Below are 113,497 nucleotides of genomic sequence, written 5' to 3'. Positions count from 1 at the left end.
CCCGCCACAATTATTTGAAACAGTGATTACGTGAGCTGACCACAATATTCTTTCATAATTGTTTATATAATTTACCCTCAGCTGAATACAAAGCGTTGGCTGCGATTAACAGAAGTGACTTATCTCCTTTACAGTTCTCTTTATTGTTTTCCAAAGTTTGAAGTTAGGCTGATGCTCATCTTGTTACATCCTCTCATGGTTTAATTATACCCGAGTGGAAAAGTTGTGCCACCAAGGCATTTAGCTTCTAATATCTGGATAACCACATTTAGGCAAGCATCTATTAAATTTATCAAAGCTACAAAGCCAAACCCGACAACTTTACTGCTAGCGACATTTGATCTGAAGCCACATGAAAAAGCGGAGCCAAATAACTTGGAGGAGTCCATTTGTCCGATTTACAACAGTAAGATGACGATCAAAAACAAAATTTCCCATTCTCTAAAAGATTTTGGCAATTTATTCCCAGCCGAGGCTAAATTATTGTTTACAGGAATTGTAAGTCAAAGTCTTCTTAATATGTTCCAATGTTCAGTACCAACAAATCTTCCTCTTAAGCAGTAAGTATACATACCATTATTAGGTTTATACAGTAATAGTGTCATAAGATCAGCAGAGTAGCACTTATATGGTTAATCCTAATTATTTATTGACAGTTCCCAAGTAAACTGTAACATGATAATGGCAGCCTTACCTGCAGAGTGAGCAGATGAAAATCTGTCAGAACAGTGACTGTAATACAGGTTGAAGGAGAGAAAAGTGTTTGTCAAAGAAAAATTTTAGTTGGATATTCACCTATTTTATCTTCAAAAAATTCTATAAATTTGAGGGACAGTAACAAGGATTTTAGACAGTTTTTTGACCATTTTTTCTGCTTGTTCCCAATTGCTCATAATGAAGAAATGGGTGACAGCTCTGGAAGTAGAGCAGTTCAGCCACTAATTTTAAAGCAAGTAGTCAGTCCTTTATGTCCTTGGGCAAGCCACTGAACATTACAAATACTCCTACTGTGTATATGCATGCTAGAGAATGAGCTTGATGCTGCATGAACATTTGTGAGTATGACAACGTGCAATGTAACGTGCAATACAGTGTCGATCCAAGCCATTTGCCATATGAAGCTTAACCAACAGGTCAGGGTATTGATCAATGAAAGCCTGTTGCTACTCTGCAATTGGCATTTGATGTGTAACTTGTGATTAAAATTAGATTTCACAAGTGTCTGTACTTAATTCAAGTATTCAAGTACAGCCATTTGAGAAATAAAGTGTCATCTCCAGTCACACAGTAAGTCCAGATCTCAGAGGGACCGTTCCAACTGCACCTACGGCACTGTGCCATCCTGCTTTATCGTACTCATACATTCAGTTTGCTTGGAGCAGCACAGCTCTCAGACTCATGAAAAGCTGCTTAAGGGAGCGTGTGCTCACTTGCTGAACTGTGCCGAGACTGCAGGGCTGTCAAAGCTGCAAAGAGCAGTGCTGTCATATTAGTACCTCAGCACAGGGTTCTGCTCCTTCTCAGGCCACTAGCTCAGTCATATTTAGATGAATTTAATGCCACAGCCAGTGGTCCGCTATACTATGAAGTCCCCTTCAGTGACTTATTGGAGATGGCAGTAGGCAGGAAATGATCAGAACAAAAGGAAATTATTGGAGATCATGTTGAACATGAGTGCAGTCACTTTCCCTCTGGGCATTACACAGCTTGGATGTCAGTTCAAAAAATTTTACTCAATGTATGAGCTTGGTTTTTGTGCATTGTAGAAATTGGTAATCAGCCACTTTTGTGTAGACTGAAATATCTTGAAGACTGGAAAAATATTAAATTAGATATAAATAACTATTAGGCAGATTTTCATAAGGTTGTGTGCGGACATTTGTGGTGCCTGGAGGATGAATAGTACTGACTCAGATAATCCCCAGATTATTTTTATTTATTTATTTATTTGATATGATCAGACTTGGGCGATGGACAAAAAAACAAATTATTGTTATTTTGGTGCATCTCCAATTCATTCTTTACTTATCTGGAAAAGTCACAGCCTTCACTGGACTGGAATGGCACTAGCCAATGTTATCTAGCTGTTTTTGAAATTCTATTTATAGCCCTATTTTCAGAAAAGTTGTAAAAAAATGTAATAGCAATGGCTCACATAGGACTGGAACTTTAGTTCTGACTAAAAAAGGAGATGGACAGTAATGCTGACATTGACATTTATTTTATTTTTTGGAAACATGTTTTCTTCTTAATTGTGTTGCCACCAACACATTAAAAAAGCTGCAACAGGAAAACTAAAGACTGATGTTGTGTCCACTTGTTAGAATAGTCACAACTAATAAAGTCGCATACAAGAGAGAGATTGAACTGCTTAAGAGGGCAAGTAGCAGCCAGGTGCTACTAAACAAATGCGCTTGACTAAGTGGTTATTAATAAGTGTGAACATTGCTATGAAATAAGAGCTTTAACACCCCAGTAAGTTCTCCCCAAGGCCAGTCTGTTCAGATAAACTACAACAAAACCCAATATTTACATCTCAGACTCCCCAGACCTCAGTTACCATGTTACATGTTAAAGTTCATGACAGTACAATTAGAAAAAAGATTTAAGTGTGGTTTGTCTGGAAAGGTGTCCAGGAGAAAGCCTCTACACCTTGAAAGGAGCATGGTAGTAAAGATTACATTTGCAAAGTTGCATCTGAACAGACCACAAGACTTCTTGAACAATGTACTTTGGACAGACCAGATCAAAGTGGAGACATTTAGTCATAATTCACAGCATTACATTTGGAAAAACAAGCAAAGCATATTTTAGCATAAACACCTCAAAGTATGTCATGCACAGAGGTGGAGGGGTGATGATTTGGGCTTGTTTTGTAGCCATGGGACCTGGTCACCTTGCAGCCATTGATTGGACCACAAACTCCTCAATAAACCAGAGTTTTCTACAGTCAAATGGGAAACCATCTGTCTGAGCCATACAGCTGGATAATGATCCCAAACACAGCAAGTCTAAGAGAAAACAATCACACTGTTGCAATGGCTCAAAGTTCAGAAATCAAGTGGATTGAAATGTAGAAATGGGACCTTTGGAGTTGTGCAAATAATATGCAAATCAGTGCATTATGTTATATTCACATCTTACATGTTGTCCCAGCTGGCCTGGGAACAGAAGTTTCTCAACCTCTTTAAAGAATGGATAACATGGCTTCAAGTTATAGAAATTTAATCTGATAAGCCACTGCAATATGCTCAAGCAATGCTGCTGGAAATACTGGTCTGCTTCTTTATGATGAATAATACGATTTCAGAGTAGTAAATGTCATTTATAGAGCAAAGCATTTTTTCCTATATAGCAGCTGCAAATGTAATAACATTTTTGTTCCACTTTAAAATGATGTGGAAAAGAGAACTTAATAAAAGAGAAGTCTTACCTAAAACAGATTATATCCATTACATAAATTAACTTGAAGTTTTATGTTTTTACGATGCTTCAGAAAAACCAAAGACTTTCAAGTATTTCAGCACAATAAGAAATTAATATGCAAAGTGCAATGAAATCTTTATTCTGGCTTTATTCTTTCATTTAAAAAATTTGTAGATAGAAAAAAATATTAAAATGTATGTAGCTGCAGCATACATGAGGTTAACAATATTATACATGTGCTTTAAAATTGTGCATGTGTGAATATATATAAACTATACACATTCTTGCGTTTCACCGTTTATTTTAAGAACTTTGAAGTGTCCTTTGGAAAGTGAGGATATTGATGAACAAAAACTGATGTTGAGCTACAGCAGGGAGGTTTTCTGAGATGATTTGTGTCTCTGTGTGGGAGGTTAGAACTGATCACTGGGGAGTTGTCAGCGGGAGGATATGAGAGTCATTTAGAACAAATGCCTATTAGAAATGCATTTTATTGCATTTTTAAAAATGGTGTTTGCATAAGTTGATGCTTCAGTTTTTTTTTTTCAGGAGAATTCAATTATTGTGTTAGTATGATTTCTGCTAAATGGTGGGAGGTCATATTGTCTAGGTCACAGCAGTCTCAGTGGGCTACAGGGCTGATGTATTAAACAACCTTACACATGGGAGTAAAAGTGGAAAATAAATCATCTGAAACCTTGTGCAGTTGTTACAAGAACAAACACTGGTTGGTCATCATTTCATTGTTCTGAAAACAAGCAATGCCTCATGTTAAATAATCCATCCTTGAAATAAGAAAAATAGACTTGTTCTAATCATAAATAAATAAAGAAAAAAACTACAGGAAGGTCTTCAGAGGAGTTAACATACAGTATTTATTCAAAGTTTTTCTTCGGGATATCATAGAATATAGAAATGCCAACTAGTATGTGAAAACATGAAGATGTTTTTTTTGTAAGTGTGAGCTCAAAGTTTTTAGAAGAGAAAAAAACATGGAATATACTGTGTAAACATAGACACACAACATACATACATGCATAACTTCTGGTTAGTCTGATCCCCAGGAGGCTGTGTAAAATTAAAATTAAAACAATGCAATGATTTACAAATCTCATAAATCCATATTTTTTTTCTAGTAGAACATAAACAACATATTAGATGTTGAAACTCAGACATTTGGCCATTTCATGGAAAATATTAGCTCATTTTGAATTTGACACAACCAGTTCAGTACTTGGACTCTTCTCCTGCAAAGCCATGCTGTCACCATGGATGCAGTATGCGGTTTAGTATTGTCTTGCTGAAATATGTAAAGCATTCCTTTGATGGAGGATTGATGTGTAAGCTGCACACGCCATGGGCACTCATACAACCAACCCCATATCATCAAAGTCAGCTTTTGAACTGTTCGCTGATAACAAGCTTGATGGTTGTTTTGATGAATGTTTTAGACGTAAACCTACTTTAACACTCGTGAATTAAATGAATGGCTCATCAACAGGCTTGCAAATAACTTGATGAAGTTTGTTAATCTGAATCAGGTGTGTTGGAGTCACATCTAAAACATGAAGGGCAGTGGGTCCTGAGGACCTGGATTGAGAAACACTGCTCTAGTGTGTCATCAAAACCCAACTTAGCTAACAAAGATAATTTCATATATTTTTTTCCCCATGAAATGACAACAATATAAGACCACTGAAAAAAACCTTCTGCCAATGAAGCTAATATTTCTTTTGTACCACTTCAATAAATGTATGTAGTGTGAAGAGCTACATTTAAGTAGCAAGAAGAGCAGCCATCTATTACTATTCAGCGTCTTAATTGAGATCAAAACAAAACATTTTGATAGAGAAGTATTTACTTTTTAAACTACTAAGTGGTACACCTGAAAAACACTTGAGACTTTGCTGTATGTGGTTAGTTCATGGAGAAGCAGCATTTAGCTGTTGTGCTGCAAACAAGTGGAACAAACTGCCAGTGGAGATTAAACTTTCCCCGAATGTAGACATCTTTAAATCCAGGTTAAAAACATTTCTTTTCTCATGCGCCTATGCATGAAATCTGCACGTTAACCTTTTTAACTTATCTTGCTTTTAATCATTTTAATGTAATTTATTATTTTGTTGTGATTATGTGTTGATGCCTTTTACTATTTCTAAATATCTGTAATGTCTTTGTTTTATGTAAAGCACTTTGAATTGTCCTGTACATGAAATGTGCTATACAAATAAACTGCCTTGCCTTGCCTTTAAAGATTAAATATAGATCAGTTAAACATCAATATAGCAGCAAACAACTGTTGCTCATAAAGATACTGTAGTAATAGTATATGAGAGTGAGAGAAAGTCACTCTAAGTGTGTGTGAGTTGTAATCAAAGCTTTTGTGTTGTGTGTGGCAGCTAGTTTGTTCATGAGTGCTTGTTTCCTCCTTTCTGTCATGTATCTATAAACCTGGTGAACTTTTTGTCGTCCTCTAAATAAACCACATTTTTGGCCTAAAAAGCCTCCCACCAACAGAGGAATAAAACTGGGATTCAACTCATTTTTATTGAGATGGAGAATCCAAGAAGCTGCTGAAGATTTTTAAGTCAGGTTTCGGTTTTGGTTCCATAGTTCATAATTGATCAGTATGAATTAGTTGAGACGAGATCTGGCTGAATTCTTGGTTTTAATTGACCTCAGGCTGTCTATTAATTCCTTATAAAGTACACCTACTAAGTAGTTTCAGCAAAAGTCTCTCTTCAATATCAAAAACTAACTGGCTCAGCCTGTAAAATAAATAAAAGGTTACTGTAACACACAAGTTACAGGAAGCACAGTGCTCCTTTCTATTACAACTTTTATGATCTCACATCCCAATCTTATTGCAGTTAATTCAGGCGGTATTTGTTTTTGAAGAACTTACAAATAACCACATGGCTAAATAGCTAGCAAGTGTTATTGCTACAGTCCCACTTTATTCACTAAGACCAAGAATGAGGCTAACATAACTTTAGCTCTGATTATAGCTGTGTTGAAAGGTTCTGTGTGCTGTGCAGAAAAGACAAAAATAAGATATACATGGGTCATTCTGTTAATTAGTGAATATAGTTTCCACTGCTTTAAAATCTTAAAAATGCGCCACAGAACGTGAGCAGATTTACTCAGTGACGTCGCCCCCTATCGACAGCTAATTCAGCATCCATCTTGCACCCTACCTGTACTGTGAGCTCATTCCATCCAGTAAAAGATGCCATATTTTAACTCTTGTGATATGTCTTGCTCTGTCCATTCCTCTCTTTCTTTTCCTCTGTTCTTCTGATGTCTTCTTGTGTTTTTTTTTTTTTTGCTGAATCAGCCACAGTGCTCACTCAAAACGGCTGGTGTGCTTACATCCACTCGATAGTGTGTGATGCTTAAAGCCAAACTCCCAGAAGATAATGTTGTGTCAGCCTCAGGACACTGCAGGGAAATGCATGTAATAGATGTGATTGTATCTTCAAATGAGTCCAGAGCACAAAGTTTTGAGGTCTGAAAGTTATGTGGTGCATCTTTAAGGGATGACTACCATTGATCCAGGTATTAGTCAAACCCTTAGATGTTTTAGCTCTTTTAGAGCTCACAGTCATTATGATGGACACCTTTTTTGTCATTATCCCTCACTTATTCTCAGATGAGGACTTTTAATCTCATGTTGCCACAGAGCCACATTTACAGACTGTCATACTATACTGGTACCTTTCAGCTCCTCAGACTCTAACCCCTATTCATCCAAGGGAGCCCTTACTTCTTAAAAACGAGCAATTTCCTTAGTCAATGCAATAAGGCACAGAGAGGTCTGACTCCAGGTCTTACAGCAAACCCATGAGTCCTTATCAGTTTTAAATGGTATCTATTCCCTGCCAGCGGCAATCTCTTTTTAAACAGGATACCACTTACCTTCTCGGTGTTGAGGAAGCAGCTGGTCGTCTCCGTGTGTCGAGAGACCCGGGTTCCTTTTTACCATTCTTAAATAAAGGATGAGTCAGGAAACCATTAACAGTGATTCAGATTTTCCCCAGAAAATGTGAGATCTTTTATTAAAAGATCAAGCTTGACACAAATAAATGCAGTACAATTCCAAACTTCTAATCTCTATTACAGATAATAGACTAAGAAAGATTAAGCTAAACACAACTCATATGCAGTACAATTGTGATTCTCTGTTACAGAGACTAGGAACCTAGCAGACAAAGTCAGGCACCTCTAAACCCAACTGCTCCTTGCCTTCAGTTTTCTTATCACATAGACTCCAGGCTCAGCCAAGCCTGTTTCCTTGTCACGTTCCTCTTGTGCATCCCGTGATTATAAAAACGTAATAATTGCACTCACTGGTTCATAGCTCAAACTGCAGAAAACATTATATTCTTATCAGGCAGGACAGTGGCTAAACTGGTTTTTCATGCAACACTTCAAAAGCAGGACCACACTTATAATGCTTCATATAACAGCAGAGCTCAGATAGGCCTGGAGACAGAACTCATATATAGATACAGGTCAAAGGTGAAAGTCAAGTGCATCCCACATAATGATTCTCTTTCTTCAACTTGTTTTAGAGTAGTTCATTTGTTAGAAGAGATTAAACACATAATAAATTAAGTTAACAATTATCTTAGTTAAATTACTTTTTGTTTTATATAATTTATTACATTTTCTATAGACATCTGCTTATTTTTGGCTGAGTTCATGAGTTCGCTTGCATTTTGTTATTCCTGTTTGTCTTAATCTAACTTCCTTCCAGACTGAGTCATATTGCATTTTAGGTACTTAACTCTAGCCATCACTGCATCTATAAAATTTATGATTTTAAACATTCATGAAGCTAAATTTCATAATTTCCTTTTGCAAGCATTACGTTTTACAAATACAACTTTAACCCCACTTCTTCTTCTTCAGAACAGGACAAAGGCTCTAACTCTGTTTTACAGTTACTGCTTTCTGGGAAATGTCAAATCCTGAAGTTTATTACAAAGCAGCTCAGAGTCCTTGATATGAGGTAACTCTCTCATGGGCTTTCTTGTGTTCAAGCCAACTTTAATCAACTCTGTCGGTTTGCTGGCCATCACTGTAATGAGGACAAAAAAACCCTCTACTTTAACCTTAAGCTTCTGCAGAGGACATTATATAGGATGATTCACATTTTCTACCCTCTGTTTACTCCGATATCCTTTGTCCTCTGTCTGTGTGCCAGCATTGCCTTTTGTGGTTTGGGTGCATGCTGTGGTCAGTGACAGTCTTCTGGTTGTGCAGGGAGCAAAACTCTGATTCAGATCCATGAACAAGCAGTGAAGAGAGTCAGAGGAGACAATTTCACCAGAGCCCTGTCTGCCCTGTCTGTCTTGTTGGAAACAAACAAGATTAATGGGTTGTTGTCTGGGCTTGTGTGAGTGTGAACTTAAGAGAGACACTGAATGAATACAGAGAATGCCAGAGATATAATGGATTTTAGAAGAGATGCAGGACTCTAAGTAACAGATAGAGTGTGGTAAATTAATTTGTGCTTTTCTTTTATTGCATTGGAGCAACAGAGGGTTAAGTGCAAACAGTTGCTTCTGGAGGCAGTGGACTGTCTGTCTCTTCCTCATACTATCTTTTCATGAACCTGTATCATTACTGAGGTGTGTATTTGTGTCTCGAGATTGCTGCGTCACTGACTTCCTCGGTCAACATAAATTTGGTGTCTATCTCTTCTAGCTGCCCTCCTTTCCAACCAGGCATTTCCTTGGTTATTATTCACCCCATGTCTCAGGCTAAAGTATTTTCACACAGTAGTGGGCTCATTTCCCACATAGCTGTCATTTTAATGGTTTGTGTCCGATAGGGGAACAGGGACTAACAGGGGAGGGTTATTAGCAAGGTCACCTCTCTCCATATTTTAATGTCCAATGAGAACAGCGCTCAGAAAACTGGAAAATTTGTAGCCTGCAGACAGACAATGAGATGTTAGCTGCTGCACTCAGCTGTTCCTGGGTTGTCTTTCTCTATCACCTTGACAATAATGTACATTAGTAATTTTCTTTTGGCAATCTGTCCCTGCTGACTTAATATTTGGAAAGAATGCTATCATCTACACACTATGTTTCAATCCACAGCAGCCCAAAGTGCTAACAGTCCTCTACAGCCATCTAGTGGTTCAATAAATTCTCTGTTTTAAGCACTGAAGTGAATCATGACTTGTTTCCATATTTTGAGTTTTATTAATCTATCCATCCATTTTAAACTGCTTATTCTAATGTGGGGTGGAAGGGGTGGTTTGATTCAGACACCATAAAAGTAAAAATAAATTAATAAAAAAAAAAACAAAAAACAAAACAAACAAAAAAAAACTCGAAAGAAACTTTTTTATTAAAAAGTGAGTACTGTAAAACTTCAAAAGTAAACTGAACATAGCTTTGAACTCAAACTTTTGATGCAATTTGAAGCTAATAATTAAAATCTAAAATAAAAAAAAATCCAAAATATATTGCATCTACTCTAGACATAATAAAAAATAATACAAAAACAATCTTAAAATGACAAGCTTCACAGAAACAATATAGTCACACAGGTGCAGTTATTAATCTCTCTAAGGCTCCAAAAAATGGTAGATTACAAATAATATCTCACTGTAGCACCATAATGAGTCAATGTCAAGGTTCTGTAATGATTGCAGTCACAGCTAGCTGCCTTTTCTTGTCTTGCTGCATATTGTCAAGTAACTGAAACCATCCTATTTCAGTGCTGGTTTAAAACCTTTGTATTTTACATTTCCCTTAAAAATGGATTGTCCATAAGAAATTAACTAGTTCAAAGTGAAAGTGTCCCCTCGTCTCGGCTCTACCTTCATCTCTGAGCTCTGTGTCGGGTCTGGCCTGGAGCAGTTTTTGAGTTCACCTTTCAGCTCATAGAGCTGTCGAGCATGGCTGAAGAGCGTCCCATTGATCTGCTGGAGAAGACCGTTTGATTGTCTTTCCAGCTCCTCCCTGATTCTCTCCAGGTCCTCTGCCAAGTAATTCAGACCTTTACACTGGTCCTCCACGCTGGCGACACGCCCTCCAACCTCAGTTACCTCTTTTTTGACCACCATAGCTGTGCTCCGACATCCTCTCACCTCCTCAGCTAGTCGTCTCTTCATCTCTTGTAGCTCCCCTTTAAGTCTAGCCAGTCTGCGCTCACCTGCACCAAGCATGGAAGCTTGGTGTCCAACCAGCTGGACCACACCTTTTATTTGCTGGGCCAGACGGACCTCTCTCTCATGCCAGGAGCTGTTGGCTTGGTCCACCTGGTGAGATACAGTGCCTAGGGTATCTTTAAGGTCTATGAGGGTGTGGTTGACTGAGCGAACATTGAACTTTAGGACTATTAGCTCTGTCTCAATGGGAGACTGTTTCTCTGCTTGTATCTGTTTGTCCCTAAAGTTCACTTTATTTAGGATGCTCTGTAGTGAAACGTTAAGGCTATTCAAACGGTCACCTTGCATGTGGAGTACCTCCTTGATACTCTGCTCTGCTTCTTGGTTTTCACTTGGTCCAGCAGAGTCTCTCTGAATGGCAGATTTTTGAGTTTTAGAGCAAGAGGAGGAGCAGAGAATCTCAAGGCTGTTCAGGTGTTTTTGCACTCTGTCCACATCCAGTTCAAGTCTTCCTCGAAGTGACTCCAGCTCTGTCTCCAGAGTTGGAACAGCATGACCTTCCAGCAGTGCAGGGGCGGTGGCATTACCCAGCTCCTCCAAAGCTGCAAGTAAACGACCCTCTAGAGCTTTCAACTTACCCTCTATTCTAGCCTCCAAGCCCTGTCCTGTCACAGTTTTGTCTAAGACTCTATTCCTTCTCCCAGAGTCATCACTTTTAATTTGTCCTGTCAGGTTAAGCTTGGCCTCTACATATCCTAGACGCCCCTCCAGCATTCCCTCTATGTGGTCTTTGTGGCCACCAAGCTCCACCCTCAGGTGCCCCTGGGACTGATTAAGGCTTGCCACTGATATTTCCAGCTGCTGCATTCTTTCTGCCAGTCCACTCATCCTATCACAGCAGCCCTCTGTGGCCTTTAAATCATTGATCTGTGCTTGGAGGTTAGCCAGCTCATTTCTCAGCTTCAGTGTAGTTTCATCCAGAGAGTTTCTCATCTGCTCTTGCTGCTCGCCTTGCTTTTTCAGGCATTGACGGCGCTCATCCTCAGCTTTCTCCTCGCACCTTTCTTCTGCATGCTCCACACGTTTCTCAAGTCCGCCAAGGATTTCTGTCCTGGCTGCGCTTAGCTTGGCATCCATCAAACTCTCGCCAGTGGAGTCTGATGCTATTCCCGCTTCATTTGAAACCTGCTTCAGTACTCCATCATGTCCCATTACTGTTGCTTTTAGCTCCTGCAGCTCTGTTGTCTTTCCTTGCAGCTCTGCCCTGAGCTCTTCCACTCTTCCATTCAGTTCTGTGAGGTCTGGAAACACGTGGCTGCCATCTAAACCTTCTGTATCAAGGTGTCCCCCAGGAATTTCAACAAACCCAACGGTGGATGGGTTAGAAGCTGGAGCTGGAGCGGGAACAGGACCAGGGGCAGCAGAGAGCAGAGCTGAAAGCATCCTGTTGGCATCCTCTCTTAGCGAGGCTCGTAGGCTATCCTCCAGTCCAGCTACGGTTCCCCTCAGTGTCTCCAGACCCTGACTTAGACGACGTACATCCTCCTCCATTCGATATATTCGTTCCTCAGTCTCACTATTGAGAACTTGGTCTAAAGAAAGGAAGAAAAGTGAGACATAGCAAACATAAAACTGTTAGTGCTGCTTGAATCTTTCCGCCTTTCAAAGCACACTTTATATCTATAGCTACGTGTGTGTGTGTGTGTGTGTGTGTGTGTGTGTTGGGGGGGGGGGACCTGTTATTGGAGGAGTTTTTAGAGGGCACACACCTGTGGTCTCACTTTCTGGCTGTTCTTCAGCAGACACACTAGCAGGGATTTCCTCTGGCATCATTTCCTCTGGTCCTTGGCTGTGCTCATGGTCATCTTCCTGATCGCTGTCTGTGAGATGTGGCTCCTGGTGCTCTGGTACATGTTCAGGTTCAGATGGATAAGGCTCAAAGGAGGTGTCTGGATAGGAGGAAGACCTCGGAGGCCCAAAGTGGGTCACTGGGTAAGGGTTAAAACTGCTTGCAGGAGGTCCTTTAAATTGATTCCATGGGCTGGCTTTCAGAACAGGATTGATAGCTTGACCCTTGAACATGGGACCTTTAGACATGGGCCCTTTGTGCTGTGGCCCTTTAAACTGTGGACCTTTAAATGGTGGGAACATTCTCATAGGACGCTGATAAATCGGATGCCCTTCCATACAGCCATAGCCAGAATACCCAGGACAACAACGCCACTCCAGTTCTGTTACTGTTTTATGAGCCACCTTGTAAATTGGCTTGTACAGTAGACGATACCTGAAGGAAACACCCAGTTATTAATCAGGGATAAAAAGCTTAAATGAAGCATCTGGTACTGTGAATTGATGTGATTCCAAATGTATAACAAGAAATGTTGTTTACTCACAAGAGTTGTGGACATTTTTGGCCCCAGGAACACTTGTTGTACTCAGCTTTTACGTAAGGGGCTGCCCCATCATGCACAGTGAAAGTCACAGTTTTCTCTGTGACGTAAGCACAGTGGTTCCTTACAGAGTGGAGATAAAAGATGACAAATGAGAAATAAAGTTTACAGCATTCCATAGAAAGATAAACTGTTGTCACTTAAAGTTAAATGCAAATTAAGATTTTATGTGATGTAGCACATAACCAAGGACAAACACTTACTTGTGTCTGCTGGTGGGTTTCCCTTGCTCATAATGTGGACTGACCCCAGTTTTATACTGGTGGAACTGGAAGGGTCTGTAGAACTTGGTTTCCACTAATGAAAAAAACAAATTTATGAACACTAAAGGACTTACAACTGTGGAAAAATGCATCCTTGAAGTCGCAAATGACTGAAGAGTCTTTAATCTGAGGAGTTGTAGCAAGATCACAGAAGAAAGAGAGTAATCCTTCAGCCACAGCAACAATGCCCTAAATATTCCACCTCATTTGTTTGGTCTAAAGGTTTTTCAATGACAAAATATCTTTTTAAAACATATAAACTTAGGAAAAAAGCTGGTAAAAGTTGCATCCAGGAAAAAAGACCTAATCCTTTGTAGTACAAGTTTGTTGGGCCGTACTATGGAGCAGAATGCTACCCTGTGAATGCTGAGTCTGATGCTGGGTGTGGTGGACTCTGTTCAAGTGACAAAAGTCCACTGTGAGCTTGAGGGACCTCAGAAGCCACTAATAGGGCCCCACCGGCACCATCTGCATTTCTCCTCCCACTCAGTCAAATTAACACTGGAGTGACACTGCAGGAGAGAAGAGACCCCTCATCTTTTAGAATAACAACAGCCGTGTTTGTGGTTTTCATAGAAATGTTTTTTAATCTTATTATTTATATTATACAGCTAACATAGAGGTTGTTTTTTCAATCAGAGCTAAATCTGACATCCCAAGAGCTTTTTCCCCCATCATGACGTCCTTGGCAAACCAGAGGGAAAATGACACATCACCTTCAGAGAGTACAACAGCCGACCTTGTGTCAAAATGATGAATGTAGGATGTATTTGACATAAATATATTTGCTTTTCGGAGTGTAAAGACAAATTATCTTGTGCAGTTTATGAACTCAAACTGTAAAAGCATTTTTCCCCACATGAGAAAATTTCACACAGTGATGGAATTAATGTTTGCTGAGTCGTATTAGGACATTGTGCATCGTGCTGATTCACTGCTACATGTCTTAGTGTGACACTTCTATTAATAACACTTGTGCTTTTATTACTTTTGAGTCCCAACATCTAGTAATATGAGCTAATGCTCATGAGCCAGATTGATATTTTTTAGTAATGTCTATGTGTAATTGCCACATCATCCTCTGTAACTCCAGCTCTCAATGTCAAAAGGTTTTCACAAGCATAACCATCAATTTCTAGATAAATTTGCCTCTAGAATGTAGGAGAATGGACACATACAGTGACATAAAATTAAACCAGTAAAAGAATGTTTCATAGTTTGCAAACATTTCTTTAGATATTTTCTTAATGACAATAAAAAAAACAGTATATCAAACTTTTCTAAAGTTAAACAAAGAGATGTTTAGAGTTTTAAGATTCATCTTCAGTGTCATTTAGTCTGTAGTGTGTTGTGTAAACCATATATTGGAAGTTGTACATCTTTCATGCTAGACTGACTCAACTTCTGACAGTGTTGAGAGTTCTTGTAGGCTTGGTAAATGTGAAATCTGTGAAACATCCTTTTAACTTCACACATGCACACCAACACAGTCTAAAGCCCGACTTAACAGCAAACCTCCAGGAGCGGGGGCAAACAAAAACAAATGCCCCATGTTAAAGGCCGTGACAGAACACACCCACGCCTGAGTACTTTGCCCCACAAACACACGCATTCATTCACAAGTCAAGTCTTTGTGCAAGTTTAGTAAGTTCACCGCCCCTGGTACAGAAAGCTGACTGGCAGCCGGATTGTTCCACATTTGGGCCCCTTTTTACTTAAATGCCACTTAGATGGAGTCACATTTTAGTGGATGGTAATCATAATCAAATTACTGTAGATATTTTCTGATATATTGAATTTTAAAACATGGAAATGACAATAATTCAGTTTTCTGAGGGTCAGTCTGGGACAATACAGACAGTATGTGGAACAGAATTATGGAGACAATGCAGATTCAATAGTGTGGCTGTGCAAGATGACCAAAAATGTATCTTGTGTTTTATAAATTTTTACTCTCATAAAAGCTCCCTTGGTAAGGATGTTTTTCAACCAGTGTGACCATGTGTCAAAATTACATCACTTAACACCATTTACTTCTATGTATTGAAATACAGTTTCTGTTTTAAAACAGCATAATTCCCAATAAGGCCGATTTTAATATTTGATTTCGGAGTTTATTTGAGTATAAAGGCACAAAAAACAAAAATTTAACAAAACGTCTGTTCAAAAGGAGTGGAAAGAAGCCACACTGTCATGCCTGCTACTCCTGCACCAGTACGCTCTGCTTCACCAGAATTCTGATCACCGGTTCTAGGACTTCATCTCCCAGGACTCATCTGTTCCAGCTCATCGGACTTCACCTGCCTCTATCCTCATCAACCTAACAAGTCACACCTGTTCTCCGGCCTACTTAAACCCCTCAGCACACCACAGAACTTTGTATTGTCTTGTCACGCCTTTGGTCTGTTAGAAGTTCCATTAAAATCCTTCTCTCTCAACCAGCCTGCGCTTGTGTCCGACTTTCAGCCGATCCAATCTTACAGACACTTTATTTAATTCTGCTCCTTCTCAATACCCAAATAAATGATAACAATTACTATGATCTTAGTCATTATATATGCCATAATCACATTTTTTATTAGTAATAGACACAAAGCAATACCACACAATACATCATATTATAATGAAACAACAACAACGACAACGACACACTTTTCCTGGTGGCTATCATCAAATGCATTTTAAATTTTGTGTTCCCCTGTAAATTATACCCAGTGTCTCTCTGGATGAAAAGGTTTTATATGTTGTGTGGTAGTAAATTCTTGAAAGCTTTAATCATTATCTGCGCTGTGTGATTTCAAGGTAACTTTTAATTGCATGTTTTTCCTGTTTCTGTTATCATACTTACAACCCATAAAAACAACAAAGTTGACCAAAGTGCTATAACTTGCAACATAACATTAAAATAAAAATAAAAATAAATAACAAATGAAGTACATTGAAAATGTAAGACACAATCAAAGAAATATAATGATTAAAATCAGATCAAAATGTCAGCACATCAAATATAGATGAGGCCGGTCTAATGTATAAAGGCCCGGTCCTTTCTGAGCTTCTGACTAGTCTTGGACACACTCAGAAGGAGTTGGTCAGCCGACCTGAGAGACAATGAAGGTGTAAAGGGACGAAGGAGCTTATAGAGACACAGCGAAGCAACACCATTCAAACACTTGAAAGCAAATAAAAGCTAAAATAAAAAGTGCACAGGCAGCCAGTGAAGAGAAAATAAAACCAGGGTGATGTGCTCATACTTGCCAGTGCCAGTTAAATAATGTGCAGCTGCATTTTGTACAAGCTGATATCATGAAGTAGAGGACTGACTCATTGCTAAACAAGGTGAATTGCAGTTATCCAGCCAGATGGTTATAAAGGCATGGATTACTGTTTCTAAGAGCTGAAAGTGCTTAAATTTGGTGAGCTGCCTCAGGTGAAAGAAACTGGATCTAACAACTGACCAAATCTGGCTTTCAAGCTTTAGTTCAGAATCTGTTTTAAATCTTTAACTTGCAAAATGATTTTAAACTATTCAAATCTACAACAAAATGACGCAGAAACTATACATTTCACACATGCAATAGAGCCCTGAAATGTCCTGGAGATGTTCTGATGTGGTGACATGAGAATCCAAATTTATCAACATTCACTCTGAATTTTCTGTGAAAAAGGGAAATACAGAAATTCATAGATACATATGAACATACTAGTAAAAACACAGATCGTCAAGTGATTCGAAAATGAGCATATAATCAATGAAAATAAAAATGGCACAAGTAAAAAGTAAATGTATTAAAGTATTAACAGGAAAGAAGAGAAAAGAAATGTATGCATGTGCATGCATGTATGAGTGTATGTAGAAAAAGAATGTGTATATGTATGTATGCACATGTGATCTGGAATGAACAGGAGTAATGATCTGCTTCAGTTTGAACTTGAAAGTGCTACAAGATGTCAAAGTTATGTGTTTGATGGTATTTTATGAATTGTTTCAGTCATTTGCTGCTGCAAAATTACAGCATTTGTAGCCAAAAATAATAGAGAACTTGACCTAGTATGATATGTACTCTAGGTAAGGTGAAGAAGTGTGAAATATGGTGGCTTCAGGCCCAGGATTAGTTTATAGACTAAGTGAAACCAGTGGTGGAGCCACCGAGTATAAAAGGGAGGACCAACCAATCAGTTTGTAAAGATCATAAAGGTAGGTGTTAAAGGCTGCGTTAGTGGCAAAACGAATAGCTGAGTGATGAAGAATGTTGAGTTTACTGAGAGCTGTGTTTGATACCATTTTGTAGATGCCATCCAGAATTAGGAGTATTGCCATCTTGATGAAAATGTGTTTGATGTGAACTTAGATATTTATGAACTTAAAGACAACCTGAACTAAAATCCCAAGAACAATAGCACCACAAACAGAAATCCAATATGAACCAAACCTAAAACAGAACCTAAACAAATTGATCATTCCTGGCTTAATATGTGAGTGATGAGGTGTGGTGGAACTGGAAATGAGGCTGTTGGGAGTAACACATGAGGTTTTTTATTGTGTCGCTCAGAGTACAAGCCCTTAAGTGAGAAGCTATAAGCATATACAGCTCACCTTGTTGATTATAAACATGGAAGAAAAGATGGAGGCTGGGCTGTGAAGACAGAAGTAATGCTCACTGGTTTGGTTTTTAAAGCTGAGCTGATAAACTTTGGCAGATTTCCACTCTCCGGCGCCCCTTAAAGAAGGCTAAAGGCCCATTTATACGCAGACAGACGGACAGTTTTGTCCGTCTTCTGAGTCAGTTATGTGCATAATTTGGTTAGTTTCCACTGAGCTTAGCTATCTGTAGCTGACATGTGACCAGAGAAAGAAACAGGATCAGGAAAGAGAATGAAGATGAAAGGTTAAACCTCTGAAGAGGTTTACCAAATATCTTACCATTGTGCTTAATATTAAAAAAATATATAAAATACCTGACACATTTAATTTTCTTAGCAACAAGTACTGATATATATGGACACCATCAATAAAATATACCACAAAGTTCTCAAAAAAGGGCCGTCTGTCTTTGTTACTCCCTGTTTCTACTTCGTCTGTTTGAACTAATTTAGAGGCAGGACCATTTCCTGCTTCCTGCTGGTGCCAGATCACACCTCTCTCACCTGAAAACACCCCGATCACTCCAGATGCACAACAGCGTGTGTTTATAACATATTCTCTATGAGCTCTTTAGCCTCCTTGACTTCTAAAAGAAGCCCTCATTGTATCCTGTGAAAAATGCTGCAGGACACACAGACAGGTTCAGGCTGCGCCTCTGGTGCTGTGAAACAAATGCAGCTTTATTCTGCAGGATGGAGGCGGCTCCACCCTGGATTTTCCTTCAAAGGCGTCACACAGTTTCGACTGTTTAAGCTTCCACTCACCTGCCCGACATCTGTAGCTGTGCATGGACTTTTTCTTGTTACTTAATGAACAGGGTGAGGTCCAGTTTGCTTGCAGGCCTGTGACAAAGTGAAGTCTGTGCAGCAGATGGGGGACAACATTTTTGTTCTCTGTTTCTTTGTGTCTATTTGATTTTGACACTAACAGTCCGAATTCTGAGCCACCTTGTAAATCTCTTTGTCTTGTCATTAGTTTTCAGCTAAGTCAAAAAGATTTGCAGCTCTTTCCCAGAAGTATTGATTTAAGCTGTTGATTTGGCACATTGTCCAAAAAGTAGATTGATACTTATACTTTGATCTTATTATACACATTTCTGATCAGTACTTATTTTTTCAGTGTCTAATGCATTCATCAATAAATATTAAAAAGTAGTCCATGCAGGTTTTATTAATGAGGATCACTTTTGGGGAGTTTAAGAGTAAATGTAATAGATGTAGGCTAAAAAAAGACTCTTTAAAGTCATGCCTGCTTTACTGAATTGTTTGTTTTTGAGTGGCCCTTTGTATGTTCACAGCAATGTAAAAAAGACAAACATCACAAACTTGAAACTTGTTTCCTCTTCCGGTAGACCCCCTCTAAAATATTTATGTTTTACTTGGTCTAAATCAGGTCATTTTTAACTAAACATTATAAAATTTATGCACGTGTGGAAATCAGTTCATTCAAAGGCATCACATCTAGGAAAGTAGTCATTAGATTAAGACAAATGCTGGCCTGAAGAAACCTCATTTGTGACCACATGGAGAGCTGGGGGTCATGCCACACTTAACACATTACTAAAAGGTTAAGTGTGTTTGTTGTTGCCAGACTCATGGCAGTGTGTATACATCTGGAGACAGTCGGCACACACTCACACCCAACTCACACACATGCCCAAACAGGGTGACAAACCCCCTCCTCTGAAAGACTCAGTTTTTCTGAGATGCTCTGCTTTTACATCCAAATATGTTACTGACCTTTGGCTATTTAACATGAATAGCAGGAAGATGCTCTAATGAAGGGATGCACATCAAAGCCTCCTTGTAGTGAACTTGTAGTGAAAAAAACTCAGGTTTTCTGACTACAGATTATTGTTCAGTAATGGCAGGAGTTTGGAAATATGTTCACATGTGACTTATTCATGTGGATGGCATGATGAATTGTGTTCATAGACAATGATTTTTGGAAGTGTTCCAGAGCCCATGCAGAGATTTGTTTGACAGAATAATGCCTGATTTTAATCCAGCGTGGCTTGAAGGCCTAAAGCTCATGGGAGTTCAGTATTGATTTTGGCGGTCTCCCTTGCATTTCATATTGAGGATTGTTTTTCTGAACATTTGCCAAATTTTGCAGATGCAGCTTATTTTACCCATTTTTACTTCTGAGAGACCTTGCACCTCTTAGGTGCTCATTTTATATCTAATCATGCCACTTAGTTTAAACTAATTCATGCATGTTCCTCCAGCTACTCCTTTTAATGCCATTTACTTTTCCAGCCTTTTGTTTCCCGTTTCCCAACTTTCTTGAGATGTTGATTTTTTTTAATTGTAAAATATTTAACTCTCAAAGTTTTGTAGATTTATGTTTAATTGTGAATTAAATATTGGTTTATGATATTTTCTAGTTGCAGTTTTCATTAACATTTCACAGTGTTCTTAGCTTTATGGAATTTATGTTGTATTTAGACAATAGAATCACATTTATGCCACTTCTTAAATGTATGATGAATGATGCAAGAATAGGGTTCATTAGGATGCAGTAAACAAATTAGTTAATCAAAGAGTAAATCAACAGCAAAATTAATCAACAGTGCAGGGCACAAACAATCACCAGCAGCAGGTTATAATTGTTGGTTTATTTTAAAATGATTAAAAATACTGATTTTCTAGTTTGTATGGCACGTGGCTCTCTTTGTAAGTGGGATTGGGCTTATTTAACTCTTTTTTTTATGTTTCACTTGTCAGTGATTTTTGCTTTTGAAGAGTATTTGGCTTAAGTTTTTATTGTAATACTGAAAATATTTATGTGGAACACCAACAAGCCAGGAAAGTGTTCACACAGAGTAAGTCTGCCCCCTTGTGTTACCTAACTCTCATGAACCACCAACTTCGTTTCTCCCTGTCTTGACTTATTTCTAATTGTTGGCTTATGACATGACATAATTGCTTAATATTGTACCATAAAAATCCATTATGGCCACAGTGTGATAGAACCTTACTGGAACAGACTTTCTGGAACAGAAATAACCATGAAAATAGTTCCTTGAAACAAAAACAAAACAACAACAACAAAAAAAAACAAAAAACAAAAAAACAAACTAACAAACAAACAAAAAAAATCATTCCTTAGTTAAAGATTAAAACAAAAAGTAGTTTCTCAGTGTGATCCTCAGATATGTACTACTAATATTTTAAGCTCTTTGATGTTCTCTCCTGTGGAAATATTTATTCAAGGGGGTCCTTTCATCTTTTTGCACTCCAACCAGGCCAAATGTGGCCATGCTTAAAGTTTAAGAGGCACCTGATGCTGCAGTTTCATCAGAAGCTTCAGTGGATGCTTCTCATGCTCATACCTCCCCGATTAAACCCCAACCAGTCAGCTGTATTTACAGTCTCATGAACAGCAACTGCTGTAATTGAGATAACTTGCAATGTGATTTTGTGAGTTCGGCTTTGAGCAGTCATTAGCAGTTACATCGACTCTGGTATGTCAGGCAATTCATTGTGGAGAAATATTTTGTAGATGCTTTCAGCATGTAGTCATTTTCAGTAAACGTTTACCACATGATGAAATATCAACAAGCAGCTGGAAGCTTTTTCTTAGATCATTTCTTGGAATATTTATTAATTCTGGTAAGCTCAGGCTGAGATTTCAAATCAGGACACATTATTAATGACACGCCTCACTGTTTGTGATGCTGTTTATGCAGAAATAAAAACTGCCTGTGCTGAAGCATAATTGGGCTCTTCAACTTCTCCCTAGTCCTAAAACTACTAGAAGGTTTTCGTAAATATTTAAAGAATCATTTAAGGGATGCATTTATAATTGTTTTATTCTAAAGAAGTGAATGAATCACTCTCATGTTTGTGTGCTTAATATGAAGCTTGAGCTTGGAGCTGGTCAGCTTAAAGACAAGACATGAGCAAAAAAAAAGCTTCTGGGTCTTAATTAAGTCTTTATATAATGTGAACATAATTATTCCCAAAATATTTGTTTAACCACTTCATGATGAATGCCCCCTGTACAGGGGGCAGCATGACATACGTACAGCACAGAAGATCTTTGCACACACTAGGAAGCACCAATCCTAACACGTAGCACACCGACGTGATGGGTAGAAACTCAGCTAAAAGACTATCAGGGATCTTAGACCATGCTACAGGTTTTAGAAGTTTCCCTGCTCTAATACACCTATTTTAAATCAAATGGATGCAACAGCTTGTTGTCAAGTGTGTTGAAGCAGGAAAACATCAGGACATTGGCACTCTTGAACAGATTTGTCATCCAAAACAAAGTTCAAACCCTAAGCATTTATAAGGGAGTGTAACTAAACTATGGGAACAGCACTGTTCACTTAAGAGCTTCTGCTAATTTCTCCACTTCAATCAAACCACACAAACAAGCTGCTGATTACAAAGATGTCCATCGTGAAACATCTTGGTTGCCAGCTCTCGCCCTGCAAGCTAGCAGTCAAAAAGTAGCAAACAACAATAATCACTAAGTCATTAAGAATGTTAGTTTTGCTTTTTTTTGTCAAAAGTTTTATTCCACCTTAATAAAAAGTCTACTGATGTGTTCTTCTATGACTATGCCTTTGTTTGAAATTAAACATGAAGGTCCTGGTAGTTTCCATGAAGATGAAAGAGGTTTCCTTTAGTGAATTATTCACTCTTCTTAAAATATACTATCTTGAGTTTCACTCTCTCTGGATCCTCTACAGAGGATGGTATTTCTAAGGTGAATTTGGGTGCTATCTCTCAGCTCTACTGACTGATGATTGATAAAGGTGTCAGTGATCAACATCAACTGATGGGTGCCTGAGATATTTACCTGCATGACACCTGCAATAAAACATCTGTAAAACTGCTCAGGTTCACTTCTTTACACAGTTCGTCAAAAGGCATTACTTTACTACTTCCTAGATTAATTTGGCTGCTATCCAGAAAGTAATGTGGTTTTCTAACCATTAACATTTTCTACTGTATTACATGTCTTAATTCTGACACTTCTGTAGAAACCTCACACTTCTGGGCTCTCTTATAAGACCATGATTCTTATAAGACCATGATTATACATTCAACCCTTGTAGTTGTGAAGATATACTTCATTTAATAGGCCTTGTGATGATAAGGTTTAACCTTTCAAAGACTAGCAGAATTAATAGTGACACATTGTTTATTTCAGGGATGTCCACTTACAGTCTTTGAGAGATGCTGTCCTGCAGGTTTGAGATGTTTTCTTCTTTAATAAACCTGATTGAAATTAATGGGTCATTAACAGGCTTTGGTGGAACTTGACAAGTTTTGGTGTTTCATCATTTGCAAAAGAGTACTGCCCTCTACTGTTTAAATAAACCAAGAATTTCAATGTTGGTCCTCAGGGGCCACCATCCTGTAGGTTTTATGTGTTTCCCTTCTCCAAGCCACCTGATTAAAATGAAAGTAAAATGTAAAAGTTTATAAAGCACTTTTCACAGATAAAAATCACAAAGTGTTGTACATACAATGAGTGCAATAAAACAACATAATAATTACATAAAATAAATAACAACCAAAAGCATTCTTGAATAAAATAGTCAACTGCTTTTTAAAAAAGTCCACGGAGTCGACCACATGTAGGGATAGAGGCAGATCATTCCAGAGCCTGGGGGCTACAGCCTGAAAAGCCAGGTCTCCTCAGGTTTTAAAACGGGTCTTTGGGACCTTCAGGAGGTTTCGGGCTAAAGATCAATCCTGAATAATCATAATTTACATTTACCAATTAATATAACAAGCATGTCAGGGTAGGGGGTTGGTTTACTGAACTACTTAAACTACACTCATCTGATAATTCTGTTATCAGATTAATTTAAAATATGTTTTTCATGTTACTTTATGGATTCATTTTACTTGTTCATTAGACCATGTAACATCTGAAAATGCCCGTCTGTCATCTTTAGCTTTTTGCTAAAAGTTTTATGCTGAATATGTTAAAGTGTGTGTAAAAGAGATGAGAGAAGATACGGATCGTCAACTGTCCACCAGCTTTAAGCTCTAAGAAACGGTTGCCATGGAGAGATTAGGTGCAACTATCTGAATCAGGTAGAAAATTCACTAAACTTTTGCTGGAAATGCTGCTATTTAGGGAAAGAACTCATACAAATTAGTATTTTAAAACTATGAACCCTGCAAGGCTTTTCTGTACATAACATCCCTTTAAATGCGTTGACTTTTGCCTTAGATCTTGACATTGTAGGAGATTTGTAAATCAAATCAAAACATTATTTATATACAGCTTGTCAAACAAGATTATATATAGTTAATTATAACAAGACCAATTAAAACAGGTATAAAGACATAATGCAGGTGAGGCATATAATAAAAAAAAATCAAAGTGACAAAAGTCACATTAGAAAGCAATAAAATTAAATAAACAAGATTAATACAATAAGAAATTAACCAAATGTGATCAAAACATAAGTTGTAAGATTTGACTTGAAAGATGTGAGACTTTCTGCAGGAGAATATTCTACATAAGAGGTGTATACAAATTTAAAGCAGCTTTTCTTTGACTAGTCCAAAACCATACATGGCAATGCACCTGAAGAGTTGAAAGAACTCCACCAGTCGCTAATAAATACCAGAAACCTCCGGCTCCACAGTTGAGGAGACAGAGCCGTCCAGGCAGCAGCTCTGTAACCTGAGAGCTCCACAGTCTTTTAAGAAACTTTTAGAAACTTTTTTATTTTCAAAAGCTAATCAGTAGCCTATGTATGTCTGGATTTTTTTTTACTTTCAGATCTGTTTCAATAACATAAATTGCTTTATAAATAAAATGCATTATTATTATTAGTAGTAGTAGTAGTCCTCCCTCTAGGGACACATAGAACAGTTTTACCTGAAGCTGCCTGAAGTGAGACCATAAGATCTGAAATGTATGGTTCCAACCCATTTACCAGTTTGTAGAACAAAAGGGAGTCAGTGCAAAGAACTGGAGTGCAATGATCTACCTTCTGAGGACTCAAGCAGTGTTCTGAATCAGCCATTTGAGTTTTGCAGCAGATTTATGAATTAGCTGTAATCAAACAACAACAATCCAGACGGCTGAAGATAAATAGATGAGCTGATTTTTGGCATGGTGTGGCATTGTATGGTATGGTATGGTATGGCATGGCATGGTATAGTATGGCATGGTATAGTATGGTATAATATGGCCTGGTATGGCATGGCATTGTAAAATATGGTATGGTATGGTATGGTATGGTATGGTATGGTATGGCATGGCCTGGTATGGCATGGCATGGTATAATATGGCATGGTATGGCATGGCATTATATAGCATGGTATGGTATAATATGGCATGGTATGGTATGGCATGGCATTATATGGCATGGCATGGTATAATATGGCATGGTATGGTATGGCATGGCATTATATGGCATAGTATGGTATGGTATAGTATGGCATGGTATAATATGGCATGGCACGGCACGGAATGGTATAATATGGCATGGTATGGCATGGCATGGCATTATATGGCATGGTATGGTATAGTATGGCATGGTATAATATTGCATGGTATGGCATGGCCTGGTATGGCATAGCATGGTATAATATGGCATGGTATGGTATGGCATGGCATTATATGGCATGGTATGGTATAATATGGCATGGTATGGTATGGCATGGCATTATATGGCATGGTATGGTATGGTATAGTATGGCATGGTATAATATGGCATGGTATGGCATGGCATGGCATTATATGGCATGGCATGGTATAATATGGCATGGCATGGCATTATATGGCATGGTATGGTATAATATGGCATGGTATGGTATGGCATGGCATTATATGGCATGGTATGGTATGGCATGGCATTATATGGCATGGTATGGTATGGTATAGCATGGCATGGTATAATATGGCATGGTATGGTATGGCATGGCATTATATGGCATGGTATGGTATAATATGGCATGGTATGGTATGGCATGGCATTATATGGCATGGTATGGTATGGTATAGTATGGCATGGTATAATATGGCATGGCACGGCACGGCATGGTATAATATGGCATGGTATGGCATGGCATGGCATTATATGGCATGGCATGGTATAATATGGCATGGCATGGCATTATATGGCATGGTATGGTATAGTATGGCATGGCATTATATGGCATGGTATGGTATAGTATGGCATGGTATGGTATGGTATGGTATATGACAGGCTTCACAGTCAGTGCTTTTCATGGAAATGGGCCAGTATTTTTAATCTTGTTGCTTTAGACTCAAAGACAAACAAACTTTTCTTTGTCTTTAATTGAAGGAAATTCTGGATCATCAAGTTGTTTATTTATTAGATTGACTTAAGTTATGGATATTTTTCCCCTTACGCAAACATTTCTAGTCCAGTGCACTTTACAGAAATCCCACCAATAATTAGAAGAGTGCAGACCTCCGCCAAGCCATTGTATTTTTTATTTCTTTAGCCAAGGATTGTGGGCATTATCTTATGATCTGAAGCTCTACTGGCAAAGTATCATTATCTCTGCATACTGAAGAATCTTTTAAAAAATTCCTGGATCCAGGCGGTCACCCTTAAAATCTAATCACTTTGTTCCTTGTTCCATTCTTCCTGATATTTCCTGAAAATTCAATTAAAATTCGCCCATAACATTTTGAATTATGTTGCTAACAGACAGATCAATGCCATCGAAAACACAACCTCCGCCTTGGCGCAGGTAATATTACCTGTCAGCAGCTCACAGGTCACATCGGTCTTCTCGTTTAGACCAAATGTGGTCAAGAAAGGGCAGGTGAGTGCAGGCCCACTGCTCTGACATATCTGTCCTGCAGCTACTCTGCATTAACCTCACAAAGAGGGTCCATCACAGAGTGGGCGCGTTGCCCTCGGGCGCACACAGCGCTCCTTTCTTTAAGAAAAGGCAAAGGGGGAATTCCTTATGGTGGATGCTGCAGTGATGAGAAGCCTTTTTATCCGGCTGTTTTTTTCCAGACTCCACGAGCTGTGTTAATTATAGGCCCCGGAGCTGTACTTTGAGCTCACTGCGTTCATGCGTGCTCTTGAGAAAAAGAAGCGCGCCTGATTCTCACGACACAAATATAAAAAAAAAACATACACGCAAACACACGCGCCGCGCACGCGCAGAGCGCTCGCACCCGCTCGAGCCAGCGAAAGCACTCCGTCAAGCTGCCCTCGGTAGTTCCTGTAGTCTCTTCAGCCCGCACACACAGCAGAGGACGTGAGGTTTCCAGAGCCTTTATTTATTTTGTTTTGTTTTTATTTACAGTTAAACCAGCAGCATAAGAGGATGTGGGGCTTCTCTGTTCCTGTCGGACCTCAATGAAACTTTTTAATTGATGAATGAAGCTCGGTGAGGAGGAGAAGACCCGGAGAGACGATGGGAGACTTTGATTAGACACACGAAAACATTATGGCTGTGGACGGTAGGAAGCTTTACATTTTAGTTTAAAAAAAATAGTAGATTTTCAAAATTGCCTACATTTAGTTTGAACCTAAAGCACGCGTGACGTTGTTACTTGAACGCAACAGCCTACTAGTTAAACCAGTTAATCGGGTCTGTTGCAGCTTGTAAGAAAACGCCCGTTATTCTGACACTTTATTGTGATGTGCTGAAAATATGAGGTAAATACTTTTCACTAGGGTGCATTCAAATAAACACTCAACAGCTCGACAGGTTAACTTTAAAGTCAGGTTTTTATAAAAGGATTACAGCTGATGGACAGTGACAGGGTGCTGAAACCCACAGTGCATCAGCACTATCATGGTGTAAATGTGCTGTGGTCGGTTTTTTTTCACGTCCCTTGAGAGATCAGACATTTTTCATGTCTAAATGAGAGCCTATAACAGCTTTAATCTTCTACACAAATTCAACCAAAATACCACATTAAACACACTGCAGACAGCTCCACAGTCAAATTAGGTTTGCTTCAGGAAAGTGTTTTCCCTTTCCAATGCTGGCACTTAGTTAATGAGAACCTTTTTCCTCTCATAAAAAGAAAACAAGAGGAAATCAAAAGAAACAAAGACTTACAAATGGTTCTAATTATTTCTTTTAAATCAGTGAAAGGGGCACTTTAGTATTTACAGCAGAAGTCTTACTGAGAAGCACTGTGAAGAATCCAAATGCACACAAAGAACCAGAAATGCAGCGTTTTATAAATGATAAACCTGATGATGCTGGTATGCTTTAATGACTGGCTCTACTTCTCAGTGGGAGATGCTGAATGACATCGAGGAGAGGCACAGAGATGGAAACATGAAGGCATTCTCTCAAAAACTCATCCCCCTCCTGAAATCTCTCTCCTCTGTCCTCCTTTTAAATTCTCTTAGTCAGCTTAAGATGTTAAAAATGCACATGAGCGCACACATACACACAGCTGCGCACATATATTTCAAACACAGTGAGAAAATTCTTCCAATCTGGCTCATGAATCCATAATGACCCATGGCTTTCTGCCAGAATCTGTGCCAGTAACAGCGTGTTTACTGTAGTTCTGCACTCTTTAATTACTGGATGTTGGGAAGCCACCTGCTGCTGAGAGGGGGCTTGGATGTCTGCCTGCAGGCCTCCTCGTAATGATGAGAAAGTGGCTTGTCTCACAGCTTTGACATTTGTTTACATGCTTTTCATGAGCTAATTGTAGTACCTGAACACTGGTTTTCAGGGTCTGCTAAGTGTTAATGGAGCAGGTCAGAACAGGTATTTCATAATGACATCAACACTGAACAACAGATGTCTAGACTAATTCAACTCAGACTTGTGTTCATCACGGAGAGTCAAAGAGAGTTTTGCAGAGCACGGCTTGTGTGTTTTTTTTCTTTTCTATTTTTTTTAACCAGTAAGTCTAGCTGTCTCATTGTGCTATCTACTGCATTTTGCCTCTCCAGCTGCATCCAGTTTCAGTTTCTGCAGGCCAGCAGTGGAGTACAGGGCCCTGCCTGAGGACTTTAAGCACCAGCTGAGTCGGCGGACAGGTGGGAATCTGACCTGGCATGACGGCCGTGGACAGAAAACAGCAGGAGGCAGAACGGTGAAGCTTTTGCAGCAGCCGGGCACAGATGTCCTGCAGGTAATGAGCACCTACATGAAATCCGCATGTCAAACAAAACATATGGCTCGTGGTGGGAAAACTTCCTTGGGTTTTCTTCCCTTTCCAGCTACAAAATATGAGTGGTATTCTTTCTGCTTCATTAAGCATGATGATAGTAGACAAAATGTGAACAAGTAAAGTCTTATTCCAGTCTGAGCTGTGTTATCTCTTTCAGTGCAGAGAAACTGCTAGCAAGCATTTTTGTGCCAGGGCCTGTTTAAATAGGTCATTTCATTTTATTAGCCATTTCTGATTAAGTTGAGCTAGAGTATTCAAAGAACTCAAAGAAATCATAGCGAATATAGATGGACTGAAGCAAATAAAATGACCTCCACTCAGTCTGCAGCATTCTTCAGATTCTTCTTCAGGAGAAGTTTGTCTGGTGTAGGATTTCTTCTTCTGTTTGACAGTTTTAACTCCAGTTATGATGCTCAGCGCAAGCGTGATGGTCTCTCAAGTCCCAGATGTACAACATGTATTTCATAAAGGGCAGAATACTGTGTAAAATTTAAATAAAAACAGATTGTAATGATTTGCAAATCTCAATTTATTCCCAATAGGACATAAACAACAGTTTTTATGTGTTAAATTGAAGCATTTTATAATTTCAAGGAAACATAAGCTAATGTTTCACTTGATGGCAGCAACAAATTTGCAAAAGAAAACTTAGAACAGGGGCAACAAAAGGCTGGAAAAGTAATTGGAACAAATAAACAACTGGAGGAGCATTTGATAACTAATTACGTTAATTGGTAACAAGACAGTAACATGATTGGAAATGTTCCTTAATGTAAAATTGTGAAGACTTTGAAGATCCTACCCTCTACAGTGTGTAATATCATGAACAGATTCAGGGAATCAGGAGGCTGAAAGTAAAAACTGGATGTTTGTGATTTCTGGATCCTTCGGTGGCGCTGCATTAAAACAGTCATGATTTTCTACTGTAAATCATTGCACGAGCTCAGGAATCACTGTCTGTGAACACAGGCCACAGTGAAATCCACAAATTCAGGTCAAAGCTACATCATTCAATAAAGCCATATGTGAAATGGATCCAGAAAAACTTTATTTAAAATTTCAGCCATAGAAAAGACTTTTATTATAATATTGGAAGATATTACAAGACCTTAAAAACTTGGATACTTTTTTCTACAATAACAATAGTTATACAGTAGTATGTGGCCAGTACTAACAGTTCTTTCAAATTTTGATGCTGAAGACCGATCTCAGTGAAGTAACTGGGATATAGCCAGATCTTTGACTGGTGCGGAGAACTCAATGTGGTTCTATGATTTCATGGACTGGTATGCAGAGGCATTTTGCATGTCCAATAAATTGTACAAATATGGTATATTACCCAACAAAGTGTTAAAGAAGAGGGAATGCTACACAATGGTAAACATCACCCTGTTCCAGCCTTTTGAAATGGTTATCAGTCTGACCGGTGCCCAGTTAACGTCATGAATTGTCAAATGTTCCTTCAATTTATTGCTTATCCAGCTTTCTGTTGCCCCTCTTACAATCAATCAATCAATCAATCAAACTTTATTTATAAAGCCCTTTTCATACCAAAGGCAATACTAAGTGCTTTACAAGATTAAAAAAATTAAGCCCAATTCAATTCATGCATATTAAAACCAAAATAAGCCTTTACACATCAAAAAATGATCCCCTCTCCCCCTCCCCCGACTCTTTAACTTCTGTCTCCAAGCTGAAAGCAGGTATAAAACTAATAAAAAGTAATAAATAAATACCTGGCTTGATGCTGCTGTGAGGAAACAATGTTATAATGGGAATCCATCCACACCAGGAGCCAGTCGCCCTACATGGGCTGGCCCACACCACAGCCATAAGGCTGCAGTTCAGGGCCCCAGCCAGCCAGACAAGGGCATCAACACAGCAACAACCCCCAGACCGAGCAGGTAAAACCCCCAGCGTGGAGGATCCCCACTGGAGTTAAAACGAAAATTAAATTACCTTAAGAAACAGTAAGAACAGCTAAGATTGAATAAATAAAATAATAAATTAATAAATTAATAAATTAATAAATTAATAAATTAATAAGAAGCAATACAGTTGAGTAAAATGAAAAGAAATTAATGTGAAATAAAATTATGTAAAATAAATTAAGATCAAATAAAATTTAGTTAAAAGCCAAGCTAAAAAGGTGGGTCTTAAGCCTCTTTTTAAAAACATCAACGGTCTTTGCAGCCCTGAGGTCCTCTGGCAGACTGTTCCACAGTCGAGGGCCATGACAATGGAAAGAGGCCTCGCCATATGTCCTGGTCCTCACCCTTGGAATAACTAATAGATCGCTACCAGAGGACCTCAGGGTCCGCGAGGGTTCATAATTTAAAAGCAAGTCGCGTAAATAAGAGGGCCCAAGACCATTAAGTGATTTATAAACTACTAAAAGAACCTTAAAATCAATGCTGAAATGCAGCGATTTTAAACTGGTGTGATGTGTTCCCTCCCTCTGGTCCTCGTCAGAACTCGTGCCGCCGAGTTCTGAAGTAGCTGTAGGTTCGACAACTTTTTAGAGATATTTTGCTGCCATCAATTTTCAAAATGAGCTCATATTTTTATTGTTGATTGTTGATGTGCAGCACTTTGGAGGCTTTTCTTTGTTTTTAAAATGTGCTTTATAAATAAAGTGAATTGGATTGGATGAAATAGTAAAATTTCTCAGTTTCAGGATCTGCCATATTGTTTATGTTCTGTTGGGTGGAAAAATATGGGTTTATGAGATTTGCAAATCAGTGTGTTCTGTTATTATTTATATTTTACACGGCATGCCAACTTGTTTGGAATTGGGTTTGCACTTACAGTGTATCCCACAGGCTTCACAAGCTGAGGATCAACCATAACCAAAGTTATGGTCACAACCCAAAGCATTGTTTATTTTCAGAAATATAGGTTTTGCCTTCTGACTCTGTAATTTACCTCTGGTTTTCCCGGGAAAGCTGCCTCTGCTCTCACATGCATGTAGACTGTTATCTTTATGCAACAACTTTTCTCCCATGAAATTTCCAAGAGACATTTTTCCTGCACTAACTGTAACAATCGGAAGCCTATCAGATACAAATACAAGCACTTTGACTTTGTTACATACATTTGTAGGAGGTGTCTAGCTAAAGCTAGACATTTTTAAATGAGTCAAGTAAGCTTCTACTTTAGCCTGAAAGATTTCTTAAATCAGTGACATATCTAACATCCCTGCTGGCTTGCTTGATCTACATTTGCTGCATCTGTTTCAGACAAACACGCACAGCCTCGGAGTAAAACATAGCCATTTTCCACTAAAGTTATGTCACTGCTGATCTGAAGCCAGTACAAAGTGATTTCTCTCTGCTCCAACCGGTTTTGTGTCAGGAAAACTAGTAATACAGCATACTACTTTTTTCACTCCAGAGCAAAGTGCTGCTTACATCACCGGCTTGGGGTTGCTGTAAGAACATCAACCAGACCAACCTGAACTTTGTAAACTAAAAAAAGAATTAAAAGAAACAAAGCCAGCACAGCATAAAAATCCAAGCAAAAAAAAAAAAAAAGATAAAGCTGAGCTTCAACATGGATGGGATGTACATGCATCATGGAAGAAGCTTATTATTCCTCCCGTTTTCCTGATGTTTGATGTTAGTGCAATTCACTGTTGTCCCGCCAACTGAATTCATAAAGGCCATTTGAAACTATTGTTGGGTATTCAAATATCACCAGCTGGAGTTTTAATAGACCCCACTTGGAACAGGGTTTATAAATTCTGTTTGCAGGGTGTTTCATTTGGAAATGTAATCAAATAGTACAGACAAACATCAAATGTTGTTACAACAACTTTTATGAACCAAATCTGTGGTATATATATTTTTTGAGGGAAATTGAAACAAACTGTCCCCTCTGGTCCCCTGCAGTTGTTGGAATAAAAACCCATAAAGCAGTGACCCAACCCTACCCCCACTGTCCTGCAGGTTGTTAGGCGATGCATCCACTAGATGGCAGAGTTCAGAGTTCACTTCCAAGTTCTGATGTCAGTTTTAATAAGAAACATGGTGATGGTGGAGGAGATAATGAGATGATTATAAGAAATAATGCACATTCTCAGAAAGCGACATTAAAAGAAGCTGTGCAGTAGTCAGCAGTTGTTGGTGCGGCCATTAAATACACCACAACTTTTTCTTATTCGTTGTTTCTTTTGATGGACCACGTGAGCTGTAATATAGAAACATTAACCCCATGGTTTTTGGTGGTACTACTCCGTTTTCCGTGTTGTCTTCTATGCTGTTGTATACTATCAGATACTAGTCTTCGGCCCCCTGATGGATACGTTTTGCACTGCAGTCGTTCTGACATATCACACAGCAATAAACCGCACATACATGTACATTTGTTTGATTTTTGTTAAAAGACCAAACAAAGACTTAAACTTTTTTAATATTTTGTAATTTTTTGAGAGGTCCGACATGGAAAATATCAATATGTCTCAGTCACTTAATGCAATTTCACCTATAAATGTACCACATGGACCCATCCAATATCGGGCCAAATTTATAAAAATCACAGTGTGCTGTTGCTTATTTCACAAGAAGTTTTATGTGTCTCATAAACAATATATGCACTCTAGCGAAAACCCGGAGGTAGAGATGTATGGATCGATACCAAAATATCAATATATTCTAGAGTCGATTTTCATGTTTGAAGATCAACATTTTACTGATTTAAGGTAAAAATGCAGTCTAACACGAACTTGAATACAATGGAAAGTAACTATAATATCAGGATCATCTCTAAATGATACCTAGTACGCAGGAACTACTTTTTCTTCTGCCTGTCAAGTCATATGTGAAACGGCCCAGCGTAGGGGCGCAGCAGAGCATTTCTCACTCCTTCGTAGCATCACATGTCACCTATTTCTTTAATATGCTAATAATTACCTACTCTTTTTGAAGACTTATAACAACAATTTAAGTCAGTTTTATTATTGAGGAAGCAGATAATATTTACTAATGGTAAGCAAATATTAGTTTACCAATTACTACATCTCTGTTTTGGCCAGCAGCCGTTAAAAAGAAGAAAAAGAAAAAACAAACAGCCTTAACAATACAAATGATCACACATCCTTCGCTGGTGTACAGCAACTCTTGCTCTTTATATCTTTGCAGAAAAGTCTGTCATAAAAAAATCAAAAGCTGCTGGTCATGATCTTTTTGTTGCAAATAGGCACTTTGTTAACAGACAATGGGAGTTTCTCTCTGCCCAGTGGGTCTGTGGGCACTAACAGCCTTTTAGCTCAGCTTTGAATAGCTCTGGTCTTCAAACATTCACACTATGCTGCAGCACCACTGTGTCTGTTTACTAAGAACAGAAAGAAAATTTATTATTTTTATACCCAATGCCAGATAGCATCCAGTCTATCATTGCTGTGGGATAATAACCATTTCATTTTTATCTTTCTGTGTGAAACATTGTCTTATCTGTGTCCATTAGCTATTCTCTTCCAGTTAAAATAAAAATGTCTTGTTATCTGATGCAGCATTGTCTGGTCCCACTGTTAGTGTTGTCAACAGATGCGGTCCATTGATTCTGTAAACTGGCCTCATTTAAAGCCCTCGGTTACAAGACAGGGAGCTCATGCCTTTGTCTTCTGCCTACGAAAGGCTCTTTAACTGACTCAAGCTAAAGCAGCAAACATAGAACTGGACTGGGCTGATAACAGAGTTGTATGCAATGCTTTGTTTGCTTGCTTTAATCCTCTTTGATACACACAATTTAGTCCCTGGTTTATTTTTGTCTCAAGGAACATGAACTTAGTCTGTGTTTATTGCTCCTCCAGTTCAGCTCTTCCCTGTTACTCCTATTTACTCTTGTTTCACCACTGTAGACCCAGAGCATTTTGATAATTCCTGAATGTAAAAGCAAAAGTCATTTGCAACTTTTGACATCTGTTAGTCAGTGTAATGCATTCTTCTTCACTAGTCGTTGAATTATGACTTTGTACTGCATTTGTTTCTTTAATAATAATGATAAAAAAGAAGATTGTTTAAAGATTTTAGGAGACTTAATGACACTAAATAATATACCATTAAAGTAGCACTATTTAACTTTCTGACCTTAAAAATATGTCTTTCTGAATCATTTTGATAGCGCAGTGATATTATGTACATTCCTGAAGATGTTGTTGCCCTGCAGCGTCCCAAGGCTGCAAAACCACACTTGTTCACAACTTTTTCTTATGCTGCATAACTTTTATAGCTAAGTTTCGCTTTATGCACCATGTCACGTGCTAGAAACTGGATATCAACCGCTTTAAAACAACCTGCCTTCTATCTGTTGTATCTTTGTCTTCTCTCTTGTTTCTACTCTTCTTTTTACTTCTATGCTCCTTTTTTGGTCCCCTCCTGTCAGGTCCAGCAATATTACATGAATTCCATAATTCTAAATAAGTCAAAAAAAAAAAAAAAAAATCTGATTATCAAGAGGAGCCTTATACCCACAAGGCTCCTCTTGGCAAAGCAAATTTTTCGGCACAGCACAGCAGCAGCTGCTTGGAGGGTGGACAGGACAAGTTAAAAAAAAGAAGAAAAAAAAAGAAAATCTGCCAGTAGTATTTCTTTATGGATTTAATATTGATTCAAAGTTTATATAATCAGATTTTTTCCATATATCGATCATTTTTAAACTTAGTATCATACGCTGTGCAATCATTCAGACTACACATTTTTATAAATCAACTATCAAAGTTTTTAAAAAAATTATTGTAAAATAAGAAATGCTGTTGGCCAGATAAATGCGATTGGTGCAATGAGGAGAACGTTTATGAAAATGAAGACAAGGAAATCCAGAGTTTAGAGCAGAAAGTGTAAGGTTAAAATCAGAAGTGGTTGATTAGAAGACAGTCAGGAGGCAGGGAAACACATTCACGCTTTTTACACTGCATTTTTCTTTTCTTAGATCCACATCAGTTTCTTCTTAACTGGAAAATATTGCAGGAGATTTTGGCTCATTTTTTGGGAGCATATTGTGAGCATAACAGAACTTGAGCGTGAGCATAACAACTTGTGGCAAAAAATAATTAAAACAGACTGAGCAAACAAATGAGACACAAGGGTAAACTTAAATAGTGGCTCAAACAAAAAGATGCAAATGGGCTAACACACAAAAACCTAACTAAGCTAACAAAGGAAAACCCAGTTTCCCTCCGCTGATGCTGGTGTGTGCTGGTTCCCAAGCCACAGGACTGGAGCCACATAAGCAACGCAAGAAAAATAAATTATAACATCACAACATAAACCCAAAGGTGCACCAATGTTAGAATACATGTTAAGGATTAAATTAAACTAATGTCAAACAAAATCATATACTGGTCTGTAAATTAAATCCTCTATGAAAACAAAATCAAAAATTATATGTGTGTAGCACCGTTCATGCAGGTTACCACTTATGTGTGGCTGTAAATGTAGCCATCACAATTATTAAAGAGGAGAAATAATTGACCAAACACAAATTTCCTTACTTTTTGTGCCAATTTTATATATATATATATTTTTTTTTCTTTTTTTTTTTATCGTTTTGTCTGGAAAATTTTCCATATAAATTAAATCCAACATACACTAGCAGTTTTCCCCGATGACTCTTGGCTTATATTTAAGAGTAAGTTCATTAAATTTTGAAAACTTGAAGTTGCATCTCTTCTCTGTAGTTTTGCATTTGTTTGTCTTCAAAGTTAAAAAACTAGATCTTAGGATCACACTGGCCAAAACAGCTGTTGCAAGAGATGCAGCTGATGTTCCACTCAACTTTGAGACTCAAATGTACACAGTGTGTTTGATCTGCTTGCACATATGGCCATATGCGCCCATGTGGTGTTTAATGAATCTGGAATCTGTTCTAGCTCTCATTTAAGACTAATCTTGTCAGTTGTTTATGCACATTTGGCTTATCTACAGAATGTGCACCTGTGGTATGTTTAAGTGTTTGATTCGGCTTATGATCCTCCCAGCAGATGTTTTGAATAATATGCAGTGTGTGCGTGCAGAGAGCATGCATCATGTAAAGAAAGTCTATGACTGAGCATATGTTCACTTCAAAGATGTGATCATCTGATGTCAGACATAAAAGAGAAAACAGGATAAACTTTATATGAGTGGTTTAATTTACTTTTAGTAGGATCTGCGTAGTGAATGATTCCACTTGTCATATTTTCAGTAACGGCTCAATTTAAAGGTGCAGTGTGTGTTTTAAAAAAATAAATAAATAAAAAAATCAAAGATCAAATACAGAAAAATGCAATATATAATTAAAAACCATCCAATCACTTTACTGAAGTAACCGTCCATCAATTTTCTATACCACTTAGTCCAATACTGGGTTGTGGGGAAATTGGAGCTTATCCCAGCATTTAGCAGGTGACAGGCAGGGTACACCCTGGACAAGTTACCAGTCCATCGCAGAGCTAACACAGAGAGACAAACAACCATTCACTCCCAGGGAGAATTTAGAGTGGCCAGTTACCCTAACATGCATGTCTTTGGACTGTGGGAGGAAGTTGGAGTACCCAGAGAGAGCATGCACACTCCGTTTGTGGTAAGTAATGCCTTATAAGGCACCAAAAGTAATTACCTGTAGTGCAGTCATGGCTGCACCTGAGGTTACTTGATCCACTTGCAGATGAAAACATGTTTATGTCTGGAAGAATTTTGGCCACCCTCCATTCACAACCATGCTTAAGATTTCTATCTCCGTCTTTACCACTAGATGTCTGCAATTTGTACTAAAAATGTTGTTAAACCTCTTAGGATATCTTCATTTCTGTATAAAAATTAAAACAAATGATCAGATTTAGTAAAAGTAAATAATGAAAACACAAAAACAGGTAATAAAAAAATATTCAAGATTGACTATTTGTGAATAGAAAAGTAAGATAGATCTAAATATTTCCTATAACTGCTGATCGGCCCTGCATATCAGCTTGGACAAATATTAGCACTTTTTTGGTACAGAGTAGCTTTAACTCTGTAATGTTTGTGAGTTTCATTTATTTTAGTTGGGTGAGTGTAATGAAATAAAATAATAGTGGAGAAATACGGGTGACCTATGACCTGCTTGACCTGCTTGACCTGCTTGCGTGACCTGTGAAGCTATTTTTAAAACCTTTTTTTAACTGATGGAACGGTTTAGCAGGCTCAGTTGTCAGACCAAGATCTCACTGAAATAAATACTGGGAAGCCAAGAATCAACAACAATGAATGATGAAGAATCTTCTCCATATCACTTTGTTTAACCAAATTATCCCATCAGGCTGACCAGAAGCTTTAACTGAACTCAAGCAGAGGCTTCATGTCTAATTGTTATAAAGCCCAAGATGAATCACGTGAGAGCCCAACAGTTCTTTATAACTGAGATTGTCACATTTTGGACAGTTCCCAAACTTTGTCAACCGCTGCAGCTGCCCATGACTGGGCCTCATCTCTCTGCCTCAAAGTCAGGGTATTCATAATTGAACTTGTGTATTATATTTACAGCTACAACACAAACGTAGGAAAACATACAAATGAATAAAATAGAAAAAAAAAACATTAAACCAAGGCACAGTTTCACAGACATTGCTCTTTACTGTGACAGCAGTTTTGTTTTATCAGGGTGTATTCACACCAGGATAGTCTGCTAGGCTCGGTACAGTTGGGAACTTGACTCAGTTGGGGGGGTGCCACATTCTTTTGGACCGAGTTTGCATTCACGCTGCACTTCTTAAAGGAATCAAACCTTTTAAAAGGCATGTTACACTCCTCACCAGAGGTGGAGACACACAGCAAAGAAGAAAACGCCTTTATCTATTGGACAACTTCTGTTTCCACCACGTAACAGCAAAACATGGGGCTGCATCAGATCCCATCGTTTTTGGGTTGATCAGATTTCTATCAGAACTTTTACTGAGTTCTTCCATGTCCATCCATCGTCCCACACACACCTGTGTTTTAGTTGTGTTTACCCACAATGCACTTTGCTTTGTATTTTTCTTGCTATATTTTGTCCACTTGAAGCAGAGACCTGCATTTGTAGGTGGGCCAAGTCTGTTTCTTTGATCTGAATCAGAGTACGTTTGTGCATTCACAATACCCCCAACAAAGCGGATTCCCCGAGCAAACAGACTGAATCAAAAAGGCTTGTGTGAATGTATCCTTAGTTTTCATATTCAGTTGTGTGTGCTTTTAATACGTGCAGCCATGTGTCATGCTCATGTGTAAGGAGAGCTTGTGTGATGTTGTTGAAAGACCTTTTATTCGTGACTTTAAGAGTGTTTTGATTGCTGTGGTTTTTCTAGCACAAAATTATAATTCGAGTCCTTTAACCTGGGCCCCTTTGTGCTGAACTTTGATTTTATTTCTTGCATTGTTAAGCAGTTTTTCTCTTGTTTGTGCTCCCACAGGTTACCAAATAAAACAGGTTCAATTCTGTGAACTTCAGTGATGTTTGTCACAGTTCTCCATTTCATTAAAACCACACCTCTTTATTTGCTGTCACTGACATTGTTCATCCTATTTGTGGTGACAGCAATGTTTAGATGCAGATGGAAAATTTAAGCAGTTCGTTATCCTGTTAATGACGTAAAATAAGTGAAAATTAGGCTCTTGCCTAGATGCCACATGCTTACATTTTCACAATTACTGAGTTTTATAAAAGAGAACCATACTTAAACATTTGTTGTCCAACTTTATATTTGTTAAAAAATTGCATCAGCGTTTGATAACAAAATAAGATGCCAAACTCTTCCTTTAATGCATATTTACTTATATTTCTTCCTGTTTGTCTGTTTTTCTGCAGTACCGCTCCGGTGACAACTATGGGCTATATCACACAAGCCCCACACAGCCGAGCCTGATCCGACCAGTTGTGCTCTGGTCCCAACAAGATGTTTGTAAATGGCTGAAGAAACACTGTCCTCACAATTACCTGACCTACGTGGAGGCGTTCTCCCAGCATGCCATCACAGGTCCCTTTGCAAACATAATGAGCAGATGTACCATGACGTGAAGGTGAATTAGAGAGGTTTGAAAGTGAGGCAGAGAGTGATGACCTGCAACATGTGCTTTCATGTTACAGGTCGTGCTTTGTTGCGTCTGAATGGGGAGAAGCTGGAGCGGATGGGTTTAGTTCAAGAAACGCTTCGACAGGAACTGTTGCAACAGGTGCTTCAGCTCCAGGTGCAGGAGGAGGGACGCAACCTGCAGCTGCTCAGCAGAGGTGAAGGGGGGGATGTTCCTCAGACCTTAGCTTATTTCACACGTGTGGATGCTGGTTGAAATATCTCAGGACTTTTCGCGGAGATATTTCATCCAGCTCCTGAATAAAATCTCCATAAGAGTGATATATGATTGTAGCAGTTCATTTTGAAACATTTACTGAGAGTATGCAAGCTGGGTGCAACTTTACACTCCTGTATGGTATTTTTAACCACTGGAAATCATTATGTACTAAAGAGTGTCTGATATAGAAGTCAAAACTGTCATCAAGTCAAATCATCTGCCATTCTCAGTGTTGTGTTTTACAAAAACAAACAAGAAAAAGCCTAATTTAAACACAAATTTTCATAGTGTGTGGTGGGGAAAAATGTAAGGATTTGAAGTTGCTCTTTACCTAAAAGATAATACATGTCCTGAACTGTCTTTTTTTAATCATAACACTAGAAATCTTTGTTTCTTACAGGTTCCTTTGGAAAGATTTCATAGCTGGGAGAAGTGGACACGATAGAATTGTAGAATATTTAAGCATAAAAAACTCCAATGTGACTCAGATCGGTGGGATAAAATCATCCAACCAGCAGTGAAATCCAGATTAATATTAACTTGACGTTGGCAGCTTTTCGTTTTGTATATACATAATAGACATTATCTCTGCAGACTGTGAGCTGTGATTTAAAAAAAAGGCATCATGACAATCCAGTGAATTTATTACTACTAGTTATTACTGTGTTACTGTCATGGTCTTTTCTCTTTGCAATTTTCTATGTCCTTAAAATGAATAAATAAATAAATGAAAATAAATAAATATCTGTGCAGGTGTTATTTATTTATTTGTTTAGCGAATTTGAGAAGTGAGATGGGTGCATTACTTTGGTTTTGATTGTGCAGAAACCGGTTAACATAAACTTCATTACCCACAATTCCTCAGCACTCTTAAGAAGGAATCCATCGATGGCTCAACCAGCCGACTCCGGCTACGGATCCTGACGGATGCAGAGAGATTGAAAATAATGTCGTCCCGCTCGGACAGGTACATGATACTATCAGGAATGTTTTGCTTGTTTTTAAGCAGTTTGTTCTGAATTAAAATCTCGCGGTTTCTATCTGGTCCGCAGCAGCGTCCTCATCCAGTGATGTAACGCTAACCACTCGGACACCTCTGGTCCTATCACTCCTGCTCCTGTTAAAACAAAGACATCTTCGGTTTAAAGATCGGTATTCATACATTAATATTAATTAAAACCTCCCTGTTATTGTGCCTTTGTTAACTGAGCAATGCGTTATGGACAGTGGTGGGTTTACGGACATTAAATGTTCACTCGGAGTTCATCAGAAGTAGGTGAGCAGCTTTACGTCAAATCATGCGTCACAGACTCGGATGGGAAACCTCTAGAAAGTCTCTGAGTTTCACCTGAAATAAATGTTCATTTCATGAAACTCTGGTGCTCAGGTTGGGTTCACATAGAACCATAATGACAGCTTTTCAAAGCTATTTTGATTCTGAGCTGGTCTGTAAATTAACAGTTTGGTAACAAACAAAATTATTTAGATCGCTCATTTGATATTTTTATTGTAATCTAATGCTTAAAAACAAACTATGTAAGTTCAGATAAGCAGAGCTTAAATCAACCGATGTACAAAATTGATTAAAAGTAGTGTTGGACTACAGAATATTAAATTAATCCTTATTAATATCTTCATATAAAGGGAAATATGCACAAAGCATAAAAAACTATGTCCAACTAAGTTTAGAACAAAAAGTAAGGTAATTTATGTTTTGTGATTATTTCCTCCTTTAATAAGACTTATTAGTATTATACATCATTGGAAAGCCTGGTTCGTCACCTTTACAAGGTATAACTTGTAAGGATTGGAATTCTGTGGTTTGAGCAACACAGCTAAATATGTGAGCGGTGCCCCCAAAAATGTGCCCAAATCTCCTGCAATATTCTCGTTAGTATTCACTCTTGTTGTGAGTTGTTTAATGAATTGGAGGATTGCACTATCAAACAGTAATAAGGAAAAAAGGGTCTTATTCTGCTGTGTGATTGCATCCTGCTCCTCAACCAGGAGTTGTGGAAGGCCCACTGGTGTGGTTGTATTGGTCACTCTAGCATGTACAGCATGTCCAAGCTGATCCTACAAGTGTTCAGTGGGGCTGAGGTCTGGACTCATGGCAGGCCATTCCTTTCTCTCCACTCCCAAATTCTGGGGTTATTCTGTGATGATCCTGGCTCTGTGTGGGAGAGCGTTGTCATCCTGGAGGATGGAGTTAGGTCCTAGATTCTGGAGAAGTAGGATCACTACTTGCTCTAGAATATCGTTCTGACATGTCTATCAGTTAGGTGCCAATCATGTTGCGGTCATACATCTATGAGTGGCACACACCTGGCAGCATTTGAAACTCAAAAAAAGAGTGAATAATAACAGAAGAATATTGCAGAAGATTTTGAAACATTTTTAAGGGGCATTACCCACGCATTTAGCTGTGTTGTTCTCTCCACAGAGGCACAGTCTTGTTGGAAAGATGACTAATCAGGCTTAACAATGATGTATAGTATAACACAGATTAATATTATCACAGAAGTGAAAGAATCAACCAAACACAAAGTTCTGTACTTGTTTGTGCTCAGTTTGTAAATGGCTGCAACCTGCAACTGAATAATCAAACTCTAATCCAATTTTACTGGTTTATATTGGGATGTGGTTAGTTGTTAGGAAGTGCGACTTAGATGTGGGTGGAGTATGATGGTCTAGCTCCACCTTCACACTGGTCACAGTCAGACAGCCCTCATAATGTCACAGTTAATACTACGTCTACTATATATACTGTTAATTAACGTTTTATAAGCTGGTCATATGTTAGGCCTGCCAGCTAAGTTTATCTGAACTATACAAGTTATTTAACCATGACAATAGTGTAGAAAAAATCATTAATTTTAATTAACAGTGTTGGTAGCAAAAAAATGTAAATAGTAAATTAGAAGTTGCACATTTTTTTACTTATGGATGTAGAGTTTACACAATGGGTTTTTCTTAAAGTGAGATAATACAGCTGTAAGATGAAGCATTGGAATCAGTATGTTGATATTTATATATTTATGTTCTATTGAAACACACATCAGTGCAAACCTAAAACGCTCATCGGCTGTACCCTTCTGCTCTTGATGTTTCTTTTGTTTTACCTTTGGAGGCATATAAATAAAATTGGCCAGGTAACTGAAAAAACAGAGCAACAGCCTGTTATATTGCGGTTCAACCTCTAAATAGGTTTGCTTTTTCTCAGTGGTGTCTCGCTGGGTCAGGTCATTGACATTGGAGGACGGATGATAGCAGAAATCCGTCTACAGGTGCCTCTATTAATACCAGCCAAGCAGCTCTTTGCTGTCAATGTTAGAGTGATCCTCTTAGTGTCACTCACGCAGGAAGGAGGACACATTGGTGGCAGCATGAAGCAATGAGCAGATTTGTAGATGACACAGATTAAGTGAAGCAGACCAGAAAGAGAAGTGTAATTTCCACACTCTTGCCACCTCAATCTCCGCTAGGAGCTATTTGCAGATTTTTTTGGAGGAGGTTACCACAGTGACAGGCGAGCTGGAGGGTAGCAGGTTGTCATCTGAAGCAGATACAGCTCTGCTGGACTATGCTGGAGCCAGAATCTCTGGGTGTTGGTCGCTGAGGTCTAACCACAGGTAAGCTCAGACTGACTGCTGTTGTTTCCTCTCAGCTCAGGTGCAATGCCTCATGAGGCTTTCATAAATTCTGGATACATGTGTGCACTATGAATAGTCTCTAAACAGAGTTTACCGAGAGGTCAGAGGATGTGCAGGATTTTGATTGGGAGAACCATTTTCATCTGGGTTGCTGCTCTGTCATTACTAAACTTTGAAACTGCAGCAGTTGGAGATGCAAAACAGTCATTAATCCTCATTTCCATTTAGAATATGCTCCATTTTGTATGCATAGTGTCTAGTCCTAGTTGTGCATCACATTTAAAGCAAGCAGAATGCTCATTTAGTTTCTAATTATAGCCGATGGGAAAACAGAATTCCTAAAAGTGTCTTCTGAGAGTCTGACGCAAAAGCTAAGCTGACTTTTGTATGTTCCATTGTAAATAGTGCTGTGAGTCTAATCTTAATTACTGTGATCTAAGCTGTGATGTACCGGATGAAGTGTTGTACAGCATAAGTAAACATTTCCGTTACTGCCATTAAACACTATGAGGATTCTTTTACAACTGTAAGTTTCCACTGAAAAGATATCTGAAAGTTTGGAAGTAAAGTTAAGACAAAGAAGAAAATTTCATCCAGTTTGTGTATATATACACTCGCTGACCACTTTATTAGATCCACTTTGCTAATACTTGGTTGGACACCCCCTATGCCTTCAGAGCTGCCTTAGTTCTTGGTGGTAAAGATTCAACAAGGTTTTGGAAACATTCCTCAGAGAATTTGCTCCATATTGACATGACAGCATCACACAGTTGCTGCACATCCATGATGAGAATCTCCCGTTCCACCACATCCCAAAGCTGCTCTATTGTACTGAGATCTGGTGACTGTGGAGGCCGTTGGAGTCCAGTGAACTCATTGTCTTGTTCAGGAAAGAAGTTGGAGATGATCTGAGCTTTGTGACATGGTGCATCATCCTGCTGGAAGCAGCCATCAGAAGATGCTACACTGTGGTCAGAAAGGGATGGACATGGTCAGCAACAATACTCATGTAGGCTGTGGTGGTTAAACCAGGCCATGGTTGATACTAAGGGGCCCAAAATGGGCCAGGAAAATATCCCCCACAACATTACACAACCAGCAGCCTGAACCATGTTTTCATGATGTTTCCACCAAAGTCTGAGTCTAGCATCTGAATGTGGAGCTGAAATATTTGTCCAGTGTCGGTGAGTCTGTGTGAATTGTAGCCTCAGTTTCATGTTCTTAGCTGACAGGAGGCACCTGGTGAGGTCTTCTGCTGCTGTAGCCCATCTGCTTTATTGTTGGACATGTTGTGTAAATGCAGAGATGCTGTTCTGCAGACCTTGGTTGGAACCAGTGCTTATTTGACTTCCTGTTGTCTTTCTATCATCTCCAACCAGTCTGCCCATTTTCCTCTGACATCAGCAAGACATTCTGGTCCAGAAAACTGCTGCTCACCGGATATTTTAGACTATTCTCCGTAAACCCTAGAGATGGTTGTGTGTGAAAATCCCAGTAGCTCATTCAAAGTCACTTAAATCCTCTCTCTTTTCTCAGTCTTTTGACTTCATCCAGTCGTCTTCACCATGTCTACATGACTAAATGCTAGGGCTGGGCAATGAACAAAATTTTATATCTCGATATTTTTTTTACCTGAATCATGTTATACGATATATATCTCAATATTTTTTTTGTCAAATAGTAACCAAAGAGACAGCTCTAATTTACAGCCTTCAGTGCTAAACACACTTTTATTAAGGATCAGCAGCACATGTGCATTAAAACAGCTGACTGAAATTAAAGTAGCTTTATATTAAATTAAATGCTTCTAAAACAAAATGAATGAAAAATACTTTTCAATGACCATAACAAAAATACAGCTGTGCAAAATGCAAAAGAAAAGATGCTTTCAACTCAAAACAAGCTATCTCCATATAAATGATATTCCCTCAGTTTATATCGTGTCTGATAAAGTCTGGATATATTTTAAAATCTTGATATATTGCCCAGCCCTACTAAATGCAATGAGTTGCTGCCATGTGATTGGCTGATTAGATATTTGTGTTAACAAGCAATTGAACAGATGTACCTAATAAAGTGACTGTATATCTAATGTAATTTTAAATTATTATATTCACAATAGATGAATCAGCTTGTTTCCTTATGTTGATTGGTTTGTAAAATTCAAGACATCATTAGTTAGCTGTCAAAGAGTCATAAGAGTTTTCATCTGTCCCTGGTTTGTATGAAGAGAGGCCTACCACATTGCTGTATAAAATTCAGGTTTGTGTATATTTAGGAGCAGGTGTCTTGTTCAGCAGAAAGTGTGAGAACAAAGTCTCATATGAAGACCAGTATGAGCAGGTTTATTTATATTTTGGTTCTTCTGAATTAGTCAGCTCTGAGTGCAACAGGTTGAAAGCTGTGTCTGATGCCAGTTAGCATAGTTACGTGATTGGTATAAAGCAGTAAGAGCAGGTATGTGTTCATGCAGCAGCCTATAACACTGCTGTGCTTCATGTCATTGGTTGATGTAAACCTGTAGCCATGTGGGGTTTTTTGTTTCTATGTGATTAACATGCATGTTGTGTTCAGGCTGTAACCTGCCCTGCTGTTTGCTCCATTGCAGTGGGAAAGGGGAGGACTCGTTGGACCGGCTCCTGCCGCCCGCCGGGGCTCCACGCAGGAAAAGCACTACCTCGTTGAGTAAAACAGAGCCTCCTCTGCTCCGCACAGGCACACGCACCATCTACACCGCTGGCCGCCCTCCATGGTATGACGAGCACGGGGCTCAGTCAAAGGAGGCCTTTGTCATCGGTAAGACATTCGCTGGTGATGATTTTCTGTTTTATTTCTCTTTCCACCTTCATGCCAAGTCATTTCTTTGAGCTGAATAACCTTTTTTTTTTGTCTCATTCTCTTATATTATGCCCATAAACACTTAATTGCAATCACACATGCATACCATCAGACAGCATTAGATACACTCTGAAAAATACACATAAAAGGTTTTTGAAATGCTGTGTGTATCTGCAGGGTTGTGTGGGGGCAGCGCCTCAGGGAAGACCACTGTAGCCAATAAGATCATTGAGGCTCTGGATGTGCCGTGGGTTGTGCTGTTGTCTATGGATTCTTTCTACAAGGTGAGAGGATCATGCATATTAGTTGCTTTGTGGTTATTTTTTGCATTTTTTATTTGGTTTTAACCCATTATCTACGGGTTTCTTGCAAAATGAAAAAATCTTTTGTTTGGAGCATTTTTCAGCACAGAGCCTTGCTGTAACAATCACGCTGCTGTCACTGTTTTCACTTAATGAGATGCTGTGGTGACGCTTTAGATTACAGCCTGAAAATTTCCCCACACCACTAAAATTGAGCCAAGCAAACCATCTGACAATCCATCACACATATTGTTGCTTTCTGAAAATATCCTGAAGCTTCATGCTGGTGCAGCAGTTATCATGCCCACCAACTGAGAAATTTGTTTTTAATAGTGGATTTACAAGTTCTCCATACCAGCTCTGCAGTGTTTTATTCAAGAAAACTCAGAAAATTGCTTCTGGTATTAATCTGTCTTTCAGGTTTTGTCCCCAGAAGAGCAGATTCTAGCAGCAAAGAACGACTACAACTTTGACCATCCTGGGGCGTTTGACTTTGAGCTGCTGGTTGCCACCCTGCGGAAGCTGAAGCAGGGCAAGAGTGTGAAGATCCCGGTGTACGACTTCACCACACACGGGCGACAGAAAGACTGGGTGCGCTGGTTTTTTTACCATTAGCAAGTAGCCTAGTTTCTACAGAAAACTAAATAAAAAATGCCTCTTGTAGCATTGGGAGTAGAGCAGCAGTAATGAGGCAGCTGCATTCTGCATTTTCAAAGGTGAAGCTATATTAATCATAAATAAAATGTTATTTGTCTTTAAACATGTTTCTCAAAGAGACAGCTTTAATCTTCTAAAAGCTGAAAGGATTGCTTGAAGCTGCTTTCTTCTTTTAAGGCTTTGTCCTCATCCTTTTGCAGAAAAATGTGTACGGTGCCAGTGTTATCATTTTTGAAGGAATTATGTCTTTTGCGGACAAAGAGCTTCTTCAGGCAAGGCGCCATATCTTTCATTCCTTTCCTTTTTCTGAAGAATTGTTGAGTGAAACAGTTTGTGCAGCTGCTTTGGTGAAGAGAGCCTGATTGAACCGTTTGGAGGTGTTTGCTCTCTCCCACCTGCAGCTCCTGGATATGAAAATCTTTGTGGACACAGACTCAGACATTCGGCTTGTCCGGCGGCTCCGCAGGGACATCACAGAGCGTGGACGGGACATCGAAGGCGTCATTAAGCAGTACAACAAGTTTGTGAAGCCTGCCTTTGAGCAGTACATCGAGCCGACCATGAGGCTGGCAGATATTGTCGTACCGAGAGGTAAATCAGACGGCCCTCACGCTACAGGAAACAACTTTAACTGGAAAGTTTTTACATATTGTTCAGTTTGCTTCAGCGCATAGCACCTACAACTGTTTTTCCCTCCAAGGTGGTGGTAATATGGTGGCCATTGATCTGATAGTCCAACATGTCCACAGCCAGCTGGAAGAGGTAAGACTGAATATTTGAAGCTGCCTGGCACCACCGTGTGTTCAAAAGTTGCACTGACTGACACTTTTCCTTCCCAACCATGAACACACGTAGTTTATTTTGAGTTTGTCCCACACATAGCTCCCTTTACAAGATGCATACTACCCTTATCCTTTAAAACTTTTTGTCTTCTTCTTATCTTGATTTTCTTTATCATTTCATTGCCTTTCTCTCCTCTTTATGCAGCGTGAGCTCAGTGTCAGGTACGCTGATACATATTTTGGCTCCTCTGGCTTTAGTCAGCACATCTTTATTGCAGATTTCACATCTCAGCTTTGTACACTCTGACCTTCACTCTGTCGTCTCATCAGTCTTTCTGCATTATGTGGCTCTCTGAAGTTCTGTCCCAAAGTCACACTGATTTATTCATCTCTTGCAGCTATAGGAGAAAGAGACAGTGAAATCTTTTCATCTGAACATCCTCTCCTTTTCCTCAGGGCACTCCTGGCCTCTGCCCAGCAGACACAGCCGCTACCCCAGACACTCAGTGTGCTGGAGAGCACGCCGCAGGTCAGAGGCCTGCACACCATCATCAGGTACCAACATGTGCTCACACACAGCTTGAATTCTTTTCCACAGTGAAAAAACAGCCCTGAAACAATTCGTTTTGCTCTTCTGAAGGAACAAAGAAACCAGCCGAGATGAGTTCATCTTCTACTCAAAGAGATTAATGCGCCTCCTCATAGAACATGCACTAACATTTCTACCATCTCAGGTGGGCTAAATTACCTTTAACTTATTACCCCTGTAGTGGTTTTTGACTGTCTTAATTGTTTAGAATTATCTGTGTTTCTGTACAAATATAATCCATAGCATCACAATATCTTAGAAAATTAGATAAGGACAAGCATGTTTAGCAAATTAGGCAAAAATATTGATGGCTGAGAAATTATAATACCACTTTTTAAAGAGTTTGAACTCTACCACTCCACTGTCAGACAAATTGTGTACAACAAATTTAAGACCAATCCAAGAGTAGCATATGCAGTAATCTAAGAGAACAGTGGAATCCAGGGTAAGGTGAGTAAATGGTTTAAATGTCCAGGTGCACAAATTGATCCATTCATGCAACCTGTCGGGTCAGCTGCATTTAAGCTTTCCTTTCTTGGGGATGTTGCTGGCTGATTCTCACAGACTGGTGCAAAAGATGACATCACCCAGGCTTTACACAGAATTGGGCGTCTTCTAACAGTAGTTACAAATAGCAGTGTTTCTCAATTCAGGTCCTCAGGTACCACAGCCCTGCATGTTTTAGATGTTTCCTCGCTTTAACGCATGTGGATGCAGTGAATGGATTATTAACAGGCTTGCAAAGAACTTAATGGGGGGGTCCATTTATCTGAATCAGGTGTGTTGGAGTTGGAAAACATCTAAATCATGCTGGGCAGTGGTACTTGAGGAACAGGATTGAGAAACAGGGTTGAGGGTTAATTAAAAAGAAGAAAAGTTAATGTTTTAAAAGTCCTAAACTTGATCTAATGAAAATATTGTGGAAGGAGCCAAAGTGTGCAGTTCATGTGAGGAACTCACCCACATCCCAATAATAAAGCTGTTCTGTACGGGGTGTGATATACACGGTGTCCATTAAATCTCTTTACACTTTAACAAATCTATTACAAAAGCATATGAAAAGAGAAATCTGTGGCAATTATTACAAAACAAGGTGTAGATATTAAAGCTTTTTTGTCTCACTTCATACACCTCTATATTTGTTTTCCTCAGATGTCCTTGTCTGCAAACATTTCTTGTGCCATGCACGAACTGACAGACGTGATGATGGATGTCTTCAATATTTAATCTTATATTTTTGCTGAGTCTGCATATCTAATTTTGTTTCAATAAACCATGATACAAACTGTGGCTTTTCTAGAGAAAACACCAGTTTTTTAGGGTTTTATTTAACAGAATATATTTCATTAACAGGGTACGTGAAATGCACAAATGAAATGTGATTAAAAACTTTTAAAAAACACTGAGTACATAGAACAAATTTGATTATCGTATCTCATCAATTGTCTTCGTAATAATTTTTGTAAATTGTAAAGAGACTTTATGTACACCTTGTATAGATTTGTTTAATTAGTTGAGTTAGTTACTTCTTATCTGTTTTAATGACTTAAAAATCTCATGATTTTTTTATACAGAGAAGTTTCTAAAAAGTTAATAAACATTCAAGCACCTTTGCATGTTTAAAGAGTGATGGTATAATGAAGAAACCATAGACATTTATTACCAGACTTATTAGTTCTGCTTTACTGAGTTACTTTTGTTATTTAACTAATATTAGTTAATGTTTTTTTTTAAGTCATAGCCTAAAAACCATTCTTCTGAATCATTCTGTTGTCATTGTTATTTTAGGCCACAACACATGAAAACCTTCTTTAGACATTAATTTATGCAGCAAACAGCAGGCCAACATGAGTAAAAAAAAAAAGAAAAAAAAAACAGAAAAAAACAAAAACAGCTAAAAGTGCATATTTGACTCATGTTTAGCATGTATGGTTGTACTTGGCAAGAATATGAATATGGCTGGAAGTGTTAACAGGCAGTTGGAAAAGCACATAAACATGCAACACAGACATCTATACTTCAAACTGTACATAACCACAGGATTTATTATACATGTTTTAAAGTTCAGAGTTATACATGATGAACATCTTTTATTTTTTCCACATTTCCAATTTTAGTCTCTCAGTTCTTGTCATATTAAAATGAAATGTTAACCTTTTTAGTGAATGTGTTAAAGCAAACTGCTCTCTCTCCCTGTTTTAAGCTGAGCTTTGTTGTACTACAGCAGCATATTTTTAATGAATGACTGTCTAGCACTATGCCACTTTGCACACCTCTGCTGCTATTACTGACTGCCTTTGCACTATTATACATAACATATACATACAACTCTTTGCTTGTACATAGAACTACAACTTAAATGTACAATTTTGCTGCTACTTCAAATGAAACTGTGAACCCCTTATAGTTATTGTTACAGTTGGCCTTAGGATCAGTTCATGCTTTAAATCTCTGCACCTTATTTATTATCACTGTGTAATGTCAGATATTTGTTGTATATGTATATACATTCCTGTAATGGTGCATAAAGTGCATTCACAACCTAAGAGTCAGTTTTCTGTGTCAGAATAATAATGATGTTGGATGTTTGTGTGAAGTCTCCAAACAAAACTTACTCCTCTCCTGTATCCTCACACAGTCGTGTGTGGTTCAGACTCCACAGGGCTATGAGTACGAGGGCCGCAGTTACAACGGGAAAGGGGTGAGCCATGTCTTGTTAACCAGCCGTGTGTTTACTCAGGGGTTCTTCATCACTCTTACACTGCTTCCTTGTCTCCACAGATCACAGGTGTGTCGATTCTCCGGGCAGGAGAGACCATGGAGCCCGCTCTGAGGGCCGTGTGCAAGGATGTCCGCATCGGCAAGATCCTCATCCAGACCAACCTGGACTCAGGAGAACCAGAGGTGGCAAAAATGACTCATTTAGTACCAAAATGTCTTTATTCTTCAACACAGTGTTTGAAAAGTACACCCAACAAGGGATAAATGTTTCTATTTTTTTTCCCCACATGATGCTTGTCTCCCTGGTAACTACCTGTCCTGTTCCTGTAACCATAGTAACTGGTCTTCTTCTTTCTGGCCTCGCCAGCTTCATTACCTGCGTCTGCCCAAAGACATCAGTGAAGATCATGTCATCCTAATGGACAGCACCGTCTCCACCGGCGCTGCTGCCATGATGGCAGTGCGAGTCCTGTTGGTGGGTGCAGCTAGTACTAGGTCCACCAGTAGGACCCCTCCCCTGTTGGTCTGTCACCTTGTTTAATAATCACCAGCATGGCTGTGGGGTAGAGGATGAAATTTTATAAAAAATTTCACAAACTAATTGGGCTTCTGGTAATAATCAGGAAGCATCTGATGGTGGATGCTGTGTTTTGTGCGGTTGAGCAGGATCACGAGGTGCAGGAGGATAAGATCATGTTGGTGTCGCTGCTGATGGCAGAACTCGGTGTGCACTCTGTGGCCTACGCCTTCCCAAAGGTCAAAATCATCACCACTGCTGTGGACAAGAACCTGGACGATTTCTTACATGTCATTCCTGGTATCGGTAAGCAATCCTGCATTTACCCAGTGTTTTCTGTAATGTTCAGTCTGATAAAAAAAATTCTAATTTTAAGCTTGAACTATAACGCTGACATTGAAAAACTAGAATCCAACAGAAATTTGTGTCATTTTCAGCTTTGTTTTGGCTGAGTGATTTTAGCATTATGCAGAAATGTGACAGATAAAAGATAATAAGCGTTTTTGTTTCAGGATGACAGATTTCATTACATGTCTGAGCAGATTCTATTTTTAAGGTTGTGTCACTTTAGATTAGAGGCAACGGCTGCTCCCTGTCTCCTGTCCTGTAACTACCATGTATCCACAACAGACAGAGCAATCTGGTCTCTGTAGTCTAATTACACAGAATTACATAGTGACAGCATTTTCTGTAGAGAATGCATGTGAGGGTAGTGATATAAAGTTTGTATTGATTCAAGAAAAGCTGCAGGCAGGATTTCACACATATATATTCATATATACATATATAGTATCTCACATAAGTGAGTACATCCCTCACATTTCCGCAAATATTTAATTATATCTTTTCATGGGACAACACTGCAGAAATGACACTTTGACCCAACGTAAAGTAAACTGTGTACAGCTTGTTTAATCGAGTAAATCTACTTTCCCCTAAATATAACTCAGCACACAGCCATTAATGTCTAAACTGCTGGCAACAAAAGTGAGTACATCCCTAAGTGAAGATGTCCAAATTGGACGCAATTAGCCATTTAAATCCCGGTGTCATGTGACTCGTTAGTGTTACTCTCAGGTGTCAATGGGGAGCAGGCGTGTTAAATTTGGTGGTATCGCTCTCAGACTTTCTCATACTGGCCACTGGAAGTTCAACATAGCAATTCATGGCAAATATCTTTCTGAAGATCTGAAAAAAAGAATAGTTGCTTTACATAAAGATGGACTAGGCTATAAGAAGATTGCCAGCACCCTGAAACTGAGCTGCAGCATGGTGGCCAAGACCATTCAGAGGTTTAACAGAACAGGCTCCACTCAGAACCGGCCTCAGAATTAACAGAAAAACACATGCAAAGAAAAGAAAAATAGCCTAACCAGCTCTACCTAAGAGTTACTTCCGGTTAACAAGACAGGTTTTCCACAGAGTTGCAGTGTATTATTAGTAACAGTACACAGTGATGCAGCACTTCTTTCATCATTTGCTTAAAAGCCAGGACAAATGTCCCAATACAGAGTACAATTTTAGAAGATAAATTACGTTTTGTGCAGAATTTAGATGAGTCAATGGAAAATCACTTCACTTTACATCAGCTGTTAATTCCTTTGCTAGTGTTAAGGTATCAGTATGACCCTGACATCACTGAGACAGCTCTTGTGTGTGTTTTTAGGGGACTTTGGAGACCGGTACTTTGGGACGGACGGTTCAGACAGCTGGAGCGATGATGAGGGCCAGGATCAGCTGTCTTACTGACTCAAACGGCTGTGAGCCTCTGTAAAAAAAAACAAAAACACAACTACTTGAAAACTAGTTACTGTGCATCCTCCTCTTCAGGCGCAGACTAGCAAAAATGTGATTATTTTCACTTTTGTGTTCAACAGATGAAATTTTATACTCTTATTGCAGCCAATGACTCAGTGTAGTTTTGTGCACGAGGGAAATTTTGTTCTGGCGCAACTCATTGTTCATATTTTCATACAGCAGGGGTCATATGTGTGAAACAGTGCCATTACTTTTCAGATGCAATATTGCAATTAAAAAATTGAATTAAATAATTTAATGTAGGTCATGGTTGCACTGGCTGTTTGGAGTTACACTGTGAACACTAAGTGTCTTGAAGAGTAAACTGAAACTCAACAGTAAAAACAGGGCGTCATCTTCAACATGTTGTGTGAGCATGAAAGCAGTAGATAAATGACACAGCTGAGGCTGATGGACATGTCTTTTTATGAATAATAAATCTAAGACATTTTCATAGAGGATGTGAAAAAGTTAAAGCTAAAATTCATCCTCATCAGCGTCCACATAGAATTCATCCAAAAGCTGCTGAGTCTCTGCTAAAGGCATCTCACTGTGTTAAAAACAGTGATCCAGCTCTGCACTGACATTTACACCCGTCCACCAAGTTTCAGGAAATTCAGTTTGATAGTTTTTGTTTAATCTTGCTGACAGAAAACATACGTCTACCTCACATTTCACTTGGCAGATTTCATCTTCTGGAGGATAAAAGGATCAAAGCGAAGAGGAAGTTATTATTCAGCCTGTGTGAAAAGCTAAGTGGCTAAACGTTATAGTGGAGCAGTGTTTTCTTTTCTTCTTTTTTTTTAGGTTATTCTATATGTGAATGCAAGATGATTCTAAATGTGTTTTCAAATGAAAACTTTACAGAGTGAAGTCCTTTAATTCCTTAAATTCAGACTTTCATCATCTGATGGATTATTGTTTTTTCTGTTTTGTTTTTTTTTATCACAAACATCTACTCAGGTAACATAATACAGTTTAGCTGAACTGAACTACAATCCCACAGGAAACTAGTTTAATGATTAATTAAATGTTTCCATACTTTTTAGCTCTTAAAGCCCAGTCAGCCTTTATAAGAGCTAAAAAGAAATACAGATGTAATTACCTACTATAAAAATATAACAGGATGATAGTATTCATTTTCAACTGTTGCTCAAAGTTTAGACCCCAGTGTTCACAAGACTAAAAGTGTACTTTAGTGCAAATATTAATGTTTAGAAAATATTTTTATTGATGATTTTTTTATGTAATCAATGCTTCTGTAGAATCATTGCTAGCTTGGTGTTATCCTGTCAAATGGGGAAAAAAGAAAACAGGTGACTATAAAAATTTCACATTTCTCTTCTGTTTTATTGCAATTTATTCAAGCATAGTAACGTATTAACATAGTAACCTTATTGCAGAGCAATCCTTCATTTATTTTGGCTCTGCCTTTTGAGGATTTCTTTTAATAAGGCCAAGGTTTCAAATAAATAATTAGTCAAAAGCCTTCCAATGTGAAAATTTGCATCTTTTGAGATCTAAAAATTTTTATTTTTGGCTCTAATATCCTTCAGTGAACCTTTTTCACCAACTGATTTAGTGAGACAAAAGTCAGCAGATTAATCTCAGAAATAATCATTTAATGCAGCCTGATGGTTTGTCATGCATTAAAGAAGCATTTTTAACTAATATCTCTGTTATGGTTCCACAAATGACCCTGCTACTCATTAGAAAGCACAAGTGAAAGATTAATGGATTACTAACATGACTAACTTACATCACTATGTACCAGTAGCCTATAAGTTGTAAACTTTGAGTTCTGGTCCTCATGTTTAGCAAAGAGAAATTTTATTTTTGCCTAATTTAAAAAGAGAGACTGAAAACGGACAGAATAGGGTTACAAACGATTGTTTTGGAGATTCCTTGTTGGGTTTATAGAGCTTTAAATTTATATAAAATTCATATGTGATAAGTTAAGGTGTAGAGCAACTGTTGATAAATTCTTGTTTTTTATTTATTAATTTTTAATATAAAAAAAGGAACAAATGCCAAACCGGATACTTCCCTATTTCCGAGTTTGAAGAAAGATTTTAGGCCATGTTTGAGTTTTCACTGCCCAAAAGCTGATAGTGCAATATTAAATTTGTGTCTAGACTGACTGGGGCTGCGAGAGGTCACAGACGATCACACGCCTGCGACTGAATATTGTAGATGTTCCTCACACTCTGGGTTCATGCCCAGGCTGCAACTCTCCCCCTCTGTGATGCACTTTAAGTCCTGAAGGGGTCAGTAAAGCTCCCACAAAGCCTCTCCCTATGCGTTTTACAGCATCTCCCTGTATGTTCTTTACCATGAAGAAAGCCAACTCACCTGAATCACATGTTAAAACAGCTCTGACATTTAATGACATGAGTAGCTGTTGCAGGGTCTGGTGTCTATTTCTGTCTGTTGACGTTCACTGATTTTATCAGAGTTGCAAAATAAGCAGGGAAAATCTCATTTCTCCCAGTTGTGTTCACACCTTTGGATCCCCGTTGTGAGAGTCACATCGGGGGCTGACATGTCTCCCCATAATCCGCCAGTTTACGACCTCTTGCTCAGTGTGATCTCTCCTCTCTGTCTGATCCCGTGTCTTTTTCTCTGTCATGCACATTCATTGAATCTCACAGCCTCATTCATGTATTTATTCAACCATTCATGCTGCTCACGGCGAGATTAGCACATCACATGGGCTGTGAATGTTGTGTCATCTTCACACCTACAGTATCTGCTGCTCCTACACGTTTGTTTTGGGCTGTTTTCCTGTGATAGCTCCTCGCCGGGCGGGTGACACTGTGATCACGGATGTCACGGCGCACGCTGTATTCTCCAAGACAGTAGAAGACTCGCTCGCCCATGTGACTACTGCCTCAAGGTTAACCTGTTACCATGGAGACAGGCCCGCCAATGAAAATTCAGCAGATGGTTGCGATGTTGACTGCAAGCTTTTTGTTTTAAGGGGTGACCTATTTTTTTTTCTCCCCCCGTTTCCTCCCTCCACAGCTACTCAGACGTAGACCTCACTACTCTGGCACATGTGCACGTGCACATTCACACAGATGGGGGAAAAAAACATGGGAAGGCTACTCACAAACACACTTGTGCTCCATGTGGAAACGAGGTTGTAAGGTTGTGCACAAAAGAAGCAAAGGACAAAAGAAAGGAGTTTCAGTAATGACATGAAAACATCGCACATTTTTAAAACAGTTTTTTCACCACATCCCTTAGAAATAGAATTACGAAAGGTTTTCTCTCCTTTTCTAGTACTAAAGATGTGAATCTTTAGGCAGCTTTTTAGATCTAAAGAAAAGCTGTTACTCAAGAAAAAAAAGCTTCAGCAAATTCTGCTTTCTGTCCCCTTTAATGAGCGAGACTATGAGATAAAACATATTTCTTTTAAAGTGCCACTTTATTACAAAAGTATAAACTTGACTGACATTTCATGAATAGTAATCTTGATATAAAACATTACAATCTTTTGCACTTTAGCACTTAATTACACGCTTTTGAGTACAAGACCCTGTAGTCTGAATAGCAAACACACAACATTAGCTGCCACATTTAACTTAGCAGGGTTTTCCAAGAACACACCGTAGCTTCATGGCTTCGATAAAACAACAAACAGAATACACTGAAATTTACATTGCAGCTGTTTTGCAGTTTTTGTCACAATAGATGTCATTCCAAAACACAATTGAACATAATAGAAAAAGATAGATTTCTTGACACTGATGATATATTTATTATTCTTTCTCTTTTGTCATGTACATACACATTGCATCAACATACAGTATAATCACATTGTTTGCTGGGGATATTTGGTCGAGTGAAGTCATTATTGTCCGGGATTTGGATGGAATTTGTATGCGTTATCCTCTGGGCGATGCTCTGCAACCACTTGCTTCACATTTTTGTCATTTCTGCAATATTTTTAACCACTGATAACAGAGAAAGTGTTCGTCGATGGAGTGATAATGAGACATGATGTTTGCTAACACACATCAGTTCTACTGTAAGCCTTCCACTCTGCACTATGATGAAACCCGAGCAGATTTGCATGACCACAAGGCAGGGGGACTATGTAGATGAACAATCCAGAGGCATGAGTGAGGACTGAGTGGACGAGGTGCTAGGAGGGGTAGGGGTTGAGTGGACTGTCTCCACCTTTAGGACTCGAGCAGTTCTCTCTTTGTTTCATCTGTACTCTGTGTGTTGCATTTGCAGGAGAGAAAAGGAGTCCTCCTCTCAGCTGCACGGAGTCCCACCGAGCCAAAGACATCCTTTATCTAACTGGCTTTGAGCTCAACAGAGATATAAAGCAACACACTAAAATAAATAAATAAATAAATAAACAACCAACGACGATATTAAAATAAAAACATTCATATAGAGGTACCACGTGACAGTGCTTGATTTTTTTTTTTTTTTTTGTTTTTTTTTTTTTTTTTGTTTTTCCTTTTTTTAAGCATGCAACTTGTAGCAGGCAAAGTGCAGAAACAGGATCAACAAAGTAAACACTTCATTTACAGACGGCAGTGGAGACAGTGTTCAGTCCATGTCATGGTGAAAGCAAACATGGTGGAGGGAAGTGTCTGATCGGCTTTGTCATGTGAAAATGGCTGAAATCAGTCGAAGCTTTTAGGAAGAATGCAAAATGTGCAATTATTTTGTTATAATACTCTCATAATTGTTTCTCCTGGTCCCTGAGCTTTCAAGTATATTGATTAATAATTAATTCCTTTGTTCCTTTTAAAATTCCATCCTGAATCTTGTCAAACACAGGGAAAGCCTGTTCTCAACAGACTAAGTGCTACCAAAATATATTTTACACAATGCTGTGCCTTTTCCCCAATTAGAGGTCCTGCTTGGACCAGATATATGACTATTTTTACCCGCTAGAATCAAGGAAGAATTTAGGCTTTTAACTTAATTGTGCTTTGCACATATGTATAAGTGAAACAGAAGTGCTACTTTTACCTACAGATTGCTCTGCAATGGTCTTGTGCTCATTTATTATTCACTACCTTTGGATTTCTTATAAGGTTTACAGATTGGACTTTGTATTTAGCCCAGGTCATAACAGATCAACATTACTACCCCAAGGCCTCTGGAGCCTGTGAAAGGCTTAATGTTATGACTTGAATGTAAACAGTATGTGTGGGTGAGCATGACAGGGGCCAAGCCGTTACTCCATGTGGTGTAAGCTCAGCTCCTTATGTTGGAAGGAGGGGGGGGTCACAGTGCAGCTGCCACCTCAGAGCCCTGTTACGTACATCTCCATACCATCGTTGAAAGTGAAGATGGTGGTGGTGCTGGAGGTGGTGGAGCCCTGCTTTAGGTCGCCAATGCTCTCGTACAGGTTCTCCCCCGGCAACAGCAGGGCTTTGGCAGGCAGGTGTTGTAACTTGGGGGTCTGCTGCGTCGGTGGCGGTGGAGGGGGATGCTGCTGCTGCAAGGGCTGCTGGGCTTTCTTCCTCCTCGGTCGCAAAGTGGCACATGTGTTGGGGGGTCGCTCTCGCTTCCAGCCGCCACCACCCTCCACGTTCTCATAGGCCGGATCACACTCCTCTGTCCCGATGGACTCGTAGCAGTGGTCGTCGAGGGGTCCTCCGACTAATTTGCCCTCCTGAGGGGCCCACGTCTGGGGTTTGACCACTACACTAAACCCCCCGTCTCGGTCACCTCGGCCTAAGGTCCGGAAGCCAAGGTTGGCAGGGGGAGACCCTGGCACAGCTCTCTTCTTCTTCCCAGGTTTGCACACTTTGGAGTACATCTCAGCCACCTGCAATAACAGCAAACATTCTGCTGTATAAGGAGACTTTGAAGGAATAGGCCAAAATTTTGACTCACATTCTTATTTTTAGTTTGGAGTCAAATGGTAGGAAGGGGATGCAGTTCGTCTAGCATGGAAAGCAAAAGTCTGGGCACACATCCTCAAAAATTTCTATTACTGTGAATAGTTAAGTAAGCAGAAGGTATTCTCCATAAAGTAGAAAGTTGAGAGTTGTAGAGACGAAACACACTTCTACATTTAAAGTTATTACATATAATTGTTGTTTTGTATAATTTGAGCAATCAGATGACTTTTGCCAAAGTCACACACTTACATGATTCTATAAGAGCTGGCATTTTTACAGTCATTCTAAAGTAAGGCCAGCTGATGCTAATTTCTAAGCTCTACAGATCCTCTGACTCCTCAAACAATCTTTAGTCCTGCAGTGCTGCTGCTTAGCATTATGAAAATTTAAATCATTAATTCCCACAAAGCAACAGAAGACTAAAATGTTCAGGTTGCCGTTTCCTCAGTTCATTATGTAATGAAGAAATGGAAGTTAACTGGAACAGAGGAGAGAACTGATTGGAGGATTGTTAAGAAGGCAAATCAAGCAGCTGTTTGGCTGCAAAAAAACCTTCAGGAATGATGGGCATCTGTTACTCCTGCACAAATATGGCCTTCACCAGAGGAAAACTGAAAGAGGAAAAAAATTATCTTTGTGTTGAGCACTAGATGCAAACAAATGCATCTGAACATCTTGATGCATGTTCAGCGTGCTAACAAAGTTAAAACAGAACCACAGTAAGTAAACGGTCTAATGAAAGAATTCATGCTTAGAGACTGAGCTGCAAGCAGTGATGATGTGAATGACTGTAGATTCATAAGAAGTGTTAAGGACATGTTTTATCTTTAACCTTGTGTTTTTGAATCTGGTCGTCTTTCACTTGCTAAATTATTCATAGTAACAGAATTTCTGGCCGGGGGTGTCCAAACTATACAACTTCATTGGATTTGAAATGGCTGAATCAATTTGAAAATGTTAAATCTTTAATAAAGAGCTGGGGTAAAATTGTCGATATGCACACTGCTAAACTGTATGAAACCTTTTATTTTGATTTATGGGTTGTAACAAAAATAATAAATGAATGACAAAACAATTTGATGAGCATGCTGAGGACTCCTCACTCACCGCAGCAGCAGACGGTTGCATATTCTCCACCGTGTGAGCACCCAGAGGGCCCAGAGCTTTATTTTGGAGCAAGAGCATATCGTCATCCTCTGGAGGCTTCCAGATATACTGCTCTCCATTGCCCATGAACATCACTTCCTATCAACAGAGCAACAAATAACATTTGGGACAGAGTCACATGTTCTGCATTCTGCTATGCTGAGCAAAAAGGGGCATCTGCGGCTATAAAGGCTGCATTCTTAACACTGACATAACAAGGCTCATAGAGGACAAATTAACCGCTTTCAAGCAGAGCTGTCGTGTTTGATTGATTTTATACGGTGTTGAATAGATTTTCCCTGAAAGGTGGAGCCTGTGAGGAAGCACCTGCTTTTATTGTGAATGACTCAATTTCAACATGTTGCATCATCCACATGAAAATCGACGGCGAGGAGACCTGTGAGCAAACTGCTTACACATGTAAGCCTGTGAACTGTGTGTTACTGAACTTGGGTCACAGCAGACAGCTTGACCTCGCTGACCTCACGCGGGAGCAGCAAATGGTTTCCCACTGTCACCTGGAGGGGAGTAGAAAGCCTCGCAGCTACGGTAAAAACAGCTTGCCTGACTACACTCCTGCTGCTGCAAACATATGGAGGAGGTGACACTGCTGAGAGCAGAACACCCCACACTCACCAAGAACTCTACAACAAATAAAAATCTCTCGCTGCCCTGGACTTCAAAGAGATTTCTGCAGAAGTGCCAGCATATCAGAACACCATGCAGAAGGCAGCCGAGTACAGAGGAAACTGCAACACTGGCACAAAAACAGCCGCACAGGTCCTCTGCAGCAATCTAAAGGAAATCTAACAGAAATCTTCTCCAGATTCTGATCACTGCACCTCAGCCACTAACTGCACATTTACTGAATATGTAATACTGAAGCAGAAGGGGACAAAACAATAAATAAATTCAGCACTGAGAAATATATTAACCAGGTCTCATACCTGTCACTCTCTTACTATGTGTCTGTGAGACTGGTGTGCACAGAGCATCAACTCAGTCTTGCTCTTATAAGTGAGTGTATGAGATCAGCTTCTGCTCTACTCAGACCTCTGGAGAACCACTAACAACCCAACCTAGCAGTTTAGGTTGGGTTAGGTTAGGTTCCAGTCATCACTTCCTCCAGCTTGTAAAACAGGCCAATGAGGTGTTGCTGTTGAGGCTTATTGAAAAGGGCATTCAGGAAGTTTTCAAACTCTTTCATGTTTTCCATTTTTCTGCATTCCAGGCTCATCTCTCATATTTCAGTAATTAATGTTACTGAAATATGTATTTTGCATATGTAGTAAAACTAACAAACCAAATTTGTGTATTCCTGTTTAAATCTGAGGGAAGACCAGAAGTTTGCAGATGCAAACAAGCATAAGAGCAGCACTCTACTGGTCAGGTCTTCAGAGCAGTCAGAAAAAAACCTGCTGGAGTTTTGGGATCCAAAAGACTTTGATAAAACAGTAAAAACAAAATCTGATGAGAGCTTATATCATGATTACCATGTGCCATGTGAGAAGGACATCAGGAGTTAATTACTTTATCAATGCCCTTGCGTTTAAGACGGTGACAGCAGCATCTATCAGTGAGGATGTTTGTCTGCTAGATGAGTTAAAAAACACGTTCAGGCAGAGAGCAAGATGGATGCAAAAAAATGCAAAGCAATTCCACATGAAAACTTTTTCCAGAGTACTCACTGTTTCAGGCTGGGGTAAAAGGTTTATGTTTTCATAGCACACTTATTTAAAGCACAACTGAGAAATATTGTGTTTAGTCCAAGCCAAAAAAATAGCTAATTTCAAATCCATTTTTAGATGAGTGCGAAAGAAATATTTAACAAAAAGTCCCTGAAGCATTTGCACCTGACCTGTGGCATTAAGGCACCAACAACACATGATATTTAACTTACTTAGCCAGGGATCAGGTAATTGCAGTCAATGCTTGTAGGATCCTTGTTTTTTTTGTTTTTTTAGAATAAACACAATACACATCTCTTTCTGTGACATGTTTTTAAAAAATACATTTCATGATATTATGTCCCTTATTATGGGTATATCTAAATCTGTAATGCCAGTTGTCGCAGGGCAAAGATGTGGAATACATGTATGAATACATTTGTAAAAAAAAGGCTTACACTCTATTGTCCATTGTCACGTAAATTAGCTGCAAATATGAAATAAACATAGTCAAAATCAAATTCTCTCTCTCACACACACAAAAAAATCTGCTTTATAGATCTTTTAAAAGAATAGATTTGACATTTGGGGAAATTTTATTAATTTTCTTGCCAAGATTAAAAGGATAAGATTTAAATTCAAGTCTATTAGCCAAATTTGAAGCATTAGCCATCTTGGCTAAGCTTGGTTTAGCTTAGCTTAGCAAGGGAATAATAGTTTTGTGCAAACAACCACCTTGCTATTCATGGAGTGTTACTTTTATTTACATCTCTCCTCAGTAGTAAGCTAAACTAGGAGCTAACATTTATTAGCCTACGCATGTGATAGAAACCTTATCATCTACGGTTGCCTTGTACTATTTAACTCTGACACATAAACACAATTAATTGTGTTGCATAATTGATTTATTTTCATTTCAGTTTTAGAAATAGTTATAGTCCCTTAATTGCCTTGATATGGCACATTTAATGTCGTCTTTTGATTCGGTGCAGATGTCAGTGATTATCAGAACAAAGAGCACCTGAACACAGGTAACCACAGCAACGGGTCTAAAAATTTTAAAACATGTTATGTTCATTTTCTTAGGAAACTTCCATTTTATTACTGCAGAATTAATTCTAAAACTCCACAAAATATGCAGAAATTAAAGGAGTCTGACAACTGCAATAGAACTGTTTTCCTATCAGATTACATTTGCAAATTTTATAGTCTGAAAAACATTTAATTGCACCAACCTTTGGGAATGACGGGACGTTAAAGGCCTCAACGTTTCTGCGGGGCAACTTTGTGCTGTGGGGGTGTGGTGGAGGAGGAGCTGGATGTGAAGGCGGAGCATGTCGTGGAGGTGGTGCTGGCGGTTCCACCATATCTGTCCCACTGTCCCTCTTCTGAGGTGCCTTGTCAGCCTTCCTCAGCTTCCTGACGCAGGCGTACTCCGCCGTCTCCGGAGGGTGAGGGGGAGACATGACCTGAGCCTCAGGTTCAGGCAACCCTCCTTCCACATCTCCATCTGGGTCTGGGGGCGCCGGCGTGTTGGCAGGGACAGCTGGAGGGGCTGGAGTGTCCGTCTGCCCGGCCCTGCCTACCATGGCGTAGAGGGCATCATCAGTACGTGTGGTAGTGGAACGTTGGCCCACTTCAGAGTAAGTGTGCTCGCCTTCCTCTCCAGTCCCAGAGGGGATCTGGGGAAGCTGCCTGCCTTGAGAACGAAGGTCAGAGTTAGACCAGCGGCTGGGCAGCAGAAGAAGGTTCATGCTGGCTGGACGTTTCTTTTTAGATGCCTCTGCAAGGCACATACAGCCTAATGTTATACTGTCCGTACCTCCAATACCCTCCTTAAAATTGAACTTATACTTTATGTATACTTTACGCTCTATCCTCTTGAAGTGGACGAATTGACAATCATTTGTGAACATGAATAAAACTCTGAGTAGCCAGAGAGAAGACAATCTGAGACTGGCAGTAAATGGGGAACTGACATAGATGTTTGAGATATGAATCCAATTTGGCTTCATACGACTGCAGTGGAAGCAGGACAAGTATGAAGCAGGACATATGTTTATGTCTCTTCAAAACCTCTTGGGCTACTGTCACAGTGCCCACAAAAGCAGTTCCCTGTTGACTGTCAGTGATGAAGCTCCAGGATTTGTCTTGGCACTGATTCATTTCTTTGAGAGAGAAATTCATGTTCATAAATCTGGACTGAACATGCTGGTGAAATAAGGCTAAATTGTAAATGCAATGTGAATTCTGTTTTAGGGTAAATTTATCCTCTAACACGTCCTCAAATCTTATCATAGATGAGATTTAAAGTGAATTTATGACCAGATAAGATACTGATGGGCACAGAAAAACTGTTAACTGCATAGAGAAAAAATCTTCAGCCTTCAGATCTTGTGGCTGTTGTGCTTTCAAAAAATATCATAGACCACTTATTCTGATGTTTTTGATAAAAGTTCTCGACTTTCCAAGCATATAAATTGTGTGGCAGTGCAGCCTCAAACAAGACTGAGCTTTGTAGTTACTGAAAAGTTGACTTTGAGCAACAGGGTTTTTGGTTAGAAGTGAGCTATAATTAACAGAACACAGGTCAGAAGTTTTTTATGTGAAAGATACACTCACTTTTGCCATTGCAGTTCATCTTGTTCATCTCAGTGTCTGATTTACTGATGGAGCGCAGCTTTGACTGCTTGAGTATACCCTGATAACACACACACACACACACACACACACACACAGAGTCAGTTAAGCAGTAATTAAGACTGAAGAGGTGTCCTCTGCATGATATTGTTCCCTGGTGAATGGAGTGGCTTCAGCTACCTCTGCTGCAGTACAAACACTACTGAGAAGCATATTGCCTGGTACCTACCATGTCCATGAGACGATGTTTTCCACCCTCGCCAGGGACATTGTGTGTCTTCCCCTTCCTGTGATAAACACAACCACTCTGTCATAAAGGATCCAACACTGAATCACTTCTGAGTGTGTTGCAGTTTGTGTCTGAGTCACTGTCCATGTGTCACGAGAAGGACATTGCAGGGTATTTGCATATGTGCATACCAGTGTTGGAAAGTAGCTCAAGTAGTTTAATGCAGTTTGACGTCCTCTACCAGCTCAGTGTGGTTTGACTCGTTTAGTGCTAATTCACAACAAAAAGAAATCTAAGGGACATTCACCTTATAGAGAAATTACTTCTATGTTCTATTTTGCTACAGATATGTTTGGCAAAATATAATTTTCTTCCTTTCTCCTCTATTAGTTATAGTCAATACATCTTTATTTGAATTGTGCAAAATCATGACAAAGGCCCTGTCCAAACATCCTTTCCACTCAAAATCCAAAACTTTTCCCTTTGCATATTAAAAAAATTACATTGACCTAACAGCAGAATGAAAACTATCTCTGTGCAGATGGAAAAAGCAAACAGGACTGGAATTGATGTGGTGTGTTTGATGTGGAAACCCTCCGCTTATATAGACGTGTATTGGTTATCTGGCACATGTAATCTATGCGTCTTTGCTGACAAAACACAACAGAACATGGAGGTCTGCCATGTTTGCATGTGTAAACAAGGCCTGAGTCAACAAGTGTAAAATGACGTCATCTTCACCAAAAGATTCTTGTTTATGTTTACACAGACAATACTCGCCTTGCAGTTTGAGAAAATTTCCCTCTGGAGCCCCTTCCCAAACCTTAGTGGTTTCGTCCACCCAAAACTCTGTTACCGAGTAAACGAGGGGGCAAAACTCAACTCAGCATCATCATGTTAATGGAGCCAAAGTTTTCTTAAGGCACTTTTACAGACACAGTCCAGTTTATTTAAATTAAATGTAGTCCAGTTTTGATCAAATTAACCCCCTAACACCTAATGTATCATATTTGATATAAGCTGTTTCTGAGACCCATTGCATCATTTTGTGGTAAAAACTTTGCTTTTAAAAACCCTTTTGCATATAATCTAATACTTGTCTTCTGCCCCCTGGTGGAGGCCTTTTGCACTACAACAATCTTGACAATAAATAGTAAATATATATGCAAATTATTATTATTAATTTATTTATCTATGTTTTTTACATTCTGTTATAGGGCAAAATAAAGGCATCAGATTAATAGAATTATATATTTCAACCCATTATTTTTGGGTCTGGTGTTAAGAGGTTAAAACAAATTCATTACATGACCCACATTAATCCAGTTACAAATAACTGCATTTATATAAACCAGTTCATTAAAAAAACAAAAAAACAAAACAATCTTAGCTACGGAAACCAATGGATTGCATTGAATCTTCTTTTAAATTCAAGCACCCATCCTGAGATACATTAATCATGTCATTGCTAAGATTATTTGAATATCATCCATTCTGGTTTTAATTTCGCAGCTAATATTTGAAAACAGAATGTTAAAAAGAAGTCTAGATGCTTAGATGTTTAGAAACAGAAATATCTACAACATCCAAACGCAATAAACATTTTTTCTTTTCTTTTTTTTTTTTTTTTTTTTTTTTTTAATTAATAGAGAGCCTCCATTTTTTTTTTTAGATTATTAGCTATTTCCATTGATACACCATGCTACTGTGCTGGCAGATCCAGCATAGTAACATACACAAGGAGGTCCTCAAACTGAAATGATCATATCTGTCATTTGTTTATAATCTGTCACATACCAAGTATATTTTCATAAATTCCTCTTTGGAGTTGAGTTTTGGCTCCTAACCCTATCTGTGATCCCTAAGATACATCTTGTGACTCTTTAGAAGGTACCACTGAACTGGACTGGACTATCAATACATCCATCTGTCCATTGGCTATACCAACTTATTACAATGCAGGAGAGTTGGATCTTATCCCAATGAAGCAAGAGTACACTCTGGAACGATAGCCAGTCATCACAGGGCCTTTACTAAACTAGCCAAAGTTAAATGTAGTTCCTCATAGACCTGATAAAATAGTGCATCAATAGAACAATATAAATATATCTTAAAATAATTACAGTGTAGTTTAAATCGCTGAATTGCTACAGTTGCTTGAGGAAATTATTTGATTGCTTCTTCCATCACTGGTGCATGCATGTGTAAATATTCCAAAGTTTAGAGTGTGTGTGGTCAAATATGTGTACACACTATTGCTCTTACCTCTGGCAGCCCACACAGAGCACCACAATGAGGATCGTAACGACAAAGGCTGAGGAAGCAGCGATAGCGCCCAGCAGCAGGACCTTGCTGTAGGGAGGAGCCGTGAAGTTCAGCCCGTCCTGCATGGAGGCCATGTGGGAGCGCTGACGCTCACTTGCTCTCTCACACACACACACTCACACCCTTACACTCATGCACGCAGGGAAGTGCCACGGTCTCACAGGGATCTGCAGACACAGAGAGGGGCTTAATTACAGAATTATCTAACCTTTACAAAACATTAAAGAGGTTAACAAAATAGCAGAACCAGAAGTAAAGTATTCATAGTGCAGAAAGCAGAAGGAAAGCAGCAGTTCGAAAAGAGGGACATTGTGAATTCCCATCCAACACGGGAGCAGTGAAGTGGACAGACACTGTGCCTTTGGCATTCGCTTCTGCTTTAGCCTGTTTGGGGATTACTGAGCTTTGTGTGTCACAGTTACATAAAAATCAACAGCACACCTGCTCGCCAGCACAGATTTTTCAGGTGTACTTAAAGGAATTTAAAAGACCTTATCCTTATCTTATCCTTTTTTGTGTGTAAAATCTTGTTGTGATCTGTTAGTCAGATACCTATTGCTCCATATGGGCAAATGCACATTTTCCATATTTGAGCCATCCTGACAGAAACAAACAAACATACTGAGGAGCTGCAATGAGTCAGAGCAAAGCTGAAACATGCCAGCAGGCTGAGGAACCTAAAACTCTGACAGAGACAAATGTGAAAACAGAGTGAGCAACAGAAACATTTCTCCTTTTTCTTCTGTATTTCTTGCTGCTTGCCAAACAATTTCACATTTGGGAATGTAATATGCTTTAAATAAAGAATAAAAACAAATAGCAATACTAAAAAGACCACAGAAACAAGTCTAATCTCTGTCAAATCACACCATCTGTCCATTGTGACTATGTGTTTTCATGTGTGTTAATGTCTGTTTGTTGCTTGTCCATCACAGACAACAAACCTGCGATCTGCCATTGCATGTCTTTGTACTTCTTTGTATTTATTCCATTTCTTATCTACTGTTTTAGTTTCATTAGATTCCACACAAATACTTTACTTGCGAGGAGAATTTAATCCTCATACACTAAATAGCTAAAAATTAACCAAAAATAAATGAATAAATAAATAGAGAGCAGCCAAACTGTTACACACTTTTCTGGTTTGCCAATATTATTCCCAACGTTTGGTTAGAATTAACCGTGTATGCAGAAATGTTTTTGTTTTCCCTCTGTTGTCTGTCACTAAAGTACCTCATTGATCTGATAATTGAGTCCAAAAGTCTAACAGAACGCAAACAGCCATAAATCATATTAGATGCTCCATTTAGCTTTTCATGTTTTATTTTCGAAGATATGTTTTGCACTTCTATGAAAACCATTATGAACACATCTCTGGTCTGTGTACACACCATCCCACAAGAACATGCTTGCTTTGTAACCTCACATCGTTTTGTAGACATTTGGCTCCGTCATGTGATTAATTGCTTATATATTTGCTTGAGTACTACACTACATTACTAGGGGACACATTAGAGCACTTAGACCGATCTTACCAAGTTTGTAGGGTGTCAACAAAATGATAAGCATAGAGACAACAGAAGAGGTTAGCATTTGGTTCATTTTGAGATCATGCAGAAAAAACAACAGTGGTATGCAGATGCTATGTGAGGCCCTTAAACCAAGCATATTGGTTAAATCAGTCCCTACACTGCGCGTACTGCTCACTTGCATATTGCAGCTTGCAGACACATAGCGTTAATCTCTGAGGAAGTGCACAAAAGAAGCTTTAAACAAATGCAAAATATGAGACAGTGAGACAAACACATGTAATTAAAAGCAAGTATATTCTTGGCCTGACCCAACAAATCAATAGATTAAATCTGGCATTCACTTTACAGAATATACTGTAGCACATTTGCAGCCCACTGGGCAATACTAATAAATATTAATAAATACTAATACTAGTGACAGAGTAATGTTATACAGTATGTACTGCTTGATCACAGGCTTTAGAACAGAAATAAGAACAAATATAAAATTGCTGCTGTTTAGCAGATAATGGGCCGGTGTCAGAGACAAGGTTGAAGGCTAGTCCCAGACTACAGTGGCTGTTGTAGCTGACTTAACTTAAAGACACTTGCAGAGTGATGGCTTAAATAAGTACCAGTTTTGGCTTATTCTGGATTAAACTATAATTAGAGCTAAGTTGATTCTTAAACTAATCCTTCAAAGGACAATGAACTTCTTAGAAATGTTTGCTGTGGAGTATGAGCTATATAACTTATTTAAATTCAGGCCAATATGCACCACAAAGACTTGTGACAAGACTGTTTGCAGACAGGAAGAATCCACTGATTTATTATTAAATAACTTTACCAGATCACTGTTGTATGTACAAAGGAACTGCTTAAGCGCTAATATCACTGCCTGCACAATGAGCAAGAAGGACCTGCCTTCAGATGCTTTGACAGAGCAGCACTTTAAATAAGCAGCATTCAGATATGAAATGTGTTGTTTGTTTGTTTGTTTTTTTTATTGCTTTCTATTTGATACTACTGACCAAATTAAAACTGCTTGATTAAAAAGTTAAACAAAAACTGTTTTAAATGTAGTTTGGAGTCACTGAAACACACTCAAGAATATTTAAATTAAAAAATGTATTTTTACTTTTCATGTTATCTGTCATGCTGGTTAATCAGAGTTGTATCATTAGTGTTTCTTCCCTGCATCATGGCTCTCTGTTCCAACTTCACATTCAATTTAACTCGCTGAATTTATTTTTATTTTATGTTCCTATTTCAAATATTTACATTTTTGCTCATTAAATATTTTGTCTAACTTCTTGTGGATGGTCATCTTTTTGGGTCTCTGTTAAGAGGTGATGTTGCATAAATGGGGGGTACACATTCACTTATGCCTGTTTACCTTTGGGGAAAAAAATTGCCTTTTTAGATGTGCAAATACCTCTTTCTAGACCCTATTTATCTCTATATTAACCTCTTTATAACAGAAATGGATTCCAGGTTTTCTGAAGGATGTTTCAAATATTAATGTGTGTCATCAAGTGAAAGATGATATTTTATTTAATCTGTATTTCCATAACCCTAACTCAAGAGCAGCTGATATCACAAAGGGATAACTAAAATTCCTAAAATAGCATGTTTTGAGTTAAAACTCTAAACCTAACCAAACGACTGCCTACAATTAGCCGTCTAAAATGGGTTCTAAAACAACAAATCCATAAGAGAAGGCAGGACTCAGACTTGAGTCTCCAGTGGGGGTGTTTGAATTAAAAAGGTACTGAGCTCATAAAAAAAGGACTCAGCCGCTCCTTTTCTAAGGTAAAGCCAACAAGGAAGAAACTTAGACTGAAACTCACGTCACAGTTGCACCCCCACCCCTTTAACTGTCTTAATTGGGCTTTAACTGTCACCACACCGCTCTACCTTCTTGTCCAAATATGGCCACCTCAGAGTATAAAAAAAAACTCAGAGGACTAAGCACCAAGTTTGAGGCTTTAAATGAACAGTTCTCAGACTAATGGATGGTATCGCAGTGACTATATCAACTTCTGAGGCTATGAATGAGTGCCTTTATTATCGTCTAAGGGAGCATGAATACTTGCAAAATTTCATGGTAATCCATCCAACAGACATTGTCAGTGCAGTCTGGAACCAAAGTGGTGAGCTGATGTGACCATAAAGAAGTGCAGCTAAAAAGCATCCCACAGTTATTCAGTAGTTATGCCAAAGTAGCTGGAAGAAGTATTGATATAAGGATCTACATACTGTACACTTGATACAAAGTTTATTCAAGAGCTGCTTACATATAAAAGGGGTCCTCTAAAAGATGGCAGTGTCTCGAATGTCACATATATAAAGGGCTTTAAGAGAGCTCAGTGGATGCATTAATATGACCAGTCAGCGCAGCAAACACTCACTGTCAGAATGAAACAGCACAGCCTCTTTTTCATGCATATGGTAAACATTTCTTCCTTTCTAAAATCAATTCCTCAGAGTATTCATATAAAAAAACAACAGATTTTCTTCTTAATCACACACAGTATAAACAGGACAGAATTTTTTCATGCTTTGTGCTTTAGAAGTTTTGCAGACTTTTGGTAATTTGCATTTCACTCAGTAGACACCAAAAATGAACCCAACTGTTCTCAGCATGAAATCTAATTTGCACCATGATTTCATACATAGGCCTGTTAGTGATTCTTTGCACGCTGCTTTAGATGCTTCTTCTAAGTTAAAGGTGTCCTAACCAGTGAGAGAAGAATGCTTTGTTTTCTAATTTAAATCACTTTGATTGTTATTAGTATGGTCTACTTTCAGCAGTGGATATCCAACAGCAGAATGCTGCTTTGAGCTTGTATGGGAAGGGACTGCAACAGTGAACATGTTTTCCCAGCATGTCAATCAAAAACTGTTCGAATAGCTGTCACCGACTGTAACCTGCTTTAAATGCCACTAAAACATCCGGCAGCTTTTCACTTTAACCAAGCACTTCCTGAGTGAGCAGTCTGGAAGAACAGCTTAGATTTAAAGCACAATATGCATCTATGAGACAATGATTCAATTCACAGCTGCAGCAGTGTCAGGATAATTGTATCTGTGTTCATTTGACAACATAGCTGAGCAGTGGAGACAAGAGAGAGTAATGAGAGAGAAGAAAGGGGAAAGGTGTAGGTGTGGAGGAAAAAAATGGAGAGAGGAGGGAGGAAGACATGCGTGGGAGTCTTGTGGCAGGTGTTTGAAGACACTGAAAGAAGATGATAAGAAGAGGCTGTCACATTTCCCATAGATGCTTCCTGTCCTTAATTTCCTTTCCATCCCTTCCTTTGTCATCACTTCCCTGTGTCCGTTAGTGCATCCACACCTCCTCGGCCATTACTCTTTCCCTCTATCCCCCTGCCTCAGCCTGCTGTGTTTAGAGTGAGGCCTCAGCACTGCAGTGTAATCTCTGGCCCGAGAGATGCTTCATCTGATCCAACCAATTGGACAAAACGCATAAAGCAAAGAGAAAGAAATGACCCTCAACCAGCTGCCTTTCTGCTAAACAAAGACCCCACTCCCTCCTGCCTGTGGCAATCAGTGTGCTCATCCCAAACTACCAAGCACTCCCCTGAACAAGGTGTAGATTTGCAAGGCATTGCTTACATTAGGGCCATACCTGTATGTGGAAAGAAACTGGAGCATCAACAGTCACCATCGTCAGCTTCAAAAGCTCAGTCTTCACTTAAGAACAATAACAAAATATTAACTGAAAGCTCCAAAGGCTATGGTAAGGGAACTTTTGAGCTTGGAAACAGGCACAGATATAGATTTCTCTTTGTTCTTTGTGCATCTTTACGTCCTCAGGCATCAGTAGAAAAACAGGGAAGAAGGACCAGGACTACAGTGTTGCTTAAAACTGCCAGAGGAGAAATTAAAACAGCTGAAAATACCTGCCACAGTTCAGCCATCATCCAAAATCCTGCATCACTAAACTGGCAGTCACAGACTGACTCTAAAGCCCAGCTACCATATGGTTATTCATTTTAAAGCAACCCAGCCTAAAACATTATGTTCTGTTATTATAAGTGTGAAAACATACTGCTTTCTTGTCTTAGTCCACAATAAATTGATCTGATAGATCTTTGGTCTGTTTGTCAGATTATGTAAAACACCAGAAGAAACTGTGATGGAGATTTTGCATGATTCTCTGCTGTGATAGACCAAAAAGATTAATCAGTTCATCATGAAAGTAGTAGTTAGTTCCAGGTCACCTGTTGACTTGGATCTAATCTCAGCATTTTAATGTCTTTAGAAAAAGATTGAAGCATGCTGAGTTACGCATATGGATAACTGCACGGAAATCAGGTCATATTTAAAGGACACAAATCTCTTGCTTTTGGAGAATGTTCATGTTTTCTGCTCACAACCCTGCACAAGGCCATAAAGGGGAAACACGGATTTATGGTGTAATCCTCATAAAAATGTATTTTGAGGAACACAGATAGCCCTAGCAGCAATCAACACCAGTAGGCATTTAATTTGTCTAAGAACACATGCTGCATTTACATGTGTTTTCATTATTAATAACCTGGAGCTCTTTCCAAACAGGCCAAGCCAGTCAGCAGTGGCCTCTCTGCCAATCTGCTCAGGTTTTGATAAACCACCTGGGAGTTCATGTGGAGCAAAATCCTTACCCTCAGTGTGACACAAATAACAGCAACGCGTATGTGAGTGTGTGTTGGGGGGGGGGGGGGGGGGGGGGGGGATGCTATTGTGTGAGAATGTGAATTAGGTCAAATGTTTGCTTGCAACAACGATTAACCATGCCCCTATGAGGAAGAAAGCTGAAGCCTGTGTGGAAGAGGTTCTGTGTTTATCTGTGCAGCGCTGCCTCTCGTACAAACACCAACTCACATTATAAATTTAATAAATAAATAACAGAATAAATAGAATGTCTTGTGATCGCATAAGTTGCATCCTCTCCAATGTGCTGAAACCTTGAAACAATAACAAATATGCTGGAATCGTCATAAGGATCATGTTTTTATACATTGTGGATCTCATCTCCTTTGCTAAACTAAGCACAGACCTGAATTAAAAGCTTGTGTGTGTCTGTGGAGGTAAAATGTATTTGGCTCATGATGGTACCCACTCAGCAGGCATCAGTCACAGCTGACGGCTGGGCTGCTGGCTGGCTGACCGGCTCACCGCGCCTCTGGGCTCTGACACCTAAAACTGCAATGCTGCTGACAACAGGTAAGAAACCACGACTCAAATGATACCATGCAGGGTGTGATGAGGGAAAATTTAATTTAGGGAAAATTGTAAAATTAAATTTAAAATTAGAATTTTGTATTAAAAATTGAAACATTTTAAATTCAAAATTTAAATTTAGCTATTAGCAGTGACAGAAAAAGAGAGAGTGAGAGATATTTTTTTTAAAAAGCCAGGCTGGTGTGGTAGTGCTTTTATGGGGGTTTGTTTTATTGAGCCTGTAGCAGGAGAATTTTTCCTCCTTTTCTTCTCCTCTAATCATCAAAGCGTTTCCGATTAATTCCCAGATCAAAGTGAGGATGGCTGAGGATGCTGTGTCCCCGAGGTCAGGTGGCAACTTGCACGACACAGCCAGTCCCCCATACCCCCCTCCACCATTTATGTGTGAGGAAGGGGGGAGGGAGAGAAGAGGGTGAGGAGGGGGTGCAGCACATTTTTATAGGAAGGTCTAACCTTAATGATCTTTATATGCCCCACAGTGACAGAAAAACGCGTGATCTGAGGCTCCTTCTCGCCAAATCATAATAAAGTTCTCTGATGAATCCGTTCGTTTGGAGCTTAAATCGCAAAGAAGAAGGAAAAAACCATAAAGACGATGCAGTAAAGCTGAGGTGGGTGCGCACGTGTCTGTGTTAAAATGTATGACCAGAGCGAATGATGAAAAGGCAGGGCCAACACACGCGCGCGCGCACACACACACAACAAGTACAGTGACAGGCTACATTTCCCTGATTAATAAATGATGCTGCGTATGCTTATCGAGCTGAATCTATAGGCACATATAATTGACCCCCCCACCCCCCTCCAACACCCCTCCTCCTTCCCTCCCTGCCTCCAGCCTGTCACACAGCTACAGGCACTGCGCTATAGCATCTCTGTACTCACTCAGCTCAGAGATTTGTGGAGGCGCAGCATCAGCCCTGGTCGCTTCCTTCAGTTTCTGCTTCCCCTCGGACCAGGCGCACCCCGCGAGCATAATCAATCAAAACAGATAACTTGGGCTTCCTGGGCTTCACAAAACAGGAATGCAGCATATTGCATGTGGCATCCTCTCAGCGCCCGCTGACCTCCTCGTGCGCCCCGTCCGCGCTCCCCAGCCAGGAGGGGAGGCTGGGAAGTGCTTAACCTGCCTGTGCGCTTTCCTCCGCTGCCGCTACTGCAGCCGCGTCTCCAATATTATCTCCGAGTGCCAGGTTTCTCCTCCACGGTCCCTCAAGCCCCCTCCATCTCTACGCTCGCATCCCCTCGGCTCAGCTACTGTGCTTCCATGTGACACAGGCAGAGCTGGAGACCCCCCAATTATAAATATGGCTTTTTGATTCTAGCGTCATCCTTCGGAAGGACGGGGAAGTGCGAGTAAGTCTGATGAATGGACTGACTCCAGATTAAGAGGGTCGCTATACAACATGCCCACTGGTCTTTATAAAAGCAAAAAAAAAAAAAAAAAAAAAAAAGAACACAATTAGGTAGTTGTGATTGTGACTCACCTTTTATACAGGAAGAATAAATTACAGGAACATAATTACAAATCCTTTTGAAAATGGGGTTTATATTAATGAATTATGCAAGATCAAGCGGCACAAGTGAGACTTTTACATGTTTGTTTATACCACTTTAGAGAAATTTGGACTCAGTGAGTGAATTGTGAAACATCTTTTGCTTCTTTTATACATCCAAATAATAATAATTTTAAAAAAAAGCCAGTGATGTCTTTTTCTTTGGATTATCATGGTTTATACCCTTGCCACTCTCCTACTTTGAAGACTTTACCCCCACCACTACCACCACCTGCTGGAGTCATTACAGCACTGAAGAAGAGCACCCACCTATCAGGGTGCAGATAACGGTGTTGCTGTATGAGGGTCAATCCATGCCCTGGTCAGAAAGATATAGAGGAATCATGGGGATGTCTTTTGTAGGTTAATAATAGCCTTTGCTGCCATGAAAATACAGGACAATACTCCTCAGTGAAAAGATAAGCAGGTCCCCTTGTGCCAAAGCATCAAAAATAGGTCAACATATGAGACCATATGAGAAAATTCCTCAGATCAAATACTTGTATTGGGCTTTGTGTGCCATGTTATTATACACACAGACACACAGACACACACACACACACATATATATATATATATATATTAGGGCTGTAATCATATTAATCACAACTTACAAATGAATGATTAATCACCATTTGCGAGTTTTTAAATGCCTGAAATTTGCCCGTTTTTACTGTATTGTATCAACTGAAAGAGCCAATGCTACAAATATTTACTATTAACTGACCTTGGATAAATATCCGATGGCCAAGAGTCAGTAAATGCAGCATTAGATGTACTTCTACATGTTATTCTAAATCATCTCTACCATGTTCTAGATCATAATTCAGAATTCATATATCATCGTCCCACCAATCGTCTCCGTGGTGATAATTTCTCTCACAAAAACAGCAGATGTGACAACTGAAGTTAAACAGGCAACATTGATGAAGAAACTCTGAAAAAACTGATGATCTGAATAAATCTGTTTTCTTTTTAATCACTGAAGTGTTAAGTATTTGTGCAGCAGTAATAAAAGTCCTACAGCAGCATCACCCAAAGTAAACAACTGCCAATAAAACAGATCATTGGCTGTTTGTCTTACATGTTTTTCTTCACTTTTTTTTTTTTTTTTTTTTTTGACATCAGAAGATCACTTTAGTTGTAATAATCAGTTCAATATTTCATAAATCTAGACCTAAAAAAAAAGGTTTAATTTGTGCCCAACTTTTCCTGGTCAGTGCTCCTGCCTGGCCCATCAGAACTTTTCTAGACCCGCCCCTGCATACCTGAAGCATAAACCCTGTCTACCACCAGCCAACTACTGTGTTAGAGAAGGTTCTGCTAAAACAGTACTTTGGGGTGAATATGTGATTGTGTGAACCATGAGCCGCTTGTTTCCTTCTTCTCAGCTGAATGATAAACACAATGACAGAAAAGACGATCAGCTGATCATTGATAGCCTTGGAAAACAGAGTTGACCAGAGATCCACTAGAGCAGACATGCTGGTGCAAAATATAGCTGGACTGTTGCAAGTTTAATAAAAACAATGTGGGAAAAGTGTGGGAGTTCAACCCTCCCACCAGAAAAAGAGTGTGTGTTAAAACACCCTCATTCTCCACGAAGGCGACGTCCATGGATTGCTCCATTGATGCTGGGTTTATTCTCAAGTTCATTCCATAGAACCAGCCTGCTGAGTTCTTCCATCGTGCTTCTCCACATCCTGCTGTCATAACAGAGAAATGATGGATGTATGGGGCTTGTCATGCCGCGCATGCATTAATTGCTAATAATTAATAGTTAATAAGCAGACCTGTTTATAATATACTGAATGGGTCGTCAGACCATATACCAGGCCATAAATAAAAAGAAGAAAAACATACTGATAAACGATCCTTATGAAGTAAACAGTAAACAAATAGTTAAAATAAGATAAGAAAAGAAAAGTGAAAAGTGCTAAACAAAAAATATATGTGGTTGGCCCCAATCCGAGTGACGTTGTCTGATAACTGAGGGAACAAAAGGTTTAGAGTATCTGTTCTACTCTGGGGCAAAACGATGATCTGAGGGTTAAAGCTTGAACTCAGATGTCACATCAAATTTATTATTATCTTATTGTGCCAATAAACCTTTTTCAACCTGGGACTGATGTCCTCTTGTTGTGCAATGTTGTAGAAGCATGGAAGCGTCATAAGGGGGGTTGAAGTTGAGCTGATGCACCTCTGAGCAAGCAAAGGAGGTCTCTAACCACCTGTAGGGATGTGAATCCATACCACCAAGGCTGATTTGATACTTGTCTTGATACGCTGCTGGCGATATGATACATTAACGATACAGTGAAGCCCCCATGCCGATACAATGTGATACGATTCACCTGCTCATGATGTAATACGATTCATTAATGATTTGACAATGATCGGACTTTATACAATGAAACTATTTTTTGATGATTCATGATGCAAAAAACTATTCAACACAATACAAAGAATTTACAAGCCCACATCTGGTTTCTAAATAACATCACAGTTATGTTGTTCTCTCTTTTTCCCTGTGAAGGATGTATATGACACTTGATTGTTTTCTATAAAGCAAGCCAATAGATCCTACTTCAATAGATCAAAATTCAATATGGTATAAAGAGTGAATAGTTTTATTACTAATAAACAGTAATTCATAAACAAAACATGTATTTTTTCATTACATTTTTTATTTAATTGTCTACTTATACAGTACATTTATTTATGTCATTTCTTTGTGGTCTCTTCAGAAAAATCTTTTTAAAAAATGCATGGACTATTCACAAACATTTTTTTTTCTCAGGTCCTTTTATTAATAGTGTTCTCTGTCTGTAATTTTACAATGTTTTGTGACACACTTATTAAACTTGCATATGCTGAATATCTCTTCTTTACCTTTTGTTTCAGTTCCCTCCTTTTACAAACTGCAACTCACCACCTGTTTCCCGAATGTCGCACTGGTAGCTTGAATCTCTCCATCCCCAACCAATAGTATTACTCAGCTGATATATGAAACCAACTTTAACACTTGCCCTGTCTGGGGGTTCAGTCAAAAAGCTTATCACTAATTTTAATGCTAAAATGTTAAAGAAAATGGATGCTCCTGCTCCTATTAAGGTGAAAACTGTCTCTGGAAGGAAAAAGTCTCCATGGAGAAATTCCACACTGGTGAAAAATGAACAAAGAGTGTTGGAAAGCCGAAGTACAGATGGAGAAACTAAATCTACAGGTTTTTTTTTTTACTCTTATAATTTACAAATGAGGAATGCAAGGAAGTCCTTTTTCTCTGACATCATTAGCAAAAACTATCAAAAGCAGGTCGTTGCCTACCTACTATCTACTGTGTCTTTGTCTCCTCTTCCTTGTTTCTAATTTCCGTTTTACTTCTCTCCATTATTCTCCTTTTTTTCTGTCCCTTCCAGTCAAGTCCAGTACGATTATATAAAGTCCATAATTCAAACTAAACAAATAAGATAAAAAAAATAATAATAAATGAAAATCATTTTATCAAAAGGAGCCTTATACCCATAAAGCTACCCTTGGCAATGCAAATTTGTTTGACACAACACAGCTGCCAGACCATCATTCTGCTGCTACCATGCTGAACAGGACAAATTAAAAACAAAACAAAAAAATAATAAATAAAAACAAAAGAAATGAAACTGCAATACAGCCTTTGTTTGATTGGTGCAAGAGCACTGTTTGGAATAAGTAACATCATAAAAGACACGTAGAAGAAGACAGTACACGTGTGCATGAAATGGTTACCTATAGTGCAGTCACCGCTGCACCTGAGGCCATTGGATCCACTCACAGATGAAAACATATTTATGTTTGGAAGAATTCACAACTGTGTATGGCATTTCAAGTAATTTTTATGCCCATCTTTGCCACTAGATTTTAGTCATTTTTACAGACTATACCTTTAATGTAGCATGTGTCACTGTTTAGCATGTGTGTATTACCATGAAGGAACAGTGGCAGGTTATTGAGGAGGTTTTTTGTTTGTTTGTTTGTATGTTTGTTTGTTTTGCCAGAAGGATGAAACCAATATATTTAGGTAATAGATCTTGATTTAAGCCACCAGTCAAAGCATTTTAAATTATTCAAAAATACTTAAAAAAAAAAAAAAAGGTTTAAGAGACAAATTTGTCCAGCTTGACAGACACCAGTGGCAATAAGAAAAAAGCCTCCCAGCATCTTAAGGCCAATTTTGCCCCTCAAAGTCTTCTGCCCTCGCCTTCCCACTGTGGCATTAATCACCCCTCATACCACAGCCTCCCCTCCCCCTTCCCAGTAGTGCTCGTGCAGACAGCATACTGTTTTACTCCTGAGGTAAAGTGGATTGTATGTTTCTTCACACGTCTGGTAATGGATGCACAACTACAAAGATTCATCCCTTGTGTTTGAAAAAAAAATAAAAGTCACTTCTTTTCTCCACATCATCATCATCATCATCATCAGACCGCAAAGAGGAGAGAAAGATGGGGTGCTGCTCGGGACGATGCATGCTGATCATCCTGTGTTGCGTGCAGCTGGTAAGATGTTTTTCATCTTGATGATCTGACATAAACACATCAGACCAGCTTTTTTCTGTCACTTCTTAGAGCTCAAAGAAATTTACTCTAACAGAATCACAAAAACTATCTTTACAACTAAGTTTTAATTAATCAAGTTTATTCATTTAAATTTTAAAGTGATTTTAATTGCGCAGGGCTTCACCTGATCTTACCATGTAAAATCTTAGAACTTTGACCACAGAGCCACAGTTTTGAGGTAGAAAACAACTAAATCTAACCTAAACACCAGCTCAACCCGTTCCTTTATGTTATTTAAAAGATCCTCCACATGCAGTGTTATCTGTGAGTCCTACAGAATATGAAGCAAACTATTACAGTAGAATTGATTTATTAGTTTAGCAGTAACTACATCAATAGATGACATTTAAAGTAAGTTGATAGAGAAGAGAAAAAAATACTGACTGTGGATTTTTAAATTTAATTGTTTGGTTTTGTTTTTTTTTATCTTACACTAAACTTAAACTTTTTCTGGTTTTGGACTTTGAATAATAATCAGATTAATTGGTGTTTATGAAACATGTTTTAACTTCTTATATTTAGAGATACAAACACAAAGCAGTGGCAGCCCAACACCATCAACCATCACAATAAAGGGCTGCACCCACCGTCCTCCTCCTCCTCCTCTGTTTCCCACCCTGCCCCCTTCATCACTGACTTCAGACACATCGCTCTAACCCAAGCATGCTTCGTCCCCTGTTGCTCAGTTGCCTTGACAACATTTACACACACAAAAACGAAGATGATTGTGCAACACACAGAGAAAACACAACACAAGCGTGTTTAATAAAAGGTTATTTTTCTGCCTCTAAACTCGACTTCTGTTGATGCTGCAGATAACAGCGATGGAGAGGCAGGTGTTTGACTTCCTGGGCTACCAGTGGGCTCCCATTATGATCAACTTCTTTCACATCATCATGGTCATCTTAGGTTTATTTGGAGCCATCCAGTACAGATCACACTACGTTATTATGGTAAAGAGCTGACCTGAACTATTTTGTAATGTTAGTTTTAACTATGTATTAGTTCTCTTGCTGTTATAAAAATCCATACCCTGTGTTTGTGAGAACACTCTTCACTCTTTTCCAAAATTAATTTGTTTAATAATAGATTATAGGCCTTGCAGCAATGAGGTGGGTATATTCAGATTGTGGATAGATTTATACATTGCGTATTTAAAGTATTTCCCAATAAGATGTGAAATACTTGAAACATCTACTAACACTCTTGTGTAAATAAAAATATAATTTTTTATCTTCAGACTTCTCAGATTCTTTGGGAGGAACTTGAGCTTCATAAGACATGTCAGACGTTTATTAATTTCCACTGCTGGGATTTTTGTTTTTCAGTATCTGCTGTGGACTTTGTTGTGGGTTGGCTGGAATGTCTTTGTGAGCTGTCTCTACCTGGATTTGGGAGAGCTTTCAAAGGTAAGGTCCATGGCCATGTAAATGTCAGATAATTAGAGACCCCTGCAGCCACATCCTCTAAAACAGTGTTTAACTCTGGCAGTGTCACAAGTTCCTCTCAGGACTCACCATTACCAACACAATAAAATGTCTTTAAAGTTTGTTCCTGATCTGGTGAGGCAGGTCTTACTGGAAAACGTGATGAAAATAATGATGGCAAATGGCAACAAAACAAATACAAACACTGTTAAAGGATTTTGCTGTGATTTAGAAACTTTTTACTGATGTTCAGTGTCTAGAACCCCGCTCAGACCCTGCCTCGGAGCAGGAGCTAAAATGGTTATAGGAACTGGGGGCTTTGGTCCCTAGTTCCTATATGTCGGAATGCGCGAAAAAACAGCCTGGTTCCTGAAAAGGTTATAGGAACTGCAAAAGGTTCCTACAGTCGGAAAGAGCCTAATGTTCTCCATGTGCATACTTAAGTTCTCTCTGGGTTCTCCATGTTCCTCCCAAAGTCCAAAACCATGAATGTTAGTTTAACTGGTGATTCTGATTGTCTGTAGGCTTGAGTGTAAGTGTGTGTGGTTGTCTGCTTTGTCTTCGTTATGGACTCTCAACTAGTTGAAGGTGTGCTACTCTTATTCCTTGCTACAAATCTTTATAGATAATGCATGCCCCACACACGCACAGTGTTTTTACATGGAGTCTGCCTCAGTCCTTAAATTTCTCTGTAATCTGTCTCTTTTTAAATATTGTCTCAAGTCTTTTTTTTCTGGCAATACATTTTTTCTTTTGTTCAGCTTTATAGAATTACAACTTTGATAAACTTGATGAGGTTAAAAAAAAGGAGGCATAAAACTAAAATGTTAAAAAAAGGAGTATGGAAGTATGTTTCTTTGGCAATTCATTGAATTTATTTTGCATTGCTTTCATATTCTTATAACGTTTATATATTAATATGATTTATCACTTAAATAACTTATTTATTAATTACTTATTTTTACATAATTTAGATCATTATTGAAATTATTGAAATGATAAGTAGCTAAAGCAACATATTTTTGTATTATCATTGCAAATGAATATTAACCAATACTTTTTATTTAGATGTTTTTATTATTTTACTGCTTTTGATATTCATATTATTTTCAAATATAATTCTTCCTCTGGGATTAATTGAATATTGTTTAATTATTTTCATGTTCACTTTCTGAGCCCTTTGGGAATATATTTTTTTCTGTCGAACTTCCCACCTGAGTCAGACCAACAGCACAGCTGAAGATGTTGGTCTTTATTCTATTATTCTCACTACTCCTTATAATAAGAAAAAGAAAAGAAAAAGAAATAAAAGAAGAAAGAGCATAAGGTGAAATGACAGCTTTGACGCTGAAGTAAATAGCTGTTACCTGTTACATTAATCCATATCAAGTTCACACAACTACAGTAGACCAGGTATTTGCTGTTTGTCTCAGCTACTTTTCAACTATTTACTGCACACAGAAACAGATATAGAAGCAGATATATGTTGTCCTACTAGCCATCTGCTGGTTTTGTCCCTGCAGGACAGTGATATCCTCTCCCTTGGGGTGTCGTCACACCACTCCTGGTGGAAAGACAACGGGCCTGGATGTCAGAGCGAGAGGCTTCCCTCTGCTGGGTGGCAGAACCAGCAAAACCCAGAGCTTACCACAGTTCTAAGCTGCTGGCTTGAATACCAGTACATAGAAATTATGCACTGCAGTGTGCAGATCCTCATATCTGTGAGTCTTTCATTTTAATTTTATGCACTGCGTCATTAAACAGGTGAAAACACTAGTAGAACTGACTCAATTACATTTTTACACCTAAAAGAAATAAATTTCTTGTTTCAATAATTAATATACATCTACACACTGGAATATCTGTTGCTTAGCAACAGTATAGTATGTTGAAAAAAATAGACTCCATTTGCACTACTTTGTGTGTAATTGAGCCTTTCAATCTCACTTTTAATTGCTATTTTATGAATAGTGTAAATTACTGAGACACTGGATGTTGTAGTTTTTTAGGCAAACAAAGAACTGCTGAAGCAGCATCGGTATGTTGTATCTCTGTGCACACAGGCTTTGACTGTTTTCAAACCGTACACACAATTAGAAATTTCTGTGTGACTAGTGCAACTAATATGTAACAGAAGGGAAATATGGAGCATACAGATCAGTCGATCCTGAGGGAACACTTTAACTTTAACTTTAAGTGTAACTCTCATCACAGACAGGTTGGTTCATTGGAACTGGAATTTATTACACAGACACGTCTTCTGCGTGGTTTCCATTACTATCGTGCCTCCATGTTGTAAGAACTTTGAATTCACAGACTTCAATGAAGTTTCTGAAACAAATACCTCATACCTAATTGGCTGTGTGTTGTAGGGTTTTAGTTCTTGTAAAACGCATCGTTGCTCTGTCATAGCGGGACCGTTCACACGCAAGATAACGTTTGGTTGCTTACTGACGAGATCTTACAAATCACGCGAGATTATGCTTGTGAAGTCTTACAACAACAAAGGCAGAAAATAGGTCAATAGACATTCAAAAATGAAATAAAAACATGGTTTTTATTTAATTTTACTTTTATAAAATATTAAACAAATTACAAAACATGGACACTTAACAACACTTACACCATGAAACTCTTTCTGATATTGTGTTTGCGATGAAAAGTGAGATCTTGAAATTCTAGGTGATGGAGAATTCACTGACTGAGACTATTAATATGTTTTTATGTGTTCACTTTCACAGCTCCTGGGATTAATTTATGCCTGCTACGTTGTCACCACGTTTTCAGATGAGGAAGAAAGCTGTAAGTATCCTGTAATCCAGTGGTTCCCAACCTTTTTTCCTTGGGGACCCCCTTCATGCACATACTAAAATGCCATGGACCCTCTACTCCACCCTGTGCTGGAACCATGCTTGGTTTTAGGCTTTCAAAAGTGAGATTCACACCATAAATAATGTATTCTGGTTGAGTCCTATTCTTTGATAAAGCCAAAGTTAAATGAACAACATACAGCCTTACTTTCTTTCAATAAAATAGGGACAATTTGTGGACATTAATCACAGTGGCTCTAATGTTCAAAGCCCCAGGGACCCCCTGTGCTTTTTGGTGGACCTCCTTGGGGGCTTCTGGACCCCAGGTTGGGAACCTCTGCTCTAATCCACAGTTATTATTAATTGCACAGATCTGGTTGATTTTACATTCACTGTATGACTAAATCATAAAACCATATATGTTTTTCTATGTGTTGTGTCCTGCTGTTTTCATGTTATTGTCTATTTACATGTTTTGGCTGATTTGTGAGACATTTGTTAATAATTATTATTTGTCTTTTTTTTATAGTTAATTTCATTGGTGAATATCATCACCCATCCAAACCTTTTCAGTTGCACTTCTAGTGTAAATCATGGTAGGTAAATCATGTGAGAACCATTCATACCATTTTAACTGTTTTGCAACCTCTTATGAATGTTCCTCTGTTTTTGTTGGATTTTTTTTTTAGATTATAAATAGCCACAGAGAGAAAGTCTGAAAGAGACTGAAGCAGAAGATTAAGCTTGGAGGACTCTTTTGGCCGTTTTGTCACTTTTGGGTTGGACACAAGACACAGATCACAAATGCTGAACTCCTGCTGTTTTTTTTTTTTAATGTTAATCTACAGGGTTTACTATTGTCCTTTCTTATTTTCTTCTCATTTTTCTTTTCTTAGTCTTTTTCATTTTTAGAAATATTTTATTTGTCCTGATAGTTATAAAAAAAGTAGCATATAAACATTTATTGTGTGTAGCATCATTGAGTGGTATAAAGTACTTCTCTATTATGTATTTAAATGTTATCAATTCGTGTACTATTGATTTACTTCAGTGCTGTACTCTGGATTTGTCATCTGATAGAAATACAATATTATTTTTAGTCTGATTCAGTGATATTTTAGCTGAATTAATTTATATTATAAGTTCAGATTTTTATCATTGTTTCATTTGTATACCAAAGCAAAAGTCCAGCAATGTAAAAAGGTAACAGAAATTTAAAAACTTGGGGCACTGTATGGGGAAATAAAATTTCATTGGGAAATATATAAGTACAGTACCAATCAAATGTTTGGACACACTGTCCCATTAAATGTGATGGGAACAGTAACTCAAAGTCAGTCCCACTTCTGCGACATCAATCTGTCTAGGTAGGAAGTAACACTGTGAATCAATTTTATCTGCTGTTGTACAAGAGTAACAGACCACAGGTTGAAAACAGGAGGCAATTATCAAGAAAAACCCTACAAAGTAATGGTCCTGCAGGTGGCGGCCACAGACCATTTCCTTGTCTTCATCCTTTCAGGCAGATTTTTGGTCGTGTTTGCATTTTGCCAGTGCCTTCACCACTAGAGGTAACATGAGGTGGCATCTACAGAACCTACAGAAGTTGTTCAGGTAGTGCAGCTAATCCAGGATAGCACAGCAGTGATGTGGCCAAAAGGATTTGCTCAGTCTCCCACCACAGTGTTGAGGTAATGGAGGAGATACCAGGAGACAGGCCAGCGTAACGTGACAGCTAATAGGTACCAAGATTAAATCCTTAGACCCATTGTCAGACCATATGCTGCTGCAGTGGGGTCTGGGTTACTTTTGATGCATGACAATGCTCGCATATGACTAAAGTGTGTCAGCAGATCCTGCATGACAAAGGCATTGATGCTATGGACTAACCAGTTTACCTGACCTGAATACAATCCAGCACCTCTGGAACATGTCTTGTTCCTTCCATCGCCACCATGTCACACCAGACTGTCCAAGGGTTGATCCTGATCCAGGTCTAAGCGATCCCTCAGGATTGTTTCATCAGGGGTATACCCAGAATTTGTAAGGAGTGCATACAAGCACATGGAGGCCACACACCTTACTGAACCTCATTTTCAGTTGTCCTGAGGAATTTCCACAGAAGTGGAGTCAGCCTGTGATCTGGTCTTTCTGCTTTTAAGTATGATTCTGAATCCAGAAATCCATTGTTTAATGATTTAGATTTCTCTTTAATCGTTCTTATGCTATTTTGTTCTCAAAACATTGACTGTGTAATGAAAAACGATTTTCAGCTGGGATATTTTCTTTATCAAGATCGGAGATATGTGAAGTGATCCCTTAATTTTTATTTTTTTTTTAGCAGTGTATTCTTATATGTCCATGCCGTTTCTACATAATGCAAACAGTGGTAAGTGGAAAAACGAGTCCCTGGTTCTACTAGGCATAGACATAATATGAAGAAGGTTGTCAGCTCCCCTCACTCACCTGTTTAAAAGAAATAAAAATTACCAGAACTCTTCAGGTTCTCAATTGATTTTCCAGCGGTTTTTCTTTGCTGCAAAAGTCAGACATGTTTCTCTGATACAGGATGCTTAGTTACAGTGAAAATGATTATTTTCGTAGTTTGCGGGCAGATATTTTATAACAATAATAAAATATTTTGTGTCTGTGTCCAGGTATATGATATATTCAGTGTATCACAAAACACACACACACAGAGAAACAATGATAGTCAGTTTTACTTATTAAAAAAAGTAAATAACTGATTCTATAATCAATATAAGACATATATACAGAGATATTTGAAATATTTAAATACATCTGTAACAATATATTTACACATATGTACAAGTATATTTTGTCACACTAAAATATCAGTAAAATACAACATACATAGTAAATTTGAACAATGTAAAAGAATATATTTTATCTATCTAACCCAGTGGTAATAATAATGGCCTTGGTAGTGGCAAAATTAGCATCTGACAGTATGAAGTGAAACAAGTTTAACCACCACTTGGGGACTTCTCATCCTTATCACAAAGAAAAGCCTGTTGATTACCTTAGAAATTAACTACTCACCTGTCGTACATAGCAGACTTGTTTTACTAAAGCAGCATTTATCTCATCGAAAGCTCAACTCACCTGAAGTAGTTTGCAGAGTAACCTGCTTTAAAATGCCTCACACTACAGCAGAAGAATTGATCATTCCCTTTGTCACTGACATGGTTTTAACTATAGTTAACAAAGCCAATACACTAAAGATTATTTTCTGGGGCTTTACATTATTGTTGTCAATGAAAAGGGGGCCCTGCAGATAAAGTTTGGGAACTGATCTGACCTATCATATATTCTTTCATGAAACGGTTGTAAGCTAAAACCTCCAGAAGAAGACGGTTTTGCAGAGCTTCTTTCTTGCACTGCCACCCTGCAAGTAAAGAGAGGCAAGTTTGTTGAAGCCTTATTTTAAGGAACACTGACACAACCAATGACAGTAAGTTGGAATGCTGGTTATCAATGCCAAACTGTGTCTCCTCAACGTGTTCCCTGAGCAAGAAAACATCCTCAGAGTCAATCTCTTCCATGTACACATTCATATGTTGTGGAAAGTGCAGTCAGCTTTGCAGCATCTACTGGAGCAGCAGCATCAGGGCCAGAGAATGAACAAACTGTTCCTTAAAGGCTGGTTCTGTACTGGGGATAACTCTGGTTCTGGTTCTGCACTGGGGATTAATCTGGAGCCGCTGGAGCTGATTGTCCAGGAAAGATACTGAACAAGCAGCTGAACACAATAGCAGACTCTTCACATCCTTTACACAGCACAGTGAAGAAACAACAGTGTGTTCAGTGTGAGGCTTCGTCAAGTCCAATGTAAGTCAGAAAGATACTGCAGATCATTCCTGCCGGTAGCCATCACCCTCTGGAAAAAGTCATTATCTTCTTCAGATTAATTATTTTTGTTATTATTGATTTTTTATTTAAATAAATAAATAAATCTACTATAGCATTGCAATTTCCCTCTGGAATAAATAAAGTATTTTTCATTTCATTACTGCAGATTCATTTGAGCTTGCTTTGATGAAACCAGAGGAAGCTCCTGCCCTGTCCAAATCCTCCATCTTGAAGTGTTGGCTGCAGATTACAGAGAAATTACTGCTGGTAAATCTCTCTCTTTTCACAACAATTTCCCACTTCTTCCGTAACTCTTCATTTTTGGGAAACCGTCACAATGAAAACACATTGGAGATGTGGGAGAGTCTTACACAGGAAGCCGTTCATTTTCTTCCTTCAAATTGCTTAAAACTTTAATCTGAAGTTCATCAGGACATTATTCTAGTAGCAGTATAGTAATTCTGGACCAACAAAAACAGTTTGTTATTGTATAAAAGAATATAGAGATGATATGAAACTGGAAATATTTTTCTTTACTTATGTCTGAATCACTCCTCTTGAGTAAAATGCTCCTGGTCACACTGGGCTTATTTTACAACAGCATTCACAATATCAGCTGTAATCAACATGTTATACAGTATATACTTGATAAAGTTTAATAGATTTACTTTCATGACTAGCACTAAATGAGAGTCAGTCTGACCCGCATGATTTCTGGTGGGCAGATCATTACAGGCCAGAATCTACTGTAGTAAATAAATATAATATTGATATTCAATCTTACTTGTGAAAAGTAATTCCCCGTTTCCTGCTTTCGATGATTGCGACAAGAAAACACTGCACATTGCTCTGGCATCTTTCGTCTGTTGCAGCTGCTGTTGTCTAGGTTGGCTAAAGTTGTCACCGGTCCAAGATGGCGACGACGTTTCTCAAGCTCCAGTAGCCAATGCAGCGTCTACTCTTTCGGTAGCAATGGACGCGTCCTATACGTAACCTACGTCACTTCCGCTCTTCCAACCCCGGATAAGCGGCCGTTGTGGGCAAGTGAAAAGCACGGCATCTAAGGCTGGTTAGGTTTTAATTTAGCATTGTGGGCGTCAGAGTGGATTGAAGCCCCGCTGGATTCATGTGGACACGGCAGCACGAAGAGCCAGCAGGGCCACGACAAGTAAGCCGAGTGGAGATACTGGCTAACGGCTGCTGCTAACTGTTTAATTGCTAGCAGAGCAGAGACTGCCTCTCCGGCTGTTAGCGGGGTTTGAAGCACACACACTGTACGTCTTGTTGGAGCTCCAGTCTAACACAACACCTGGTGGATGAATGATGTCTACCGCCAGCATCGACCCTCAGGTAAGCAGCGAGGTGAAATCCTCAGCCTAAGGTTTTTGCTTCTGTTGTGAGTTGTGTGAGAGCATCCCACTGTGCGGACGATTCCACCGCTGGCAGCCAGCTAGTCAGCTAGTTAGCCAAGTGAGAGGAGAGGATAGCTGGAAGTATTCTCTGGTGGGACTAATCAAGGCCTGGACCACATCTTCCAGTACTTACCTGAGTGGCAAAATACAACACAGCGCGCATGTTGCTTCCTTTTAATGTGCCACGGTCAGAGAACGCGTTTGCATATAGTTGAGCGTGAAGCTAAGATAATTTGATGCTGTGAATAGCAGGCGTGACCTAAACAAGCTTTCTTTGTTTTCTCTTTTTAATGCCACTGTGAAGACATCGAAAGGACAGGATGCAAGCAAAGGTAAGAGATTAATGCATACTACATCTTCAGGTGTTTCTGTAAACAAAATGTTCAACTTGTCAACAAACAAGATGTATCTAAGTAAGTAAATAAGTGTCTATGAACTGATGACATCTTTGCGTGTTTACATAGTTTAATCCATACTTTTTTTAACGGTGTGCACTAAACACAAGTGTAAGGGTGCACAGCTTGTCAAAAAATAATAAATAAAATAAAAATAGACCTTATACTAAAGGGCCAACTCCTCTAAAAGTTGCATCTATCTAAAATATCACCACTCTGCTGCAGTTAGACAATCTGACACCTGACTTGTCATTAGTCATGAAAAGACTATCGACCCCTGAGGATATATAATATATATAAGGGCCTCACATTTGTTACGCATACATCGTATAGAAGAGCTTCAACCAGATGCTGGAGCTAATCTGGTGCTAGAGCCAAATCAGAGCTATCTCAGCTTTAAAACCCTCACAAAACAAAGATTCAACACAGAGCCAGATTATTAGTGTAAACATATGTTCCAGCATCAGCTGCATTTAGTTTTAAACTCCCTCTTTCTTTAGAAGACCACAGGGCAGAGTGTCTTTTTCACAGACCAGTGTTAATCGTGGTCTTACTGCAGCCCGCTGTAATAATGTGAAACAGCATTCAGCATCTCTGAACAGTCTTTGTAAGGCTGAGCATTTATAAACATGGGGGTAAATGGATGTTTCTATGCTTTAATTTGATTAGGGTTTGTTAATACCCATAAAATATTTTATACTTCCTGCATCTTTATGTAGGACATGGAGTAACATTAAGAATATTATGTAACATTAAAGCAGTAAATTGCAGAGTAAATGGCTTCATGGGCACTGCTACTCCAGGCTACTCCAGCTTCATGTCCACGGTGAATTAAGTTTTTAATTGCTCCCTATAAAAATAGTTGAGATGCTACACAAGCTTTTTTTTGGTTGTTTGTTTTTTTTTAAGGATAGGTCTTGTTGGTAGACCTGTTACTTTATCTCAAAAGTCAAGTTAAAATAAATGTGCAATTCTTTGATGTACTCAAACCCACACTAAACACCATAAGCTCACATAGTCCATGGTAACACCTAGAGCTGCTTCATTAAGTTGTAAAAATTCATCCAGTGAGTTGCAGATGTTTTCTCAGTATCCAGCTGCGTATCTTGCTCTTACCTCCCATGGCTACAAGCTCCACCAGAAGGTCTGGAAACTCTTTTCCTAAAACAATACAGTAGGGCTGCATATTTTAAGGCCCTATGATTTCAGGCCCCAGATTAGCTTTCCCAACTAATCAAAGAGTTTTTCCACAGTGTCAAATGAACAAGAAAAGCAGGACGAGAATCAAACTCCTGCAGCCACCTGTCAGTATGACATCACCTGAACTGGCAGGGTTAAAATCTTTTCCAGAACATCAGTCATGGCTAAGAGAGCAACAGAAACACCAACCTTGTCCAAGAATTTAAAAGATGTTGCCTTAAGTGATTCATGAAAGAATAATAATTAAAAAAAGCTGCCTCCGTTTTTGGTAAAGCATTATAAACAAGAAGGAAAGTTGTCAGAAAAAGAGAGCAGCATCTTAAAGTTGTTTATGGTGTTATGCTTAACAGGTTGAGTAGCCGGCTCATATACAGAGACTACAGCTTTTCCATGCAGCTGACAGGTTTGAATCCCAGTCTGGAGCCCTTTGGAGATGGAAACACAGAATCTGGAGGGGGGGTAGATTTCATAGGGCCCTAATATTTTTCTCTGTCCATATAAATGTTTCAATCTTATCTATCTTCACTTGCTTTTATGTAATGCCTTCACTGCCTCACCTGTGGCATTTTTCCAACAAGGTGCATTACAGTATGACATATTATGGCTTTGGTCTGCTTTGTTTTTCATTATGCAGTATCATTTCACTGTGATCGGGTACAGCTTTTTATCTTTACAGCATGTGTGATGCTGCAGTGATACAAATAAGACCAGCTTTGCTATGTGTGTGCTTAATATGATTATATTCATTTAGCCTACACTTTTATCCAAAGTGATTTAACAATTAGTTGTACAGATGTGTGTAGAGCTGTTATTGTCCTGAATGGGTTTACAACTGTTTTTAAGTTCAGGGGAGTTTGAGAATAGTGTCTTCATGGAATAATTGTAATGTTCAGTGAACTGTTCATATCTTTATCTAGCTGTATGGGCAGAGGTGGTATACACTGCACTATGTTCAGTGTACACATGTTGGTGTTCACTTTGCATCAAAGTCCATGATGCCATGAAACTTTTGTTTTATATTAACAACTTGAACCACAAACTAATATTAATTTAATTTGCTCAGATGGGATTTTATGTTAAGTGTGATATGCAGCTTTGACAACAGTCTGATTTTATTGCAGCCTTTCCAGTTTCAGTGCAGAATGGCTCCCTCCACCAGAAGGACACAGTTCATGATAATGACTTTGAGCCGTATCTCACCAACCAGTCAAGTCAGGTAGGAAAAGAAACATTTATTTTAAATGTCTGTGACATTAAAACCTTTTTTTAAATCATCACTGATATTTGCTGCTTTAAAAGTAATTATAATTTTGCTTATTTTTGTAGAATAACAGCTATCAATCCATGACAGACCCTTACCTGTCCAGCTACTATGCCCCCTCAATTGGATTTCCTTACCCTCTCAATGAGGCTCCTTGGTCAACAGGAGGTGATCCACCAATTCCCTACCTGACACCTTATGCCCCACTCAGTAATGGAGACCATCACTTTATGCCTGACACGGTATTTGGGCAGCCAGGTGGGCTCAGCAGCAGCATTTACCCTCACAGGTTTAACTTTTTCCCAGAGAATCCTGCATTCTCTGCTTGGGGCACCAGCGGTTCTCAGGGCCAGCAGACTCAAAACTCAGCCTATGGGGGCAGCTACAGCTACCCACCTAGCTCTCTAGGGGGCACATTAGTCCCTGATGGCCAGACAGGTTTCCATAGTGACACCCTGAGCAAGGCACCAGGCATGAACAGCTTAGAACAGGGCATGCTTGGCCTAAAAATAGGTGGGGATGTGACAGGAAGTGGCTCAGGTGTGAAGAACGCAGGCTCTGTGATAGGTGGCGGAGGTGGTGCAGCTGTTGCCCCAGGCAACGGTGGCACACCAGTTGGAATGCCCCCTCAGAAACCTACATCATGGGCTGCTATCGCTAGTAAACCTGCCAAGCTGCAGCAACAAAAGACAAAGAACAAACCCATCACTCCAATGATTGGAGGACCTCTGCCTCCTCCTCCAATAAAACACAGCATGGACATTGACACATGGGATAACAAAGGGACTGCCACCAAGATGGCCCCCACCTTGGCTCATCACCACCAACAGCACCCACCCCAGCTTCACTCCCATGCTCCCAGTCTCATACCTCCCCTTCAACAGTCCCTACAGTCTGCCCAGTCCCTTGTGCAACAGATGACCATGCAGGGTCCTCCTCCACCCCCTCCACACTCTTACCAGAACCACAACTCTGCTCCAACACCTCAGACCAGATGGGTAGCCCCACGGAATCGCAACTTGTGTTATGGTGGTGGAAGTTTGGACAGTAGCGGCTCCTCCAGCGGTTGTGGTGTGGGTAATGAAGGTGTGGGAGGAGGGAGTGTTCCTCTAGAGCCGGGATCAGAGTCACATCCAGTACTAGAGAAGTTGCGAGCAGCCCACAGCTACAACCCCAAGGAGTTTGACTGGAACCTGAAAAACGGACGCGTGTTCATCATCAAGAGCTACTCCGAGGACGACATCCACCGCTCCATCAAATACTCCATCTGGTGCAGCACAGAGCACGGCAATAAGCGTTTGGACTCAGCCTTCAGAGCGATGAACTCTAAAGGTCCTGTGTACTTGTTATTCAGCGTCAATGGCAGCGGCCATTTCTGCGGTGTTGCTGAGATGCGCTCGCCTGTGGACTACAGCACCAGCGTTGGTGTCTGGGCGCAGGACAAGTGGAAGGGCAAGTTTGATGTGAACTGGTTGTTTGTTAAGGACGTGCCTAATAGCCAGCTGCGCCACATTCGCCTGGAAAACAACGACAACAAGCCAGTCACCAACTCTCGTGACACTCAAGAGGTTCCTCTGGAAAAGGCAAAGCAGGTGCTAAAGATCATCGCCCAGTACAAACACACTACCTCCATCTTTGACGACTTCTCTCACTACGAGAAGAAGCAGGAGGAAGAGGAGGTTGTGAAAAAGGTAGTCATTTCTTTGAGATTTAATACTTTTAATTAGAATTAAGGTGACGTATTGAATGAATGTCTAAATTTGGCTCACAATAGTTTCCTTTCCTTTTGCACATATAGAATCTACTTTTCTGGTAAACACATGATGCATCCACATGCCTCTTTTTTAAGAAAGAAAAATTTATATGTATGATCTGATAACATTCCCGTGTAATTATCTCTGACTGCTATCTAATGCTAATGCTCTGCTATCTTGATGTGGTGTATTTCAGAGCTGCTTTTGTTGCTTATTTAATTCAGAGGAGAAATATGCTTGATATTTAGAGAGCTGCTGTTATAATAAATAGATTTGAATGGAAAGCAACGGAGTCCCTCCAGTAACGTTGGAAGAAAATACATTTCATAGTCCGACCGCAGTATAGCATTATTATTGTTCCTTCAATGCATCATGATACCACGAAAAGATGGTTTCTAAGTCAAAAGGTGTTATTTGTTTCACACTTCATTTCATTATGTTTTTGGTTAATTTTGTATTTAATTCCCAGATTATTACATAAATTGATCAATTTATTTATTGCATAGGAAGCACCTTCACATTATCTTCACCGTGTTGACTAACAGGTCAAATTTATCATCTTTGTTTGATTTTGCTAGGCTAACAGTTGAGCATCTTAAGTGTATGTCCTGCTGCTGCTGTTGGCCTAGCTAAATAAAAAAAAAACATTAAGGTGATCAGTCTCCTTATATGTGAGTTGACATGATGAAAATAATTTGGCAATGCTTCCTGTGCTGAAAATAAATTCATCCATCCATTCTGCTCTGCTTATCCGGGGTCGGTTGCAGGGGCAGCAGCCTAATGGGTTCGGCACATGGGAGGCGATGTCGCTCCTTCATCGTTTTCCATGGAACTTGCGCGATGAGGCGAAAATCGCTGCCCTCTTCCAGCCAGGCGACAGGCGACATTCGTGCATGTGAAATGTTGGCTTGTACACGGAGACGTGCACACGGGGCTTGTGACACGAAACAAGAAAATAGAAAAATGTTCCATTTTTGTCGCTGTCGCATGGCGCTACAACTAATCAGCAAGGGGCTTCGTGGACTGACCAATGAGAAAAGGCTAGACAGCGCAGTCTGCAAACTCTTTGAACATGAAAGAACAGATCATTTTAGCTGTGTCTGACTTTCCCACACTTTACAATAGGCTACTTCACGCAGAAATTATAGAGATGTAAGTAAAAAGGCAGCCGCGTGGCGCCAGAGTGAATTTGTCCGAACGTAGGTTCTGGATTTATCTGGATCAGCCTGAAAGTCCATCAAATGATGATTTTCATTATGCTGTTTCCTATGTAAACTCGGAGGAACCCAGGGTTGTCTCTCTTTTATACAGTAAACAGCAAGATTCCTGTTAATTCGTGCAAAAATCTTCTGACTCTCCATCTGTCATACTTTGTCACATCACAGACTGGTTTAAAAATGTCAAAATCCCCACCAATATCATAAGCAATCAAATTTCTCGGAGAAAAATGATCTTGGAGCACGATGCACAGCACTGCTGCCGTTTGTGGACATGCCAGGAACACCTCACCAGGGAGGCGTCCAAGAGGCCTCCTGACCAGATGCCCGAGCCACCTCATCTGGCTCCTCTCGATTCAGAAGAGCAGCGGCTCTACTCTGAGCCCCTCCCGGATGACCAAGCTTCTCACCCTATCTCTAAGGGAGAGCCCGGCCACCCTGTGGAGGAAACTCATTTCAGCCGCTTGTATTCACAGTCTTGTTCTTTCTATCACTACCCACAGCTTATGACCATAGTTGAGGGTAGGATCATAGATCGTTCAGAGTTATATTAAATTCCTACATTATTACATTAATCATGAATCTATTTATTGCATAGAGAAGCACCGTCACATTATTTTCCTCAGAAAATAAATGTACTTTAGATATATGGAAAAATAACAAAACTGAAAACATAATGTGAGGAAGTTAGAAACCGGCTTTTCTAGTGTTCTCATGATGCAGCAAATCGGCTAACAGGATGGCTTTTTTCAATCCTGTGACTGGTTGGAATTCTGGCACATTAATAAATCTGCACCGAGTTGAGCAAGGGTGTTGAACTGAGCCTGTGCAGAGGAAAGAATGACAACAGACGACGAATAAAATGAAAGTTTTATTGTTGCACATCTACACGGATAGGAGCAAACATGGAAGCTCATTGTTCGCACAAAGAATTTATCCTTCTTTGCTTAGATGAAGTTTTTCTTTGTGCAAAATGTTTTTTGCTCAAAATGGCGCTGATGTTTGCAAAAATCAGTTGTCTGTTCAGAATGTGGCTGTGCTTGCTCAGAAATGAGACACAATAATAACGGCATACCATGGGAACAAGATGTTATCCCGTAGTCTCCGATTACTAATGCGACCCCCAGTGTCCACATACAGTTGTTGTTTCAAACCTTAAGCCCCCAAATTAAGCATCTCTAAATAATTATGACCCTATGCTTAGTTGCCAGAGATCACAGAGTATCCTAACAGACAACTTGGTTCTTTAATATTTTTGGAGTTTTTGAGTAGGACATGTGTTGCCCCCACCCCACACCACAGGGTTACCATGGAGTAAACTGACTCATGTCCATTTTTGTGTGATTGGTAGTAGGGCTGGACGATATGAACCAAATCTTAAATCTCTATTTTTTTTTTACCTGAATCATGATATATTATATATATATATGTGTGTGTATGTGTGTATATATATATATATATATATATATATATATATATTCAAGTAACCAAAGAGACAGTTCTGATTTACAGCCTTCAGTGCTAAATATACTTTTATTTTGTGCATTAAAACAGCTGACTGAAATTAAAATATCTTTATATTAAATTAAATGTTCCTAAACCGAAATATATTAAATACTTTCCAATGACGTTAACAAAAAGATGCTTTTAACTCAAAACAAGCTATCTCGATATAAACGATATTCCTTCCTTCTATATGCATCTGGTAAAGTCTTGATATATTTGAAAATCTTATATATATTGCCCAGCCCTAATTTGTAGTTTTTGTGGAGCAGTAAATGGCTGGAACAGCTGAATGACGTATTTAGTCTCTGTTTATTGTTCTAAGTCCGGCGAACCCAGGAAGCTTGGTTACACCATTACAGTTAATCTCAACATTGAAATTAAATTGAATTAAGACTATCTGTTTCATGAATTCAGATGAACGTCATAGAGAACTAAAATTAAATGTAAATTTAAAAGTAAAATGTTTCTCTCCCCGTGTTTCGCAAAAAGGCTTTGAGTACTCTTTCCTATCAAACTTAAAAGTGAATTTTTTTTACATAATGAAATTAAAATGTTAGCTATGGCAAACTTATCAAGATGTTACACTGGAAGGATTTTGCTTTGATTTCTAATTGGTTTTGTGTTTCATGCACAGAGCTACGAGCCTGCTTCAATACAGAGTCGATCCAGAATGGATCAGGTAAAGTTGGTCAATTTTATTTCATCTTTCTCTCATCCGGCTGAATGGTTTCAATGCAGATGTGTTTGTTTTTTTGTTTTTTGTTTTTTAATTAAAATTTCTTTTACTCCCACTTATGGAGATGTGTGCAAAAAATTGTATGAACTAAATCATCCAATTGATGTTTTTTGGAGCTTTTCTGTCTGTATAACTTAATTTACATACATCCACTACATGATTCATTTGGCTACAGAATTATTTGGTAAAGAACATCACAAAATGATCTACTTGTTGGTGGACACAGCTATAAAAATCATCCTTGTTGTCCTGTTAGGTGGTCTCATCATTTCTTGATGTTATTTTTCTTTCTATTTCAGGATCGTCAGAAGTGAGCTGTACCAGAAAGCCTCTAACGGTTGAACACTTGCGTTTTGGATTGACGTACTGAAATTTAAATTAAAACAGAAAACACAAGGACAAGAATTTAAAAAATATTTTTTCTATTTTTATTTTGTCGACTTCGGCCCACGTCAAACTGTTTGAGCCACATTGCTCCAGGTTTCCCCAGACTTTGAAATGCGTGCAGGGATCAAGCTTGTTCCATAATTTGAATTGTTTTATTATTCTAATTTCCTTTTTTTTCTAGCCTTATAAATCTCTATTGCTGCCCTGGAACTTTAAAATTATCAGCTAAATATAAATATCTGCACGTCTGTTTGGAAAATCTTGACAACATGCTGCTGATATTCAGTGACTGTTCACTTTGTGGTTTGTGTGTTGAAGAAATGTTAAGTGCTTGTATTGGTTAATCTTAATGAGTGAACAATACTGACAATGTCTGCTATCTGTGTGGCAAGTTGTGTTTTGTATCAGAAGACAAGAAAATTACTTTAATGCCTCTTTTTTCATGTGAGGAGAGTTTAACTTTGGAGGGTTGGAGGTTTCTGTGTGCATAGACATGATTGTTCAAGGTTGCGTTATTAGAAAGATAAATGTTAGAAAAATATTTTTAAAACTATGACATGGCTTGCATCTGATTTCACATAATGTTCAGATTTTCTTTCTGAGTTGGAGCCATAAAATTTGTGTCCAGCAGTAGTAAATGCTAATGTATTTGCTTTTTTTTCACATGCATTGTACTTCACAAATTTCAGCTAGAGGTACAGGAAAAAGAAAGAAAAACACCAACTGTTCATTTAAATCACTGTAGTTTTAATCAGCAAAATCTACTTTCTTTTCTCCGTTCTTACAGTAATTGCTTCTGCTTTTGCAGGATCTCTGGAAATAATGTAGCATGTACTGCTTTAAAAATTTACGCCAGACCTGCCACCTTTTTTCTTTCCATTTTTTTTCTAATAGCATTATAATCTTGGCATTTTCATAGTTTGCAGAGCTATAACATTTCCACTTCACCCTCAGAAAATGTAAGCTTTAATGTACTGACATTTCTAACTGAGATCGCCTCAAAATGTTCAGCTGTAGCATTATATTTAACTAATTATTTGTCAAGTGTATGAAAACCCAGAAACTAGCTTATATGGTATATGTTTGTGACTTTCTTTTTAAACTGCTTGCTGTATTGTGTGTGTATGCAAGTGACAGAAAAGCAGAAGGAGTACGACTGGCGCAATCAGAGCTATATATAAGGTATCGGAACATAGAAAATTTATGCCAAAAAAAATAAAAATAAAAAAAAAATTAAGCTACCCTTGGATTAAATATCTATTGTATCAGAGGTCACTATCACATTCTTAGATTTGGTCATGTTCATTATTAAAGATATACTTATCTGTTGTTTGTGTCTTTTTTTATTTTAAGCAGGGGTTTCTGTCAAGTTTTTGTTTTATGCTAAAATGATTGTACCAAAAAGTCAATTAGGGGTCACAAAGTTGCCAATAAAGTAATTCGGTTCAGCAGTAAAGGCTTTGTAGGTGAATATGAGTTTTAACAGCAGCCTGTTGTGTACGTCTTGAGTCACCCTGCAGCTCTTTATGTACTTATGTAGTTAAAAAAGAAAAGGCAAAACAAAAAGGGTGAAAAGCAGCCATTATCTAAAAAAAAAGACTCATGAGCTCAAGTATTACTCGGTATTTATGCAAATATTTTCTTTCCAAGACATAGATCCAATACTGGTGTCTTTATATATAGAGAGATATGATGGAAAAACAGTCTTTGTTCCGGTGAGCGCATGCAGGTGTTCTCCCTCTGCGCGTGCTTTTATTTGTCCATCTCCGCAAACGATGCAGAACGCAGCGCGAGATTCCTCTCTTGGCATTCACCGCGTGCCTTAATTGTATAGCTGATAAATCAAGGTCCGCCGTGAACACGAGGAGCGGCAATCCTGTCCCTTCTCGCGGAAAGTTGGAGCTTCTGACCATCACAGGATGAAACAATTAAAATATTAGGCTATTTAAAACCCTTGAACCCGCTTTTGTAGGCTATGTCATCAACGAGACTAACATGAAATCGCGTTTAAATGCGCCTCTGTATGTTTTTTGTTGGCAATCACCGACTGAAGATGTGAATGCCATGAATGAATACCGTTGTTAACTGTCCTTGTTTGGCTTGTCCGGAACGTGGCAGCTGCATTCAGCCCCACAGCTGACACTTCTCAGTTAAAACATCTGGCTCTTCCATATAAAAAAGATGGATATGGAGGCGAAGCAGGCCGAACAATCCCATCGGTGTTTGTGGAGGCAGGCGGACAGGCCCCCTGCTGATGTCCGAGTCCTGCTTCGAGTCAAGACGAATAAAACACGTTTCAGTACGAACTTGACTTTAAAATGTAAACATCATGCAACATTATCATCAGTTTTTAAGCTATTCGACATTTCTCCACATATAAATACGTCCGTCCCAATCAGTGTCTTTCATGTCCCGGTCCTTACAGCTAAAGCGGTAACGTCATGACGTCCTCATCTTCGCTATGACGCTTTGAACGTTCCCCGACCATCGTATTCCGGTGACCGGCTTCTCCTGTTATCTATCTATCTATCTATCTATCTATCTATCTATCTATCTATCTATCTATCTATCTATCTATCTATCTATCTATCCGTGCAGATTTCATGCATAGGTGCATGAGAAAAGAAATGTATTAATTAATTTTTAATTGTTTAAATTTATTTATAATTGATCATTTTACTTTTTAAAAGATCTAATTCATACTTTTAGCATTTACAATTATTTCCAATGATTTATTCTGTTACAATTTCCTTCTGGGATTAATAAAGTATTTTAATTTAATTCCATAGATCTGTTACTACTACATATGTGTAAAATTCAGTGCCAAGTTTCCCAGTTGGGATTAGTAAACTAAAAATAATTTTATTACAGTTTTTCTCAGTCACTTTGGTGCGTTTCTCGCATCATCATTTACATTTGCACAATAGTTATTTCAACCTCCACAACATTTAGGCATTTGTGCACATCATAGTAGCAGTTTCTCATTCCTTCCAACAAATTGCAAATGCTTTTGGACATGCATCAATTGCTTTCATACAACTCTCTGCTGTTTCATAACATTATCATTTGCTAATGTCATGTCAGTCAAAATTAACTATACTTGTGAATGTTGAATAATTATTCCATATTAAACTAATAGTCCTCATTTCATTGCTTGAGTCATTACATACAACAATCTGAAACATTTCTTTGTAACATTTTCCTGAACAACTGCTCTCAGCTGACCCTCAGCTTTCATTAAATCCAATAGATGTGTTTTTCTCTGGCCGGAGGTGGAAGGTGTATGACCAGCATCCACATACAAATAGCTGTCCAAGTAGCCATGGATGCAATGAGATCACAGCAGAGTCCTGCAAGGCATGATATCTGATGTGACGTAGATGAAAATATGTGACCAGACAGACAGGAACATCTTGATGCACAGGAATGATTTAGTATGTTCAGTAACATAGAGTAATATGTACTGTATGTACATATAATGTACTGTACATGTATGAACTGTTAGTATATTGTTTACAGTTGTGCACCACTCTACCAAGGGTTAATACTTACTTTAAGTTTGGTGTATATAAGTGACTGAAGTGATTGTTTTTTTTTGCATAATGCTGTGAACAAATTACTGTAAAATGGAAAACATTGTATGAAGTGAAAATGTGAAAAAAATTGTCAAGCATCAGTTAATATGGGCAGAACTCTGCTGTATTACTGAACTAAAGCTGTTCAGAATGAGCTGATCAGCAGTTTATGAAATGTTCAACTGGACATATGTTGAAAGCAAAGCCTTAGTTTTGCCAAAAAATGTTAAACTGGGTCATATTTCTCATAAAATATAACATTTTTCCATCATATATTTAGGTTGTCTTTATCTACTTTTGGGATTGGAAAGAAAATGGAAATATTTGGTTGTTGTGCAGACACATAGAAAATGATTGAGTCCTCAAACATTTAACTACCACTCTGTAGAGTTCTGTGAGATTAAGTTTGTGTGAATTGGTAACATATTACATATTATTTAATACATATTATATATTAATATATTTAATTGTAAACAGTCTGTGCAAAACAAACTTTCAAAGTTAGATCTTCATGTAGTCATAATGTTTTGCACAACACTTTTCTCCATTGGTAGACAATGTTTTCAAGAAATAGATTTTATATTTTAATACATAAAAAGACATAAGTTCCTTCATTTCAAGTCTACAGGACTTCCACATGTGTGTGTGTGTGTGTGTTTTTAAGGAAAACACACTCAAAGAGCATTTAAAATGGCATCAGTCCCAGATGAACACTTTAATGTGTTGCTGTGTAGAATTTATATATTGTTGTTATAATTATTAAACTGCCCATAGAAAAATTAAACAACGGATAACTTTGTCTGGCAATTTTTCCTCAGGTCGACACGTTGTGCATCTCCAAAGATGAGGAAAATCCCTAGACCAGTGACATTTACTAAAGTGATGAGAGAGAAGACTGTGGCCCATGACAGGGTGACCTCAATCAGGTAGCCTGAGAAGGACACTAACACCAGTCCTGCACAACATACAAGAACAATAACCATCAGAGTTTTGTGGTCTTAAAAGTTCATATTTCTGAGTTTCACACATTGTTTACATACCCATCAAGGCGGCCATCATATTCATGAAACCTGTTAAAGAAAAGCAGGAGATTTTATCGAATATCATCAACAAAAACAATGACATAGATAAAATAAATGCATGTCTTCCAGTTCGATGTCGCTGATAGAAAGTAATTTAAACCCACCGTAGAGAGCACCTGCACATGATGGAGCCAGATCTTGTACATTCACAGACACACCACTGAAACACATTAACAAATTTATTCATTTACTGTGTGAAAACCTGAGAGTATCTAGGTTAACTGAGTGGTGATATTTTATATTTGAATAGTTGTTAATAAATATCATCTAAAAAAAAAAAAAATCAGCCAAAAAAAAAAACAAAACAAAAAGAACAAGAAAAACGTCTGAACCGTTGCCACGAACACAAGATATGCAGCACTGTGCAGAAGTCTTAAACACCATCTTTCACTGAGAGGAAAACACTGGTACATCGTTGAGTTGGGGGCGTTTTTTTCTTCTTCATCAATTCAGTTCATGTCTTCCACAAATTAAGCAAAAACAAACCAAACAACAACACATTCTCCTGAAAATGATAAAGAAAGCAACCAAAATGAAAATAGAAAACTGTGCAAAACCTTCATAAAAACTGGAGAACTTTTGCTCAAAACCTCTTTGAAAGGTGATTAAAAAAAACGTCTGGCTTCTTAGAAGAGCGTGTAAACCAGTGGCGTGGCTCAGAACGTGCTCCTCACATTAAATCTGTTTTAATGAGCTGCAGAGAATAAAAACAATCTAATCAAACATAATCTGTTAGAACTCAGTTTCCACCCCCAATAAAAAAAAATTATACAGATTTTTTTTTTAGAAATTAATCTCTGCCCCTGAAAGACTTCTATGCATTCATGTAGATTTATTATACGATCTGTGACTTCTCTCGTTTTAAGACTGCTCCCGTTCTTTCATTCATGCTGTGGCTCACATAATCCCAAAACAAAGCTTCTCTGTTTTATTTTATTTTATTTTATTTTATGTAAGGTGAAATATACCAAGTCAGATTTAAAATTTTGTTTTTGCTCTGTTTAATACAGAAAAAATCTTAAGACACGACTCCCCTCAGTAAACACTGAATATTTTCTCTGATCCAACATACCTGCTGGTAAAAGTGGATACACCAACTGCAGCAGAAACAAAGATCACAGCAGAGGTGAACGAAACAGCTCCCAACAGAGGTATGATAAACATACTGGATACACCCATGGCACAGAACTGAGGAAGAGGAGAAGGGAGCGGAGGAGGAGGAGGTGAGGACAGGGGAGATATTTACATTCCACAGTAAAAAAAAAAGTTCAGCTACCCAACTAAACTTCTGAAAACATAGGCACAATTGATGTCACTCACACCTTCATTCACACTATAAGTTAATTATCATGAGTAAATATTTCTGTCATACATGCAAGGACAAGCCCACATTTTAAATTCTCTTATCTTAATAAAAAAAAAAAAAAAACAAGGGGAAAATCTATTCCAAAAGCATTACTTTTAATTAAAAAAGGAAACTAAAATATCAAATGTTATGCTCAATTTGACCATTTAAAATGCATTTGTATTACTTACAATTAAATTATTAGTATATATATATATATATATATATATAAAATATTTAGCACCCTAGCTTTTTTTGCTAAGAGGGTTGTAAATTACCCATGCAACTCATAACATGCAGAAACCATTGCACTTGTAGAGACATAAACTAAACAACACAAAATTCCTGCAAGACCACTAACTGCTCCAAATAACAGCTCAACACATGATAACTGCACACATCACAACAGTGCTCTCATACTTACCTGCATTAATTTTCTCACAAATGCTACACCATGTCCTGCAGAGAAAACACAGGTTATACATGTTTTATCTTTTGCTTTAATGGAAAAATAGTATAAAATTACACCTGTACAGTATATACCTCTGGTGATGAGGAAATCTGAAAAATATCCTCCACCAAGGGCTGATAAAATTGCAGTAAGCCAAGGGATTACATTGTACACCCATGCCTGTAAGAGTAGAGATTGAGATACTGAAAATTAAAAATAAGTTTAGACATGGACATGAAGCAACTACACCAATATATGGATGTGCAAGTGATGAGTTTGAGATTGAGTGCTTCATGTTTATTAGGTAAATAAAAGCACAAGGTGGAGGTACCGTGGCATGAGGAAATGATTCTTTAAAGTATGTTGGGAGCCATGACAACAGAATGTAGGACGTGCTGCTTATGCACATGTGAGCAAACACCATGGCCCTTAAAGACAGACAGAGAAATGAAGTCAGAGCAACATAATTAAATCACTATGTCAGGTTAAATATAGAGGGATCAAAGAATTTAAAAAAACTGTACCAGATAGCGGGCTTTTTACAAAAACTCGACCAACGCTTTCTTGACAGACATGATTGGGAGTAATTGTTTGATTTCTTCTGCTTCTGAGTCACATCATCTAAACCACAAGAAAACATCAAGTTAAACTCATGTGTGCCACAAGTAAAGCGGCAACAGGAGCAAAACACAAAAAACTATAACAGTGGAACAATATTTGCAAAATCTTATAGAAAAGCTGGAATTTCAACATTGCAGAAAACACACACAAGAAAAACACAAGAACGGCTGTGAGATGTTTTTGTTGTTGTTTGTTTTTTTAATATATATATATATATGCCCCTATTGTTTGTTATGTTTAAGCTTTGTTGTTTTTTGCCCACTCTTCTATGTGTCAATATTTTGTGTGAGCACCCATGTTATCCAGCACAGCCTTCATCCTCTAGGAGTTCTCCAGAGCTGCAGGTTGTTACTGGAATCTCCTTCCAATCATCCACGATCAAAGAGCTAATGGATGTTAGACACCTTGGTCCCACCTTCTGCCTGAATAAGCCCTACAAGTGTTCATTTGAGTTCAGGTCTGGAGACATACTTGGCCACTCCATCACCTTCATCTTCACCTTCCTCAGCAAGGAAGTTATCTTGGTGATGTGTTTGGAGTCATTACGAAATTGGAAAACTGTAATGTAGCCCAGTTTCTGAAGGGAGGGGGATCAGATTCTGCTTAAGAATATCACATTTTGGAATTAATATTTCCCTCAATGAACCAGAGGCCCTACAATGCTGGGAGCACTCTTCCAGGCTTAACTGCAGGCGAAGCATAATTATCTTGCTACTCCTCAACAGAGTGCCACCACACATGCTGGACATCACGAGAGCCAAACAAGTAAAAATCAGTCTCATCAGGCTACAGGACATGATTATAGTCATCCATGCTCTTGGACTGGTGGTCTTCAGGAAACCATTTGCAGCCTTTGTTGTGATCCAGCTTCAGAAGAGGCTTCCTTTTGAGATGATGTCCATGCAGACCAACAAGATGGAGTATGCATTGTATAGTCAGATCACCAACAGACTCACTTCCTGCTTCTTCAACCTCTGCAGCCACAAGGACTCAGCTTCTGTAGTTGACCCTGGAGAAGCCGGTTCTGACCTGTCTTGGAAAACTGCTGTATGACCTCGACCAAATTTAACGGCTCCAGTCATTACAAACTTGTTTGTATGGTTCAGCCAAGCAGGTAAAAACCAGAACATGATGAATAAACAGGTGGCTGTACAAGTCATATCCAAGTTTCATTTCCATATGACCGTCCTTTGATAGTAAACATGTTGAGGAAATGTGAAGGTTGTACTCACTTTTGTGAGACACTGTATTTCAATATAGTTTTTTCACCAGGTTCCTAAAATGTTCTTGTGTTTTCTGTTTTATCCTCATGTTTTCTGAATTGTTGTTTGCTGGTTGTTTTTTTTTTGCTCACATCATTTAGCTTAACAAAGTTATAAAACGTGGTCTCCTTGTTAATTAGAGAAACAAGACAAACTACTGTACTTTTTAATAAATACAGCCAAACTACGAGTGCCCAGAGTCCAGACAGGAAACCAGTACTGTAGAACATGCTTTCCCATCCGTACCAGTCAAGCATCAGGGACCCCATCCCACCTGCTAGCAATGTTCTGAAAGAAACAGAGTAAAATAAATCAATGAAATCAGAGATAAATGTTTGTTTATATGGTCAAATGTGTGCACAACATACCCAAGATGACTACCACTGTGCATGGTGCTCATTAGAAAGCCTTTCTCCCCTTCCACCACTCGCTGTGAGCACAGGCTTGCCAAAGATGGGAAAAAAACCCCTGTAAGACATTACAAAAGTCCATAGATTCATTCAATTCCCAATAATTCTAAAAAGATTAGTTCCCATTTATGAGCAAATAACTTTTAGATTTGAAGGTGATAAGATTTAAGGATAGAGCTCATCCACTACAATCTCAGTTTTCTCCCTTACTTGACCTATTCAGAAAAATCATGGTCAAAGGTCCTTAAGATTATCATCACCACTATCATTTGAGCTTCATGCCTTCAGCTATCCAATCCATCCACCCAAGATATACTTCTCCTTCACATCCATTCTTTTACTTGTTTTTAAGTCTTTTAACAGTTTTCCCCTTTTTTATTTGTCTGGGCTGCTTCATCCTTAAATGTCACCACGTGTTCTTAGATAAGATGATCAGATGCTTTTAACTGTTCTGAAGATATTTTATAAACCCAGAGGAGACAGAGCTTTTTCAGTTGTAGCTCTTAAAAGGTGGAATGAGTTGCTGCTGCAGGTCAGAAAGGCCCCTTCTCACACTGTTTTTAAAACCTGTTTATAAATGCACTTTTACTCCTTGGCTTTCAACCCAGTGTGAGATGTCATCTGTGTCTTAATGTTTACCCTTTGCTTACTTGTGTTATTTTAAATTTCCTATAGCTTTTATGTGGTACCTTATAGCTCTTTTATTGCTATTTTAATCTTAGTCTTTAATTTCATTTGAATCCTTTTCTTTATTTGTGCTGTTTTAGGCTCTTTCCTTCCTCTTACATTTATTGTTCAGCACTTTCGTCAGCTGTTATATTGTTTTTTAAGTGCTTTAGAAATGGTGTGGTATGGTGTGGTATGGTATGGTATGGTATGGTATGGTATGGTATGGTATGGTATGGTATGGTATGGTATGGTATGGTATGGTGTGGTATGGTGTGGTATGGTGTGGTATGGTATGGTGTGGTATGGTATGGTATGGTATGGTATGGTATGGTATGGTATGGTATGGTATGGTGTGGTATGGTGTGGTATCATGTGGTATGGTATGGTATGGTATAGTATGGTATGGTATGGTATGGTGTGGTATGGTATGGTATGGTATGGTATGGTATGGTATGGTATGGTATGGTATGGTATCGTGTGGTATGGTGTGGTGTATGTGGTAAGTCATTAAGTTTCTGTTTTAGTGGTTATGCAAACCTAACATGCAGGTATCTACGGTGCAGACCTAAGAGAGGTTTGAAGTTCTCATCTTATTGAACAATGAAACGGGCACATATAAAATCTTTCCATTCTTTTGTAAGTGCTCATTTAATCCCAGTAACTGTTATAATACTCACCCTGAAAAAGTCCCATCAGAATTCTGGTCACAGTCATGAGAGCGAGGGTATGCGAGCCAAGATGAGCCAGTAAGGGAGTAGCAGCTGTGACCAGAGCCCATGAAGCTGCAGAGATAATCAGGATGCTCTCCCCTCCCACTCTATGAAACAACAAATATTGACCTGAAATTTAAAACTTAAAAACAAACAGGACATCATTGTTGAACTGAAGCCATGCATGCTTTACTGTTTGAACTGCTTACTTGTCACTGATATGTCCTCCCAGGATCTGAGTGAAACAGTATCCCCAGAAGAATCCACCCAGGACAAGGCCAGAGTCGATTTTACTCCACTGAAAAGTGGCTGCCATTGAGACTGCACAGACTGGCATGGTCATCCGGGCACAGTAGAGGAGGCAGGTGCCCAGAAACAACATAAGGATCCATTTTTGAGCCAGGGATCTGTAAACACTCACTGGTTAAGGACTTTTATCATAATAATTTACTTTTGACCACCAAAGAAAGCTCGATAAAAACAGAAAGAGCATCAAGTGAGTTTCAAGACAGAAATTAAGGATAAAGTCTATAGACATGCTTGTCTGTATAATAAGCTGATTCTGATGCAAAGTAGGTGTCATGTGTACCATTTTCACCACATTGTTTCAAAGCCTATTTGCATGACAACATTTGCATATGCAAAGAATTTAAAGTACAATTAAGTCAATTAAATTTGCACTGATGACGTGAAATATACGGAGAGAATTAGAGATGATTCAGATGATTCAAGAACTCTGGAGACAAATCAGGGTTAAGAAGATATCTCACCCAAACTGTATGGGAGAAATCAGGGGATCAACAAAGTTATTCAGAGCTCTTTATGTCTTAAAAATATTGAGTTGCCATTTGTGACAGATGAAAAAACCAAGGATCACCAGCATTGTTTGGTTTTATTTTCTGGTGCAGCGTGATGTACAGCACATTTTAAATAGAACAGTTATATAGCTGCTTGATGAAATGCATAAATATCTTGATGATAAAGAATTCAAATGAAAGTTAAAAAATCAGAACATTTTTGATAAAAAAAACTAAGTAAAGTAAACCATGTAAATGATAACTGAAAGATAAAAAAAAAATCAAGACCAGCTTTAATCAGAATTCCCAAAATGACTAAAAATTGGATTTTCTAATAAAAAAATCTATTGGGAAATAATTAGTATGTAGTAGTTTCTGTTTTAAAAAGAAATGCACAAAGGCTAAAATCCATTTAACAATAAATGTGTTTTTTTTTTTTTTTTTTTTTTTTTAACTCTGAGACATTCCTTCAACTTCTTTGACACTGAGATGATTAAGAGACATACAGAAAGATATTTAAATTCAATTTTCATATAGAATTGGAAGTAAGTGTTTTTTTGTCAGGTATTTATTGGGCTTTAAAATTTTGATGGTGTAACTGGCAGATTTATGAAGATGAGTGTTACAGCTGTAAGGAATAAAAGCATGAACGAGCCTGCTTTCAGTCTGGCTCTTTATGCGTTTTTCATTATATTTAAGATTGTGTTATGACAATTTTTGTGACAGCTTTCAAATCCCCACTTATATTTAAAAATCTTACTTTTTTTTTTTTACATGAGTGATAGTTAGATGGCATTAAGAGCTTTCAGCAACAACCTTACGCAATCCTGTCTGTTTTTAATAGGTTGAAATAGGTTGAAATATTTGTTGCATTAGTTATATTTATTCAAACAGGGAAAATACACCATTTTATTATGTAGTATCCGGAGATACAAATGCCCGGCAGGTATAAACTTTAGTAAGGTGTTGCTGTCAGACAGGTGTTGTGCCAAAAAAGCACCCCTGCCGTGAAAAGCACCCCCTCTCAATGAGCGCAGTAACAGCATCTCGCCGGTAGATGGCGTGTGTTCGTTATTACCGATAAGAACTTACCAAAAGTCTGAACTAACCTGCTGACAAAAAGAAAATATATATATTACACAGAGGGGGTAAAAGTCAAATAGTGATGCTTAAATGGTTTGGATATGGTCACACAGAAATAATAGGACCAGCAAGGACAGATTTTGTTATGGCAGCAGGGTCTACCAGAATATGCACCCTCCTCTGCATCTGACTCCGAATCCCCCAAAATTCATGGCATATTCTGGCAGACCGCCAGTTTTAATGGACATATTACAAGCTTTAGTAACTTAACAGTACCCACGAGTCCCTCCATTTCCAATAAAGATCCAAATAACGTTGGTTGTTGTGATTTCATGGGTGCACGTGCAAGTGTTAAGAATAACTAACATTTTATCACCAAGACATTGCAAGTGGAAATGGGGGCTGCAAGTGATTTGGAGTCCCTGCTGGTCCTATTAATTCTGTGTGGCCATATACAGACCATTTAAGCGTCACTGTTTTTTCTGTGTAATACATATATTTTCTTTTTATCAACAGGTTAGTTCAGACTTTTGGTAAGTTCTTAATGGTAACACATAGACTGTATGCTGTTACTGCGCTCCTTGAGAGGGGGTGCTTCTCGCGGCAGGAGTGCTTTTGTCAGCACACCTGTCACCGCTGCTGGAGCTGATGGTTTCGGTGCAAAGCATCAGGCAGGAAAACTTGTATTAGAGCTAACCCAAGTGTGTCGGTTTGGTTTGTTCGCGATGCCATTTACACGAACAAAAATACCCGCGTGTTTGCATTTGGTGGCTAAAAGCTTTAAACAGCTAGAGAATTTGCTGATTTGCAGCAGCGTTTCCGCATCCCGAAAGTTAATCTTTGAAAATTTGAATTGTTTGTGGAAAATGATTAGAGAATTAGACTGAGAATTTAGTTTATTATTATTATTTATTTGTTTGTTTGTTTAGTCTTTTAAACTAAAACCAGAGGAAAACAAAACTGTGCTGGAGCAAAGGCGGAAGGAGCACCTGAGTCTAACTTAAATGCAATTCTTCCATAGGATTGTTTATTTTATGCACGCTGAGGTTGTTGACCCGCTGCCTATAACAGTAACTCTGGTATCATGCTAAACAAATGTCACCATGATGTGTTCAAGTGAAGCGCAAATACAAACGCAGTCCGTGTCATTCATCAAGGAATATTATTCTCTTCATCCCACAGTGACCCAAAAAGAACTCAGTATAATCACACTTTGGAAAAACCTTTTTAGCAATGACAGAATTAATTCTAGTTTTGTATTTCCGGTTTAATAATCACCCGTCTCACCTCGGCCACAGGTTTTGGTCCTCCAACTCCTCTTTGGTTGATTCATGGGGTCCATAAATTTCAGGATCCAGTAGAGAAACATTCAACTCCTTGGTGTCCTCTCCTGCTGTGTCCTTTGCAGCCATTCAGATAACACAAGTGCCTTTTCCTGTTATCTGTGCTGCTCTTCTGCACCTCGAGCTGTTTCTCACATCATCATCAACCGGCTAAACTGTTCAAACTTGTTAGAACAAAACTTGATAAACCACTGGTTGTGTTCCTTGCTGGGAGTACAGTGAATGGTGGTTTCAGTGGAAGATGGATTTGCATAATGGCACAACACAGAATTATGACTCTTTGGCATCAACAAGGAAATGGACTTGTTTTTAATGATTAAGAAAAGTTATGTTTATATAAATAATTGCAAAACTTAGCAGAAAAACGTGGACTAACAATAAGAGGCAGTTTTTCAAAGGGTGGTATTGGTAAAAGCCAATTCCAGTGAAGACACAGAAACCTTTAAATAAATAAAGAATGAACAACTAAAACCAAGTAAACAGACATGTATGCATGTATATATATATGTATATACACAAGGAAAAGCTACGCAAGTATCATCATCAGCTTTAAAAGTTTGAAAAATTAAAAATAAAACCAGAGAGAGACAACAAATCTGTTCCAGTCCAAATTAATATCACGACAGACAGAAGCCATTTGTTGAAGTGTTTCTCTCTCATCCATCAATGTGATTGGTAGAACTTTACAGTCCCTTCTCACTCCAGTAATATACAACTAAATAATTTGAATTATGTTGTTGTTGTGTCATGTATCATAGCTCTACAAAGACTGAATTTGGTAAAATAAATAAATATATAATCAAAATTAATAAACCATCTGATTTCAACACACACACACAGAAAAAAAAAACATAATTTGACAAAGCAGGTCATTCATACAGGGGTTCAGTTCGACACACCCACAACCTGATCTTTACTACATACCGTAACTCAGTCTTTGTCCCCAGGACCCAGATTGTCCCAGATGTTTTAGATGCCACTGAAATGAATAGCTCATTAACTGTTAAAGCTCCTGTAAATCAGGATCACCACCACCCCCCGAGCACTATCGTTTATACTGTCAACAGTTTCTTGGAACGGTAATGTGAAACTCTGTGATCATCACTTTGCCCTTTACCTGATCTACAGACCTTTTCCAGGCATTTATATCCCCGTCCAGGAAGTTTACAATCCACAAACAAAATGTACAATCTAAATGATAAATCCACCA

The 113,497-nt window shown here is 38.7% G+C and overlaps 7 protein-coding genes across 10 annotated transcripts; 4 read left to right on the top strand and 3 right to left on the bottom strand.

The window, feature by feature from the left end:
• Positions 1 to 9,919: 9,919 nt before the first annotated feature.
• On the bottom strand, positions 9,920 to 13,545 carry LOC121651683 (EMILIN-2-like). Its single transcript, XM_042004046.1, has 4 exons — positions 13,209 to 13,545; positions 12,949 to 13,068; positions 12,325 to 12,839; positions 9,920 to 12,147 (listed from the first exon to the last, which is right to left on the bottom strand). Exons 1-4 carry the CDS (start codon positions 13,358 to 13,360, stop codon positions 10,226 to 10,228), a joined length of 2,709 nt encoding a protein of 902 aa, XP_041859980.1. The 5' UTR covers positions 13,361 to 13,545; the 3' UTR covers positions 9,920 to 10,225.
• Positions 13,546 to 27,074: 13,529 nt separating this feature from the next.
• On the top strand, positions 27,075 to 41,046 carry samd10a (sterile alpha motif domain containing 10a). The gene is made up of 5 exons (XM_042002946.1): positions 27,075 to 27,345; positions 28,811 to 28,992; positions 39,829 to 39,997; positions 40,108 to 40,248; positions 40,711 to 41,046. The coding sequence occupies exons 1-5, from the start codon at positions 27,333 to 27,335 to the stop codon at positions 40,731 to 40,733; spliced, it is 528 nt and encodes a 175-aa protein (XP_041858880.1). The 5' UTR covers positions 27,075 to 27,332; the 3' UTR covers positions 40,734 to 41,046.
• Positions 41,047 to 41,195: 149 nt separating this feature from the next.
• uckl1a (uridine-cytidine kinase 1-like 1a) lies at positions 41,196 to 55,506 on the top strand. Its single transcript, XM_042002820.1, has 15 exons — positions 41,196 to 41,277; positions 46,572 to 46,759; positions 46,979 to 47,085; positions 47,524 to 47,694; positions 47,961 to 48,032; positions 48,162 to 48,351; positions 48,461 to 48,522; positions 48,748 to 48,764; positions 48,999 to 49,097; positions 49,183 to 49,276; positions 51,770 to 51,832; positions 51,913 to 52,035; positions 52,220 to 52,327; positions 52,519 to 52,675; positions 54,036 to 55,506. The coding sequence occupies exons 1-15, from the start codon at positions 41,258 to 41,260 to the stop codon at positions 54,116 to 54,118; spliced, it is 1,554 nt and encodes a 517-aa protein (XP_041858754.1). The 5' UTR covers positions 41,196 to 41,257; the 3' UTR covers positions 54,119 to 55,506.
• Positions 55,507 to 57,577: 2,071 nt separating this feature from the next.
• Positions 57,578 to 76,104, bottom strand: si:dkey-70p6.1 (uncharacterized protein LOC570575 homolog). The gene is made up of 7 exons (XM_042003570.1): positions 75,696 to 76,104; positions 67,993 to 68,219; positions 65,728 to 65,785; positions 65,481 to 65,559; positions 64,094 to 64,557; positions 61,153 to 61,290; positions 57,578 to 59,969 (listed from the first exon to the last, which is right to left on the bottom strand). The coding sequence occupies exons 2-7, from the start codon at positions 68,124 to 68,126 to the stop codon at positions 59,442 to 59,444; spliced, it is 1,401 nt and encodes a 466-aa protein (XP_041859504.1). The 5' UTR covers positions 68,127 to 68,219; positions 75,696 to 76,104; the 3' UTR covers positions 57,578 to 59,441.
• nkain5 (sodium/potassium transporting ATPase interacting 5) lies at positions 75,377 to 91,941 on the top strand. Of its 4 annotated transcripts, XM_042003575.1 has the most exons (8): positions 80,672 to 80,901; positions 81,777 to 81,914; positions 82,290 to 82,370; positions 83,912 to 84,109; positions 85,130 to 85,190; positions 85,728 to 85,794; positions 85,888 to 86,057; positions 91,929 to 91,941. In XM_042003575.1, exons 1-6 carry the CDS (start codon positions 80,848 to 80,850, stop codon positions 85,781 to 85,783), a joined length of 588 nt encoding a protein of 195 aa, XP_041859509.1. In that variant the 5' UTR covers positions 80,672 to 80,847; the 3' UTR covers positions 85,784 to 85,794; positions 85,888 to 86,057; positions 91,929 to 91,941. The 4 variants fall into 4 exon arrangements, with proteins under 4 accessions (XP_041859508.1, XP_041859506.1, XP_041859509.1 ...); XM_042003574.1 differs by lacking the exons at positions 85,728 to 85,794; positions 85,888 to 86,057; positions 91,929 to 91,941 and adding an exon at positions 75,377 to 75,421 and having other exon boundaries at positions 80,828 to 80,901; positions 85,130 to 85,258; XM_042003572.1 differs by lacking the exons at positions 85,728 to 85,794; positions 85,888 to 86,057; positions 91,929 to 91,941 and having other exon boundaries at positions 80,657 to 80,698; positions 80,828 to 80,901; positions 85,130 to 85,258.
• Positions 90,090 to 98,959, top strand: ythdf1 (YTH N(6)-methyladenosine RNA binding protein 1). Its single transcript, XM_042003569.1, has 6 exons — positions 90,090 to 90,421; positions 90,788 to 90,815; positions 93,200 to 93,294; positions 93,405 to 95,030; positions 98,451 to 98,495; positions 98,852 to 98,959. Exons 1-6 carry the CDS (start codon positions 90,392 to 90,394, stop codon positions 98,864 to 98,866), a joined length of 1,839 nt encoding a protein of 612 aa, XP_041859503.1. The 5' UTR covers positions 90,090 to 90,391; the 3' UTR covers positions 98,867 to 98,959.
• A 4,150-nt stretch (positions 98,960 to 103,109) lies between these two features.
• On the bottom strand, positions 103,110 to 112,445 carry LOC121651801 (solute carrier family 17 member 9-like). The gene is made up of 13 exons (XM_042004221.1): positions 112,232 to 112,445; positions 109,274 to 109,471; positions 109,032 to 109,171; positions 107,644 to 107,743; positions 107,439 to 107,563; positions 105,917 to 106,013; positions 105,724 to 105,820; positions 105,485 to 105,572; positions 105,366 to 105,400; positions 104,669 to 104,784; positions 103,701 to 103,756; positions 103,555 to 103,584; positions 103,110 to 103,469 (listed from the first exon to the last, which is right to left on the bottom strand). Exons 1-13 carry the CDS (start codon positions 112,354 to 112,356, stop codon positions 103,294 to 103,296), a joined length of 1,383 nt encoding a protein of 460 aa, XP_041860155.1. The 5' UTR covers positions 112,357 to 112,445; the 3' UTR covers positions 103,110 to 103,293.
• Between the last annotated feature and the right edge of the window lie 1,052 nt (positions 112,446 to 113,497).

This window comes from Melanotaenia boesemani, chromosome 13, assembly GCF_017639745.1.
Source record: "Melanotaenia boesemani isolate fMelBoe1 chromosome 13, fMelBoe1.pri, whole genome shotgun sequence".
NCBI lineage: Eukaryota > Metazoa > Chordata > Actinopteri > Atheriniformes > Melanotaeniidae > Melanotaenia > Melanotaenia boesemani.
Note: the sequence above shows the minus strand (reverse complement) of the source record. Positions and strands in the feature narration are given on the sequence as shown.

What these genes read in the sequence shown, in the direction of transcription:
- uckl1a (XM_042002820.1), top strand. Translation starts at nt 41,258, where the DNA reads ATGTCGTCCCGCTCGGACAG. An exon ending in CGGACAAAGAGCTTCTTCAG is followed by an intron (nt 48,033 to 48,161) that starts GCAAGGCGCCAT and finishes TCCCACCTGCAG; the next exon opens with CTCCTGGATATGAAAATCTT. An exon ending in GCAGTTACAACGGGAAAGGG is followed by an intron (nt 51,833 to 51,912) that starts GTGAGCCATGTC and finishes TTGTCTCCACAG; the next exon opens with ATCACAGGTGTGTCGATTCT.
- LOC121651801 (XM_042004221.1), bottom strand. Translation starts at nt 112,356, where the DNA reads ATGGCTGCAAAGGACACAGCAGGAGAGGACACCAAGGAGTTGAATGTT. An exon ending in AGATTTCCTCATCACCAGAG is followed by an intron (nt 105,401 to 105,484) that starts GTATATACTGTA and finishes TTTTCTCTGCAG; the next exon opens with GACATGGTGTAGCATTTGTG. An exon ending in TTGTGAGAAAATTAATGCAG is followed by an intron (nt 104,785 to 105,365) that starts GTAAGTATGAGA and finishes CCTCTTCCTCAG; the next exon opens with TTCTGTGCCATGGGTGTATC.
- LOC121651683 (XM_042004046.1), bottom strand. Translation starts at nt 13,360, where the DNA reads ATGCATTTTTCCACAGTTGTAAGTCCTTTAGTGTTCATAAATTTGTTT. An exon ending in AAACCCACCAGCAGACACAA is followed by an intron (nt 13,069 to 13,208) that starts GTAAGTGTTTGT and finishes CCACTCTGTAAG; the next exon opens with GAACCACTGTGCTTACGTCA. An exon ending in GCCAGAAAGTGAGACCACAG is followed by an intron (nt 12,148 to 12,324) that starts GTGTGTGCCCTC and finishes TCCTTTCTTTAG; the next exon opens with ACCAAGTTCTCAATAGTGAG.
- si:dkey-70p6.1 (XM_042003570.1), bottom strand. Translation starts at nt 68,126, where the DNA reads ATGGCCTCCATGCAGGACGGGCTGAACTTCACGGCTCCTCCCTACAGC. An exon ending in ACGTCCCGTCATTCCCAAAG is followed by an intron (nt 61,291 to 64,093) that starts GTTGGTGCAATT and finishes CTCTGTTGATAG; the next exon opens with GAAGTGATGTTCATGGGCAA. An exon ending in TGCAACCGTCTGCTGCTGCG is followed by an intron (nt 59,970 to 61,152) that starts GTGAGTGAGGAG and finishes CTGTTATTGCAG; the next exon opens with GTGGCTGAGATGTACTCCAA.
- samd10a (XM_042002946.1), top strand. An exon ending in CGGGCACAGATGTCCTGCAG is followed by an intron (nt 28,993 to 39,828) that starts GTAATGAGCACC and finishes GTTTTTCTGCAG; the next exon opens with TACCGCTCCGGTGACAACTA. An exon ending in CTCCCAGCATGCCATCACAG is followed by an intron (nt 39,998 to 40,107) that starts GTCCCTTTGCAA and finishes TTCATGTTACAG; the next exon opens with GTCGTGCTTTGTTGCGTCTG.
- ythdf1 (XM_042003569.1), top strand. Translation starts at nt 90,392, where the DNA reads ATGATGTCTACCGCCAGCATCGACCCTCAG. An exon ending in CCGCCAGCATCGACCCTCAG is followed by an intron (nt 90,422 to 90,787) that starts GTAAGCAGCGAG and finishes GCCACTGTGAAG; the next exon opens with ACATCGAAAGGACAGGATGC. An exon ending in TCACCAACCAGTCAAGTCAG is followed by an intron (nt 93,295 to 93,404) that starts GTAGGAAAAGAA and finishes TTATTTTTGTAG; the next exon opens with AATAACAGCTATCAATCCAT.
- nkain5 (XM_042003574.1), top strand. Translation starts at nt 80,848, where the DNA reads ATGGGGTGCTGCTCGGGACGATGCATGCTGATCATCCTGTGTTGCGTG. An exon ending in GATCACACTACGTTATTATG is followed by an intron (nt 81,915 to 82,289) that starts GTAAAGAGCTGA and finishes TTTGTTTTTCAG; the next exon opens with TATCTGCTGTGGACTTTGTT. An exon ending in GTGTGCAGATCCTCATATCT is followed by an intron (nt 84,110 to 85,129) that starts GTGAGTCTTTCA and finishes TCACTTTCACAG; the next exon opens with CTCCTGGGATTAATTTATGC.